The sequence below is a fragment of the Schistocerca piceifrons genome, chromosome 6, assembly GCF_021461385.2.
Source record: "Schistocerca piceifrons isolate TAMUIC-IGC-003096 chromosome 6, iqSchPice1.1, whole genome shotgun sequence".
NCBI classification, from domain to species: domain Eukaryota; kingdom Metazoa; phylum Arthropoda; class Insecta; order Orthoptera; family Acrididae; genus Schistocerca; species Schistocerca piceifrons.
Genome location: NC_060143.1, coordinates 489,329,900 through 489,474,078, shown reverse-complemented (window position 1 = coordinate 489,474,078; position 144,179 = coordinate 489,329,900). Strand labels below are relative to the sequence as shown.

At 43.2% G+C, this 144,179-nt stretch overlaps 1 protein-coding gene across 1 annotated transcript; it reads right to left on the bottom strand.

The window, feature by feature from the left end:
* Positions 1-61,767: 61,767 nt before the first annotated feature.
* LOC124803413 (facilitated trehalose transporter Tret1-like) lies at positions 61,768-109,570 on the bottom strand. Its single transcript, XM_047264598.1, has 5 exons — positions 109,396-109,570; positions 99,689-99,977; positions 88,032-88,311; positions 67,495-67,803; positions 61,768-62,312 (listed from the first exon to the last, which is right to left on the bottom strand). Exons 1-5 carry the CDS (start codon positions 109,568-109,570, stop codon positions 61,812-61,814), a joined length of 1,554 nt encoding a protein of 517 aa, XP_047120554.1. The 3' UTR covers positions 61,768-61,811.
* Between the last annotated feature and the right edge of the window lie 34,609 nt (positions 109,571-144,179).

Below are 144,179 nucleotides of genomic sequence, written 5' to 3'. Positions count from 1 at the left end.
AGTTATTTTCGAAGAAATCTTAAGCTTTTCTCTACTCTCATCCGCTCAGCCATTTATCCCCCATAATGACTGTTTTCCTGTTTTCGTGTTGTTCACTGCCACGATATGCAACACAGCGGTAGCAGAAAAAGCAAGAATTGAAGATTCTCTTTTGGCAGTCGACACCACGATAGCTTGCTCTCTTTCCTTGCAACGGGAACTCCTAACGTGCGCTTTGTGGCGCCTCCAACTACATGCGGCTTTTCTGGCTGGCCTACCACTCGCTTTTTTGTCTGCTTTAAGTAAGGTGTAAACAGACACTAACACATCAGTACATGAACACCCGAGGCCCACGAGGCTGAGGCGCGTACGTCACAGCACGCGACACTACAGGTATGACGAGAGCCAGCAGCCGTCTCTGGCGGGGAGCGAGTAACTACTGTACTTCAGACGAGTTTCATAATTCTTGAGTGCACGTTTAAATACCTGCAAGCTCTCGATAGCATACGTTAAAGTTCAGACCATTAGTGTTTACATTTCAATTACGTATTGAGTCCCTATGGGACCTGCACGAAGTGTGCGTTCGCAAAGTGTGACGTCGCAAGCCCGTTGCATGGCCCGTATTTCTCGTGGGCCCCGCTCAATGCCCTCTATAGCACAGCAATTATACACTGACGAGCTCCTTCCTCCGACAGAATCTCTTGCATACTGTGACAAAACTTATTCACAGTGTAATATGTGTGATCCACGCTTTAATTTTGATGCATAATATTTTCCTAAAAAATTAATGTGGAACTTTTCTGAAACTACATCGTCTCGTTTGCACACGTGACGATTCGTTTGATCCGAAACCTCTTAAAACCAAATCGCACAGAAAGAATAACTTTTTCTTAGAGTTTCTATGTTAGCTTTGTGCAACAAAAGCTGCGAAGTCTTCGCGAACTTGGTATTTATTGTTTTGATCGCCATATAGAAAAATCTGCTGCCAAAAAATGGCACTATGGGACTCAACTGCTGTGGTCATTAGTCCCCTAGAACTTAGAACTACTTAAACCTAACTAACCTAAGGACATCACAAACATCCATGCCCAATGCAGGATTCGAACCTGCGACCGTAGCAGCCGCACGGTTCCGGACTGCGCGCCTAGAACCGCGAGACCACCACGGCCTGCCCTGCCAGAGAATAAAATTATCGATATTGCCAGTGGGACTGTATTGTGCCGGCCGCTGTGGCCGAGCGGGCCTAGGCGCTTCAGTCCGGAACCACGCGGCTGCTACGGTCGCAGGTTCGAATCCTTCCTGGGGCATCGATGTGTGTGATGTCCTTAGGTTAGTTAAGTTTACTTAGTTCTAATTCTAGGGGACTGATGACCTCTGTTTTTAAGTCCCATAGCACTTAGAGCCATTTGAACCATTTTGATTGTATTGTATGGAACTGCGGACCTAGAAACGACGGAGAGGCTTCGTCCCGGCCGTAGCCCTCAGTGGTTCACAACCACAACAGGTTACATCAGTCCACTCACCCCACCGCCGCCCCAGACCGAACGCAGGGTTATTGTGCGGTTCGGCCCTCAGCGGACCCTCCCAGGGAACGTCTCACACCAAACGAGCGTAACCCGAATGTTTGCGTGGTAGAGTAATGATGGTGAACGCGTACGTGGAGATAGTGCTTGCGCAGCAATCGCCGACATAGTGTAACTGAGGCGGAATAAGGGGAACCAGCCCGCATTCGCCGAGGCAGATGGAAAACCGCCTTAAAAACCATCCACAGACTGGCCGGCACACCGGACGTCCACACTAATCCGCCGGGCAGATTCGTGACGGGGACCGCCACGCCTTTCCACCCGGAAAACAGTGGGTTAGACCGCACGGCTAACCGGGCGAGTGCCAATGGGATAGTGTTGTCTACACTTTGTTACTAGATACCTAAATCCCACTCTGTACGGCATCGTTCCCCCCTTTTGTAAACTGCACACACGACTTGCTCAAGTATAACATTTTGATTGCACATTCCCTTACCTTTTCAGTCAGAACTGTCATTCTTTTCTCGTTTTGATCGCCAATGATTCTAATGACGTTAACCCTTTACTGCGGTTTTGTTGTCCCTGGGACCATGCTGCTCTTCACATCCCTGTTCCTAGGAATGCTAGTGACATTTGAGAGTTGGGCTGCCGCAGTAGCTTCCATATTCTCAGTTTGCTGCTAGTTGCCAAGGTAGCCATTGTTGAAAGTGCACTGTTTGCTTTCGTTTCGTTGAAATGACGTCTGCGGGACCGAAAGGCTGTGTAAGTGTAAGTCTGTGACACACTGAGTATTTTTCTTGCTCGTTGTGTTTGTTCTTTTCTTCGCGTCTGTTGGTGACAATAACTCTGGAACTATATTAGGTAACCCTTGTCCATCGTATGTGAGAACAGACGATGCATATTTTGAAGAAAAGTTTTCAAGAATTATCGATGAAGTGGGGACTGACATATCCGACTTCGATTTCTCTGACGTCGATGATGGTGAATGTATATACAGCGAACATGATTCGGAATCCATTGTGTCTGGCGAGAGTGTAAGCGGCGAGGAAACGGTGGAAGGAGAATCATAAAGCGACAAGATGAGGAATGTGCTAGGAAATACTTCTGTGGCAGAAATAGGTTCAAGTGGTCGGCAGCAGAACCAGAGAGGAAGTTCAGAATCGCAGCTCGTAACATACTGAAGATACCAGCACTTCGATACGATCTCAGAAGACAATCACAGTTTGGAGCTATATTTTCAGTGATGATACGCTGAACGAAATACACGGAAAAATGAAAAACTTGAAAAAATTCTGGGAAAATAGAAGATTAAGGAGACAACAGAAGTCCGACCTGTGTGAAATGAAGAGTTTTATCGGCATACGTTTCTTTTTTTTTCTGATGGGTCTGACCCCGCGATACTTACCGTATCGCTATGTCATCAACAAGATTAAAATATCTGATCCACCAGCTGCTATAACAAACGTTCCACACAAGTTCAACGAAAATTCGCAACGGTCCTATATTCTTGGGGCTAATGCTACAGGTGGAGAATGCTAAGCGGCTTTAGAGGACGCTGAAAGTTCATAATATATATTCCTCCTGAACCGGCGAAGTACAGCCCGAAGCTTCAATGCCTCGCCGATTCCAGGAATAATTATGTCTTCAACACCATCTCAACCGTGGAAAAGGTACCAATGGACCAGAACTTTTCACCAGACGAGAAGAAATACGCCGTTTCCACTCAGGCTGACCTCGGACTGCGCAAGGCAATAGCACATAGTAACCGAAACATTACTGCTGATAACTGGTATGTGTCAACCGAACTTGCAGATGTGCTACGGAAAAATGGTTTGACCATAGCGGTAACAATGCGAAAGTACCGAAAGGAAATGCAGGTACCGTTCTCTTGGCTTCCCGTGTGGACGTGAAGCTGGGACAACGCTGTATGCATTTACCAAAACACATCACGTTGCCTTCCCAGCTTCCCAGGTGCCTAAGAAAGGAAGAGCTGTAATTCTTGTATCAACGATGGATCGCTTCACAGACGGTGACGTGGAAAGTGAAAAGCTTGTAACTACAGCTCACTATAATAATAGAAAGGGTGGTGCTGATACTTTAGATGAAAAGAGTGCTATATATTTTTGAAGCCGCCGTACACAACACTGCCTCATGGCTGTGTTTTCCTTTTCTTGATATGAGTGTCATCAATGCGTATATTGTTCACCTGTCATTCAAGGAAAGAACTGTACTTCCTAGAAAGAACTTCATGAAAGCTCTGGAGAAAGAACTGATAGAACCTTCTTTACTTGAAAGGATAATAAACAAACACCTTCCACGACAATTAAGATTTTCTATCAGTCGAGTTCTAGTAGCTGAGGTGCAGCTCCAGGAAAACGTGAAGAAGGACGACCTAGAGATGGAAGGAAGAAATGGGGAATTTGTTCACCAGGATTGAAGAGGATGGCAAGTTATTTTTGTTGCAAGTGTAAGGTCTTGATTTGTTTGGAATGCTGAAGTAAGGTGTGTCCGCAGTGCGTGTAAGGTATCGCGAACTGTGGGCACTTTCAGTAGTGCAGATTTTTTCTGTGTAATTCTCTTTCATGAGTACTCATTAAGTGCAACAATAATGGTACCTGTTCAACATCAACCGGCAACAACCAAGTTTCAAGTAAGGAGGTACACTTAAATATTTCGATGTGTGTCCATCACTGTAGATTTCGATGAGAATTTCAAGTGCAATAGTGTAAGGTGCCAGGTGTGTAAGCTTATTTGTCCGTCGCTGACATAGAAGACCGCAAACCTTCTTTCCTTCCCGTCTGGGCAAGCTGTGCAGTGGCTAGAGTACATGTAAAGCTTACTGGGACAGGGTAAATGATAGCTACAATGTAGTCGATAATTCGATTGTAATATTGGCATTTTGATATTCATCACAACTGACAAAATTAAAAAAAAAATGTGAATCTCTTTGTCCACCCACAGACTCCTGAGAATGGCACATTGACAATTTGTAATTACGCGCCCCTATTACCGGCAGCTGCGTTGATAAATACCCGGCACCTCGCAAGGATAACTACCAGATCAAGAATATTAGGTAAGTTGTTGGCAGTGGTTAAGCGTTGGTGAAATACTCGCTTCAGGGCACAGAAAGGGCTCTAACCGCAGAACTCTGCACGGAACACGCGTTGGTGCAGTGCTGCGATACAGACCCTTCGAAGACGATGGCCAAGACGCCGTTTCCAAGTCCATACCGCTCGATGGCTGAAGGCGAAGTCCTCTCTCTCCACAAATCTCCCGTCTCATACGCATACGAAAACGCAGCGGAAGAATACCCCGTTTCGACCTATGTCGAACGCTCTATCATCGCCGAAATCCCTCCAACGCCATTTCTGAGATCTACCCAATGATCGAGTAGGTCATAACGCCCCTAGGCAAACGAAATTCCCGTCTTCGCCACGTGTTGCCCAGCACAGGTGGCTCCGGATGCCGGGCTATACCCAAAAGCTCCGTATTGTCCCGCGTTTCCGGTGACCGCTACCTGCCCCCCACGGCGGCTCGGCGAGCTACGGCCAGCTGCAGACTTTACATTCCACAATTCGCAACTTCCGACACTTTTCACCAACACTTTAAGTTAGTGACTTAATCATGCAGACATGCAGGGAATACTGCCCTTGCCAGTCCTTTTATTACTAATACTAATGTTGCTGACAAGTGCGAGAATTATCGCACAATCAGCTTAACAGCTCATGCATCGAAGCTGCTTACAAGAATAATATACAGAAGAATGGAAAAGAAAATTGAGAATGCGCTAGGTGACGATCAGTTTGGCTTTAGGAAAAGTAAAGGGACGAGAGAGGCAATTCTGACGTTACAGCTAATAATGGAAGCAAGGCTAAAGAAAAATCAAGACACTTTCATAGGATTTGTCGACCTGGAAAAAGCGTTCGACAATATAAAATGGTGCAAGCTGTTCGAGATTCTGAAAAAAGTAGGGGTAAGCTATAGGGAGAGACGGGTCATATACAATATGTACAACAACCAAGAGGGAATAATAAGAGTGGACGATCAAGAACGAAGTGCTCGTATTAAGAAGGGTGTAAGACAAGGCTGTAGCCTTTCGCCCCTATTCTTCAATCTGTACATCGAGGAAGCAATTATGGAAATAAAAGAAAGGTTCAGGAGTGGAATTAAAATACAAGGTGAAAGGATATCAATGATACGATTCGCTGATGACATTGCTATCCTGTGTGAAAGTGAAGAAGAATTAAATGATCTGCTGAACGGAATGAACAGTCTAATGAGTACACAGTATGGTTTGAGAGTAAATCGGGGAAAGACGAAGGTAATGGGAAGTAGTAGAAATGAGAACAGCGAGAAACTTAACATCAGGATTGATCGTCACGAAGTCAATGAAGTTAAGGAATTCTGCTACCTAGGCAGTAAAATAACCAATGACGGACGGAGCAAGGAGGACATCAAAAGCAGACTCGCTATGGCAAAAAAGGCATTTCTGGCTAAGAGAAGTCTACTAATATCAAATACCGGCCTTAATTTGAGGAAGAAATTTCTGAGGATGTACGTCTGGAGTACAGCATTGTATGGTAGTGAAACATGGACTGTGGGAAAACCGGAACAGAAGAGAATCGAAGCATTTGAGGTGTGGTGCTATAGACGAATGTTGAAAATTAGGTGGACTGATAAGGTAAGGAATGAGGAGGTTCTACGCAGAATCGGAGAGGAAAGGAATATGTAGAAAACACCGATAAGGAGAAGGGACAGGATGATAGGACATCTGCTAAGACATGAGGGAATGACTTCCATGGTACTAGAGGGAGCGTTAGAGGGCAAAAACTGTAGAGGAAGACAGAGATTGGAATACGTCAAGCAAATAATTGAGGACGTAGGTTGCAAGTGCTACTCTGAGATGAAGAGGTTAGCACAGGAAAGGAATTCGTGGCGGGCCGCATCAAACCAGTCAGTAGACTGATGACAAGAAAAAAAAAAAAAGTTGGTAAGCTAACGTGTGAGTGCCCATGTCCTGGGACCTTACAATAGGATAAGGCATTTTCCACAGTACCGAAACAATATTCTGTAGATATGTTACCACTTGTGTATAACTGAAGATCAAATATGTAAATGCAAAAAGTAGCGCTAGAGGTGGTTTTTTTCGTATTTTTCCCGCCTCCTGAACGTGATCCAAGGGACCGCACGACTGTAATTGCGTGAGAAGTACTCACGGCTGTGATTACGGTTTAACAGTATGCCGCCGCAGCTGCCTACAGAGACCTTTCCTGCTAACACCATCTGTTCTTGCACTGTGAGGTAGCGATGCGCGCGACTTTCAACTGAAATGTTAGTTCGCGCTATGGCGTGACTACGATTCCCTTTGCCCAGTAATGCCAAGTCTCCTTCGAGCAATGTCATTGTACCGCTGTAGACGTTTAAACCGCTGTATTGCCGTGTACACAGTGACGCTCTAGTGCTACGCTGTTGGCGCGTGTACAGAGGTAAACACAAGATAGTCTGTGTATGCTTATCAGACAGACGTACGCGAGCTCCCTGTCGCCACTGAGTTACGACCGAGGCCGGGAAGTTGGATTATACCGGCTGAGACGCACACGGGACGGGTCGCCACTTCTAGAGCGACCCGCCATTGTCATAGGCAAGGTCAGTGCGCGCGAAACAAGCTGGCAGAAGCTACTGACAATAAAATTTGCTGTTACATATATACCCTGAGGGCCAGCTCAAACCGAAGAAAATAATAATACGCAAATGATTAAGCATCTCACTGTGAATTACGTGATGGCGGTAGTTAACCTTCTCAGGTGCTACGGAAGTAAATGATTACTTAGCGTACAAAGAAGGGTGGGGTAGACCGGGGCAATGCTCAGCACCTGGGGCAATACCGGCACGATAGGTTTTAGTTGTATTTTGACAGCGGAGCGCTGCTGCGTAGTGCTGCGCCCTTGCGGACGACACCACAACTAGCGCTCAATGTGTTTCTTTCTTCTACGCATGCCAGTAGTTTTGTGGTATTTTTTCTTAAAATTTTGCCAGTGATTTAAGCACTTCTGAACAAGCTAAGGTAATACTCCAGTCATTTGTGTCACTAAAATACAACATATACAGCTAGATATTACATATTTTAACGAACATTTTGGTATAGTAGTTGTAACATTTCAACGTGTGTAGGCCTATAAGTGGAACTAACAAGGAAATGATACAATTCGACATGTCGAAACCTGTCCTGAATTTTTTTTATATAGGAAGAATACACCTAAGGAAACACAAAGTCAAAATTTTAGCTGCGAAGACAAACTGCAAGTGTTTTTTAAATAATGCTGAAAAGTGCCAAATTCGAAGTTCGCTAGGCGGCTGGAGAAATGTACACCCCTACCATAGCTGCAGCAGACCGCGCATGCGCAACACGGCAGGCACATATCCTTGACGGCACAGTGTGGTGGTGCGATCGTAATTTGTAAAGCGGATTTCCGTTTTCGTTGATAGTTTGTCACAATTGTTCTCAGTTACTGTTCACTAGAATTCGTAGCTGCCTAATAATTAGCAGTTCCGTTTGCAGCGCCGCTAAGTGTTAACAACGGAGATGAAAACGATTTTGTTTAATGTTTTCTTCCTATGCGCTTGCTAATAGCATCTGTCTTTGGCAGATGCCAGGTTTCACAATAATGTGGATTTCAATTAATGTTTTCAACGATGCAAAGACGAAATACGAAGACCGACTGTGGTGTGCAATCGAAATCACCTACTTGTCCTGAAGACCTAAGTCTGTGTTATTTATTAATTTCTTGGAAAGTCATTCGAATGAAGACATTTCGTTAGAAATTATCTAACATTAGAAGAAACTAGCACTAACTCGGACGATTCCGTGAATTGTGGTTCGAATGATGATTTTTGAGCTAATTAAAATTCAGGACAAACATAGAGTAACTTCTAAGCCCAAAGAAAGAATGTATAATAACAGCTTTCAGAGGCAAGAGAAAGCTGTAAAATTTTTTGTTAAACGAAGAAGAGAGAATATGCTTAAAGTCAAGAGGTGTGAAAAGCCGGTTTCGTTTCATAAAATATGAACATAAACTGAATAAATGGAAGGAAGATGTACGCGAAGCACGAAATACGCGTCAACATGAAACTCGCAGTCAGAAAGAAAAACAATTCGAAAAATTTATAACTGCACATGACAGACAATGCACCGTTATGGAAGATGTAGAAGACTCTGCCCGCAGGTTACCCAGGTTCGGGAAATTATACGTAAAAGGAAGTCGTAAAATTACAAAGTTTATTAAAAGTAAAGGTGTACAGATGTCATTTAGACAAATTCGTAGCTGATGTAAAGACGAAGCTTCATGCTATTCCTTAAAATACTGTGTGTAAAGACAGTCAGTCAGATTTCATGCAAGATCTGTGTGCAATCTGCACTTTATCACTTAGTGTACGACAATGCCAGTGATAAGTATCAGTGGATTGTTTCCCTGGCTTTATATGTGTCTTCACGAACTTCAAGGCAAATTAGGACCAAAAATTAAACAAAAAAGGCTGATTGCTTGCAAAAATCCAGTAATCAATGTAGCAAAATCCGGAAAATGGGAGTGAATAATTTTCAATATTACAGACGAAAGGTGTTGTAACCAGTTGTAGAAATTATTTCACTGCTTTTGTTGGATTCTTGGCCTGAACCTAAAGACATTCTGGCTTCATAAATATGACGAAAAGACTGTTCATATAATTCGGATTCCACTCGGAACTGATAGTGTGATTCAGCCTCTCGATAAAGAAATATTACCGCAGTGTAAGCACATCTTAGAAAATTTTCAGACAAATATAATTTCCAGTAGTATTGTTAAACGTCAATCATTTGTGGATTGTCAGTTTGCATCACCACGTTTTATGAATTTGATCAAGTACGCCTGATACACAGCGCAATGTGCAGAACAAATGCCTCGACCATTTCTTATTCCAGCCCAGTTTTGTCTAAACTAAATTAGTAATTACTGTGAAATGCCTGAATCCATTAAGGGTTTATCTCTCATGAGTGTCTGGTGTAAGGAAAATTTTTGTGTTTGTCGTCCCATAGACACTTCGCATTTTTGTGACGACTATAGGGAACAAACAAAGAACTATCTCATTGTTAGTAAAATATAAATTACATAAAATTATCATATGAACTGAGCTACAGGAATTATTATAAAATATTGCATGTCAACGAATCAAAGTTCCGATTGATGGAAGCCATCTGTAATGTAACATCATTCACAGTCTTGATCGTCTAGTCACTTGTGTTAAGAATTACGTCTGCAACAGCTTAAATAACGCTGTGAACTGCAAGTTACTAAAATAGTGATTTGAGACACTTATGGTGTAGTTTAAGCACTTAAAATTTGCGTGTGGACACTTTAGACTTCGCGCTGCGTTCTCTTGTCACAGCTTCGTCTACTTATTGGCCGACTCGCGCGCTGCTCAGCAAGGGCGGTACAAATCACTTTTGTAAGCCGTTCTTTTTGCTGCAAAAATTAGTGACTAATATTTTCTTAAAAATGTCCATATCACAAAAAATCACTAACCTTTTTTTAAAAAAAACCAAATATAACAGTTACATTCTCAACTACTGTAGTAATAAGTTAGGAAACTTACTCGTCGGTAACATAAAATTAAATACAGAAAAATTCAGCAACGGTGGAGCGTACAAAGTATCATGCCCCAGTTGTCCTGCCTGCTATTAGGGAAAACAGGCAGAAACTTCAAAACCCGTTTTCAGGAACACGTAAATGCTCTCAGGCTCCACCATCTCGAAAAATCAGTTATTTACAACATATCGTCGCTAAGCAATGAAAACCTCGTAACTCAAATTGGTCAAATTTTACAGGAGAAACAAAAAACTAATTATATAAATCACATGAGGACCTGATTAGTCAAATGTAGTGGTTTCTACTACACAATATGGATCCGGTCATTGGTACATAAGACTTTATTATGCGCTTCAAATTGTCTGCCGGTTTTTGGAGTTACGAGGTTTTCACAGTTATTTTTTTGGTATCGATGGAGATAAGAGGCATGTAACGAGTGCACGGTTAAGAATGGAAATGAATTTGTTTTACAAAAACTTACTTAAATTTTGCATTATTTGTGTATTATGAAACATCTGTAACGACACATTGTTACAGATATAAAGTGAAATGAATAATTTCACATTGATCAAAATATTGGAATCTGGATGTTAATAAATTACAGTGTTTAAAGAAAACATAGAAACAATGTTGCTAGCTCTAATTAACCTTTTATTACTGTAAACATTTGTGCAGTTTATTAACATTTATTATTGTTACTATTACTGCTACACTCACAGTCACAGGTGGCTGTAAACAAGTTTATTTTCGGCTGCATTTTTTTAGACACGGACATGTTCTCTCATTACAAATGTGAGGCAGTGTGTCATAAAATGAATGCACATCCTTAGGAAGGACCAGCTTTAGCTGTTGCAAGTGCGTAAACTTCTGCGCTGATCTTTAGTGGTGAACTGTAGATAAGGGGCACTGTAAATGAGCTGGGTATGTTTGACATCCTTCTTGGAAGTGGTTCCCATGTATCGCAGAATTTCAATTTATATTCCATTTTTCCGGAGGGATCATACTTGAGACACCTGATATCAGTCACTGTTGGATCCCCAATTTTGGATGTTGGAAACGAAACATCTCATCAACAATCTAAAAAACCAATATGGTAGTCCTGCATAATGAAGTCGATGATAAGACCCTAAATCTGATAGAAAAACTGGAGATATACCTCCACAAAATAAAAAAAAAAAAAAACAGAATGTATGCTAAATGAACAGACAGATTTCGCAAGCCACAGTTATTTCGGTAATTTTAGAGATCTAGTCTAAAGTTATTGCTGCAAATGTCAATTGTTTAATAATTATATCTCTGGAACTATGAATGAATTCATCTTTGATGACACCATGTACAACATCATGTGTGAAGCTTTTACAAAAATTTGCACCGGTATGCAAATGTGCCTCTTGAGTGAAGTGATATGCATGAACAAGATGGAAGAAGCATTGCACGATAGTGTTAAATAGTTATAAGCGCTGTCTTGGATTACGTGGTAAGTTTACACTGTTCATTTTTCCACTATTTCGCACATATTTTCCGCCTTTGAAATACGAAATTCATAACCTAACACAAAACCTTTTCATGAATGCATTTCACCTCATTCAAGAGCAAAAATAAATCATGTACTAAATCAACTTGCACCTGAGGATAGACCCACATGGTCCGAAATACATCGTGTATTTAATAAAACACGAACATTTGTGACAGAAGGTGATTTTAAAATTAATACTTTCAGTGTATTGAATACAGTCACATTTGCAGCTGCAAAATGTGGGTAAAATGAAGTTTATGGATGTGTTCTCGGTCCTTAAATGCTGAGACTGGCGTAGACAGACCATTTTTTAATAAGTTCTAACTTTTCACTCAATAGCTGTGAGTGTACATATTTATTAAAATGTATAACATCTCTATTACAATCACTCATTTTGCGAAACTGCCGGCTAAATATTATTCTGACACAGTAACAAGGAGAGATCCGCAGCTGTGGGATCGATTTTCCGAAACCATCTATACAGCGAAATAGGTTAAAATCCTAGGTATCACCCTATAGACATTCACGCTGGTAGTTTGCGAGTAATCGACGAGAAAACAAATTCGGAATTTTGCATGGCATTTAACAGCATTGAATAAGTGAAATCGTGTTGACTGATTTCGTGATGGAATGGACGGAGTACTGCCTTCATGTTTAAAAAGGTATGGGTTCAAATCATGTTAGGTGATTTAAGTTACTTCTGTTTTCAAATCTTTATCGATATAATTTTGATCATTAGTTTTCTGCAGTTAAGTAGTTTAAATTTAAGTTTGTATTTGTGTTCCTTTGTCACACCATTTTTATCATCATACCAACTTCTTCACTTGCTCTCGTTTTTTTTCATATCATTCTTTTTCCATTTGAAATCTTTGTTCGTGTGGCTTTAATTAATTTTCTGAATTAATTTTGATTTAATTTCTTCTTTTGTTTAAATCTTCATCTGCGATATTTTTTGTGTTTTGCAGTAGGAATTTAGGCTATGTTTTCAACGTATGTATGACGATCACTATCTAAAAAAAGTGCATCTTTTAGTAAAAATACATTTTGGACACCATTGCACAGTCGATATAAATAGGTTATTTCGTCTTTTATTTTTAACCGATAGACTGGCGTTTTCAAATATTTAAATATTATAGTAGACAAATATAATTAAATTCACATTCACCAAAAATTCCCAGCGGAAAAAGGATGGTAGGAAGAAAAATGGGGGCACGGTTAAAGCAGGCTCAGACATGGTAATTGGATGTCTCTATAGGCCCCCTTGCTCAGCAGCTGTTGTGGCTGAGCATCTGAAGGATAATTTGGCAAATATTTCTAGTAGATTTCCCCACCATGTTATAGTTCTGGGTGGAGACTTTAATTTGCCGGATATAGACTGGAAGACTCAAACGTTCGTAACGGTTGGTAGGGACAAAGAATCCAGTGAAATTTTTTAAAGTGCTGTATCTGAAAACTACCTTGAGCAGTTAAACAGAGAACCGACTCGTGGCGAAAGCATATTAGACCTTCTGGTGACAAACAGACCCGAACTATTTGAAACAGTTAACGCAGAACAGGGAATGAGCGATCATAAAGCGGTTACTGCATCGATGATTTCAGCCGTAAATAGAAATATTAAAAAAGGTAGGAAGATTTTTCTGTTTAGCAAAAGTGACAAAAAGCAGATTACAGAGTACCTGACGGCTCAACACAAAAGTTTTGTCTCAAATACAGATAACGTTGTGGACCAGTGGACAAAGTTCAAAACCATCGTACAATATGCGTTAGATGAGTATGTGCCAAGCAAGATCGTAAGAGATGGAAAAGAGCCACCGTGGTACAACAACCGAGTTAGAAAACTGCTGCAGAAGCAAAGGGAACTTCACAGCAAACATAAACATAGCCAAAGCCTTGCAGACAAACAAAAATTACGCGAAGCGAAATGTAGTGTGAGGAGGGCTATGCGAGAGGCGTTCAATGAATTTGAAAGTAAAGTTCTATGTACTGACTTGGGAGAAAATCCTAAGAAATTTTGGTCTTATGTCAAAGCGGTAGGTGGACCAAAACAAAATGTCCGGACACTCTGTGACCAAAATGGTACTGAAACAGAGGATGACAGACTAAAGGCCGAAATACTAAATGTCTTTTTCCAAAGCTGTTTCACAGAGGAAGACTGCGCTGTAGTTCCTTCTCTAGATTGTCGCACAGATGACAAAATGGTAGATATCGAAATAGATGACAGAGAGATAGAGAAACAATTAAAATCGCTCAAAAGAGGAAAGGCCGCTGGACCTGATGGGATACCAGTTTGATTTTACACAGAGTACGCGAAGAAACTTGCCCCCCTCCTTGCAGCGGTGTACCGTAGGTCTCTAGAAGAGCGTAGCGTTCCAAAGGATTGGAAAAGGGCACAGGTCATCCCCGTTTTCAAGAAGGGACACCGAACAGATGTGCAGAACTATAGAACTATATCTCTAACGTCGATCAGTTGTAGAATTTTGGAACACGTATTATGTTCGAGTATAATGACTTTTCTGGAGACTAGAAATCTACTCTGTAGGAATCAGCATGGGTTTCGAAAAGACGGTCGTGTGAAACCCAGCTCGCGCTATTCGTCCACGAGACTCAGAGGGCCATAGACACGGGTTCACAGGTAGATGCCGTGTTTCTTGACTTCCGCAAGACGTTCGATACAGTTCCCCACAGTCGTTTAATGAACAAAGTAAGAGCATATGGACTATCAGACCAATTGTGTGATTAGATTGAAGAGTTCCTAGATAACAGAACGCAGCATGTCATTCTCAATGGAGAGAAGTCTTCCGAAGTAAGAGTGATTTCAGGTGTGGCACAGGGGAGTGTCATAGGACCGTTGCTATTCACAATATACATAAATGACCTGGTGGATGACATCGGAAGTTCACTGAGGCTTTTTGCAGATGATGCTGTGGTGTATCGAGAGGTTGTAACAATGGAAAATTGTACTGAAATACAGGAGGATCTGCAACGAATTGACGCATGGTGCAGGGAGTGGCAATTGACTCTCAATGTAGACAAGTGTAATGTGCTGCGAATACATAGGAAGATGGATCCCTTATCATTTAGCTACAAAATAGCAGATCAGCAACTGGAAGCAGTTAATTCCAGAAATTATCTGGGAGTACGCATTAGGAGTGATTTAAAATGGAATTATCATATAAAGTTGATCGTCGGTAAAGCAGATGCCAGACTGAGATTCATTGGAAGAATCCTAAAGAAAATGCAATCCGAAAACAAAGGAAGTAGATTACAGTACGCTTGTTCGCCCACTGCTTGAATACTGCTCAGCAGTGTGGGATCCGTACCAGACAGGGTTGATAGAAGAGGTAGAGGAGATCCAACGGAGAGCAGCGCGCTTCGTTACAGGATCATTTTGCAATCGCGAAAGCGTTGCGGAGATGATAGATAAACTCCAGTGGAAGACTCTGCAGGAGAGACGCTCAGTAGCTCGGTACGGGCTTTTGTTAAAGTTTCGAGAACATACCTTCACCGAGGAGTCAAGCAGTATATTGCTCCCTCCTACGTATATCTCGCGAAGAGACCATGAGGGTAAAATCAGAGAGATTAGAGCCCACACAGAGGCATACCGACAATCCTTCTTTCCACGAACAATACGGGATTGGACTAGAAGGGAAAACCGATAGAGGTACTCACGGTACCCTCCACCGCACACCGTCAGGTGGCTTACGGAGTATGGATGTAGATGTAGATGTAGAAATGAAGAAATTGGTATGATGATCAAGATGACGTGACAATGGAATAGAAATACGAAATTACATTTAAACTACTTAACTGAAGAAAGCTAATGATTAAAGAATTTCTATAACGATTTAAAAAGACATTTAATTTAAGGCACGTAACGAGATTTGAGCGCACAAACTTTGCACATAAATGCAGTATTCTGTTCATTCCATCGCGGAATTTATCGACACAATCCTTTTGATTCAATGTTATTGAATGCCAAGAAAAATTCCGAATTTGTTTTTCCATCGATTACTCGCAAACGAGAGTCCGCCAGGGTGAATGGCTGTAGGGAGTGACACCTGGGGTTTTAACCCACATCACCGTATAGATTGTTTCAAACAATCGATCACACCTGTGGGGACCTCCCCTTGTAAGTACGATGCATTCATCCGTCACTAAAATGACTAATGCATCCTAAATTCAGGTTAGCAGAGGTGCTGGAAGGAATATTCCTATTGCGTGCGTAGATCCATGTTTCACGCGAGCATGGTGCGTCGTCACAAGAACGGCCAAATGGAAATCGTGACAACCCCAGCACCTTGCTAATACGTTTCAAGAACTATTACAAGGAAGTGCGGATCGAGGTACACCATCTCTTGTGCAGCATAGAATCTACAGACTGTGAAATAGGTATTATATTGGGATTTCATAATTACGGATGGACTTACAAAGAATATTTGTGCCTTAACGACTCATATATTTAAGAGAGCATGCAGTGCATTGTATTCATACGGGACACACCCCGGGCACTAGCGCTGGGGAGTGGCCGTTAGTTTGCTCGCTGGCAGGTGCAGCTAATGTAGGTTGCCTGCCAAGCAGCCGTACTGCACGTGTTCTGCACACCCAAGAATCACGTCACCACCACTGCTCGTGGGCGCGTGGCCAAGGCAGTGTGGTCCCGTACGCTACAACCCAACTGCCAGATTGCCCGCGCCTCAGCTGTTTGCACACCCCTGCCCATCGCTGACTCCAGGCGACCTGCAGCCCACTGGCGGAGGCTCGAGCCAGGGATGGGAAAAAACCGACCGGTATTTTCTCGATGTTCGTTTGGTCTCGGTTACAACAGATGTTTTTTGTTTTTTAACCATAACCCACTACAAAACCGTTATATCAGTTAGCCATAGTCGCAGTGCTAAAATTTTTCGTACATAAATAAACCTTTTTCTAAAAAGAAGTAATTTTTTTCGTAATATTTGCACTGATTTGATATATTGGGTTATTGTAGAATATGGGTAAAGGGATCAGCACTATTTTAAGATTAACTATGCCGAGAGAAACGAGCAATAAACACATTGTATAACAATTAGTACAGCATTGCTGAGCAATAATGTCCCTGTTGCCATGTGTTGTGGCAAGACTTGTCCCCGCCTGATCTATACTGCAATTTCTCGCTGTCGTCGCCAGACGTCCGTCGTACTGCAGAATAACACCAACACTAGTCTGGAAGTATTTTAAAGAGATGTCATAGTAATGAAATATATGTTTCATTTACTGTAAAAGATTAACGACTTATCTGCCATTTCTATGAAATAATAAGAGTGAGGAAATTGAGGTACCAGCAATAAATTAAAAACTAAATAATTCATTCATAGTACACATTAAAAATAGGAAATAGCTGATCTTGTCCCTATGCCTACATAATTGCCTTTATTTGCATGTAGCCCTTGAAAACGGACAAATTAACACAACAAAAAAGTTGTACAGCCACAGCTTTCAACTTTTAGCACTGAATACTCTTGAAGACCAAACAGAGGTGTGATCCTCGATTACATGATTTTTGAGCTGAGTTTCAAAAAATTAGAATCTACCACCTATGAATTTTCGAGAAAAGGAACAAACGGTGGACGGACTCAGTTTTCTTATTTGCTTGTTTAATTCAATATTTTGAGTCCATGTATCTTGTAACTGAGAGTGTCAAAATATTTCATTTCTATATTTATTACATCGAATAATAGGAATAAAAAACAGAAAATTGGTTACTTCTTAAAACGGTTATTCTGAGCGTTTTTACCAGTCAGGTTAAACTGGCATTGAAAAAAAGCGATGTAACCGAAAACTGGTTGTTTCAACGATAACCGCCTTCCCTACCTCGATCTAGGACAGCCTATAGTAGCAGAGTATCCTAAACAAACATTCTGAGAAGATAAACAACACTTGGCAGTTCGAGGTGTTAAATGAATAACGAATGGCAGGCATGTATTGTTTAAACTATTTACTGTTTAACGAACAACTGCCTGCTGTATCGCCGGCCGTCGTGACCGAGTGGTTCTAGGCGCTTCCGTCCGAAGCCGCGCTGCTGCTACGGTCGCAGGTTCGAATCCTGCCTCGGGCATGGATGTGTGTGATGTCCTTAGGTTAGTTAGGTTTAAGTAGTTCTAAGTCTAGGGGACTGATGACCTCAGATGTTGAGCCCCATTTGAACATTTCTTTTTTATGCACCTTCTAGGAAGCAATACCACTTAACCGACTGGTCATTGTGACTGTGAACATTAAATACATAGAACCAAACTAACCTCTTGTGGAGTGCGCAGTAGTACTCGGTTTAGTCAGAGGTAACCTCAGCATGTACTCAAACTCGAGTACTAAGGTATCAGTGTTTACAAATCGACCGGCCTCAACTATTTATCCTTTAGCTTACTGTGCTGTACAAAAAATGGCTCTGAGCACTATGGGACTTAACATCTATGGCCATCAGTCCCCTAGAACTTAGAACTACTTAAACTTAACTAACCTGAGGACAGCACACAACACCCAGCCATCACGAGGCAGAGAAAATCCCTGACCCCGCCGGGAATCGAACCCGGGCGTGGGAAGCCAGAACGCTACCGCACGACCACGAGATGCGGCTGTGCTGTATAACTTTTATTTTATGATCTTTATATATTTCTTTGCAAGGGTCATTGGCGTTGACACTCAGTAGATCTTCACATTCCCAGCGTAAGTCACAGGTATAATTTCCTGGTTTTAGAAATGAGTGCAGACTATTCTCTATAAAGAACTCATGATAAGATTTACATTTCATCTGGAGTACCGTAATAGCTTCGTGGTGAAAAGTGTTATGTACCACTTTTATACATAACAGTAAGGAGATGTAGGCTACAGAGCGGTGTGGCAACTGCCGTCATAGGGAAGTTGGACAGGAGCGGAAATGATTAGCGAACAAGTTAACACGACAAACAAAAGATTTGCTTAACTTGTATCTCTCCAAGCGTACGAAAACTCATTACAAAAAATAGATATTAACAAGGAAGAGGCTCCCTGCATAACAGCATAAACACTGGTGTCGGCGACGCGACTATGCGGCGTCTGCGTAGCGGTGCGTAGCAGTTGGGCTGACTCGCCGCCGCCCCGCCGGCCGTCCTGCTGTATATCACAGAAGCGGAAGGCGCTCGTGGTACACAGCCGCTAGGAGCGAGGCTCAGCGGGTCTGCCAGATTCCGCATGACTGCTATCCTCGTGAGACAGAAACTTGTAGTTTCACTGGTATGACGCCGTGGGGTGGTATCAACACGTGATACCACAAAAACAGTTTAGGGAAGATTGAATTATTTGGCAATACTAAGGTCAGGATTGTCAAAATATGTCCTTTTCCGTTTGCCTTGGCAATAATGTGAGGATTTGGAAGGAAAATGCTCCCAGTGAGGTCGAACAATTGCCATATTTCTGTTGCTATTTTAAACGATTTTTTGCTGTGTTTTTCTCTCTTGTCTTATACTGCAAACGCACCAGCTTTCATCGTGTTAACAACTGTTTGTGAACGACGATTGGTAAATTGCAAAACTACCTGGAACGTGGATTTACAGCCTATTGTACGACTTTTGCTATGTTTTAGGTGATAAGTATATAATGATGTGACAGAAGTCACGGGATACTGTGATGTCGTCAGTCACACAACCACACCGCCGCCTGAGAGATCGATCCGCCGGATAAGATTCTCTCGATAAACGGAACAGAATAACGGCTTTGTTAGCCAAAGAGTACACAGCCAATCGCAGTACTTCTGCTCGCCGCGAGGCGCCGCTAACCACTTCATGTGTAGCAAGAGTAGTGCAGTTGTGCCAGTCTACAGTTCGTAGACGCGCTCAGTGGTCAGCCAGCGCCGATGTTAGTCTTCGTCTGCAGCTCAGTCACTGCTGCCATCAAGTCTTTGTAGCTCGGTTCCAAGTTAGTCTTCAAATCCACCGGATTCGACATTCAAGATTACAAGAGATTAATTCGTCATTGTAAGATTTGTGACTTGTAAATTATGACATTCTACAGGCGCTTAGTCTAGTCGCATCTTCTATAATTGTCAACCAACTGATCATAGACTACAGCAAAGTTAAGTAATAAATACTTTCTTATTTTGTACTCCTGCTAATTAATTGTGTTTTCCTGTTGTAGCTACCAGACAGTCTTGGCATAGTAGAACCCACGTTTCCACCTCCTTGGCTACCTCATATTTGCCACCACATGTTGATGGACTCGATTATGGGGGAAGATACCTCCTAAAAATGTATCGGTCCACCTTCGATTACTCGCAGTCCATATTCTGCACTCATTAGACTGTCCATTCCAGTCAGCAGATCCTGCAATTCTTCTTCACTTTCACTGAAGATAGCAATATCATCAGCAAATCTTATTTTTGATATTTATTTATTTATTGCCAAACTATAGACTTGTTACCCGGTCATACATCTTACAATTTTCGTTTTTCATTTTTTTTACAGTTTTCTTTTGTTTTGTTTTGTCTACAACATTTACTTATTATTGATATCCTTTCACCTTGATTTTTAATTTCACTCCTGAATCTTTCTTTTATTTCCGTCATTGCTTCTTCGATGTATAGATTGGATAGAAGGGTTAAAAGACTGGATCCCTGTCTTACAACCTTTTTGAACCGAGCACTTCATTTTTGCTCTTCTACTCTTATTGTTCCTTTTTGGCTCTTGTACATATTGTACCTAACCCTTCTTTCCCTATAGCTTACCCCTATTTTTCTCAGAATTTCTAATATCTTGCACCATTTGACACTGTCGAACGCTTTTTCAACAAATCGTATGAGCATGTCTTAATTTTTCTTTTGTCTTGGTTATTTTATCAACTGCAACATCAGAATTGCCTCTCTGGTGCCTTTACCTTTCCTAAAGCCAAACTGATGGTCATCTAACACATCCTCAATTATGTTTACCATTTTCCTGTATCTATCCTTGTCAGCAACTTGGATGCAGAGCTTTAAGCTGATTGTGGGATAATTCTCGCACTTGTCCACTCTTGCAATCTTCTGAACTGTGTGGATGTTGTTTTTCCGAAAGTCAGACGGTATATCGTCAGACTCAAACATTCCACACCAATAGTCCCCCTAAAGATTTTAGAAATTCTGATAGAATTTAACTATTCCTTCCGCCTTATTTGATTTGAAGTCTTCCAAAGCTCTTCTTAATTCTGATTCTAGTATTTTCGGATCTCCTATCTCTTCCCTGTCGACTCCTATTTCTTTTTGTATCACATCATACAGGCCCTCAGTGTACTCTTGCCACCTATTCGCTCTCTCGTCTGCATTTAACAGTGAAATTTCCATTGCACTTTTAATGTTACCGCCCTTGCTTTTAATTTCACCGAAGGTTGTCTTGACTTTTCTGCACGCTGAGTCAGTCCTTCCGACAATCATTTCTTTTTCTATTTCTTCAGTTTTCATGCATCTATTTCGCCTTAGCTACCCTGTACGTTTTATTTATTTCATTCCTAAGTGACTTGTATTTCTGTATTCCTAAATTTCCCGGAACATTTTTGTACTTACTTCTTTCATCGATCAACCTTCTTTCATCGATCAACTGAATTATTTCTCTTGGTTCCATCACAGCTACCTTTTTTGTACCTAAGGTTTTCTTTCCAACTTCTTTTTTTAGAGATCGCCATTCCACTTCAAATGAGCTGTAAACTATAGCATTCTATAACTGAGTAAGTGTTGCCATTGCAGGATTTTGTGCACGAATTGACCTCTGAATTACGTCCCTTAAATGTTCTATGGGATTCATGTTGGGCGATCTGGGTGGACAAATCACTGCCTCGAATTATCTGGAAGTTCTTTAATCCAGTTGCGAACAGTTGTGGCTCAGTTACATGATGCAATGCTGTTTGGACACACGAACTCCATGAATGGCAGCAAATGGTAACATAACTGTTTCCAGTCAATGATGAGTTCGTTCTGACCAGAGAATCCAGATCATTCCGTGCACACACAGCCCGCAGTATTTTCTAGCTACCACCAGGTTGCACAGTGCCGTGTTGACAACTTGGGTCTATTGTTTCGTGGGGCTTGCGCCACACTTGAACCCTACCATCAGCTCTCACCAACTGAAATCGGGACTAATTTGAAGAAGCCACAGTCTTGCAATCTTTCAGGGTGCAACCGATGTGGTTACGAGCCGAGAGAGAGGCGCTGCAAGCGATATCGTGCTGTTAAATAGGCGCTCGTGTCGATCGTCTGCTGCCATAGCCCATTAAAGCGAAATTCTCCCGCGCCGTCATAACGGATACATTACCGCATGTCTCACACTGATTTCTGCGGTTATTTCACGCAGTGCTGCTTGCCTGTTACCACTGACAACTCTACGCAACCGCCGCTGTTCTTGGTCGTTATGTGAAGGCCGTCGGCCACTGCCTTTTCGTGGTGAGAGGTCATGCCTGAAATTGGTATTCTCGGCACACTCTTTACGCTGTAGATCTCGGAATAATGTATTCCCTAATGATTTCCCGAATGGAATGTCCTATGCGTCTAGATGCAACTACTATTCCATGATCGGAGTTGTTAATTCGCGTCGTGCGGCCATAATGACGTCGGAAACCCTTTCACACGGTGCGAATGACACCTCGGTCAATGCACTGCCCTTTTATACTGATACTGACATCTGTATTTGTCCATATCGCCGTCGCATGACTTTTGTGACTCAGGGTATGAACAACTACGGTTCCATCCAGACTGTTTCACAAGATGTTTTAGAAATTTTTTTCTTTTCTATTGAACTTAAAATCAACTATGTTGAGAGTTCTTTCCATCTATGGCCCAAAAGCTTCCATGCACCTCCTCTTATATTTTGGGTTTATTTTTACAAATCATTCTGTTGCGCGTCATTAATTATTGACTTCAAATTTCGTAGAACTGGCTTTCTTACCAGTTGTTTGCGAAACATAACATTGTCCAGAATTTTTCGCCTTCTTCCCAAACTCTTTCTTCCACTTCCTTTTCTGAATTTTATATTTTCTTTCATTTTCTCATATTCACTCTCATTATGGCTATAGTATCAAAATCACCTCCCATACTTCTTTACAGTTTCTTCTCGCTTCCAATGTGATGTTATCAAAACTAAATTCCACGGTAAATAGATCACACCATTACTGAATAAGTCTCAGCACAGCGCACACGAAACACAAGCTCGAGCGGTGTGGAAGCGTTTGTCTACTCTCTACATGGGTCTGTGGAAAAACTAGGTTCCGCACGGCCGTCAGATATTTCTAGAGGACGTTGTGTCTCTCGGAGAAGAACAATAATTTCTCAACGGAAATACTTGTTAGTACAGATTCAATATTTGCAGGAAAGAGGAAAACGACTCAATGGACTTAAAGTTGTTATTCCAGGGAATGGTGATGGCTGTGTTCTATTCTCAATTTCTTTGAGTACCGTGAATCAGGAGATTTAAAAGTGATATACAAACGACACCCCTACAGGCATGGGGTTCCTCATCAAAAATTTATCTAAAAATATCTCCTGTACAATCCATAAGTCTCTAATTGTAATTGTGAAGCACCCTTTATATACCGTAAACAGTAACGACCTTATACGGTAAACCCGAAACTGCCTTTAAATGTGTCCATTTAATAAAAAATGGTTCAAATGGTTCTGAGCACTATGGGACTTAACATCTGACGCCATCAGTCCCCTTGAACTTAGAACTACTTAAACCTAACTAACCTAACGGGTATCCACAGGACATGTGGCCTGCAATTGAAGAAGTGTCAAGACGATCTCTCCGTTGGCAAAAGATACCGGAATAGTCCCCCATTCGGATCTCCGGGAGGGGACTGCCAAGGGGGAGGTTACCGTGAGAAAAAGATTGAATAATCAACGAAAGGATAACGTTCTACGAGTCGGGGCGTGGAATGTCAGAAGCTTGAATATGGTAGGAAAACTAGAAAATTTGAAAAGGGAAATGCAAAGGCTCAATCTAGATATAGTAGGGGTCAGTGAAGTGAAGTGGAAGGAAGACAAGAATTTCTGGTCAGATGAGTATCGGGTAATATCAACAGTAGCAGAAAATGGTATAACAGGTGTAGGATTCGTTATGAATAGGAAGGTAGGGCAGAGGGAGTGTTTCTGTGAACAGTTCAGTGACCGGGTTGTTCTAATCAGAATCGACAGCAGACCAACACCGACAACGATAGTTCAGGTATACATGCCGACGTCGCAAGCTGAATATGAACAGATAGAGAAAGTGTATGAGGATATTAAAAGGGTAATGCAGTATGTAAAGGGGGACGAAAATCTAATAGTCATGGGCGACTGGAATGCAGTTGTAGGGTAAGGAGTAGAAGAAAAGGTTACAGGAGAATATGGGCTTGGGACAAGGAATGAAAGAGGAGAAAGACTAATTGAGTTCTGTAACAAGTTTCAGCTAGTAATAGCGAATACCCTGTTCAAGAATCACAAGAGGAGGAGGTATACTTGGAAAAGGCCGGGAGATACGGGAAGATTTCAATTAGATTACATCATGGTCAGACAGAGATTCCGAAATCAGATACTGGATTGTAAGGCGTACCCAGGAGCAGATATAGACTCAGATCACAATATAGTAGTGATGAAGAGTAGGCTGAAGTTCAAGGCATTAGTCAGGAAGAATCAATACGCAAAGAAGTGGGATACGGAAGTACTAAGGAATGACGAGATACGTTTGAAGTTCTCTAACGCTGTAGATACAGCAATAAGGAATAGCGCAGTAGGCAGTACAGTTGAAGAGGAATGGACATCTCTAAAAAGGGCCATCACAGAAGTTGGGAAGGAAAACATAGGTACAAAGAATGTACGAAGAAACTTCAGTTGATTGATGAAAGGAGGAAGTACAAACATGTTCCAGGAAAATCAGGAATACAGAAATACAAGTCGCTGAGGAATGAAATAAATAGGACGTGCAGGGAAGCTAAGACGAAATGGCTGCAGGAAAAATGTGAAGACATCGAAAAAGATGTGATTGTCGGAAGGACAGACTCAGCATACAGGAAAATTAAAACAACCTTTGGTGACATTAAAAGCAACGGTGGTAACATTAAGAGTGCAACGGGAATTCCGCTGTTAAATACAGAGGAGAGAGCAGATAGATGGAAAGAATACATTGAAAGCCTCTATGAGGGTGAAGATTTGTCTGATGTGATAGAAGAAGAAACAGGAGTCGATTTAGAAGAGATAGGGGATCCAGTATTAGAATCGGAATTTCAAAGAGCTTTGGAGGACTTACGGTCAAATAAGACAGAAGGGATAGATAACATTCCATCAGAATTTCTAAAATCATTGGGGGGAAGTGGCAACAAAACGACTATTCACGTTGGTGTGTAGAATATATGAGTCTGGCGATATACCATCTGACTTCCGGAAAAGCATCATCCACACAATTCCGAAGACGGCAAGAGCTGACAAGTGCGAGAATTATCGCACAATCAGCTTAACAGCTCATGCATCGAAGCTGCTTACAAGGATAATATACAGAATGGAAAAGAAAATTGAGAATGCGCTAGGTGACGATCAGTTTGGCTTTAGGAAAAGTAAAGGGACGAGAGAGGCAATTCTGACGTTACAGCTAATAATGGAAGCAAGGCTAAAGAAAAATCAAGACACTTTCATAGGATTTGTCGACCTTGAAAAAGCGGTCGACAATATAAAATGGTGCAAGCTGTTCGAGATTCTGAAAAAAGTAGGGGTAAGCTATAGGGAGAGACGGGTCATATACAATATGTACAACAACCAAGAGGGAATAATAAGAGTGGACTATCAAGAACGAAGTGCTCGTATTAAGAAGGGTGTAAGACAAGGCTGTAGCCTTTCGCCCCTATTCTTCAATCTGTACATCGAGGAAACAATTATGGAAATAAAAGAAAGGTTCAGGAGTGGAATTAAAATACAAGGTGAAAGGATATCAATGATACGATTCGCTGATGACATTGCTATCCTGTGTGAAAGTGAAGAAGAATTAAATGATCTGCTGAACGGAATGAACAGTCTAATGAGTACACAGTATGGTTTGAGAGTAAATCAGAGAAAGACGAAGGTAATGAGAAGTAGTAGAAATGAGAACAGCGAGAAACTTAACATCAGGATTGATGGTCACGAAGTCAATGAAGTTAAGGAATTCTGCTACCTAGGCAGTAAAATAACCAATGACGGACGGACCAAGGAGGACATCAAAAGCAGACTCGCTGTGGCAAAAAAGGCATTTCTGGCCAAGAGAAGTCTACTAATTTCAAATACCGGTCTTAATTTGCGGAAGAATTTTCTGAGGATGTACGTCTGGAGTACAGCATTGTATGGTAGTGAAACATGGACTGTGGGAAAACCGGAACAGAAGAGAATCGAAGCATTTGAGATGTGGTGCTATAGACGAATGTTGAAGATTAGGTGGACTGATAAGGTAAGGAATGAGGAGGTTCTACGCAGATTCGGAGAGGAAAGGAATATGTGGAAAACACTGATAAGGAGAAGAGACAGGATGATAGGACATCTGCTAAGACACGAGGGAATGACTTCCGTGGTACTAGAGGGAGCTGTAGAGGGCAAAAACTGTAGAGGAAGACAGAGATTGGAATACGTCAAGCAAATAATTGAGGACGTAGGTTGCAAGTGCTACTCTGAGATGAAGAGGTTAGCACAGGAAAGGAATTCTTGGCGGGCCGCATCAAACCAGTCAGTAGACTGATGACCAAAAAAAAAAAAAAAAATCCTAGTGACATATAACACATCCATGCCCGAGGCAGGATTCGAACCTGCGACCGTAGCGTCCCGCGGTTCCGGACTGAAGCGCCTAGAACCGCTCCTCCACCGCGGGCGTCTGTCCATTTAACCCAGTTATAAAAAAGGCGTGTAGTAATGTGATTTATCTTACATTATTTACAGAGAATAAAGAAGTTTTTAGGTTTGTAACATATGGGTGACGTACATGCTTTCTGGCTGCGAAAAACTATTTTCGTTGCAGGCATAGACTTAGTCTAATAGTGCCCTGGTACGGCAACGAGAAAAATACATAGATATGACGAGTGTATCCTATGATACACTGCTACTAGAGGGATAGCAAGATCTTTTGGCTGCATAAGAGCCCATACACATCATTATCAAGTGCAAAATGTGGATATCACATTACTCTAAATCTTTATTTCGGTAGCTTTCAGTTGAGTTTACAAGTTTACTTGTTAGTGTCAGACCTGATTCCCCAACCCTTGTCACTGTCTGGGATGTGTCCAGTGGAAGTCATAAATTTTTACAACCTCCACTTTCCGTTCTCCACCGGCCTCTGGACCCTCTTTTACGACTTTTTCACGACCAGTTACACCTATTACCTCTCATCTTCTGCGTTTATTCCCCCCCCCCCTCCCCACAAGCTTATGCGGCTAGACTAACTCCCTCGGCATCGATGCACTCCTTTTTCTTCTTATAGCCGTACGTCATACACAACCGCAGACATTTGCTGGGAACAAGTCGCAGGATGTCCCGTAGTACCTTGTTTCTCTCTTCCAGTGATTATTGCTGCTAACCGTGTGACTTCCTCACTATTTCCTTTGTGTTAATTTGGGTCGTTGATTTAAGCTCACGTCACATTTATCACAGTAGCTAGTCTGTACCTTAAGACAAACACCCTCAGCTGTAGCCGATTACGGTAACTAAGTTCCGCTTGATTATGCAAACCACAAAATCAACTTATTTGATATTTCTTGCCCAAAAATGTTTGGACACATTGTTGTACCATTGTAATTGGAATCTTATTTTATTCTGTTCTTAATTTCCAGATTTTGTAGGAACTTCAAATACTGGTTAGGCAGTTTGTATTGTTTTTCTTGTAAAATTAAACTTCTAGGATGTGCTACGAAATTAACTGTGCAGGTTATTTGCGCCTCCATTGGAGGCAAACATTAACACTGCACTGGCAGTGCGCTATTGATGCGGGCAACGCACAACCTACACTATCAACTCGGCCCGCTTTAACGTCGTAGAGATCGATCATGTTACACCGCTCGAAAGCTCATGCATTTCTTAGCGAAATAATTCTTAAATAGTTATAATTTAGTAAGCAGGTTTGCGAAATAATTTGTAGGCAACTAACTGCATAAGTAAATCTCTTGGGATTAATGATGTTGTCAAAGTAGGCTATTTAGCGTTTAAATCAAGTAAACGTTTGTTGAAAATAATTCACACATTTACGAACTGTAGCTGTACACGTTTGTGAGTTAAAATGAAACAAAGATAAATAATATTAATAGTGCAGCAGACAAACGTAAACAGAACACGTGCTTGCAAAGTTCGTTTAACAGTCCGCTGAAATTCGAAAGCAAACACTTTAAGTCCGCAAACACAGATTCTCACTATTATTCCAATATAAAACTATTATCTTAAATAAATGGTGCGACAACTGGAAAACAAGTCCATCATCATATGCGAGTGTCATTGGCAACAATGTTCACAGCTGCCTCAAAACCTATAAGTAAAATTTTAACCGGTCTCAAACTCAATCACCGTTATCCAGCCAAAAATTGTAAGTCCAGCGAAATGTTAAAACACACACATCAAAAAAAGTTTTGCATCACCCCGGTTCCCAGAACTCCTGAAGATAGACGTTGACAGTGGATATTGTATCACAGACGCATTGCCTTTGACTGTTCAGAGATGTCACTAAACCCACCCAAAGATATAAACAACCATGCATAAGCAGCGCCTATTAGACGGAGGGGGTGCGACAGTCGATCATTTCCAGTCATTCCACCAGAAAGGAGGTACACGGCTCGTGTTGTCTGTAGTTAAACCATGCCTAGACGGTCAGTACAGTGGTTCGATCGCGTCCCCATTGTTACTTCGAGCCAGGAAGGGCTCTCAACACGGGGAAGTGTCCAGGCGTCTCGGTGTGAACCAAAGCGATGTTGTTCGGATTTTTTTTTTTTGGTCATCAGTCTACTGACTGGTTTGATGCGGCCCGCCACGCTTTTCCTATCCTGTGCTAACCTCTTCATCTCAGAGTAGCACTTGCAACCTACGTCCTTAATTATTTGCTTGACGTATTCCAATCTACATCTACATCTACATCTATACTCCGCGAGCCACCTTACGGTGTGTGACGGAGGGTACTTATTGTACCACTATCTGATCCCCCCTTCCCTGTTCCATTCACGAATTGTGCGTGGGAAGAACGACTGCTTGTAAGTCTCCGTATTTGCTCTAATTTCTCGGATCTTTTCGTTGTGATCATTACGCGAGATATATGTGGGCGGTAGTAATATGTTGCCCATCTCTTCCCGGAATGTGCTCTCTCGTAATTTCGATAATAAACCTCTCCGTATTGCGTAACGCCTTTCTTGAAGTGTCCGCCACTGGAGCTTGTTCAGCATCTCCGTAACGCTCTCGCGCTGACTAAATGTCCCCATGACGAATCGCGCTGCTTTTCGCTGGATCATGTCTATCTCTTCTATTAATCCAACCTGGCAAGGGTCCCATACTGATGAGCAATACTCAAGAATCGGACGAACAAGCGTTTTGTAAGCTACTTCTTTCGTCGATGAGTCACATTTTCTTAGAATTCTTCCTATGAATGTCAACCTGGCGCCTGCTTTTCCCACTATTTGTTTTATGTGATCATTCCACTTCAGATCGCTCCGGATAGTAACTCCTAAGTATTTTACGGTCGTTACCGCTTCCAATGATTTACCACCTATGGCATAATCGTACTGGAATGGATTTCTGCCCCTATGTATGCGCATTATATTACATTTATCTACGTTTAGGGAAAGCTGCCAGCTGTCGCACCATGCATTAATCCTCTGCAGGTCCTCCTGGAGTACGTACGAGTCTTCTGATGTTGCTACTTTCTTGTAGACAACCGTGTCATCTGCAAATAGCCTCACGGAGCTACCGATGTTGTCAACTAAGTCATTTATGTATATTGTAAACAATAAAGGTCCTATCACGCTTCCCTGCGGTACTCCCGAAATTACCTCTACATCTGCAGATTTTGAACCGTTAAGAATGACATGTTGTGTTCTTTCTTCTAGGAAATTCTGAATCCAATCACAAACCTGGTCCGATATTCCGTAAGCTCGTCTACCTCTACAGTTTTTGCCCTCTACAGCTCCCTCTAGTACCATGGAAGTCATTCCCTCATGTCTTAGCAGATGTCCTATCATCCTGTCCCTTCTCCTTATCAGTGTTTTCCACATATTCCTTTCCTCTCCGATTCTGCGTAGAACCTCCTCATTCCTTACCTTATCAGTCCACCTAATCTCCAACATTCGTCTATAGCACCACATCTCAAATGCTTCGATTCTCTTCTGTTCCGGTTTTCCCACAGTGTACTCCAGACGTACATCCTCAGAAATTTCTTCCTAAAATTAAGGCCGGTATTTGATATTAGTAGACTTCTCTTGGCCAGAAATGCCTTTTTCGCCATAGCGAGTCTGCTTTTGATGTCCTCCTTGCACCGTCCATTATTGGTTATTTTACTACCTAGGTAGCAGAATTCCTTAACTTCATTGACTTCGTGACCATCAATCCTGATGTTAAGTTTCTCGCTGTTCTCATTTCTACTACTTCTCATTACCTTCGTCTTTCCCCGATTTACTCTCAAACCATACTGTGTACTCATTAGACTGTTCATTCCGTTCAGCAGATCATTTAATTCTTCTTCACTTTCACACAGGATAGCAATGTCATCAGCGAATCGTATCATTGATATCCTTTCACCTTGTATTTTAATTCCACTCCTGAACCTTTCTTTTATTTCCATAATTGTTTCCTCGATGTACAGATTGAAGAGTATGGGCGAAAGGCTACAGCCTTGTCTTACACCCTTCTCAATACGAGCACTTCGTTCTTGATCGTCCACTCTTATTATTCCCTCTTGGTTGTTGTACATATTGTATATGACCCGTCTCTCCCTATAGCTTACCCCTACTTTTTTCAGAATCTCGAACAGCTTGCACCATTTTATATTGTCGAACGCTTTTTCCAGGTCGACAAATCCTATGAAAGTGTCTTGATTTTTCTTTAGCCTTGCTTCAATTATTAGCCGTAACGTCAGAATTGCCTCTCTCGTCCCTTTACTTTTCCTAAAGCGAAACTGATCGTCACCTAGCGCATTCTCAATTTTCTTTTCCATTCTTCTGTATATTATTCTTGTAAGCAGCTTCGATGAATGAGCTGTTAAGCTGATTGTGCGATAATTCTCGCACTTGTCAGCTCTTGCCGTCTTCGGAATTGTGTGGATGATGCTTTTCCGGAAGTCAGATGGTATATCGCCAGACTCATATATTCTACACACCAACGTGAATAGTCGTTTTGTTGCCACTTCCCCCCAATGATTTTAGAAATTCTGATGGAATGTTATCTATCCCTTCTGTCTTATTTGACCGTAAGTCCTCCAAAGCTCTTTGAAATTCCGATTCTAATACTGGATCCCCTATCTCTTCTAAATCGACTCCTGTTTCTTCTTCTATCACATCAGACAAATCTTCACCCTCATAGAGGCTTTCAATGTATTCTTTCCACATATCTGCTCTCTCCTCTGCATTTAACAGTGGAATTCCCGTTGCACTCTTAATGTTACCACCGTTGCTTTTAATGTCACCAAAGGTTGTTTTGTCTTTCCTGTATGCTGAGTCTGTCCTTCCGACAATCACATCTTTTTCGATGTCTTCACATTTTTCCTGCAGCCATTTCGTCTTAGCTTCCCTGCACGTCCTATTTATTTGATTCCTCAGCGATTTGTATTTCTGTATTCCTGATTTTCCCGGAACGTGTTTGTACTTCCTCCTTTCATCAATCAACTGAAGTATTTCTTCTGTTACCCATGGTTTCTTCGCAGCTACCTTCTTTGTACCTATGTTTTCCTTCCCAACTTCTGTGATGGCCCTTTTTAGAGATGTCCATTCCTCTTCAACTGTACTGACTACTGCGCTATTCCTTATTGCTGTATCTATAGCGTTAGAGAACTTCAAACGTATCTCGTCATTCCTTAGTACTTCCGTATCCCACTTCTTAGCGTATTGATTCTTCCTGACTACTGTCTTGAACTTCAGCCTACTCTTCATCACTACTATATTGTGATCTGAGTCTATATCTGCTCCTGGGTACGCCTTACAATCCAGTATCTGATTTCGGAATCTCTGTCTGACCATGATGTAATCTAATTGAAATCATCCCGTATCCCCTGGCCTTTTCCAAGTATACCTCCTCCTCTTGTGATTCTTGAACAGGGTATTCGCTATTACTAGCTGAAACTTGTTACAGAACTCAATTAGTCTTTCTCCTCTTTCATTCCTTGTCCCAAGCCCATATTCTCCTGTAACCTTTTCTTCTACTCCTTCCCCTACAACTGCATTCCAGTCGCCCATGACTATTAGATTTTCGTCCCCATTTACATACTGCATTACCCTTTCAATATCCTCATACACTTTCTCTATCTGTTCATATTCAGCTTGCGACGGCGGCATGTATACCTGAACTATCGTTGTCGGTGTTGGTCTGCTGTCGATTCTGATTAGAACAACCCGGTCACTGAACTGTTCACAGTAACACACCCTCTGCCCTACCTTCCTATTCATAACGAATCCTACACCTGTTATACCATTTTCTGCTGCTGTTGATATTACCCGATACTCATCTGACCAGAAATCCTTGTCTTCCTTCCACTTCACTGACCCGTACTATATCTAGATTGAGCCTTTGCATTTCCCTTTTCAGATTTTCTAGTTTCCCTACCACGTTCGAGCTTCTGACATTCCACGCCCCGACTCGTAGAACGTTATACTTTCTTGTTCGGATATGGAGGATATACAGAGAGACGGGAACTGGCGATGAAATGCCTCGCTCCGGCCGCGCAAGTGCTACTACTGCAGTGGATGACCGCTACCTACGGATTATGGCTCGGAGGAACCCTGACAGCAACTCCACCTTCTTGAATAATGCTTTTCGTACAGCCACAGGACGTCGTGATACGACTCAAACTGTGCGCAATAGGCTGCATGATGTGAAACTTCACTCCAGACGTCCATGGCGAGGTCCATCTTTGCAACCACGACACCATGCAGCACGGTACAGATGGGTCCAACAACATGCCGAATGGGCCGCTCAGGATTGGCATCACGTTGTCTTCACTGATGAGTGTCGCATATACCTTCAACCAGACAGTCGTCGGAGACGTGTTTGGAGGCAACCCGGTCAGGCTGGACGCCTTAGATACACTGTCCAGAGAGTGCAGCAAGGTGGAGGTTCCCTGCTGTTTTGGGGTGGCATTATGTGGGGCCGACGTACGCCGCTGGTGGCCATGGAAGGCGCCGTAACGGCTGTGCGGTACATGAATGCCATCCTCTGACTGATAGTGCAGCCATATCGGCAGCATATTGGCGAGGCATTCGTGTTCATGGACGACAATTCGCGCCCCCAACGTGCACATCTTGTGAATGACTTCCTTCAGGATAACGACATCGCTCGACTAGAGTGGCCGGCAAGTTCTCCACACTTGAACCCTATAGAATATGCCTGGGATATATTGAAAAGGGCTGTTTATGGACGACGTGAGCCACCAACCACTCTGAGGGATGTACGCCGAATCGCTGTTGAGGGGTGGGACAGTGTGGACCAACAGTGCCTTGATGAACTTGTGGATAGCATGCCACGACGAATACAGGCATGCGTCAATGCAAGAGGACGTGCTACTAGGTATTAGAGGTACCGGTGTGTACAGCAGTCTGGACCACCACCTCTGAAGGTCTTGCTGCATGGTGGTACAACAATGTATGGTTTTTATGAGCAATAAAAATGAAGGAAATGATGTTTATGTTGATCTCTACTTAAATTTTCTGTACAGGTTCCGGAACTCTCAGAACCTAGGTGATGCAAAACTTTTTTTGATGTGTGTATGTGCCTGTGCTCACCTAAAACTGTCCTGTCCAAGCCTACTCTCAGAATACTTTTCTGCCTCCAACGAAAAGTTAAAATGTTTAATTAGCCGCCGAGCAAACTCACCTACAGAATAACACTCACAATAGATGATAGCCTCCAACAGTGGAAGATCGGACCAAAGACTGCTGCTAAATCTTAATAACCGTCCATGATGCGTCTATTTTAAATAATGAAAACTATAACTAAAACTATAACTATCATTCAAAACTAAGGCTATTTGTACATGTATACACAATATTAGAAAGAACCAATAATTATCACAGTTATTTTGTGACTGCTCATTACAAAAATAATACAGTATTACATAAGTTATTACCAAAATGACTACATCCGGTTTTGGAATGTAAAACAGTTGCGTTAAATTATAATGCAGATGTGCCCAGCTTTTAGAAAGAACGTCCTGCTGCATTATAAATACAGTCCTTTTATGCATGTATTTTATTATTAATCTCACTTCCGTAGCCATTTAATTTCACTCATCTGTACGTAGTCATTGTCTGGGATGAGTAGATGAGGAACTAGATGACTCACGCTGCCTTTACACTATGTGTAGCTGAAACTTCCTGGCAGATTAAACTGTGTGCCGGACCGAGACTCGAAATCTGGACCTTTGCCTTTCGTGGGCAAGTGCTCTTCCATCTGAGGTAGCCAAGCACGACTCACGCCCCGTCCTCACAGCTTCACTTCTGCAGTGACTCGTCTCCTACCTTCCAAACTTTACAGAAGCTCTACTGCGAACCTTGCAGAACTGGCACTCCCGAAAGAAAGGATATTGCGGAGACATGGCATAGCCGCAGCCTGGGGGATGTTCCAGAATGACGTAGGAGGCGAGGTACTGGCAGAAGTGAAGCTGTGAGGACGGGGCGTGTGTCATGCTTGGGTAGCTCAGATGGTAGAGCACTTGCCCGCGAAAGGCAAAGGTCCCGAGGTCGAGTCTCGGTCCGGCACACAGTTTTAATCTGCGAGGAAATTTCATATCAGCGCACGCTCGGCTGCAGAGTGAAAATCTCATTCTATGTGTATCTGTTCATAATTTATTTGCGTATCTGTATTTTATAAAAACCGTCTGTAACTTTAGATATACATACAGGATTTGAAGTATAACCTATTGTGGTGTTTTCTGCTGTCATCAGCTTTTATTTACTATACCTTATTATGTGATCTAGTGATTTAATTGTTATTTATTTCTATTGTCCAGCATATCATTCATGGTTAAAAGCAATAGTGAGTTTTTTAATACTTGTCTTACAAGGGGAGATAAAAAAAATTCCGTTTGAGGGAGATGGTGCAGCGTATACGTAGCGCGATTCCGATGGGGGTATGTAACCATCGACATGTGGGCAAGGGATCAGTGTGCCATTCGTGTCTTTCCGATGCGCTTGCGATAAATATGGAAACGTTAACTTTGGCGCCGTTATTACTAAATGCGTCCAAACAGGACCAGCGTGATGCTATTCTTTTCTTGGCTGCTGAAAAACAAACACTGGTAAACATCCATCGGAGAACGAAGAATCTGTATGGGGCAGCATGTCTGTCCTAAACCATCGTTGTGGAATGGTGCGCTAAGTTCCATGCAAACGCACGTCGCCATATCGCAAATATCGAAACGCAGAAGTTAAGCCAACTCGACTGGGAGACACTCGAGCACCCGCCTTATTATCCTGATGACTCCCCATGCGATTATTACTCCTTCGATCCCTTAAAACAGGCCTTGAAAGGCCGACGATCCCTGTCGAACTAGGACAGTTAGGGGCTTCTTCACGCAGTAGGTGCCTTATCAAACGTGTATCTTCAACCTGGTTTGTCGGTGGGGTGATTGGCACATTGTTTCTGGACTGTACGGCCTTCGAACGGAAACTTTTTATCCGCCTCTTGCAGGGGGGGGGGGGGGGGGGCGCCTTCTTCACGCAGCAGGTGCCTTATTAAACGTGTATCTTCAACCTGATATGTCGGTGGGGTGATTGGCACATTGTTTCTGGACTGTACGGCCTTCGAACGGAAACTTTTTATCCGCCTCTTGCAGGGTAAGCTTAGAGTTACAATGGTCTTGTCGCTGTGATTTTTATAGTGTATTTGGTCTTGTTGTGTCGTGTGTGGAAGATATCTAACGTAGTTTCCCTGAAAATGCAATATCTAAATTGTATTTCGTTTACTCTAGTCGATATGGGTCTTCCGCAACCACCTCAGTCAAGCGTGTGTGGACCCTACGTTTAAGTTACCGGGTACACTGGCCATTCCGCTTACAAGGGACGCTCCTGCCCTGCTCAGCTGCTGCACTGACGGTTAAGACATCATTCTCCAGTGCTCGCTCCGCGAATCTACTGTTCATGTCACAACATGTGCATGACGGCTAGGACAAGAATGCAAACTATGACAAGTTATCTGAGCAGTTAGCGAAGACTGTACAGAGCCTAACCAACTGGGAATTAAGAGCATAATAAAGTACGAGGGACGTTCAGTAAGTGATACGACACTTTTTTTCTCGGCCAATTCTGTCCGATATCCCGCAGGTTGGACGGACACAGTTGTGACCCCTGCAACGTGGAACGTGCGGACACTCTCTTTCGAGGTAATCGATGGAGCACAATCAAACAACTCGCCGCTAAACTGGACGTCTCTGTTGGTAGAGCTCATATACTCGTCCACCAGTGGGGGTACTCGAGAGTGTGTGCCGCTGGGTTCCTCGCCGCCCAACAGAAGACCATAAAGAGCAACGAAAGACCATCTGTGCGGAGTAGCTTGCACGTTACGAGGCTAATCCTGACAATTTTTCGTCGAACATTGTCACAGGCGATGCAACGTGAGCTCATCACTTCGAACCTGAAACGAAACGGCAATTCATGGTCTGGTGCCACACCAGCTCTCCTCCAAAGAAAAAGATCAAGGCCGCACCGTCAACCAGTAGAGCCACGGCGATGGTCGTCTGTGTCATTGAAAGTGATATCCTCCCTCATAGTGCAACGATCAACTCCGAAGCTTATTGTGGTACTCACAGGAAATTGAAGAAACCATTTCGCTTATTCATTGCAGCAAAAATGTAAACGAAAGATATTGGTCTGTTCTTCCGTATCCACTCTGCAGCAGCCCGCTTGTCCCACATTCCGATTTCCCTCTGTTTGGCCCAGTGGAGGATGCACGCCGATGGGAAGCAATACATAGATGATGCAGAGATTATTGATGTAGCAAGACGTCGACAAGTGGAGTGCTACTATGAGGGCATACAGTACCTCCCAGAAAGGTGGCGTAAGACCATTGCCGGCCGGAGTGGCCGTGCGGTTCTAGGCGCTGCAGTCTGGAACCGAGCGACTGCTACGGTCGCAGGTTCGAATCCTGCCTCGGGCATGGACGTGTGTGATGTCCTTAGGTTAGTTAGGTTTAAGTAGTTCTAAGTTCTAGGGGTCTGATGGCCTCAGAAGTTAAGTCCCATAGTGCTCAGAGCCATTTTTAAAAAGATGACCCCGTGAAATTCTGACGCTACTTGCGTCGTATTCTGGGGACTCTACGTTTATCTTGGATGTCTGATGGGCACATTCTCTGGATTCCGTACAGGACATTCTTAGAGTAAGAGCAGAAGAGGAAAGTCTTGGTACGGGCTCATCTCAACTGCTTAAGTGCCACCAGAGCTGTGTAAAAACCGTCACTGAATATGCTGAATTCTGCTGGTGGTGCGTTCTTAATATGATGTCCGGGAAAATTGCGGAACAGACAATAAGCCCCCTTGCTTGGAGACATCTGTGTGTAAAAGACAAATGTATGTATGTTGATGGATAAAATTTTCCCTGTTCAATATACGCAGAAGCCAAGGCGGCTGCTTGTTCCAACATTCTCGAAGGACCTCATTACTTGAATGTTGTTTACGTGCTTCCAGCTGTTTCGCCTTAAATCCCTAGTGTGTTTGTGGCTCATGGTGGGATCAGATGTAATCGCTCTGCTGGAGGGTGGGAAATGGTGGTGGACGTTGAGATACTTTCACTGACTAATTTTAAATGGCATGTTGCATGCTCAGGAGCTGCTGACGGGTAGAAAATGGGGTAGAAAATGAAGGCTCTCTGGCTTCGTGAAAATGATGGCTCTCTGGCTTCGACACGGAGACTAGCTCTTGTTTCCACAGTCGCAGTAATCCACATCAATAATGGATAAAAATTTTACTAGCTCATGCTGCCTCATGGTGTAATACGTCAAAATGGTTCAAAAATGGCTCTGAGCACTATGAGACTTAACTTCTGAGGTAATCAGTCCCCTCGACCTTAGAACTATTTAAACCTAACTAACCTAAGGACATCACACACATCCATGCCCGAGGCAGGATTCGAACTTGCGACCGTAGCGGTCGCGCGGTTCCAGACTGTGGCGCCTAGATCCGCTCGGCGACTCCGGCCGGCCAAAATGGTTCAAATGGCTCTAGCACTATGGGACTTAACATCTGAGGTCATCAGTCCCCTAGACTTAGAACTACTTAAACCTAACTAAGGACATCACACACATCCATGCCCGAGGCAGGATTCGAACCTGCGACCGTTTTAGCAGCGCGGTTCCGGATTGAAGTGCCTAGAATCTCTCAGCCACCGCGGCTGGCTGTAATACGCCCAGCACCATCAGGTACGTAGTTCGCTCTGAACCATACACGGTATGGCCACAGTCTAGACGAGACCGAAAGTATCCTTTATAAAATTTAGATATACTAGATCTATCTGTACCTCAGAACTTTCCATCGAGACACTTTAAAATACCTAAAACTTTCAGTGTTCTTATTTTAAGTTCCCGCACATTTGGTAGCCATTTGAACTTTCGATCAAATGTCAGATTAAAATGTACAATGCTGCCTTGAAAACGTAGTTTTGGTTCATTAAAATGCGACGGATATTATTAAAATGAACACCCATTGTTTTACCTGTTGAAAAATGAAAACATGTCGTTTATACCCAATCCTCCAATTCTGAAGCGTCAGCTGTAGTGCAAGGGTTGTTTATGCTAGTAAGGAGCAACAAATCTCAAATCTTAAAATAGCCCACTGGAAGCTAAATTCCTTCACTGCAATTACAAACGACATTTATACTCACGAAAGCAAAGATAAGCGAGAGAACTATTGCACAGTCATCTTAACGGCCCATACATTCCAGTAATATATATATAGGGTGTTACAAAAAGGTACGGCCGAACTTTCAGGAAACATTCCTCACACGCAAATAAAGAAAAGATGTTATGTGAACGCTTAATTTCCATGTTAGAGCTCATTTTAGTTTCGTCAGTATGTACTGTACTTCCTCGATTCACCGCCAGTTGGCCCAATTGCAGGAAGGTAATGTTGACTTCGGTGGTTGTGTTGACATGCGACTCATTGCTCTACACTACTAGCATCAAGCACATCAGTACGTAGCACCAACAGGTTAGTGTTCATCACGAACGTGATTTTCAGTCAGTGCAATGTTTACAAATGCGGAGTTGGCAGATGCCCATTTGATGTATGGATTAGCACGGGGCAATAGCCGTTGCGCGGTACGTTTGTATCGAGACAGATTTCCAGAACGAAGGTGTCCCGACACGAAGACGTTCGAAGCAATTGATCGGCGTCTTAGGGAGCACGGAACATTCCAGCCTATGACTCGCGACTGCGGAAGACTTACAACGACGAGGACACCTGCAATGGACGAGGCAATTCTTCATGCAGTTGACGATAACCCTAATGTCAGCGTCAGAGAAGTTGCTGCTGTACAAGGTAACGTTGACCACGTCACTGTATGGAGAGTGCTATGGGAAAACCAGTTGTTTCCGTACTATGTACAGCGTGTGCAGGCACTATCAGCAGCTGATTGGCCTCCACGGGTACACTTCTGCGAATGGTTCATCCGACAATGTGTCAATCCTCATTTCAATGCAAATGTTCTCTTTACGGATGAGGCTTCATTCCAACGTGATCAAATTGTAAATTTTCACAATCAACATGTGTTGGCTGACGAGAATCCGCACCGAATTGTGGAATCACGTCATCAACACAGGTTTTCTGTGAACGTCTGGGCAGACATTGTTGGTGATGTCTTGATTGGGCCCCTCGTTCTTCCACCTACGCTCAATGGAGCACGTTATCATGATTTCATACGGGATACTCTACCTGTGCTGCTAGAACATGTGCCTTTACAAGTACGACACAACATGTGGTTCATGCACGATGGAGCTCCTGCACATTTCAGTCGAAGTGTTCGTACGGTTCTCAACAACAGATTCGGTGACCAATGGATTGGTAGAGGCGGACCAATTCCATGGCCTCCACGCTCTCCTGACCTCAACCCTCTTGACTTTCATTTATGGGGGCATTTGAAAGCTCTTGTCTACGCAACCCCGGTACCAAATGTAGAGACTCTTCGTGCTCGTATTGTGGACGGCTGTGATACAATACGCCATTCTCCAGGGCTGCATCAGCGCATCAGGGATTCCATGCGACGGAGGGTGGATGCATGTATCCGTGCTAACGGAGGACATTTTGAACATTTCTTGTAACAAAGTGTTTGAAGTCACGCTGGTACGTTCTGTTGCTGTGTGTTTCCATTCCATGATTAATGTGATTTGAAGAGAAGTAATAAAATAAGATCTAACATGGAAAGTAAGCGTTTCCGGACACATGTCCACATAACATATTTTCTTTCTTTGTGTGTGAGGAATGTTTCCTGAAAGTTTGGCCGTACCTTTTTGTAACACCCTGTATATATATATACATTATCACGAAGAAGAAGGTGTAATTAGATGAATGACGAACACTAACTTCACTTAGCGAAGGTTTATTCTGCACTTGCACATACAAGAGCGCGGAACGGACTGCCTCCGCCCAGAAAGCATACAGTATATTTACAGCTACAGAACATTCCAGTTCAATGATTCTTGACATTTGTGGATACTTCTAGAATGTACTCTTACCGAATATAGAAATTAAAATTGTACAGTCCAAATGAACTTTGAACTCCGACTCTCCATGTAACAGTTCATTATCATAGCCACTACACCACAGTGGTACTCAACCTCTTCTGCCACATTGCTCCATCCTTAAGAACAGCGTCTCGGTGTTACGTCGTCCTTGTTCGGGAACGGGTCATCGGTCCTGCATACTCCGACTCCCGATGACTGATGTTCGCCCTGGCGGTGATCTTCTTAGAACTTATTTTGCCGCTACGCTCTTCGTCACCTTTCGGCTCGTTGCCTGTCTTCGAATTTACCCTGGGTTGCAGGATCCTTATAGGGCTTGATTCGAAGGACGTGGACCGTATCTCTGATCTCTCGTCATCTTATGTCGGGGTCGAAATCTTCAACTTCATAAGTAACGTCAGACAACTGTCTTACAACCTTGTAAGGTCCAAAGTAGCGCCTGAGGAGCTTCTCAGAGAGACCAACCTTCCGGACTGGAGTGAAGATCCAGACGAGGTCACCAGGCTGAGAGACAACAGGACGGTGGCTCGCGTCATACCTTCGGCGATCGTCTTCTTGAGCCTGCAGCGTGCATAGTCGAGCTAACTGCCGAGCTTCCTCAGCTCTGGTTAACACCCGGCCCATGTAGTTGCCATCCACGTTATCAGGATGTGACGGAAACACAGTGTCCATCGTCGTAGTCGCCTCACGCCCATGCACCAGAAAAAATGGCGTAAATCCTGTGGTGTCTTGTTTGGCGGTGTTGTAGCAAACGTCACGAAAGGTAGCACAGTATCCAAGTTGCTCTGCTCAACATTGACGAACATTGATAGCACGTCGGCCAAGGTCTTATTGAAGCGTTTCGTAAGCCCGTTAGTTTGCGGATGGTAGGCGCTCGTCATGTGATGAGTAATGTTGCACCGACGGTTTATCTCTGTCACAAGATTCGATTGAAAAACTTTATCTCGATCCATAATTAAGGACTTTGGGGCAAAGTGTTTTAATGCAATGTCTTCCTCGATGAATTTGGCTACCTATGATGCCTCGGCTGTTTTCACAGCTTTTGTAATGGCATTGCCTGTCAGTTAATAAGTGCAAACAATAAGCCATCTATTGCCACTAGCAGACGTTGGCAATCGACCGAGGAGGTCAATCCCAACACCCTGGAAAGGCGTTTCGGCTGGTGGAATTGGTATGAGTCGGCCAGGTGGTTTCTGAGGAACTGCCTTTCTCCTCTGGCACTCTCGACAGTGCGACACATAGTGACGGACACTCCTAAATAAACCTGACCAGAAAAATCTCTTGCGGATTCTATCGTATGTCTTAATAAATCCTAAATGTCCGGCCTCAGGTGTATCATGGAATTTCTGTAGAACATCTAAGCGCATGTGTTTAGGAATCACTTGTAGCCACCTGTTCCCAAACGGATCAAAGTTTTTCTTGCAAAGTAATCCATTAACTACCTTAATTTGTCCTTTCACATCCGAATTAAGGCAAGCATAATTTGAGATATCTTGGCGTCCTTCTTCTGCTCAGCAGAGAGAGTACTTAGCGCAGGGAGACGGTCACTATCTTTATCAAAGTCTTGATGGTCTTGCACACGGTTTCTTCAGAGACAGTAGGCATCTTGGTGTTTTCTTCCACTTTTGTACACTATGGTAATGTCATACTCTTAAAGACGTAGCGCCCAACAGGCAAGTCATCCTGTTGGATCCTTAAGTCCTATCAACCAATAAAGTGAATGATGGTCTATAACAACTATGATTGCCCTTCCATAGAGATACTGTCGAAATTTGCGCATGGACTAGATCACATCAAGACATTCTCTTTCTGTAGTTAAGTGCTTTCTCTCGGCTTTTGTAAGTGTCCTAGAAACATAGGCTATAACCTTCTCTTTTCCATCAAAAAATTAGCACCAGAACAGCACCGATCCTATACCCACTGGCATCTGTGTGTAGTTATGTAGGTGCTCTCTTATCATACAGAACAAGTACAGGGTCAGTCGTCAGAGATTTTCGCAGCACATCGAAAGAATCTTGTTCAGCACCACCTCAGATAAACTGAGCATCAGCTTTTAACTACTCTTGGAGTGGCCTGGCTTTGATACAAAAGTCTTTGATAAAACGACGGTAATAAAAACATAATCCGAGGAAGCTTCTCACATCTCTCATACTTTTAGGAATAGGAAATTTCGTTACAGATATCTCCTTTTCTGGGCCTGGCCGCACAACTTTGTTTAACACAAGGTGTCCAAGTATTTTGATTTCTTTTGCTCCAAATAGACACTTTTTTTTATTAAGTTTTAGTCCGCCTTGTTGGAGACACTTAAGAACGGCCCTTGGTCTTTTAATATGTTCATCAAATGTCTCTGAGAACACTATACTGTCATCTAAATAACAAAGACACACCGTCCACTTCAGGTACCTTAGAAGATTATCCATCACCCGTTCAAAAGTTGCTTGTGAATTACGCAAACAAAACGGCATTACCTTACACTCATACAGGCCCTGAGAGGTGCTGAATGCACTTTTCTCACGATCAGCATTATCTACCGAGTACATGTCCAAGGTTGAGAAAAACTTAGCCCCCTTCAGATAATCTAGTGTATCGTCAATTCGTGGAAGAGGGTGTAAGACGTCGTGGTCTCCTTCATTGCTTACATTGCTTACATCAAGACGCTTCATTCGAACCCAAACTCGATAAGATAAAGTCAGTGTTGTATGAATTCATGTAAACAATATGCAAATAACTAATAAATCGCAAGTGCGCACCTTGGTTGAAATACTCGAGGCTGGCGTACACACATACATTCCAGACACGACGGTCACAGGAGCTTTTAGTTCGAGAGACGCAACCGCACGCCAGAAGGCCAGTCCCAACCCATCTACGTCGGCCAGTGGACGCCCGTGCAGCGGACAGAGTTCGCCCGAGGGAAAGGAGGAACGACCCCGTGTTTGGCTTAAAAGCAAATTCCGCTACATTGTGTGGGAGCGGTCAGCCTACGCATTCTTTACACATAGCACGCAGTTTCAGAGATTTTCACAGGGAGACAGCAAACGCCAAACGCCGATACTACAGATTTCGGGATTGGTCGCCTTAAACGAAACGTCATTCTCCCATTTTAAAAGAGCAATGCTGATTGGCAGACGATATTTCTGACGCCTTGAGCTGAAGGAGTAATGGAAGGGACCGAAAGATATACCCCTTCACGTCTGGCGTGGAGAGGCGCCGTTCCGTAGTCGCTCTTGGAGCGAGGAACAAGTCTCTCCTCAGTACTTCACTGGGAGAGCACCTCTGTCGAGAGTGAATCGAAGTGCGACTCTCTAATTTCAGTCCTTGCGATTAAACGTTGTTCACTGTGTTGGCCGACACACTTATTGTGTGGTGTAAATGGACAGAGTTATAGTTAAACGCTTGCGAGCGAAATTTTGAGTGGCATCGTGGTGGACTGGTTATCTGACCGGTGTACCACGCCAATAGTTAGACTAGGGGCGAATAGGAATCCTTGACTTCATCAAGGCGTAGGGAGAGTTTGATTGGCGAAGGTCAATCCAGATAGAACGAAAGTTATCTTATTTGTCAGCAGCGAGCGGCGCAGACAGCAGTCATCGCAGCTTACGGTATGTGCGCTACAGCTATTGCGAGCCCCATATTTCCTCCACAACTGTACACTTCACTGCATTTCACACGCGACAGCCTCGACCGTACCTAGCAACATTCTAAAGGATAATTATTCAAGTTGAGTAGGCGCGCCTCTCAGCCATTCTGCCAAGTCAACAACAATCTTAAACTTTGCATAGAAATTTCATTAGCGAATCCTATCCTTGAGAGGTAATTTCACATTCCGAAAAGAACCAGGATATAACTTGTTCAATTCATAACTAAAAGTTACATTGTGATTTCTCAGAACTTTTGCAAAATAAATAATAACTTTCGTTAGTTTCATGTTTTTCTTACACTAACTAGCACTACACCAGTATCCAAGTATCCCACTAGTTACGTAAGAAATTTTGTGGATTTTTGTTCCATTCCCTTACAGCGGACGACTCCAGAAGATATTTATTGCTGAAAGTTTTTCAGGCATTTCTCTTTAGAACGTTAAGAGCGTCTGTCTGACTTCTGTAGTAGTGTGGGGGTGGAAATTGCATCTTGCAGGAGCCACAGGGTAAGGGGTACATCTCAGATTACTCCGTTGCACAGAATAACAGAATCTCAGATCAACCCCACGCTCACAAACGATATTTTGAGTTATCTTATTAAGCTTCCTGTAATCAACACAAAAGGGCCCACCGCCATCCTTCTTCCTGACGAGGACCACTGGTGACGACCATGGGCTCTGCGAAGGCTGAATAATGTCATTCTTCATCACTTTCTCTATCTCGTCGCGAATTAGTCGATGTTCAATTGCTGACACACGGTATGCTCTCTGGCTTATTGGTTGATGGTCTCCAGTGCTAATCCGGTGCTTCGCCGTCGATTTGTCTAATTTGCTCTTCACCTGTGGATTGAAGTATTCAGAGAACTCTTGAAGAATGGCAAGTAGCTTCTTCTGTTGTTCCTTAGTGAGATCTGGTAATAGTCGAGCTAGAAGATCTTGTCTCGTAGTGGTAGCGCTAATTTCGCTCACAGGCTCGACATGGAAGGTTTCTATGACGCTCAGCTGCTCTGCAATTAACTGCTCAGCGTTTGCCACGCACATGCGTCTTGGAGGGATCTGCGGTTCTCGTTGACAGTTAACTATACACAATTCACCGAATCTGTTCTTAAACGAGACGACAGAGTCTGGGAAGACAAAGTTATTCTTCAGTGGTATGCTTCTCTTACATTCCACTACAAGATCCATGGGTTTATGCATGGCGTGACACGTGACAGTTACCTTTCTAGCGCTGACTGCAGGAATGATCCCTTCATCCAGCACACATAGTCTCCACACACCCGGATGCGCATCTTTCTGTCCACAGTATCTCATCTCGTCTAGCATAATCTTCGAGGGACCACAATCTATAATTGCCTGAGAAGCTTTCATAAAGTCCCATCCGAGAATGGCGTCATGACTATACTCATGTATGACTATGAATTCTGATGGCTGTGTATGGCCACTTATACCCACACCAGTGGTACATCTTCCTGTAGGTTTTACATATTTCCCATGAGCCACCTTCAGCAAACATGGTTTGTTGTCGACGAAAACAGTTTTCTGCAACTGGTGGCAGTACTTCTCCGAAATGAATCAATATGATGCCCCAGAGTCCACAAGAGCTTGAGCTGGTCGGCCATCCATGAGAGTATCGACGTAGTTTCCTATCATTTTTTGTAGTGATCGACGGCGGAGGATTTTTCTCTTTGGCGGCCTCACCTCCAAGGAAGGGAGTTTCTAAACGGCGATTGAGACTTTGATCGGCGTGTTGGGGAGCGTCCTCTCCAGCGTCTAGCTTGCGGATATGGTGTCCTACGTCGTCCTGCACCCACATCTTCTTGTTCATCTTCGTCGTCCCGGAGTTGGCGTCGGCTAAGATCGGTCTGCTGTCTTCTGGCGCGGGCGTCATCAAATATCCGCCACCTTACTCGACAATAGCACACCACATGTCCCAGTCGTCCGCAGTGGAAACATACAGGTTGGTTATCCTGGGTCCTCCAGACGTCAGTCACCCTTGGTGCCCAAACAGGTCCCTCACGCGGCATTGTAGGAACTTAACTCCTCCTGGGTCTCGACTTTTTCACCGTTTTAATTTCACCGTTTTAAAGGGAAGTGAAGGACGAGACATTGGGTTCAATGCCTGTTCCACTTCCTCCCTTATGACCTCTTGAAGCGTCTCGTTTTTTTTTTTTTTTTTTTTTTTTTGCTCGCCGTGCAATCCAAGTACCTTCTGAACTTCCTCTCTCACTATCTGACGAAGAACACTTGTGAAATCAGTTGCTTCCTCCGTCACAGACATCGATACGACGTTTGGAAGCCGTTCAAACTTCTTGCGTGTAATTCTTTTTTGCTGCATTGTCTCAATATACTGACACCATTTTATGAAGTCGTCTGCTGTCGAAACCTCCTTCAGGAGTAGGGCTTGATACATGTCCTCAGCAACACCCTTCATGAGATGTGCAAGCTTATCTTCCTCCTTCATTCTAGGATTGACTATTTTGCACAGCTCCAAGACGTCTTGAATGTAGGATGCTGTAGTTTCTCCTGGACGCTGTGCCCTGCACTTTAATTTATCTTCAACCTTGCGCTTCTGTCGTTGTGTGTCACCGAAATACTTGCGCAGTTCCGCCTGGAATACTTCAAAAAAATGGTTCAAATGGCTCTGAGCACTATGGGACTTAACGTCTGTGGTCATCAGTCCCCTAGAACTTAGAACTACTTAAACCTAACCAACCTATGGACATCACACACATCCATGCCCGAGGCAGGATTCGAACTTGCGACCGTGGTGGTCACGCGGTTCCAGACTGAAGCGCCTAGAACCGCACGGCCACACCGGCCGGCTGGAATACTTCCCAGCTTGTGGACTTCTACATCTACATCTACATCTACGTCCATACTCCGCAAGCCACCTGACGGTGTGTGGCGGAGGGTACCTTCAGTACCTCTATCGGTTCTCCCTTCTATTCCAGTCTCGTATTGTTCGTGGAAAGAAGGACTGTAGGTATGCCTCTGTGTGGGCTCTAATCTCTCTGGTTTTATCCTCATGGTCTCTTCGCGAGATATACGTAGGAGGGAGCAATATACTGCTTGACTCTTCGGTGAAGGTATGTTCTCGAAACTTCAATAAAAGCCCGTACCGAGCTACTGAGCGTCTCTCCTGCAGAGTCTTCCACTGGAGTTTATCTATCATCTCCGTAACGCTTTCGCGATTACTAAATGATCCTGTAACGAAGCGCGCTGCTCTCCGTTGGATCTTCTCTCTCTCTTCTATCAACCCTATCTGGTACGGATCCCACACTGCTGAGCAGTATTCAAGCAGTGGGCGAACAAGCGTACTGTAACCTACTTCCTTTGTTTTCGGATTGCATTTCCTTAGGATTCTTCCAATGAATCTCAGTCTGGCATCTGCTTTACCGACGATCAACATTATATGATCATTCCATTTTAAATCACTCCTAATGCGTACTCCCAGATAATTTATGGTATTAACTGCTTCCAGTTGCTGACCTGCTATTTTGTAGCTAAATGATAAAGGATCTATCTTTCTGTATATTCGCAGCACATTACAGTTGTCTACATTGAGATTCAATTGCCATTCCCTGCACCATGCGTCAATTCGCTGCAGATCCTCCTGCATTTCAATACAATTTTCCATTGTTACAACCTCTCGGTACACCACAGCATCATCTGCAAAAAGCCTCAGTGAACTTCCGATGTCATCCACCAAGTCATTTATGTATATTGTGAATAGCAACGGTCCTATGACACTCCCCTGCGGCACACCTGAAATCACTCTTACTTCGGAAGACTTCTCTCCATTGAGAATAACATGCTGCGTCCTGTTATCTAGGAACTCCTCAATCCAATCACACAATTGGTCTGATAGTCCATATGCTCTTACTTTGTTCATTAAACGACTGTGGGGAACTGTATCGAACGCCTTGCGGAAGTCAAGAAACACGGCATCTACCTGTGAACCCGTGTCTATGGCCCTCTGAGTCTCGTGGACGAATAGCGCGAGCTGGGTTTCACATGACCGTCTTTTTCGAAACCCATGCTGATTCCTACAGAGTAGATTTCTAGTCTCCAGAAAAGTCATTATACTCGAACACAATACGTGTTCCAAAATTCTGCAACTGATCGACGTTAGAGATATAGGTCTCCTCGCTGTTCTCGTACCATTGCTTGGAAGTGCCCTCCAAGAAGAAAAATACGTCAGCCAAACACACGGTGTCATCCCATTTGTTAAATTTGGCTATACGCTCATACACCTTCAGCCACTTGTTTGAATCTTAGCGATCGGCAGCAGAGAACCCGGAAGGGTGTTTCATGTGGTGGTACACAGTTGTTCTCATCGTAACGTCCTCTTCTTCTTCTGTCTCTGATAGATTGCGGTCTGTCGAATATGGCTCGAACTCGGCATTCTCGCTTCCCGAGCACGGGGTTCCGTGTTCGATTCCCGGCGGGGTCAGGGATTTTCACCTGCCTCGAGATGACTGGCTGTTTGTGTTGTCCTCATCATTTCATCATCATTCATGAAACTGGCGAAATTGGACTGATCAAAGGTTGGCAATTTGTACGGGCGCTGATAACCGCGCAGTGAGCGCCCCAAAAACCAAACATCATCATCATCATCACCACCATCGGGTTTCTCGCCACGTAAACCGCTGCCTCTGTCGTGGCCTGATGTGTGTTATCACAAGTTCCCATACCCAGCGTATCCACCAGTACAATGTCACGTAGAAGTAGGTGTAATTAGATGAATGACGAACACTAACTTCACTTAACGAAGGTTTATTCAGCACTTGCACATACAAGAGCTCGGAGCGAAGTGCCTCTGGCCAGAAAACAACAGTATATATACAACTACAGAACATGTCCAGTACAATGATTCTTGCCATTTGTGGACACTTCTACAATGTACTCAAACCGAATATAGAAATTAAAATAGTACACGCCAGGTGAGGTTTGAACTCGGGACCGTTCATGCAACTTTTTAGTATGATAACCCCTACACCGCGGTGCTACTCATCTTCTGCTGCGATAATGTACAGAATATTTGAAAAGAAAATGAAGGTGCTGTTAGATTATGATCAGTTTGGTTTTGGGGAAGTTACAGGCGCCGTAGATGCAGTTCTGAAGTTGCGCTTGATACTGGAAGCAAGACTGAAGAAAAATCAAGATACGCTCATAAGGTTTGTAGACCTGGAAAAAGAGTTCGACATTGTAAAGTGATGTAAACCATAGGGAAAGCCGGATAATATACAATATGTACAAGAACCAAGAGGGGACAACAAGAATGGAAGATCGAGAACGAAATGTTGGGATTAAAAAGGTTATAAGACGTGGATGTATTCTTGTACACCTGATGTTCAACCTATGGATCGAAGAGGTAATGAAAGAAATAATAGAAAGGTTCATGAGTGTAATTAAATTGGGGTGAAATGATATCAGTGATAATATTCAGTGATAACATTGTTATCCTCAATGAAAGCGAGGAATAATTGTAGGACATGCTGAATGAAATGAATTCTACTGAACACAACGTATGGACTTAGGAAAACCGAAGAAATAGGAAAGTACTAAGCAGTACAAGTATAAGAATAGCGAGAGACTTAACATCAAAATTGGTGATCACGAAGTACACGAAGTTAAGGGATTCTGCTATGTTGGAAGCAAAATAACCCATGACAGACGAATCAAGGAAGTCGTAAAAAGGAAAGTAGTAAAGGCGAAGAGGATATTCCTGGTCAAAAGAATCGGCTTTAGCATGAGGAAGTAATTTCTGAGAACGTATGTTTGGAGCACAGGTAATGAATTACGGAGAGCGGAAAATTGGAACAGAGTAGAAGTGAAACATACGAGATGTAGTGCTACACAGGAAATTATGTGGACTGATAAGAAATGAGGAGGTTCTCCTTAGAACTGGCGGAGAAAGGATCAAGAAGAAGACAAGAAAAAGGGACAGAAAGATAGGACTTGTGTTAAGGCATCAGAGAATAACTTCCACAGTACTAGAGGATAAATACTGTAGGGGAAGACAGAGACTGGAATATACACAAATAATTGTGCACATATGGTGCAAGAGCTACTGTGAGATGAAGAGGCAGAAAAAAAGAATTTGCCACGGACGGCATAGAACCAGTCAGAATGGTGTCTTCAGAAGAAACTCACGAATGGTTTGTGTTCGTTGGGACTTTGCTGTTTGTATTATTTTGATAACAACCTTTTATCGATAATATACGAGTTTGAAACCCAACCTAATTTCTGTAATTGTCTTACCGAACTGTTTCCCTTGGCGTTTTCTTTGACTCTGCAGAATATGAAACTCCGACTCCTTAAGTTTTACCTTCATTTTTAGTTCAACAGGCAGAGAAGATCAGATGTCTTCTTAGTTTCCTGAGAGCGCCCGTCGGAAACTGGCGCCTCAGTCTCCTCAACGACGAATTAAAAATTACCTACTCATCATCCCCAGCTGATACATTATTCAGGGGTAGCGGCCGTGGATTTGCATGTTTAACAGCGTGGGGCCGCTCAGCCCTCTTCGGCCAAAGAACGCCCGGTAAGAGCCCTGGCGAGGCCAAGCAGTCGATTTTCCGCATGATGACCATGTGTGAAGCTAGTGTAGGAAGTATGATAACGAAAACAGTTCGTTTTAAAATATACTTCTTTTGCAACAATACACTTATTTCAGTGAGTACGAAATTATTTCATCCCACTGCGAAAGTCAAGTTCTTCAATACATTGCGTTTTGCAATGGACCTCTTCATCGATTGCAGAAAATTTCTTCCGGAGAAACCGGAGGTAAGGAATGGTAAGGAACCAATTAGGACGGGATGAGAAGGAATAAATTAGTGCTAAATTAGGAAAGTGAGCCAGTGAGGAAAAATTCATATCCTAGAAGATGTTACAATGACTATCGATCTGTGGGCTGGTTCGTTGCCCCAGTGAAAGAACACTCATTTGTGTACCTGTATTAGTCGTTTTTTCAGAAATGTTCGGTTCAGTAAAGAAGTACAGTTTAGGCCTGTTGTGTCTCTACATTTCTTTTGAGTAACCGGACAAAAGTCACCGAATACTTATCTGTGACGCAGACAAAGTCATCTTCGCCTTCTTCGTATGACAATTACCACATAAAAAATAAATATGCCAGTAACAAAAATACACATGGAAACACCTACATGATTTGGCACTACCATTTTATGAAGATGTTAACGCCAAATTTCTGTTGTACATTTATATATAAAAGAGGAGCTTTTAACAACTGCTCAATCTTAGCTACGCGCAACATCGGATGCTGGTAATAGCAACCGTCTCCCTGTATTTTAATTAACCAGGTATTTTTATTTAACTGATTTCTTCAATTGTGTCTATACATATTGTTGAAGGTAGATATTAATTTATAGAGCTGTTTACCTTTACTGTGCTTTTAGATGAGAAGGTAATCTAGACTGTTTAGTTCATAAGTTTAAAATATAAATTACTTTTGTCTCACGACTGGGCTGTAGGCTTACGATTCGTCGCCTTCTTGGCTGTTTGTGTGTCAGTGTCACTGTTTACTAATTCAAACATCACCATATTTTACCTTTCCAGTGCAGAAAAATCTAATATTGTCACTGGAAATCGACTCATCATTATCTAATAATTAATTTAATCACATTACCAAAGAGGTACTTAGTTTTGAATCAAAATTCTTGTTCTATGGCATTCGAGAAGCGCCCATCTAACTTGTTCTGCAGCTAAGAAGCACTGTTTCAGTTTTGGTCTTCTGGTACCATGTTATGAACTTATTTTCTATATTTTCCTATGTGGCAACCTCAACTGATAGCAAGGGTCCGCTTTTATTTCTGCACTTCTATGAGCACGGTGGAACTCAGTAATCTTTAACAGTAGTACCTAATTACTTTAATCACATTACCAAAGAGGCAATTAGTTTGAGTCAAAATTCATGTACTATATACAGGAGATCACATTCAATTTTGGTCTATGCAGCTATCTGAACATTCAAATAAAACTGTTCAGTACCGGTTCGAAACTTTCTTTCATAAGTCTTCCCCCGTCATTAAAATATAGGCCTACCACGCCAGCGCCTGTCTGTAGCGGAACGACCTAACTGAAACTGCATGGGAGCTTCGCTATCTCTCCACGTCTTGAATTGTCATCAACACCAATTTCTATTTCTGAACAAATTGTAGTTGGAATTTATGTATCTGAAGTATATTCAAAATATGAGAGATTACTTGCTCACATTTAGAAGTGCGACAACTTCCTTATGACCTCGCGATGCTCGTAATGTCCACGTTTAACTAGTGAAGAGTGATAAATTAGGCCACGCTCAAATGCACCTGATGGAAATTGGTGTTATTTCCTGTATTCGCCTACTGGCGGAAATTCCCACGCAGTTACCATCGCCACAACAACTTCGATGCATAAAACCTGAATAAATTTTACAGGGTTACGAAGCTGTTCACTTGTTTAATGACTGTAGCCAGGAATAAAAGAAGTGAACACACTAAAGATAAAAACTGTGACCCATAAAGGTGCTGTGGGGAAAAACTGATAGAAGGGGCGCAGGCAATCAATCCTCGCGCGACACGGTAATGTGCAAACGCTCAGCTCAAGATGTGTATCGACCATATTCTGGCTGTTACTGTATAGTACCTACCGTGGCCACTCCAAAAGGTAAGGATAGTCCCCACCGATTAGTGCCAATGAACAATCTGTTTTTTGTTGTTATTTTTGCGTGAGCTGTATCTTTTTCATGCGAAACTGTATGGTCGCCGAGCACAGCAAAGAAATATTCATTAATAGAATGGGAAGCTGCATACTTGTCTCAGAGTTTTTGCAGCTACATGTAATGTCACGTACCTTCTTTGATAGTGCCCTAATGAGATGTGGTTTACTATGGTCTTCCACCAACATTATGATGGTCAGTGAGAAGTACAGTTTTTTTTTGTATTCGTGTTGTTTCTTGTGTATGTAAACGATAGTGTGAACCTATTGCCGGTACATACAATATTTAGCTTGAATGACACGAAATATGCTGTTGAACGGACGGATCATGGTGAACCGTTTCTACATATTCCTATGGAGATCACATTTCGTATTTACTCCACGGTAGTGAAAATCGATTATAACAATCCGTAAATATAAGCTGTTGCTTCACCTCACTTTACTCGTCCAGTACCCAAGTTGAACATTATTTCTACCATCCCAAGTTGGATGTTGGGCATCAACGCGCTGACGTCCTCCAGCAATCATAGTTAACATCCTATGCCACTCGACTGATTTCAACCAAATTTGGTACACATATACCTTAATGTCAGACAGTAAATGCTGTGGAGGTAAGAACCACGTACCTAACATAGTTAAGGAAATATGATGTCGTAAACAGCGAGATGAGTGAAAAATTGCCGCATCATGCATGACGTTTAAATGTATTATTTCTGTGCTACGATCTATATTTGCAAAAAATTTCGCAGACGGCATCCATATATGTCGCTAGATGCACTAACAAATATATCATGGTACCACAGATAGCTCAGGAGATATGACATCATAAATAATGAGATACGAGAAAAACTGCTACATAGTGCATGACTTTCAAATTTATCATTTATCTTCTGATAAGTCTGTTTGCAACAAATTTTTCAGACATTATTCACATATGTCGCTGAATGTACCTACAAAATTATATCATATTATGACACAAAGATCAGGAGATATGACGTCATAAACACTGAGATACATGAACAACTGCCGCTTCATGCTTGACGTTTAAATTTATTACCCCTTTCTACTAAAACCATTCGCAAATATTTCACATATACCGCTGAATGTGCCTACAGAAATACATCATTGTAAAACACATATTTCAAGAGATATGACGTCATAAACACTGAGACGCGAGAAAAATTGGGGTATCAAGCATGAAGTTTTATGCATTTATTCTTTACTACTAACAAGGGAACCTCCCCATCGCACCCCCCTCAGATTTAGTTATAAGTTGGCACAGGGATAGACCTTGAAAAACTGAACACAGATCAATCGAGAAAACAGGAAGAAGTTGTGTGGAACTATGAAAAAAATAAGCAAAATATACAAACTGAGTAGTCCATGCGAAAGCTAGGCAACATCAAGGAGATCGTCAGCCTACGAGCGCCGTGGTCCCGTGGTTAGCGTGAGCAGCTGCGAAACGAGAGGTCCTTGGTTCAAATCTTCCTTCGGGTGAAAAGTTTAATTTTTTATTTTCAAATAATTATCAAAGTTCAGGCACTCACATATAATCAACTTCGCTCTCCAAAATTCCAGGACATGTTCAGATTTGCTTGGACATATGCAGGATTTGACGGTCTACGCGCGGAAACATTTGAAAACGTAAAAAAAAACATATGTTTTGACAGAGCACAGGGAAAACTGTGAAACTGTTGCATTCATTTGTTGCAGTTTATGTAACAAACTCTTATGTTTTCATCACTTTTTTTGGGAGTGATTATCACGTCCACAAGAAAACCTAAATCGGGCAAGGTAGAAGAATCTTTTTACCCATTCGCCAAGTGTGCAAGTTAGGTGGGTCGACAACATATTCCTGTCACGTGACGCACATGCCGTCACCAGTGTCGTAAAAAATATATCAGACGTGTTTTCCTGTGGAGGAATCGGTTGACCTATGACCTTGCGATCAAATGTTTTCGGTTCCTATTGGAGAGGCACGTCCTTTCGTCTACTAATCGCACGGTTTTGCTGTGCGGTCGCAAAACACTGACACTAAACTTATTACAGTGAACAGAGACGTCAATGAATGAACGGACAGATCGTAACTTTGCGAAAATAAAGAATGTAAAATTATCACTCGAGTGAGGACTCGAACCAAGGACCTCTCGTTCCGCAGCTGCTCACGCTAACCACGAGACCACGGCGCTCTTCAGCTTATCTTGTCCTTGATGTTGCCTATCTTGCACATGGACTACTCAGTTTGTATATTTTGTTTATTTTTTTATAGTTCCACACAACTTCTTCCGGTTTTCTCGATTGATCTGTGTTTAGTTTTTCAAGGCCTATCCACTGTGTCAATTTATAACTAAATCTGAGGGGGGTGCGATGGAGAGGTTCCCTTGTAAGACACTCGTACAGTCGAGTCAACTAAGAAAATGCCTGACACCTGTCAGCGCTTTCGACAGCGTTCAACGTCGACGCGGCAACGGCTAAAGTCGGAAACAGCAGCCGTCTGTAGAGCTGTGAAGAGGCCCTGCCGCACAGACGTTTACAAGATCTCCGCTCTCAGAGTACAGACCCTGTTCGGGACCCTGTATCGTAATTTGGATTCTGTACTTATACATTTGTATAAAATGTTCGAATGTGAAAGTGCAATGTCGGGAGAGAGAGAGAAAGAGAGAGAGAGAGAGAGAGAGAGGGGAAGTGTTAGGGGTATAGGTGCGGATACTGATAATTTCTACCTTTATGTGTTCCTACTTCAGTGTATTGGTTGTTTTTTTCTCCGCATCTAACTATCTTCCCGCAAACACATCACGCAAATTACTACCTGATTTTATACAGCGTGTACCGTCATAACTGCACTGTGAAGAGACAACGCAGGTCAGTATAGGCTGTCCATTTTGCGTCCACATGTCTACATTTCAATATATGACCAGCTGTCCAGGCAAAATATATATTGATTGATTGCTTGAGCCGCACGTACTTGGAGCTACTAACTAACGTAAAAACATACTGCTAGTAACAGTTGAAATTACTAACCTGTAAATGAAGTAATACTGATGTAATTTTGTTTAGCACATTGTCCTCAGTCATCAAAAGAAGTGTGCTTCTAACAGCCTATATACAGGACACATATGTTGATAGGACTCATTCTGAGGCATCAAGGGATCATCAATTAAGTATGGGAGGAGTGTGGAGGGTGAAAATCGTAAAGTTAGACCAAGAGATGAATACAGTAAGCGTGTTGAAATGGATGTGGGTTGCGTTCTCACGGAGATGAGGACACCTGCACAGGATACTGTAGTGTGGAGAGCTGCATCAAACCAGTCTCCGGAATGAGCACCTCGACAACAACATGTATATGAAGACAAAGACAGAAATTAATAAATGAGTACGACTATGCTGAATATTTTATTATTGCCAGTTATTAAAAATTGGATCATTTATTGTCAGTGAAGCGCTTTTGACATACTATCAGCAGGAATTAGTATAGCGGGAGTAGTATTCGTTACCAGTCGGAAGGATCGACAGCAAACCAACACCGACAACGACAATTCAGGTACACACACCGACGTCACAAGCTGGAGATGAAGAGACAGAGAAAGTATACGAGGATATTGAAAGGGTAATACAGTACGTAAAGGGAGATAAAAATCTAATAGTCATGGGGGACTGCAATGCAGTTGTAGGGAAACGAGTAGAAGAAACGGTTGCAGGAGAATACGGTCTTGGAGCAAGGAATGAGAGAGGAGAAAGAGTAATTGAGTTGTGTGATAAATTTCAGTTAATAATAGCGAATACTTCTTTCAAGAATCATAAGAGGAGGAGGTACACTTGGAAATGGCTGGGTGATACGGGAAGATTTCATCACGGTCAGACAGAGATTCTGAAATCAGATACTGGAGTGTAAGGCGTACGCAGGAGCAGATATAGACCACAATGTAGTAATGATTTACAGTAGGCTGAAGTTTAAGATATCAGTCAGGCAGAATCAGCACGCAAAGATGTGGGATACGAAAGTACTAAGGAATGACGAGATACACTTGAGCTTGTCTAAGGCTATAGATACAGCAATAAGGAGTAACTCAGCACACAGTACAGTTGAAAGGGAGTGGTCATCTCTAAAATGGGTAATCATAGAAGTTGGGAAGGAAAACATAGGTACAAAGAGGGTAACTGCGATGTAACCATGGGTAACAGAAGAAATACTTCAGTTAATCGATGAAAGGAGGAAGTACAAAAATGTTCCGGGAAAGTCAGGAATCAATGAAATAAATAGGAAGAGCAGGGAAGCTAAGACGAAATTGCTGCATGAAAAATGTGAAGAAATCGAAAAAGAAATCATTGTCGGAAGGACTGACTCAGTATATAGGAAAGTCAAAACAACAATAGGTGAAATTAAAAGCAAGGGTGGTAACATTAAGATTGCAACAGGAATTCCACTGTTAAATGCAGAGGAGAGAGCGGGTCGGTGGGCTACGATTGCCTGATGTGATAGACGAAGAAACCGGTGTCGATTTAGAAGAGATAGGGGCTGCAGTATTAAAATCAGAATTTAAAAGAGTTTTGGAAGAGTTACGATAGAATAAAGCAGACGGGATGGATAGCATTCTATCAGAATTTCTGAAATCATTGTGAGAAATGGCACCAAAACGACTATTCAAGTTGGTGCGTAGAATGTATGAGTCTAGCGACATACCATCTGACTTTCGGAAAAGTATCAACCGCACAATTCCGAAGACAGCAAGAGCTGACAAGTGCGAGCACAATCAGATTAACAGGTCATGCATCTAAGTTGCTTAAAAATATAATGTACAGAAGAATGGAAAAGAAAATTGAGGATGTGTGAGATGACGTTCAGCTTTAGGAAACGTAAAGGGACGAGAGGGGCAATTCTGATGTTGCAGTTGATAATGGAGGCAAGACTATAGAAAAATCAAGACATGTTCATAGGATATGTCGACGTAGAAAACGCTTTCGGAAATGTGAAATGACTCAAGTTATTCGAAATTCTGAGAAAAAGAGGGGTAAGCTACAGCGAGAGACGGGTAATATACAATACGTACAAAAGCCAAGAGGGATTAATAAGAGTGTACGGCCAAGAATGAAGTGCTCGGATTAAAAAGGATGTAAGACAGGGCTGTAGTCTTTCGCCTCTACTGTTCAATTTGTACATCAAAGAAATAAAAGAATCGTTGAGGAGTGCGATTAAAATTCAAGCTGAAGAGATATCAATGATACTATTCGCTGATGACATTTCTTTCCTGAGTGAAAGTGAAGAAGAATTAAATGATGTGCTGAACGGAATGAACAGTCTAATGAGTACACAGTATGGTTTGAGAGTAAATCGGAGAAAGACGAAGGTAATGAGAATTAGTAGAAATGAGAACAGCGAGAAACTTAAAATCAGGATTGATGGTCACGAAGTCAATGAAGTTAAGGAATTCTGCTACCTAGGCAGTAAAGTAACCAATGACGGACGGAGCAAGGAGGACATCAAAAGCAGACTCGCTATGGCAAAAAAGGCATTTCTGGCCAAGAGAAGTCTACTAATATCAAATACCGGCCTTAATTTGAGGAAGAAATTTCTGAGAATGTACGTCTGGAGTACAGCATTGTATGGTAGTGAAACATGGACTGTGGGAAAACCGGAACAGAAGAGAATCGAAGCATTTGAGATGTGGTGCTATAGACGAATGTTGAAAATTAGGTGGACTGATAAGGTAAGGGATGAGGAGGTTCTGCGCAAAATCGGAGAGGAAAGGAATATGTGGAAAACACTGACAAGGAGAAGGGACATGATGATACGACATCCGTTAAGACATCCGGGAATAACTTCCGTAGTACTAGAGGGAGCTGTAGAGGCCAAAAACTGTCGAGGAAGACAGATATTGGAATACATCCAGCAAATAATTGAGGACGTGAGTTTCAAGTGATCCTCTGAAATGAACAGGTAGGCGCAGGGAAGGAATACGTGTCGGGTCGCATCAAACCAGTCAGAAATTTGAAATTTATGGAAAATTTTTGACCTTAGTGGGATGATAGGTGTTCCCTGCGTGCTTGTACGGTTGCAAGACCTGGACCACGAAAGCCAGTGGCAATGACGCTTTCGAGATGTGGTGTTGGCGGAAGATGTTAAGCGTTCCATGGACAGAAAGAAAAACCATTGCTTCCGTTATAGAAGAAGTTGGCATCACATTATCATCGTTTGTCGGCCAAAGATACTTCAGTTCCTTTGGCACATTCTGAGAAGAGAAGGAGATAATTTAGAAAAGAACATCCTACAAGACAAAATCGAAAGCAGAAGATTACGAGGAAGACCGGTAAGTAGGTTGCTAGTTCAAGCGGAGAAGATTACCGGCCAACCTCTTCAGATTATATTAAGAAGACGTGAAAATCGCTGTGGATGGAGTACAGTTCAACAGCGAGTAACCGACTGATGATGATAATGTCTCTTTGAAATAGAATTTACAGGCAATCTACTTGTATTATTCTGAAATTCTAATCTGAATGCCTGATTCCCTCGTGTAGTGCCCTACCGGCGGATAATTCTTTTCTGTGAAACATCTTGATTGTAATTTCAAAATGACATGCATCAGGAGCTTGTCGGTTAGTAGAGTACGTGAATCTAGTGAAACATTCCAGCGACGTGCAGTTTAGCGTTGTATATGAACCGCAAAGCGATATCGCGTTTTTCACTCGGCAGGCGGTGTCAGAGCCGTTAGAACGCCAGCCGAAGATGAAAAATGCAAATGTGATCCGCTAACGTGGAGATATTTCATGTAAATGACGATGGCGTTGTTTCTGAGAGTGAACTGATGTTTCTACTTTAATGGCGGACGTATAACACCAGCGGTAACCGATGCAGTCGTGTCAACGCAAACAACACGTTTTAAATGTTTGAACGCTGTGTGGGATTGTGTAATGCTGTGGAACAGTTTTACATAACATTCTTCCCTCTAGCTTACTACAAGAAAATAAAACGATGTTTTTCCCCACTAAAAAAACCGCGGACGTGCTTAGTTAGTAACTGCTGTACACCTTAGCTGAAAATTCATGAGTAGCTCGCATCTTTTGTTTCTTAGCTTTCAGTAATGAGTAGCAGTGTATTGCAGTGACTTGTAAAACTCCAGAAAAGGAACACTCAGCACCATGTGACAGCTACTGTGTAATCTGAAAGTGTTCATCGGAGCTGAAAAGGTTTACGAAAGTAACAAAGAATTTTATTCAGATTTGCACATAATATAACACAGGAACAAATTTTCACAAGAAGATAATGATATCAATTATAATTCTACGATATACAGCAAGAAGTCAAGTAGGAAATGCGGTTTCCTCTGAGTGATTAACACATTAACTTGTATGTCACTAGGGGGTACCCCCATATATGACTAGTCACTGGAACTAAAATGCTCGACTTCTGTAGGATGACTGTTCAAATCTCTGTCCGGCCATCCAGATTTGATTTATTCGTGGTTTCCGCAACTCATGTCAGGTAAATGCTGGGATGATTTCTCTGAAGAAAGGATGGCTGATCTCTTTTCTCACATCGACCACAGACCTTGTTCTCAGTCTGCAATGACCTCGTTGTGCACGTGGCTCTAAATCTGAATCTTCCTTCCGATACAATGGCGCACATATGGGTTCTCCATTCCGAGGCTGCACCATCCGGAAACAACGTGCTATAAATACTATATCGATGGATAGATATAGTGGAGATACTCTACGCTTGAAACTTCCTGCCAGATTAAAACTGTGTGATTGATTTTTCTCATTATGGGAATACTGAAGGGCAGTCTATTTTATTTGCTAAAAACCATTCAAAGGCCAAGATCACACAAATTTTTTTTTATTGAAGACAACCGCTTTCAACAGTCTTAGCTGTCATCTTTAGATCTTACACATTTTTTGGTAGTAAACCATGTTCATTTTACGCTGACCTCATGTACTAGATGTCAAGTGGACAAAATCCACCACATTATAAACGTTTGCCGTCGCTAAAATATTTCAGACCACACAACATCTTTTATCAACTAAAACTGAGTGCCGGACATGTACTCGATCTTGGGACCTTTACCTTTCACAGGCAAGTCATGGAGCTACTGAGATATCCCACGACGAATCACAACCCTATCTCGCAGCTTTACTTCCGCCAGCACCTGATCTAGAACCTTCCGAACGTCACAGATGTTCTTCTGCGGCGGCAGTGAGAGCTGGTTGTGTATCGTGCATGGAAAGCTCAGTCAGTAGAGCACTTGATCGTGAAAGGCGAAGGTGCCGGGTTTGAGTCCAGATGGCTCACAGATTTGATTTTCCAGGAAGTTTCAAATCAGCGCGTACTGCCCCGCAGAGTAAAAATACGTTCTGGATACTCTGTACTTCTCAGATTCGCAACAAACGAAGGTCAATGTCGTCCGAAGAAGTCTCGTTGCATCAAGACAGCACATTTCTCCACACAGCAGGAGCAATACTACGCAGTGGATTGTTTCATATTCATCATATAACCCACGCTTAGTGCAGAGAGACTGTCACATTTTTTGTCTGTCGATGACACGCTTCACGGCCCCAAATTCACCACAACGTTATAGATCTGGCATCAGGGGCAACGCAGAACATCATTTCCAGCAGGGACATAGGATGCAACAGATGTGTGGAGAAATGAAACGTTCGTTTATACCCAGTGACTATTGTTTCAAAAGCTATAAGGAAATTATATAAATATAGCCCAAAAACAGGCTGAAGTTCCTGGACAAAGACTTGTAATCTCTGTCAACGAGTTCATTGTCATTCGTTGAACGTGACTGACAATCATCAAAGCTTGTTCTGGACAGAGATCGACACACGCATCTGGGGTACGACGAAGCTGTCCAGTTGACGTATGTAGAGCGTACCGTCCCGGAAATCATCTGCGAGTGGTGCAGTACATTTTTTTTTTTTTTTTTTTTTTACGCGTATGAAGGTTCTGTACCGAACATAATCATAACTACGAGACTGTGTCTACAGTTTCCTTGCCACCTTTGAGATCCCTCAGAATATCCTCCAGCGGTCGTCCTTTCGTCTCGGGCAGCGTTGAAAGCCCGATGATGGAACACGCGAGGCAGATAGCCGCGAAGAACCAGAAGGTGCCGTGGACGCCCATGGCCTCCGACATGAATGGGTAGAGCTTGGTCATGAGCGCCGCTGACCCCCAGATGGCGCTGAAAGCCAGGACGGACGCCACACCTCTGACGCGAGGAGCGACGATCTCCGACAGCAGTATGTACGGCATCGGGCCCAGGCCGAACGCCATCATCAGCAGGTAGACGGAGAGGCACGTGACGGGCAGCCAGCCTATCAGCGAGACGTCTACGTCGGTCTCCGTCCTGAGGTAGAAGTACACGCCCAGCACCGTCACCGAGACCCCGACGCACACGTTGGAAAGTAGCAAGATGACGCGACGTCCCAATCGGTCCATGAGCGGCGCAGATGCAACACCACCAGCCACCTGCCGGGAACACACATATCGCATTCTCAAATAACAGAAGTGACAAAATTCGATGTTTATCGGTAAGAATCAAAGCAAAATGGCATACAGTCCAATACCTCTAGAGAACACTTTTCATAAAAAGGAAAGTGGAGTGTAACATTACTCTTCAGGACAATGACTAGACCATTTTCATTTAATTGAAGGGTGAGGGTTAAGAGGGTGGGTTGGGCGCGGAAGGTGGGGGGGGGGGGGGGGGCAGACGGAGGGTGGTGGCAAATTGTGTCGTTTTTAGATTCACAATTCGTCTTCAAATTTTTGACTTGTGATACGCACAGTTCTGTGAATTTAATCGTTAAATCAGGAATTGAAGGGTGAAATGACTGTTGGAAACTGGAGAAGGGAAGTTTACTCCTTTCAGCTTTCGCATATCCTCACATTTAATCCAGTAAGAAATACATCAACGTAAGTGATATATGAAACATGTAGGCATTTCCAGGCTGGAAACATCCCTCAGGCTGTGGCTAAGCCATGTCTCCGCAGTATCCTTTCTTTCAGGAGTGCTAGTTCTGCAAGGTTCGCAGGAGAGCTTCTGTAAAGTTTGGAAGGTAGGAGAAGAGATACTGGCAGAAGTAAAGCTGTGAGTACCGGCCGTGAGTCGTGCTTCGGTAGCTCGGATGGTAGAGCACTTGCCCGCGAAAGGCAAAGGCCCCTTGTTCGAGTCTCGGTCGGGCACACAGTTTTAATCTGCCAGGAAGTTTCGTGTAGGTATTGTTGAAAAATTTGCTATTCAGATAGAGGCGCTGAACTTTTTAGATAAATAGGATGTAGTTAAAAATTAAGTAGACAGTAAAGAAACATAGCATGTTGGTTTTTCAGACTGACATTGTGTGACAAAGTAAGTTGCACATATCCTGGATGAACACTTCTGAAGAGCTAAATGGAGTTGTGAATTCCGCAGCCACTCCACACAGCAGCTATGCCAGGATTTTCTACTATAACAACACCACAGTAATCTAGATTTGTAAATGCTGAGGTCTGTAATTCTACAACCGTTCGAACATCTCTTTGAACTGCTCTCCGAACAGCTTCTTTATATTTCTGAAACGTTGGAGAGGTGGTAGCTTCCTCTTACACGCTGAAGCTGTGTGATCCGTCCAGTTTTAGGCTTTCGTCCACTACCGTTGTTACTATGGTCTTCAGTCCGAAGACTGATTTGATGCAGCTCTTCACGCTAGTCAGTCCTGTTTAAGCATCTTCATCTCTTCATAACTACAGAACGTACATCCATCTGAACTGTTTACTGTCTCCCTTACAATTTTTACTCCCCATACTTCCCTTCATTACCCGACTGGAAATTCCTTTATTCCTGAAGATTTATTCCACCAACTAATCCACTTTTCTTGACAGGTTGTGCCATTTATTGCACTTCTCCTAGATTCGATTTCGTATCTACTCGTTAGTTATTCAAACTACACATCTATTTTTCAGTATTTTTCTGTATCATCACTTTTCAAAAGCTTCTATTCACTTAAGCCGGCCGTGGTGGTCGAGCGGTTCTAGGCTCTTCAGTCCAGAACCACGCGACTCTACGGTCGCAGGTTCGAATCCTGCCTCGGGCATGGATGTGTGTGATGTTCTTAGGTTAGTTCGGTTAGTTCTAGGGGCCTGATGATCTCAGATGATAAGTCCCATAGTTCTCAGAGCGATTTGAACCATTTTCTATGACTTCTTGTCTGAACTGCTTATCGTTTACGTTTCACTTCCATACAAGGCTAATTCCAGACAAATACCCACAAAAAGTTTCCTAACACTTATATTTATGTTACACGTTGAGGAAACAAACTCCTCTTTTTCAAAAACGCTTTGCTTGCTTATTACCTTTTTTGATTTTGGGCCACAATCATGTAATAATGTTTGAATGAAATTTCCGCAGTTTGAATGTACAACTTCTTTGTGTTATGTTACTATCATGATTTCAACCTTAAGCCATTGTCAAGTACAACACCGATAAAGGTTTTGTGCAAGTGCATATAAAATGAGAAGGACTCTATTTTTATAAATATCCAATCATTATATTAATTGTGCATTTCGTACTTCATATTTCATGCATTATATCTCTTCCATAACATATTGGTTACAACACATGGTATTTTAATGACAGGCTTTAGTAATTTTCTGTACCATATTCATGTATAACACACAGACGCAGTTTATATTAAGATTCGACAGATGGTTGTTCTCTGTCACCGTTATAATTGTTCTGCATTGCACTGGTGTATGGATGTTTCTCATTTAAACCAGTATATGATGTAGGGTAGTCATTTCGGCACGATGTCATACTTTCGTGCTGTAAGCATATTGTTTACACCTTGTATTCACAGATAACACATTCTTCCAAACATGTTCTTACAGATGTACTCACAGATAATACAGTTCTTCCGAAGATGTATGGATTATAGAACATAGACTTACAACCTACAATGTTCGTGTTTCAAATTATGTTCACCTCACATGTAACTAATGTACTGATGTTCATTCTGTGGCTCGATTGTTTTATGTCTGGAAACATACATTCCTGTGGTTTTGAACTAGAATATCAAGTTCAATAGGATCTTGACAATGACTTCGCTTAACAAAGTCTAATTATAGCCAATATGTAAGTAGTATTATTTCGATAATTTTTATTCTGATGTTGAGAGGGCGGACTGATGCTAAATTTTGGCCCTTCCCAATTCGGTGCATTTGTACAAACTTATTCAGCGTTGTACTTAAGAATGAGTTAAGCCTAAATCTTGATAGTAATATGAAATAAGGAAGTTGTATACTCAAATGGCGAAAATTTAATTAAAATAAGCTTTTCTTGCTGTTGCCAGTCTACATTTGACATCCTCCCCACTTCTGCCATCATCAGTTTGCTACACGAATAACAAAACTCATCTACTATTTTCAGTGTCTCATTTCTTAATCTAGTCCCTGCAGCATCACCCGATTTAATTCGATTACTTTTGATTACTCTAGTTTTACTTTTGGTCAGTTATAATCTCATTTCAAGACACTATTTATTCCTTAAAATGCTCTTCCAAGTCCTTTGGCGTGTCATGAGGGAATTGGAATGTCATTGCAAACCGCAAATGTCTCATTTATTCTCCCTGAACCTTAATTGTCCCTCTATATTTCCTGCTGTTTTGCTTTACGGTTTGTTCATTGTAGAGATTGAATTACATTGAGGCTAGACTACAATCCCGTCTCCCCGTTTCTCAACCACTGCTTTCGTCTCATGTCCTTCAACCTTTATAATTATAGTCTGGATTCTATAGAGGAGACCGGGACGGAATGAACTACCGGGGGAGAACGGTCTCTGAGGTCTAATTTCGTCTAGAGCCGCTACAGTACTCTCAGAGTGACAAGTGTTTATCAAACCAATGTCTGTTACGGTTTAGTAAGGTTAGAGCTGTTGTAACGCGCCAGTCACTTAGTCTGCATACAAAAAATGAGCGACCTCGCTGTCTTGTTGTAACTTAAAAGACCATTTCCATTCAAGGTAAATCGGTCATAGTTTTTTCTTCACAATCAACGTTTAGTCCTCCTACATCAGCATGTTCTTATCTATCTTTGTGTACAATGCTGTTCTAAAAGAAGTGTTAACATTTGTTACCGTATATTGTCTCAACAGATTTGCGTTTGGGGACAGTGTGGTGTACTGGTATTGTCTGTTGTGCCCCGGTCGCCTTTTATTCTTCATTTGATGAATTCTACTGCATGTTGTGCCTTTCTCGTCTGTAGATGGTACGTCTTTATTTACGGAAATCGGAGAGATAAAATTGGCCCACGAGAAATATGCGTGCATTAGTAACTCCACTGGGTCAAGCTTCCCTAATTTTAGCCTAGGAAATGTTACTCCAATATCCAGAGCTACACCAGGAAAGAAACGAGTGACAAGAAAGAGAAGTAAAACTGTACCCTTACATCATCTCTCTACATCATTGCGCTACAAGAAGCGGTAAAAAAGTCCTGGGAGCTAAAGAAGCTAGAGTAGAGAAAGATTAGGCTGCTAGCTCGAGAAGAAGAAAGTGAAAGGAAAAGGAAAGGCTCTTCAGTCAAAGAAGAGGACGACGTAAGAAAAAGAAATTGACCCCATACAAAATGAAACATCCGAAGACGACGAAGATGCGGCACATACATATTGCAGGAAATTATATTCCACTTCAGTTGACGGATGGTTCAAATGGTTCAAATGGTTCTAAGCACTATGAGACTTAACATCGGAGGTCATCAGTCCCCTAGAACTTAGAACTCCTTAAATCTAACTAACCTGAGGACATCACAGACATCCATGCCCGAGGCAGGATTCGAACCTGCGACCGTAGTAGTCGCGTGGTTCCAGACTCAAGCGCCTAGAACCGCTCGGCCACCGTGGCCGGCAGCTGACGGATGGATTGCATGTCAGAAGTGCAGGCAGTCTGCTCATAACTCATACACTGGTGTAGATGGTGAGGACATCGAAGCCCAGCTTACATGTAAGATGTAGCATCCAAGAAATTAAAAAAAAAAAAGAAAAATAAAATAAAAGAAAAGAAAAGAAAAGAAACGGGGTTCATTGCACCCTGTGTACTGGGGGGAATGGACTTAAAAACACTTTCTCAGTTTATTGCTGTAACAAACCAAGTATGTTAGTTTATGTTATTAACTTTCAGATAAAAGGTTCCAAATTATTCTAAAAAAAAATTCATTATTGAGCCCTTTTGATCCAAGCGTTAGGCGGAATGTTGCGCTCGGTCTCCCCTATAAGCTGCGGATAACCTTTCGCTCCCTGTATTTTGTCCTTGGTACCTTCAGAATTTGAAAGCGTGTATTCCACAGTACATAGTCAAAAGGTTTCCCTAAATCTATAAATGCTACAAACGTAGATAAGTAGTATCAGTTTTGCCCCTTGTGTTTCAGGATTTATCCCGCAACAAGACTAATCTTCCCCGAGGTCGGCATCTAACAGTTTTTCCGTTCTTTTGTAAACGATTTGTCTCGGCGTTTGGCAAGCTTGACGTTAAACATGGTTCGGTAATATTCGCACCTGTCAGCAGCACCTGCGTCCTTCGGAATTGGGATTATTACATTCTTCTCGAAGTCTGAGGATATTTCGCCTGTCTCATATATCTAACTCGTGTACACGCCGGCATCGACCGCAGCAGGGTGGAACACGTACCTGTAGCAGACCTATGACGATGGCCGCGAGCTCTGGCGATAGAGAGCTGCCGGACGCCTGGAAGATGAAGACGGCGTAGTTGACAACGGCGAAGAGGCCGCCCATCTGCTGGTTGATGGCGACCACGATGACGAGCGAGATGCCGACCAGGCTGACGGCGGAGCACAGTCGGCCGCCCACCGCCGCCCCATGGGCTGCGCCGCCCCCGCCGCCGCCGCTGCTGCTATCCCTGCCCAGCGACGCCTCCAGCCGGGCCATCTCGAGCTCCAGCTGGTCCTCCGTTATCCCGCGGCGCAGCCAGCGGAGGGACTGCACAGTCGAATACGTTGTCTTTCATATCATCCGTGTTCAGCAAAATAGCCCTCGACTGACGGAGAAAGGGGGACATAAAAGCAGATTAGCACTGGCAAAAAGGGCACTTCTTTGTAGTGTTGTAAAATGCCTGGCCACTTATAAGTCGCGGCAAATTATCAAGATAAATGCCTGGACAAATGACCAAAATTCATAAATGACCAGGCATTGATGCATTTTACAGATTAATTGATAAGAGGCGCTTATAAAAGAAATTAAGCTGATATTTTGTGGTGGAAAAGGTGTTTTGCAACACTGCTACTTCAGTGGTTGGTAACCAAGTTGAAACAGCTGTTTGACATTTCGGGGAGAGTTATTAGGGAAATAAATTGGATTGTAAACATAACTTTTTACATCGCTAATGAGGTCACTCACTGGGTTAGTACGTAATAAAAAAAGAAAACGGCACTCAAGTACAAAAGTAATCTTTAAAATAAAGCATTATTTATGTTAAGTAGCTAGCCTTTAGGTACTATTTTTATTTATGCTAAGCTACAGCAAAAAATTAAAAAGTTGTTCTCAACCGCTGTACCTAACGCAAGCACTTTTTTTTTCAAATTCTGAGGGCACTTGAATCACTTGTTGGTATTCTTCCCCGTTTTGTCGAAATGTGACTGTTCGTCTTCCGTAAATCAATATCTACAAGATACTCATTTCCAGTTTAAACTGAAAACGTTCCAAGCAGGTCATTTTTCCTTAACCTTCTTCCAACTGTTCAATAGCCTACTGTCTACAAAACTGTAAATAACACAAAGACTAGGTTGTGTTGCAGCTCACTCAGCCACATAGAGATGAATGACTCTCAGGGGGACAGACCAGTGCTGGCAGTTCCAGTTAACTAAATAACCCACAGAACTTCATGAAATACTTGAAATTACCAGCCCCTCACTCAATTTTCATCTAATACCTATTTCCAATAATAGCAATAACACAAATATTTACTTAGAATAGCTGGAATTAGAGTAAAAAAAATGGTTATCCCTAATGATTTTAGTTGGGAATGTGTTACGTAGCGGTTCCAATTCGACAATTCCAAGAATCGTGAATTCTCTAGGAATCGACTAGTATCGGAATGGAACGATTTCAGCATCTTGCACATCGATTCTTTGTTATCAAATCTTCTTTATGTTAGTTTCCTCGTCTTATCTTCGCAACAGTACAGCCATACGAAAGTGGATAAAGAAAGGAGCAGAACAGAGAACTATAGTTTGTCTCAAATGTCACTACATCTGACAATATTTTTTTTACTGAAAACAGTTTAACGTTTAAGGGTACATTTTTTTTATCAAGAAACACATGTCAGCAGTTTAATACATGCGGTAATATTCTTTTATCAATAATCATTCTTCAATAATGTACAGATATTTGACAGTGATTACATTAGGAAAGATGACCTAAGGACAATGTTTTTTAACACCGGATTATCACTACATAGCCGTTCAACGCGGTGTGTTTGTATGTATGTATGTTTTGTGTGTGTGTGTGTGTGTGTGTGTGTGTGTGTGTGTGTGTGTGTGTGTGAGAGAGAGAGAGAGAGAGAGAGAGAGATCAAAAATGAAGAGTGGAACTGGTAAAAAAGGACGTTATAAATGATAAGTAGCTCTCAGCAAACCGCGCAAAAAAAAGAAATGCTTCTCTCTTCTTTCCTTGCGTTCTTAGTAATAAAGGCGAGTGTAAACATTTACTAACCTTTAATATCGGGAGTATTATCCCATTTACCTACTTTAGTTGATAATTATACATTCTAGCACGAAAACTTTAAAAAATGCTTTTTTTTTATAATTGCCCAGATTTTGGGCATTTAAAACTGCTTTGCGCAAATTCCTGGGAAATGCCCTTTTACAAATGTCCAGCCCATGGGGAATTTTCCTGGCCCACGTCACCACTCCTAGACAAGAGAACTTTGTTAGTATCAAACACAGAACTTTATTCGAGGGAGGAATTTCTGAGATAGTACGTTTGGAGGACTGCTTTGTATGGTAGTGAAACATGCACTACGGTAAAACCGGAACAGAATAGATTCGAAGCGTTTGAGATTTGGTACTACAGATGAATGTTGAAAATTAGATGGACTGATAAGGTAAGGAATAAGGAGGCTCTGCGCAAAGGAACATATGGAAATCACTGACAAGAAGAAGGGACAGAATGGTCAGACATCCGTTAAGTGGAATAACTTCCACTATACAAGATGGAGCTGTTCGGGGTAAAAACTATAGAGGAAACAGAGGCTGGAGTACATCCAGCACATAATTGAGGACTTCGGTTGCAAGTGCTACTCTGAGATAAAGAGGTTGGCACTTGATATGAACTCGTTGTGGGCCACGTCAAACCAGACAGAAGACTGATGATTCGAAAAGAAAATGTTCATTATCTTTCAAAAATAATGGTGTTATATAAAGTAGGTGGCGAATAGCAAAAATATCACTTAGTTACTTAGTTGGTTTGTGTTATGTTCCAAGGATCATATTGCACCATAGATCGTAATGATGTGTAACAAGTCATTTACATTCACATTGCAAACTGAACTTAATTTTTTTTTTCGAAAAGAAAGAAGATGTACAAATAAAGAGTTAGTAAGTCCTACCCACCACCTTTCACACATTACAGTAACAGAAATTCTTCTGCGGAATAGGAGGAGTTGCAAGGCGACCGAGCGAGGTGGCGCGGTATTTGGCACACTGGACTCGCATTCGGCAGGACGATGGTTCAAGCCAGCGTCCGGCCATCCTGATTTAGGTTTTCCGTGATTTCCCTAAATCGCCTCATGCAAATGCCGGGATGGTTCCTTTTGAAAGGTCGCGGTCCACTTCCTTCCCCATCCGATGGGACCGACCAACTCGCTGTTTTGTCTCCTTCCCCAAATCAACCAACCAACCGGCTTGTCACTGCCAAGGAGAAAATTTATTAGTTTTTTTTTTTCAAATTTTACTTCTCTGTCTGTCAGAATTTTATATCACTGGGTAAGTGATCAGAAATATTTGTGGCAGCATTGTGCGATCCTTTTTGTTATAAAGACAGCTTTAATGTAGAATGACGAAAGTCAGTTTTTCTTCTGGTATTGTAATTATGTACATAATTGTTCCTTTTGAACTGTAGTGGATTATTTACAACAAATTCCATATCGGAGTATATGTACTTTGAGGCAGAAGTCAGAATGCCCAACCCCGTAAACAGATGTCTATCAAATGATCATGGGTGAGCGCCACATATTCTTCTTACAACGCGTGTTTGCGAAATAAAGGCTTTCTTTCTTTAAAATGAGTTATCCCAGAAAGTTATCCCATAAGACATTATTGGATGAAAGCAGGCAAAATACAACTTACTGATTTATCTCTCTCAAAGATTTGCAGTGTCATCACACATGCAGGATGTCCCCCGGAGGAATGTTCATTATCCTGGGAGATTTTGTAAAATGACGAAATAGTGCGACAGTTAATCGATCGACAATTCTTTATTATATACACTACCGCTTTCGATACATTTAAATTTACGTCATCTTGTGTAAACTGTAATAATGAAGATATTGCGTTAGAAGACAGTGGAAATGGATCCTCAAATATAAAGTGTCAGGTAAGGACTACGCAGCTAAAATTCCTAAAATGAATTAACACAAATTAAAAGATAGAACAGGACGTTACTTGCATCATTCGTATGGCACACGCATGCTACATTTATAGTATGTAACGAATATCATTGCCTGAAACAAAAATAAAACAGCTAAATATCAATATCTAGCTTTCTAATCCACTCCAAAATCATTCCACGTGCCCTAATAGCATCGAAGGACACACTCCTCTGTTACACGTCCGATAAATTGTTTCAGTGCATCACGGTCACAACTCGGAGAATCCATATACCCCATTTATAGAGCAAGTCATAGTACCTTCCACATCCAAGGCGGGTGCTATTTAACTCCAACCACAGTTTCCTTTCATGTTCGTCGCCAGCAGTATCACTGTTATATTTCTCGAACCATTCCCGCTCTTGGTAATTTGACAGTTGTTGTTTCAGAGATCTCTTACTTTGCTGTTACTTGTAACCAGCTGTTCAGCGTACAGTAGCGGCGGGTGTCTCGAACGCAGCCTATTTCTTCGTACGACAGGGACGTCGTGATAAATGGGTAATTCCTTACTCTCTGGTATATTATGTGGTAATCTCAAAGCAAGGTTTCAATTCTGAGAATCTGGTGGATAGATATTGCTTAGCAGCGGAAGCCAGTATAAAGGAGTGATCTGATTGTACCACTTACATTCGGGAGGACAACGATTCAATCCCGCGACCGGCCATCCTGATTTAGGTTTTCCGTGATTTCCCTAAATCGCTCCAGGCAAATGCCGGGATGGTTCCTTTGAAAGGGCACGGCCGACTTCCTTCCCCATCCTTCCCTAATCCGATGAGACTGATGACCTTGCTGTTTGGTCTCTTCCCTCAAACAATCCAATCCAATCATGTACCAGTTATCATGTGCATTGTGTTGTTGAACTGCACATCTATGTGGCTGGTATGACAGCTATTGCCTGAAGCACATTACCCTGCTCTCGAAAAAACCAGTGCCAGAGCCAGCGTACGCAAAGTCTCCAGGTTGTGTCACACAGTCTGTGAATGATGTCGCGATTTTTTGTCTTGGCTGATGAGTTTTCCAGAAGTTTTTAGTAAGATACAGTGCGGTCGAATGTGATACCAAAATACACTCCTGGAAACTGAAATAAGAACACCGTGAATTCATTGTCCCCGGAAGGGGAAACTTTATTGACACATTCCTGGGGTCAGATACATCACATGATCACACTGACAGAACCACAGGCACGTAGACACAGGCAACAGAGCATGCACAATGTCGGCACTAGTACAGTGTATATCCACCTTTCGCAGCAATGCAGGCCGCTATTCTCCCATGGAGACGATCGTAGAGATGCTGGATGTAGTCCTGTGGAACGGCTTGCCATGCCATTTCCACCTGGCGCCTCAGTTGGACCAGCGTTCGTGCTGGACGTGCAGACCGCGTGAGACGACGCTTCATCCAGTCCCAAACATGCTCAATGGGGGACAGATCCGGAGATCTTGCTGGCCAGGGTAGTTGACTTACACCTTCTAGAGCACGTTGGGTGGCACGGGATACATGCGGACGTGCATTGTCCTGTTGGAACAGCAAGTTCCCTTGCCGGTCTAGGAATGGTAGAACGATGGGTTCGATGACGGTTTGGATGTACCGTGCACTATTCAGTGTCCCCTCGACGATCACCAGTGGTGTACGGCCAGTGTAGGAGATCGCTCCCCACACCATGATGCCGGGTGTTGGCCCTGTGTGCCTCGGTCGTATGCAGTCCTGATTGTGGCGCTCACCTGCACGGCGCCAAACACGCATACGACCATCATTGGCACCACGGCAGAAGCGACTCTCATCGCTGAAGACGACACGTCTCCATTCGTCCCTCCATTCACGCCTGTCGCGACACCACTGGAGGCGGGCTGCATGATGTTGGGGCGTGAGCGGAAGACGGCCTAACGGTGTGCGGGACCGTAGCCCAGCTTCATGGAGACGGTTGCGAATGGTCCTCGCCGATACCCCAGGAGCAACAGTGTCCCTAATTTGCTGGGAAGTGGCGGTGCGGTCCCCTACGGCACTGCGTAGGATCCTACGGTCTTGGCGTGCATCCGTGCGTCGCTGCGGTCCGGTCCCAGGTCGACGGGCACGTGCACCTTCCGCCGACCACTGGCGACAACATCGATGTACTGTGGAGACCTCACGCGCCACGTGTTGAGCAATTCGGCGGTACGTCCACCCGGCCTCCCGCATGCCCACTATACGCCCTCGCTCAAAGTCCGTCAACTGCACATACGGTTCACGTCCACGCTGTCGCGGCATGCTACCAGTATTAAAGACTGCGATGGAGCTCCGTATGCCACGGCAAACTGGCTGACACTGACGGCGGCGGTGCACAAATGCTGCGCAGCTAGCGCCATTCGACGGCCAACACCGCGGTTCCTGGTGTGTCCGCTGTGCCGTGCGTGTGATCATTGCTTGTACAGCCCTCTCGCAGTGTCGGGAGCAAGTATGGTGGGTCTGACACACCGGTGTCAATGTGTTCTTTTTTCCATTTCCAGGAGTGTACTTGGGGTACTTATTGTGACGGAGAATATTGCCATGAGATTGTACCTTGAGCTCATGTTAGCTTGTTTGTTGTTAAGGTGAAAAGTACACACGTCGCTCCTACTGGTACTAGGCTTGTGCGTCCATTTTTTGAAGTATGAGTTAAGGGCCGCTAAGTCCTGTGTTAATGTTCCCTTTGACTGACCAAAGTCTTTTGATTGGCAAGCCATAGCGTTAGATACAAATAAAATCACTTAACCATCTGCGGTCATCCTCATCCCAGTGTTGTCATGGAACAAAAGGGGGACCTAGACAAACCCGAAAGAAAGGACATCATGACCGGACACCAAAAGCCATCAGAATCTTGAAATACGTAAACTGCAATAAAGAGGCGAAGAGGAATCTCATGTTGCGTGGAATTACTTACATAAATTCCATAAAAACCGTTTCCTCAGTGCTGTCCGACCGGGAACACTAACAGCAAAACCATGTACTGTAATAGTAAATGCTAGCCTTCAGTACTGAGGCCGCACACGACCCATAGCGCAGGCGCGTTATGATACAGATAACTTCAAATGTTCAAATGTGTGTGAAATCTTATGGGACTTAACTGCTAAGTTCATCAGTCCCGAAGCTTACACACTACTTAACCTAAATTATCCTAAGGACAAACACACACACCAATGCCCGAGGGAGGACTCGAACCTCCGCCGGGACCAGCCGCACTACAGATAAGTGATTAGTGAACTGTTTAAACTTGAAAATCGGGAAGTAACAGCAGAAAGGAGACGGAACCATCACAACATTAGAAATATTACCTTTCACACACGCCTTAAGTTTCCAGAATAATGTCAATGCATCCATTAATTGCATCTAGAGGATAAAAATGAAGACTTCTTAAGATTTCAACTTCTTCCAGGAAACTGAATATCCGACCTTTCTCTGCACTGTGTAGAATAGTTAAGTTATCGCTAACCTGCCGCAGCTGATGCTGGATATCAATAAATCGCATTGTCAAAGCTGACCCAAAATTGGCCAAGACTTCGTGTTATTTAAATCTCATATGAAAATGCCGCCTGTTTTGTCAGTGTATCTGCTCTTACACAACTGGCTTCTGTCACAATGAGTGCGATACACGCCAGGATAAACGTAAGGATCCTCTTTGAAAACATAACGGTCCCTTAACGCAGTGCTCAATTTTTTTGGTATGAAAAATGTCGGAGCTATGTTGGCTGACATCGGTTTCTGTCCAGTCCTGTGTGATACGTATCCATGATATGGAAACTTACAAAACCTTTTCTTTTTCTCTACTGGGTACAGAGTGATTCCCTTCCATGCTCCCTCGCGCTTCACTCGGTCTTTTTAATCCTGTATCTCAATCATAGACCCCCGATATCCGCTAGGCGCAGCAATATACACTCCTGGAAATGGAAAAAAGAACACATTGACAACGGTGTGTCAGACCCACCATACTTGCTCCGGACACTGCGAGAGGGCTGTACAAGCAATGATCACACGCACGGCACAGCGGACACACCAGGAACCGCGGTGTTGGCCGTCGAATGGCGCTAGCTGCGCAGCATTTGTGCACCGCCGCCGTCAGTGTCAGCCAGTTTGCCGTGGCATACGGAGCTCCATCGCAGTCTTTAACACTGGTAGCATGCCGCGACAGCGTGGACGTGAACCGTATGTGCAGTTGACGGACTTTGAGCGAGGGCGTATGGTGGGCATGCGGGAGGCCGGGTGGACGTACCGCCGAATTGCTCAACACGTGGGGCGTGAGGTCTTCACAGTACATCGATGTTGTCGCCAGTGGTCGGCGGAAGGTGCACGTGCCCGTCGACCTGGGACCGGACCGCAGCGACGCACGGATGCACGCCAAGACCGTAGGATCCTACGCAGTGCCGTAGGGGACCGCACCGCCACTTCCCAGCAAATTAGGGACACTGTTGCTCCTGCGGTATCGGCGAGGACCATTCGCAACCGTCTCCATGAAGCTGGGCTACGGTCCCGCACACCGTTAGGCCGTCTTCCGCTCACGCCCCAACATCGTGCAGCCCGCCTCCAGTGGTGTCGCGACAGGCGTGAATGGAGGGACGAATGGAGACGTGTCGTCTTCAGCGATGAGAGTCGCTTCTGCCTTGGTGCCAATGATGGTCGTATGCGTGTTTGGCGCCGTGCAGGTGAGCGCCACAATCAGGACTGCATACGACCGAGGCACACAGGGCCAACACCCGGCATCATGGTGTGGGGAGCGATCTCCTACACTGGTCGTACACCACTGGTGATCGTCGAGGGGACACTGAATAGTGCACGGTACATCCAAACCGTCATCGAACCCATCGTTCTACCATTCCTAGACCGGCAAGGGAACTTGCTGTTCCAACAGGACAATGCACGTCCGCATGTATCCCGTGCCACCCAACGTGCTCTAGAAGGTGTAAGTCAACTACCCTGGCCAGCAAGATCTCCGGATCTGTCCCCCATTGAGCATGTTTGGGACTGGATGAAGCGTCGTCTCACGCGGTCTGCACGTCCAGCACGAACGCTGGTCCAACTGAGGCGCCAGGTGGAAATGGCATGGCAAGCCGTTCCACAGGACTGCATCCAGCATCTCTACGATCGTCTCCATGGGAGAATAGCAGTCTGCATTGCTGCGAAAGGTGGATATACACTGTACTAGTGCCGACATTGTACATGCTCTGTTGCCTGTGTCTATGTGCCTGTGGTTCTGTCAGTGTGATCATGTGATGTATCTGACCCCAGGAATGTGTCAATAAAGTTTCCCCTTCCTGGGACAATGAATTAACGGTGTTCTTATTTCAATTTCCAGGAGTGTACTTGATTAGACCGAACTCGCTTTCATATGCCTTTGATGTCCGGTGAACATTATTTAACCTGTGTAGGAGGGCCCGGAAGGCTCTAGTTTCGCATTTAAAACGGTGTTTCGATGTTACATTCAGAACTAAATAATCCGTAGCCTGATTTCTATGCATGTCAAACTTTACCTTGCCTTCAGTTGAGGTATGTGACAGGAACGATCATTCGGAGCAAAAGAGTCTAGTAAACATGTACTTTAGAACATCTTAAGAGCTATGAGCACTTCTTGATCTTCGATACCGTGAAACAAAACTCTACTGCTGCAAGCTCTTCGCTTTCCTTATTTTTGGAGAAGGTAGAGGTGAGCAAAGCAAGAAAAAATGTGCAGTAAACACGGACTCTGATATGCATGCCTCATGAGCTGTGAGCACTTTTTTGAATAGAAGAAACGTGTTTCACGGCAGTGAAGATGAACAAGAGCTAAAAGCTTTTAAGGTATGCACTTTAGAGTTCATGTTAACTGAACTTTTTTCTTGGTATGGTCCATACTACCATATTCTCCGAATATGGAAAGCAAAGAGCTTGCAGTAGGAGAAATTTGTTTCGTACTATAGAAGACGAAGAACTGCTTATAGCTCGCAAGGTATGCATGCTCTCAAGGTATGCATATTTACTGAACTTTATTGCTTCGATTGATCGTTTCTGTCATATTCCTGAATATTGACCTTTCCTCTGGGTCACCCCGGATACACATCAAAATCTTTGAAAAAATCGGTTTTATACTGACACGAATTATCTGAAGAATGGTGCAAAATTGAGACGACTCACCTCAGGGAATATCAGTTTGGGTTCCGGCAGTAATTGAAGAGACGCTGACAGCTGCGAATCGCCTTCATACGTTCATGCTTGATGTGTTCCCTGACGGCGATGTAGTCTTTCAGCAGTATAATTGAAGATGTGCGCGGAACAACATGATGACCCTCAAATGTAAAAACTTAGAGATAAGTGTTGCCATCTGTTGCTGGAGACGGAAACTATCGAAACTGACATTAGTCTCACCCCTAAATATCAATTAGGGGTGAGACCAATGCCAATTTTGATAGCTCCCGTACCCAGCAATAGATGGCAACACATATCTCTAAGGCCTTGCGTTTGAGGGTTAGCCCGTTTTTCCTCGCATGTCTTCAATTGTCTGCGTCTCTCAGCCGGACCGTGCTACAGTGGTTTGAGGAGAATTATAGTGAACTTGCTTTGATGTCTCGGCGATTAGTTTCGCCTCATGTAAGTCCTATGATACCCTTATGCGTCGCTATCGACCATCACAGCATACGCAGATCAGCGGCCCGTTATTTACGCGAATTGCACGACCTGTGCGTAGACATATAATGCCACATACCTCCACAAACCTACCAACAAATTATCGGATCCCTGATACGCTGAATCAGTGATATATTTCGTAGCAACGACGGACAAACAATTTATTAAGCAGATGGTCATAATTTTTGGCTCATCATTGTTTATATACCCTAAGATATTTGAAGGAAGGTCTCTGATAGATTATATAATGGTAAGACAGACATTCAGGAACCGGGTTTTAAATTGTAAGACATTAACAGGGGCAGATGTGGACTCTGACCACAATCTATTGGTTATGAACTGTAGATTACAACTGAAGAAACTGCAAAAAGGTGGGGAATTTAAGGAGATGGGACCTGAATAATCTGACTGAAGCAGAGGTTGTAGAGAGTTTCAGGAAGAGAATAAGGGAACAGTTGACAGGAATGAGGGAAATAAATACAGTAGAAGAAGAATGGGTAGCTTTGAGGGATGAAGTAGTGAAGGCAGCAGAGCATCAAGTAGGTAAAAAGACGAGGGCTAGTAGAAATCCTTGGGTAACAGAAGAAATATTGAATTTAATTGATGAAAGGAGAAAATATAAAAATGCAGTAAATGAAGCAGGCAAAAAGGAATACTAACGTCTCAAAAATGAGATCGACAGGAAGTGCAAAATGGCTAAGCAGGGATGGCTAGAGGACAAATGTAAGGATGTAGAGGCTTATCTCACTAGGGGTAAGATAGATACTGCCTACAGGAAAATTAAAGAGACCTTTGGAGAAAAGAGAACGACTTGTATGAATATCAAGAGCTCAGATGGAAACCCAGTTCTATGCAAAGAAGGGAAAGCAGAAAGGTGGAAGAAGTACTTAGAGCGTCTATACAAGGGCGATGAGCCGGCCGGTATGGCCGAGCGGTTCTAGGTGTGACCGCTACGGTCGCAGGTTCGAATCCTGCCTCGGGCATGGATGTGTGTGATGTCCTTGGGTCAGTTAGGTTTAAGTTGTTCTAAGTTCGAGGGGACTGATGACCTCAGATGTTAAGTCCCATAGTGCTCAGAGCCATATGAACCAAGGGCAATATTATAGAAATGGAAGAGAATGTAGATGAAGATGAAATAGGTGATATGATACTGCGTGATGAGTTTGACAGAGCACTGAAAGACCTAAGTCGAAACAAGGCCCCGGGAGTAGACAACATTCCATTAGAACTACTGACAGCCTTGGGAGAGCCAAGCCTGACAAAACTCTACCATCTAGTGAGCAAGTTGTACGAACAGGCGAAATATCCTCAAACTTCAAAAAGAATATAATAATTCCAATCCCAAAGAAAGCAGGTGTTGACAGATGTGAAAATTACCGAACTATCAGTTTAATAAGCCACGGTTGCATAATACTAACGCGAATTCTTTACAGACAAATGGAAAAACTGGTAGAAGCGGACCTCGGGGAAGATCAGTTTGGACTCCGTAGTAATGTTGGAACACGTGAGGCAATACTGATCCTACGACTTATCTTAGAAAATAGATTAAGGAAAGGCAAACTTACGTTTCTAGCGTTTGTAGACTTAGAGATAGCTTTTGACAACGTTGGCTGGAATACTCTCTTTCAAATTCTGAAGGTGGCAGGGGTAAAATACAGGGAGCGAAAGGCTATTTACAATTTGTACAGAAACCAGATGGCAGTTATAAGAGTCGAGGGGCATGAAAGGGAAGCAGTGGTTGTGATGGGAGTGAGACAGGGTTGTAGCCTATTCCCGATGTTATTCAATCTGTATATTGAGCAAGCAGTAAAGGAAACAAAAGAAAAATTCGGAGTAGGAATTAAAATCCATGGAGAAGAAATAAAGACTTTGAGGTTCGCCGATGACATTGTAATTCTGTCAGAGACAGCAAAGGACCTGGAAGAGTAGCTGAACGGAATGGACAGTGTCTTGAAAGGAGGATATACGATGAACATCAACAAAAGCAAAACGAGGATAATGGAATGTAGTCGAATTAAATCAGGTGATGCTGAGGGAATTAGATTAGGAAATGAGACACTTAAAGTAGTAAAGGAGTTTTGCTATTTGGGGAGCAAAATAACTGATGATGGTCGAAGTAGAGAGGATATAAAATGTAGATAGGTTCAAATGGTCTGAGCACTATGGGACTTAACATCTATGGTCATCAGTCCCCTAGAACTTAGAACTACTGAAACCTAACTATCCTAAGGACATCACACAACACCCACTCATCACGAGGCAGAGAAAATCCCTGATCCCGCCGGGAATCGAACCCGGGACCCCATGCTCGAGAAGCGAGAACGCTACCGCGAGGCCACGAGCTGCGGTCTGTGGGCAGGTAATGGCAAGGAAAGCGTTTCTGAAGAAGAGAAATTTGTTAACATCGAGTATAGATTTAAGTGTCAGGAAGTCGTTTCTGAAAGTATTTGTATGGAGTGTAGCCTTGTATCGAAGTGAAACGTGGACGATAAATAGTTTAAACAAGAAGAGAATAGGAGCTTTCGAAATGTGGTGCTACAGAGGAATGCTGAAATTAGATGGGTAGATCATATAACTAATGAGGAGGTATTGAAAAGGATTGGGGAGAAGAGACGTTTGTGGCACAACTTGACTAGAAGAAGGGATCGGTTGGTAGGGCATATTCTGAGGCATCAAGGGATCACTAGTTTAGTATTGGAGGGCAGCGCGGAGGGTAAAAATCGTAGAGGGAGACCAAGAGATGAATACACTAAACAGATTCAGAAGGATGTAGTTTGCAGTAGGTACTGGGAGATGAAGAAGCTAGCACAGGATAGAGTAGCATGGAGAGCTGCATCAAACCAGTCTCAGGACTGAAGACCACAACAAGAACTCTTGAAGTCAGAACAAAGACTCATAATTTTGCTCTTTCTGCGTATAGTGCAAGAGAAGTATATTTTCGAGGAACAGATAAGGTGATTTGGTGAGATTGGCACGACTTCTCTTGTGCTGTAAGTTATGTCGTCCTTCCTCGGCGAATAAGCTTATCTGTTGCGTGACTGCTTCGCTATCTCCATAACAGAGCGCCTCGCAGTGCTGCCACAGATCTCACGTTAATTACACAGCCAGACATTAACCGCTTACGTCTGGCATGACGTCAGATGCGACGTTGCGAGAACAGGCACGGTCTTGACAAGTGCGTTGCTGTAATAATCAACAGTGCTGCTAAGGGATCCTATTCGACGTAGGCAGAACACAGTTTATAGTCACTCGCACAGGGGATGACTGAAAGTCCGGTGGAACAAACAACAGGTGGTTCCTATGGTCGACGATGGCGGAGATCACAAAGTTAACGGCTGGACAGAAGCAAAGTCCAGAGCGTGACAAAACCTATCTTGAAAGTGCACAAAAAGTCCAGGGAGCGATCCGAATCGTAAAACGCAAACAAAGGCAAGATCACTTACTTTACTATCAATGGCGAGGGGTATCATGATCACTGACCGATTCAAACTTTATTACAGGGGACTCTCTGCAATTTTCTTTATCTAAAAGAGAAGTCCAATGGAGGCTGTAACAAATTATTTATGAATCTATTCCAAGCTACAGAGACCAACAAGTGAGAACGAAATATGAGACAATGCAATACACATGTTTAGTTGAATGTTAAATCGAAATTCACTTCTTCATTGTGATTGAGTAATTAAGTGACAGAAAAATCGTTTTGAGATACGCACTTTTTTATTTTCAGTAGCTACGACATCGTTAAAGTACACATATGAAATAACTTATAGGAACCAAGAGAAATCTAAATTTAATGTATGTTGACAGAGAATCAGACGTCATGTACGGTGTATTGCTCCAGACAACTGCGAAATATGTGGAGGAGGGCTTATAGACAGATCAATAACATCTGAGAAGCTGAATTAGCAGTACAGACAATGGTCTTTTAAGGGCAGCATAAGATAGCGCATAAATCTCGTAAAATTGTGAGGAGGACAGGTAGTCACTTTCTGTTTATGCAATATTACGAGTACATAACAGGACTGAATGAACCGTTGTAAAGTATTTTGAAGGAAGTAGAGAGAACTGCATCCTAAGGTTTCAGAAGTCTGCTGACAAAAAACGATGGTCAGTATCGAGCTTATAGGATATTAATACAGAATTTTCATATGAGTTGAAACACACACACACACACACACACACACACACACACACACACACACACACACACACACAGACACACGTTTCAAACAACAGAATATGCCAGAATAATTGAAGAAGGCTGAAGTATTGTCACTACATAAAAGAGTGGTAGAGCTCTCTATAGAAACTTGAAACGTCAGGGATTCGCACTAAATTGTTTCATAAGCGCACAAGCTCGCTGCTCGCCAGTATTCTGTTTCTTCCAAAGTATAACATTTCGAACAGGCTACACGGCATAGCTCGCTGCTGCATTTATTCTGTGTGTAGCCACGTGAGGCATGACTCAATGAGCTCAAGGACTTTGATCTATGACAGCCAACCAGATGCAGGATCTGCCACAAGAGGCAGAAAGTTTTGGAATCGTACGGACGTTGATCTCCCATATGATCATGCTGCAGCTCTGAGATCAATGCACTGAGATGACCAAAAACATGGGGTACCTCCTAACAACGTGTCGGACCTACCGCCTGGCATAGAGCAGCAACTCATGTGGCATGGACTCCACATTTCGCTGGAAATACCCTGTAGAAGTACTGAGCCATGCTGGCTTTATAGCCGACCGTAGTTACGGAAGTGTTGCCGGTGCAGGATTTTGTGTACGAACTGACCACTCAGTTATGTCCCGTAAGTATTCAATGGGATTCATGTCGGGCGATCTGGGTGGCCAAACCATCCGCCCGAATTTTCCAGAATGTTCTTGAAAGCAATGGCGATCAATCGTGGCCCAGTGAAATTGCCATCTACAAAGTTCCATCGTTGTCTGAGAACATGAAGTCCATGATTGGCTGAAAATGGTCTCCAAGTAGCAGAACACAACCGTTTCCAGTCAGTGATTGGTCCATTTGGGCCCAAGGGACCAATATATTCCATGTAAACCCAACCGCCACCAGCTTGCACAGTGCCCTGTTGGCAGCTTGGGTCCACGGTGTCGTGTGGTCTGCCCCAGATTCGAATCCGACCATTGCTAAGTGAAGTCGGGACTCATCTGACCAGGCCACGGTTTTCCAGTCAACGCCCAACCGATATGGTCACGAGACCAGGAAAGGCGCCGCAGGCGATGTCAGCTGTTAGCAAAGGCACTCGCGTCTGTCTTCTGCCGCATAGCACATTTACACTCTAATGGATACGGTCGTCGTACTTCCTACATTACCTTCTGCGGTTATTTCGCGTGGTGTTGCTTATCTGTTAGCACCGACAGTTCAACACAAACGCCGCTGCTCTGTGTTATTGAGCGGAGGCCACTGCGTTGTCCATGGTAAGAGGTGATATCTCACATTTGGTACTGTCGGCACACTCTTCACATTGTGGATCTCGGAATATTGGATTCCTAAGTATTTCCGAAATGGAATGTCCCATGCGTCTAGCTCCAGTTACCGTCCCGGGTTCAAAAACTGTTAATTCCTGCCGTGCGGCCATGATCACGTTGGAAAGCCTTTCGCAGGAATCACCTGAGCACAAATGACAGATCGGTCAGTGTACTGCCATTTTGTACCTTGTGTGCGTGATATTACGGCCACCTGTATATGTGCTTATCGTTATCCCATGAATTGTCACTTGGTGTATATACTGTTGGTTTAAAGAGATTTCCACGTGTGCATCACTTACTTTTCTTCTGCAGTGTACAGGGCTATTACAAATGATTGAAGCGATTTCATAAATTCACTGTAGCTCCATTCATTGACATATGGTCACGACACACTACAGATACGTAGAAAAACTCATAAAGTTTTGTTCGGCTGAAGCCGCACTTCAGGTTTCTGCCGCCAGAGCATTCGAGAGCGCAGTGAGACAAAATGGCGACAGGAGCCGAGAAAGCGTATGTCGTGCTTGAAATGCACTCACATCAGTCAGTCATAACAGTGCAACGACACTTCAGGACGAAGTTCAACAAAGATCCACCAACTGCTAACTCCATTCGGCGATGGTACGCGCAGTTTAAAGCTTCTGGATGCCTCTGTAAGGGGAAATCAACGGGTCGGCCTGCAGTGAGCGAAGAAACGGTTGAACACGTGCGGGCAAGTTTCACGCATAGTGATGTGAAAGATTTAGTGTTTAAACCTCTTCTACCAAGAAACGTGCCAGAACTGCGAGCTCGCATCAACAATGCTTTCGAACTCATTGATGGGGACATGCTGCGCCGAGTGTGGGAGGAACTTGATTATCGGCTTGATGTCTGCCGAATCACTGAAGGGGCACATATCGAACATTTGTGAATGCCTCATAAAACTTTTTGTGTTTTTGTATGTGTGTGCAAAGCATTGTAAAAATATCTCAAATAATAAAGTTATTGTAGAGCTGTGAAATCGCTTCAATCATTTGTAATAACCCTGTATTATTTACGATTATTGTTTCTTGCAGAGTAACTTCTCGCGCAAAGTGATTATTTAAATTGTAAGGGAACACTTTATTGCCTTGTGTTTGGGTCGGAAACGCGGATCCACGAGGATAAAGATATACAGTTGTGCTTCACGTATCCCTCAGGACTTGGACAAAACACCACCTGTTACACGTCGTAAGGTAGCAACAGACACTGAACGCAGAAGAATTAAATCATTTATACCCTCTCCATGGCCATCAATCACAAAGATTGGGGCTGCAATCCTAAAGAAGTTTCTTAATACAGCGTCAACACTAACTCTGTCTCCACATTCTGTCAGGCAACGACGATGGGCAGCTGATGTGATCTACTTTAGGAACCTGCTGAGCGTCTACCGCCTGGACGTACTTCAGATTGGTCCAAGCAGAGGTCACTGAACAGGTTAAGATCAGGAGCTGGTAAATCGAGGGGCAACCTTGTGAAATGGGGACTTTCCAAAGGAGCAACGCAATGTGAATGGAGAGGAGATAATGGATCAGCTGCACAACTGTCCACGGTGCCCTGAGTCATGCAGTGATGATGAGCTGGTGAAGGCTGAAGGTGGTACAGTAGTTGTTGCTCAGTTCTGAGCTAAGATAATGTAGTTCATTATGTAAACTGAGTAAAATGTAAATTAATTAAATTGAGTTTTTGTGATATCCCTAAACATTGTAGAGTCAGGTGAACTAGAGATTTGTACGGCTTCTGACTCGGGTAAATAAATTTAACATATAGGTCTTTCGGCTAGTCCGATAAAGCATCGGAATGAAGGCATTCTGGCTGGCCATTTCGTGCTGCCATTTGCTGCTCTTTCTTACGGCGTTTCTGTAACTGCTGTCTTCTCGCAGGAGTTTAAGAACTTTATCTCCAACAATGTTAAAACACCGGCAATCATGAGAAAATTATTCACCCTTACGATCAGTGAAACCTGGTAGTCAAGGAAGGCAAGATTCGGTAACGATTGTGGACGGAGCCGTAATCAGTTACTATTGGTTCCTTTTGCAATTACACACATTTATTTTGAAACGATAATTCCAGACTCATCATTAAATCAAGATATCACACGTTATTAATGAAGAAATAAACAACTGTGTAATTAATAGTGCTTTCAGAGCGTTACGATTTACCAAATGAGCATAAATTACAGAAACAGCAAATAATGTTTTAAAAACAAGCCAGTGTGACCCCAATTAGAATTTTAAGGCAAGTAACCACAGTCACAGCTGAAGGCCTTTAACCCCAAGAACGGCAATTATTATAAATTTAACAAATATACTGTAAAACAGCAATGCAATAGCAAAGGTTAATTTTAAAAAGACAGGCAACTAATCACCAAACAGGAGAAACGAAATGATGATAACTCGGTAGCACAACCATTTAAATTTGCTGTAACACCAAGAATGGCAATTATATAAAAAATTTAAAAAACATACAGTAAAATAGGAAATACAATGGCAAAGGTTAATTTAAAAGGACAAGCAACTGATCACCAAGCAGGTGAGACAAAATGATGGTAAACTTGGTAGCACAATCATTTAAACCCGCTGTAACGCCAAGAATGGAAATTATATTAAAAATTTAGAAACTTACAATAAAACAGCAAATACAGTAATAAAACACAAGGGCCAGTCACAAACAGTGCACAAGGAATCGACCTCTGAGTAGGTCCGGCAAAAAACACTTTCACGAGCGATGAGATAGGCAGCTTATAGTTGCATTTACTTCACAAGATGGTAACTCAGACTAGTTGCAGTCTAACGAATGACTAATGAGAATCTTGTTGAGGCTACCTGACGTCCAATAAACCAAATGCAAAGACGTAAAAATACGCCAAAGCCGGAAGCAACGGACTGCACTATGCCCCCAGAATACTGTGCTTAGAGTGCCCTGAACGAGAAAGGAATCACTGCCACCACAGTAGAACAATCGCCAACCAACCCTCAATCAAGAAAGCTGTCAAAACTACACGCCTCACCGGACAGCAGCGGCAATACGAGGAAACCTACACTGCCGTTATATACACTAACCCCCAGAGCAGGTAACTGGGGCGTTAGCGGCCACGAAGGAGGAAAAATACCGCTGGTTGAACTTAACAAATAGTAAGAAACTGATCTCAATAAATAGTAATTAGAAGTCCAGGAAAGCTAATCACATCCACCTTCCCCAAGCACTCCACTCGCTGCTCTTCGCCTCGGCAACACTACGAATGGCAACACGAACGCAAGTCACTGGAGAACCGCAAGATCTCGCAATGGTGGAGGTTTCTCCACTTGAATCCAAATGCACTCAACTTAAAGCTTGCAGGATCCGGTTTACGACGAGGTCGTGCACCCTCGTGACCACAGGCCTTCGATCCGGCAGTCCATGCGTGCCACCAGCGGTCCTGGTGTTTCTCACTGTGCGGACCTGACTCCTCCTGAGTCCCCAACCGAACTGCCACTGACACGTCCCGGAAGAAGAACCACGTCGCCCCAAGACATAGGGCCACAGTTACTACATATCGATAACCGCTGCTGCTGCCACTATGCAGTGCTTGACAAACCAAGTGGCGCCAGTCAACTCGAGAAGAAGACAAACAACTGCAACAATGTAACTTCCTGGCAGATCAAAACTGTGTGCCGGACCGAGACTCGAACTCGGGACCTTTCGCGGGCAAGTGCTCTACCAACTGAGCTACCCAAGCACGACTCACGCCCTGTCCTCACAGCTTTACTTCTGCCAGTACCTCGCCTCCTACCTTCCAACCTTTACAGAAGCTCTCCTGCAAACCTTGCAGAACTAGCACTCCTGAACGAAAGGATATTGCGGAGACATGGCTTAGCCACAGCCTGGGGGATGTTTCCAGATTGAGATTTTCACTCTGCAGCGGAGTGTGCGCTGATATGAAACTTCCTGGCAGATCAAAACTGTGTGCCGGACCGAAACTCGAACTGGTCCCGAGTTCGAGTCTTGATCTGGCACACAGTTTTGATCTGCCAGGAAGTTTCATATCAGCGTACACTCCGCTGCAGAGTGAAAATCTCATTCTGGAACCACAACCATGTCAGCTAAACGATACGGTGTGGCCTCCAACAGAGGACAGAAACCTACCAACGGCACCAATGCTAGCTGCAGCGCTGCTCAATCAGCCTAGTTGGCTCTGAGCACCACTCGTTTAGGATTACGGAAAGCCCAGTCCATTAACTTCAGGTGGAAAAAAGCCCCCTTCCTTCTGCAAGCAGGAACTAGTCAATGCGTCTGCTTTACCTAACAGCGACGGCACACACGGGTGGTCAGGAGATTATATGTTATAGATGGTTAGACATTTCTCCGCTGAGCTATCTCAAAAGAAAAAGAATTAGTTACGGCCGTGATCCCGGAGATCTATACATCAAGAAACATAGCTGTCCAGCATGAAGACATACAAGATGATTTACGTACCTTCTTGGCGTCTTCGTACTTCCGAGCACTCATTAACCAGAACGGAGTCTCTGGCATGAAGAAGTAGGTGACGACGTAGAGTGCCACTAGGAGGAGACAGACGTAGAGGACGACGTCGTAAGTGAGGTAAGCGCCTACGATGTAAGCGAAGAGGATACCCGAGTTGCCGGCGAGCGCCAGGAAGCTGCCCAGCGCGCCGCGCACGTCGTCACTGGCGATCTCGCTCACGTAGATAGAGGGCAGCACCAGCGACCCGGCCGCGTTCGCCCCGGCCACCACCCTGAGACAAAGGCCGCTCGTCACGTAGTGCCGATGGCCATTCTGGTCTACTTTTCAGCTGTTCATCGTGATAGTGAATGTTGGAAAACTGCATCCCTTTTTTCTAACCCCACACTTTCGACATCATTGGTGAGATGTGGCGTGGTCCGTATCAGTACGTCCAATGGCTTGAGATGATCTTTGTTTGGTGAGTAAGATGATTGTGACGCCACGGTCGGAACCGGTGGCAGACTCGTGAGGTCAAGGTCATAGCTTTAACGGTCTCAGGCAGATGAGACAAGGAAACGAGCGGCTGGAGCCAGTAGTCACATGGCTGCGTATGTTTTTGACAGGCTGGCTCTGTGACGGAGAGCGAGTATAGGGAAGTGTTTGCGCGTCTACATAGAGAGAGAGAGAGAGAGAGAGAGAGAGAGAGAGACGTTGTTAGTGCCTTAGTGAGGAGTGTGGGGTTCGCAGTCCTTATGAAGACAACTGGTTCCGCATTCCTGGAGAAGGCTTCAAGATAGCAAGGGGGTTCTATTCTGCAAATCAGACGCACTAATTTCGAGTGTGGCGCCTTGGGAGGGGCTGCTGCTGTTCCTTGGATGGGGACGTGGCTGTGTATCGAACCGAACCCGATTTTGCTGAAGGTTGACAAACCTTAGAAATCCTCCCTAAATTTGGTGGACGCAGAGCAGAGTATTTTTTTAGTTTGGCGGGCACTAGGTGAGAAGTAGTGAACTTGGTCTGCAAATGTGAAACGGTTGCTCTCCACCATTCTGGTTTTCAGTATTTAGTAATTTTACGGTTTATGTTGGCATTGTATGTCGAAATTTAAAGGTCACACTCATGTCATTTAACGCAGCGTTGGTAACTGTCATCAGTTAGCTAGGGCCCGTGAAGTGAATTTGTGTTTAGCAGATGTTCTAACACTGTGTGGTAGGGACTGGTCGTCATTGGCAAGTTTGGATACTGGTAAATTGTTCGCCGTTAAGGTGAGTCAAAGGGTAAATTGTTCAAACCCAGGCTCTTTTTGTACTGACAGTTGTGTTTCCAGGATTGTGCCCACAGTTAAGCGGCATGTTAAACTATAGTGCCGTTATGGCAATTTTAAATGATAATTAATCTTGTGGTCCCTTCAGGGGTGCTAATTAATAGTAAATTTATTGTGGGTTTAGGATTAACATTTTAAAACCAAGGTGGAGATTATTTAGTGGATATGTTCATCGAATATTTCAGTGATTAAGGAGTTTACACGTGTTGCAGGAAACCTTGTCGTATTTTGTGAGTTTGCTGTTCAGTTGATGGTATGTGGAGGCCATTGTCACGCATGGGCGTAGCTAGTTGAGGGTTGTGTTAAATCACAATATCACTGGTCGGTATAGTATTGTATTACCACATGCGTTTCTGAGAGATTATAAGGAACTTGAGAACATTATTCCATTTAAACCAGCATAAGAAATTTTGTGAGAATTCAGCTGCATTTAAGTATGTTTAAGGAATTTCTTATTAAGAATTTTATTCCAATTAAATCATTTATTTTGTTTGGAATTGGTGGTTGTTTTTACTGAATCATTGTTGGAAGGAGCTTATCAGAAAGTTTCCAAATGCTATTACACGGCCTGGGTGTTTAATGTCCAATAAATATTTAATTGAATGTAGTTACATATCAGTTATTTCCAGCATCTTGCCTAATTCATAAACCTAACTTTGCCTATCACAGTCATGCATTTTGTTTTTTGTGTTTTAAATATTTTTTCTTTAAGTAAGATTTCACCGTTACGATTGATTAACGGCCGAGTATCCAATACCATGTAATAGTTTCCAGGAGAAGTAGATCAAAGCTGATAAAATAGTGGTTTATTTTATGTACTGTACGTCTGTCTGTTAAACTGGTAGTAATTTGGTTGTACTTCACAATACGTCATTCCAGAAACCTCCATATAACCCTTGCAAGACTACACGCCTGACTAGGAACGCTGGGAACAATGACAATTTAGTTCAGAGGCCAGGAAACCGGATCAGGCACAGTTTTTTGGCACACTGCTGAATGTTAAAACTGTAACATCGTAAAGCGGTATGCATTAAAACGTGCACATATTGGCAAATGATCAGCATTTCTGTGTATTCGTACAAAATAGGAAAGAATAACGCCATTTACATTCCTCATATACACTCAAAAGCCAAGGAAACTGGTACACCTGCCTAGTATCGTGTAGGCCCGCCGCGAGCACGCACAAGTGCCGCAACGCATCGTGGCGTGGTCTCGACAAACGTCTGAAGTAGTGCTCGAGGGAAAGGACACCATGAATCCTGCAGGGCTGTCCACAAATCCGTAAGAGTACGAGGGGGTGAAGAGCTCTTCTGAACAACACGTTGCAAATCATCCCAGATATGCTCAGTAGTGTTCAAGTCTGGGGAACCTGGTGGCCAGCGGAAGTATTTAAACTCAGAAGAGTGTTCCTGGAGCCACTCTATAGCAATTATGCACGTGTGGGTGTCCCATTGTCCTGCTGGAATTGCCCAATTCCGTCAGAATCCACAATGGACATAAATGGATGCAGGTGATCAGACAGGATGCTTACATACGTCTCACCTGTCAAGAGTCGTATCTAGACGTATCAGGGATCCCATATCACTCCAACTGCACACGCTCCACACCGTTAAAGAGCCCCAACAGCTTGAATAGTCCCCTGCTGTCATGCTGGGTCCATGGATTCATGAGGTTATCTCCATACCCGAACACGGCCATCTGCTCGATACAATTTGAAACGAGGCTCGTCCGACCAGGCAACATGTTTCCAGTCATCAATAGTCCAATGTCGGTATTAACAGGTCCAGGCGAGGCGTAAAGCTTTGTGTCGTGCAGTCATCAAGGGTATACGAGAGGTCCTTCGGCTCCGAAAGCCGATATCGATGATGTTTCGTTGAATGGTTCGCACGCTGACACTTGTTCATGGCCCTGTTCCTCATGTGATTGCCTTGCCTTATTATTTGAAGTTTTTAACTATTACTGTAGTTGTTTTGGGTGCTTATTTGGGTTATCTTATTTCTAATTTTGATTTTTCTCAAAATTTATTTTCTTTAAGTATGCTTTCTTTTGTTAGATTTACTGGTTCTATGTGGTTTATACCTTTCATTTCGACTAAGTTTATTAGATATGTTCCTTTAAAATTGGGTTATTATTCATCAAAGTCATTTGATTATGGTTGAGGTGAATTATTTGGTGGTCAAGGTTTATATAGACTATTTATTTATTTAATTAGTTATATACAAGGTTGATATGATTCTAATTTTAAGATTTATCTTTTAACTTTTATTTTTTGAATATTTATTTTGGTGGTATTATTTTTCGTTTACTTAAATAGCTTATAATTAGAGCGTGACACTGAAGATGTTAAGGAAGTATTTTTACTTTTAGGTATTTATAAATATACATATATTATTTTTACAGTGAAAATGTAATGTTTTATTTAAACTATATAAATTTTAGAAATGTTAATGGAGTTTAACCGCTAATATAAAAAGTTAGCAGCTTTCATATTGGCTTTACATTTCCTTAATTGGAACTTTATAGTTCAATTATATTATTAACAGTAATACACCTCTTTTTGGCTTCAATTAATAAGAATAAGGGTATTTTATTTACCAATCTTCCAGGTCGAAACTGACTGCAATACTTCGCTTCTTATTCTGTTTAAGGTTGATTGATTATATCAATACTTTTTGAATGCAACCCAAACGTTATAGTTAACTACAACCCTTTATTCTGCTCATTGTAAGGCTCCTTGGTTTCATTCATGGTATAGTCCACCTAATAATACTATAATAAAAAATATTGTTGATACTGTTCAGATTATAATGTCTGAAGTTTTAAAAATAATTACAATTGGAAGGATTAATGCGATTTCTACATCAAAAATTAAGAAAATTACTGCAATTAAGAAGAATCGAAGTGAGAACGGTATTCGTGCTGATCTTTTTGGGTCAAATCCACACTCAAATGGTGATCTTTTTTCTCGGTCATTAATTAATTTTTTTGATAATGTTGTTGCAAGGATTATTACAATTATTGGAATAATAAATCTAATAAAAATTCTTGTAGATAAAATTAGGATTGTTTTTCTTGATTTATATCAAGCTTTTTGATTGGAAGTCAAATGTACTATTTATACTAGAAAAACAATTATCTACCTCATCAATAAATAGAAATATATAAGAATAATCATACTACATCTACAAAGTGTCAGTATCATGCTGCTGCTTCAAATCCAAAGTGGTGTCTTGGTGAGAATTGGTTTATTGAATGTCGAAGTAGACATGTTGATAAGAAAATTGTTCCGATAATTACATGTAGACCATGAAATCCTGTTGCAACAAAGAATGTTGATCCATAAACTGCGTCTGCAATGGTGAAGGGTGCTTCTCAATATTCATATGCTTGAAGTATAGTGAAGTATAGTCCTAGTAGTACTGTGAAGAATAGTCCTTGTAATGCTTGAGTATGATTAGATTCTATTAGACTATGATGTGCTCATGTTACTGTTACTCCTGATGCTAAAAGAATAGCTGTATTAAGTAATGGAATTTGTATAGGATTGAAAGGTTGAATTCCTATTGGGGGTCATAATATTCCTAGTTCAATAGTAGGCGCTAGTCTTCTTCTAAAAAATGCTCAGAAAAATGAAACAAAGAATAGTACTTCTGATGCAATAAATAAAATTATTCCTCATCGTAATCCGATTGATACAAATCCCGTATGTAGTCCCTGGTATGTTCCTTCTCGAACTACATCTCGTCATCATTGGATTATAGTTAGAAGTGTAATTCCAAATCCGATTATAAATAAGTTAATGTTAAATAGGTGAAATCATTTTGCTAATCCTGATACTAGAACTATTGCTCCAATTGCTCCTGTTAATGGTCAAGGTCTGTAATCTACTAAGTGGAATGGGTGGTTTGAGTGAGTTGTTAACATAAGTTTAGTATACTTCTCTAGAATATAAAGTTCTTAAAGTTGAGAAAACATAGGCCTGAATTATTGCTACTGCTGATTCTAGAATTAATAGAAGTATTTGTCCAATAATTAATAGTGAAATTAAGTTTATTGCTATAGATGGTCCTGTATTTCCTAGTAACGTTAATAGTAAGTGTCCTGCAATTATATTTGCTGCTAGTCGTACTGCTAGTGTACCTGGTCGAATGACATTTCTAATTGTTTCAATTAATACTATAAATGATATTAATGCAGGTGGTGTTCCTTGGGGAACAAGGTGTGTAAATATGTGATTTGTATGATTAATTCATCCAAATAATATAAATCTTAATCATATAGGTAGAGCGATTGCAAATGTTAATGCTAAATGTCTTGTTCTAGTAAAGATGTAAGGGAATAATCCTATGAAATTATTAAATAGTATTATAATAAAGATTGAAATGAAGATGAATGTTGTTCCATTAAATGATTTTGGTCCTAGCAATGTTTTAAATTCATTGTGTAAGGTTAAGTTTAGTTTATTGCAAATAATATTAATTCGTGATGGTGTAAGTCAAAATATTGATGGGATTAATAATAATCCTAGGAATGTTCTAGTTCAATTTAATGATAAATTGAAGATATTAGTTGATGGATCAAATGTTGAAAATAAGTTTGTTATCATTTTCAGTTCAAGTTCTTTATATCAATTGTTCTTTTTTCTGCTCTTTTAATAAGGTTTGGTTTAAATGAGAAAAAGTTTATTTGATTAAATAAAATTAATGTAGTCGAAAATATAATAAATAGGGAGAATCATATGAGAGGGGATATTTGAGGGATTTGGATTGAATTCCCCATCAGAAGTAGTCATTAATTTACTATTTTTTGGTTTAAGAGACCATTACTTACTTTCAGTCATCTGATGTATTTCAAGGTGTACTAATTATTTAGTTATTTTAGATTGACACTCTAATGTTATATATTTTAACTAACTCCTTAGATTATCTTAGATAATCACTTGATAAATAAGTTTACTGAAGTTCTTTCAATTACAATTGGTATAAATCTGTGGTTTGCTCCACAGATTTCTGAGCATTGTCCAAAGAATAGTCCAGGCCAGTTTATTGTAAATGTTCCTTGGTTTAGTCGACCTGGCGTTGCGTCAATTTTAACTCCTAATGCAGGCACTGCTCATGAGTGTAGAACGTCTGGTGCTCTTGTTAATACTCGTACTTCTGTATTTATTGGTAAAATTGTTCAGTTATCTACATCTAGAAGTCGAAATCCGTCGTTTTCTAGGTCTTGTTCTGGTGTTATATAAGTGTCAAATTCTACATCTATAAAGTCTGAATATTCATATCTTCAATATCATTGTCGTCCAATTGTTTTAATTGTAATTATTGCGTCTACTGAATCATCAAGTAAATATAGTAGTCGTAATGATGGTAGTGCAATAAAACTTAGTGTAATTGCTGGTAGTGCTGTTCAGATTGTTTCAATTAAATGTCCGTGAAGTATGTTTCAGTTTGTATAGGCAATAAATAATATGTAACTTAGGGCATAGCCTACAATTACTGTAATTAATAATAATACGACCATAGTATGATCATGGAAGAATGATAGTTGCTCCATTAATGGTGAAGCTCCATCTTGAAGGGATAAATTTGATCATGTTGCCATTAATTAATTTTTCTAATAAAAGGTCAAACCTTTATTTGTAGAGCTTAAATCTACTGCACTAATCTGCCATATTAGAATCTAGAAATTAATGGTAACTCTGAGTAACTGTGTTCCGCAGGTGGGTTATTTTGTAGTCATTCTGTTGATCTTCTTATATTAGCTCTAAATTTGATTGCCCGGTTTGTAACCATTCTTTCTCATATAATTACAATGAATATAATGATTCCTACAATAGAAATTGTGGACCCGATTCTTGATACTACATTTCATGATGTATATGCGTCTGGATAGTCTGAATATCGTCGTGGTATTCCTGCTAGTCCTAGGAAGTGTTGAGGGAAAAATGTTAAGTTTACTCCAATAAATATAATTGTAAATTGGATTTTTAATCATGTATTATTTATAGTTAATCCTGTAAATAATGAGTATCATTGAATAACACCTCCTATGATTGCGAATACTGCTCCTATGGATAACACATAATGGAAGTGGGCTACTACATAATATGTATCATGTAATACGATGTCAAGTAATGAATTTGCTAATACTAATCCTGTTAATCCACCAATTGTAAATAGAAAAATAAATCCTAAAGCTCATAATAACGGTGGATTGAATTTGAATTTAGTTCCATATAGTGTAGCTAATCATCTAAATACCTTGATTCCTGTAGGTACAGCAATAATTATTGTTGCTGATGTAAAGTATGCTCGTGTGTCAACATCTATTCCTACTGTGAATATATGATGTGCTCATACAATAAATCCTATTAGTCCAATTGATAATATAGCATAAATTATACCTAATGTTCCAAATGATTCAATTTTTCCTCTTTCTTGACATACAATGTGAGAAATAATTCCAAACCCCGGTAGAATTAAAATGTAAACTTCTGGGTGCCCAAAGAATCAGAATAGATGTTGATATAAAATTGGGTCACCTCCTCCCGCAGGGTCAAAGAATGATGTATTTAAATTTCGATCTGTTAATAGTATAGTAATAGCCCCTGCTAATACTGGGAGCGATAAAAGGAGGAGAAGGGCTGTAATAGCTACAGATCAAACAAATAAAGGTGTTTGATCTAGAGTTATACTTTCTGATCGTATATTAATTGCTGTTGTAATGAAGTTTACTGCACCAAGAATAGATGATACACCTGCTAAGTGAAGTGAAAAAATAGCTAGGTCTACAGATGCCCCCCCCATGTGCGATAGCTCCTGCAAGAGGAGGGTAAACTGTTCATCCTGTACCAGCACCGTTATCTACTATAGAAGATGTAAGAAGAAGGGTAAGTGAAGGTGGTAGTAATCAAAAACTTATATTATTTATTTGTGGGAACGCTATATCTGGTGCACCAATTATTAATGGTACGAGTCAATTACCAAATCCACCAATTATAATAGGTATTACTATAAAAAAATTATTACAAATGCGTGGGCTGTAATAATGACATTATAAATTTGGTCATCTCCAATTAGAGATCCTGGTTGACCAAGTTCAGCACGAATAAGTATTCTTATTGATGTTCCTACTATTCCTGCTCACGCTCCAAATAAGAAGTATATAGTACCAATATCCTTATGGTTTGTTGAGAATAATCATTTTTGCGGTAAGATGGCTGAATTTAAGGTGGTAGACTGTAAATCTACTTATGAGATGTTTCTCTCTTACCATACCTTAGGTCTTATATTCAATTATGATTCTAGACTGCAATTCTAGAGGTGTAAAATTTTACTAAGGCCTAAAAGATTATTCTTTTAATTATAACTTTGAAGGTTATTAGTTTGTTTAACTTAAGTCCTTAGTATAATGAGATTAAGGTTGATGTTGAGATTAATCCTATTGTTGAAATTATTACTGTTATAGGAAGAATAATTCTTGATTTTTGAGACTTTATTTTTATAGATCACGAATTTTCTGTGTATGATATAATTAGGGCTGAGAATCTAATACGTATATAATAATAAAGTGTAATTGTAGTTAATACAACCATAATTGTTATAATAGTTGTTATGTTATTTTCCATCAATGATTGTATTACAATTCATTTTGGTAGAAATCCAAGAAATGGTGGTAAACCACCTAAGGATAAAAGGGATAAAAATATTATGAATTTAATTTCAGTTTTTATATTTCTGGCTGAATAGATCTGAATAGATCTAGGACCACAGGAATTTCTAAATAAGTAGGTGGAGATTGACGAAGGCAAGCTTAGGCTTCTCAGTGTGTTTTGACTGGCTCTTCGGGAGCTGTGGTCCGTACATTCGGCCACTTTGTATACCGAGGCTTAGGTGACACAAACCAATAACTAGTCTGCAAGTTTTATTTAAACTCGCGTTTGCCTGTTTGGCGTGAAGTGTTCTGGACCACACTGGGCAAGCATATTCTGCTGTGGAGAAGCCTGTCCGCGTTATGGTTCTCAGAATCTTCGCTGACTCCTCAACAAACCTTATTGCCCTAACATATAAAAAACTAAACTCTGTTCGAAGAGGCATTGGAAGGCCCAACGGTACCGACCAACCACCGTGTCACCCTGATCCCACAGGCGTCACTGGATGTGGATATGGAGGGGCATGTGGTCAGCACACCCCTCTCCCGGCCGTATGTCAATTTATGAGACCGAATCCGCTACTTCTCGGTCAAGTAGCTCCTCAGTTTGCCTCTCAAGGGCTGAGTGCACCCCGCTTGACAACAGCGCTCGGCAGACCGGATGGTCACCAATCCAAGTGCTAGCCCAGCCCAACAGCGCTTAACTTCGCTGATCTGACGGCCCTAATATGTAAGATGTGCCCAAATGGAAAGAAGAATGCAGTTATATATGCAGATATTTTAATAAAATTATAATTACAGTTCATGTGAATCAGTACAACTACAGGTAACTGTCATTGGCGTTGATACATCAATCCCAGCGCGTAGGAAGGGATTGGATAACTTCAATGTAGAAACTCCTAGTCGCGAAGGGTCCAGTATTCCATGGAGTCCGGCACCTCTGAACTTTCAGAGACTGTTTCAAGTGGCCAAATATATGCGTGTCACATGAGATATATCGGGACTGTAAAGGGCATGCTCCAAGACCACCATCGAAATTTCTGAAGTGCTGAAAGGTCTTCTTGGCCACATATCGCACCTCATAACGCTGCCACCACCGAAATATTGTGCATCGTGAGAGACACTGCCCTACGTACACCTCTTTCATCTTGAGGTGAATTTGTGAAGCATGCTCCTTTCTCTCACAAAGAAATTGGATAACCACTCATCATGCTACCTGGGAGGGATCCATCATGCAATGAACACACAACACTGCTGTGTCGTCACAGCCAGGGAAAAAGCATCACAGGTGCGAAGTTGCGAGCCGGCGCCCGTGGTGTAGACTCGCCTCTTGAGCTAGTTCCACCAGCGCCACGGGCAGCGTTGAGGATGAAGCTATCGATTTCCCCTGCCATTTGCCGGCCTAGTACAATCCGCGAATGACTGGACGACAAGGTACACTCGGAAGATAGAAGAGCAGCTCTCCTGACTTGGTTATAGATCATTGCCCAGGGCTGACTACACAGGGAACGTCGTTTAGTGAATCCTTGGAAAGGAAGTGACAGTTGTTATAAATTGCATTTGCATATGTATTGCGAAGCTTCCCCACTTAGCCATTGAGGGCCTTTTTTGTGTTATATTACATGCAGTGTTGCAGACTTAATCAGCCAACTAATCATAAAGATAAATAAATTTTTTTAACTCATTTGTAGCCGCACGGAGTGGCCGCGCGATTAGAGACGCCATGTCACCGATTGCACAGCCCCTCCCGCAGGAGGTTCGAGTCCTCCCTCGGGCAAGGGTGTGTGTGTTGTTCTTAAAAATTAGTTTAAGTAGTGTGTAAGCCTAGGGTTCAAAATGGCTCTGAGCACTACGCGACTTAACTTCTGAGGTCATCAGTCGCCTAGAACTTAGAACTACTTAAACCTAACTAACCTAAGGACATCAAAGACATCCATGCCCGAGGCAGGATTCGAACCTGCGACCGTAGCGGTCGCTCGGTTCCAGATTGTAGCGCCTAGAACCGCACGGCCACTCCGGCCGGCTAAGCCTGGGGACCGATGACTTCAGCTGTTTGGTCCCTTAGGAATTCACACACATTTTTAACTCATTTGTGTGACTGTGTTTCTAATTTGTTGAAGTGTTGTAGAAGCTTCGTTTTCCTATACTGTTACCTGACCCTGGGGCATAGCTGTGTAATAGTGGCAGGGAGAAATTGTCTTAGCGGTGTACTGCACCAGATGCCGTTTCACGAACTCACGCGTCGCGGGGTAGCCTAGGTACCGATGATCTCAGCGGTTTGGTCCTATAGGAACTTACCACCACCACGAACTCACAAACTCGGCCTACCGTAACAACAGTGGTAACTCGGCCTCCACAGCAATAGCGACGAGGCATTTACAAAAACTGGTGACGAGGGTTCACAAAAGAGATAACTCTCCAGAAATGAGGAAATTGCTGCGAAGCCGTCTACTCTACTTGTGCAACTGGGAATACTATACCATATGTCGGAAAACACATTCACACACTGGGGTTATATACAACACCGCTATAGCGAAGGTCCCATTTTCAGTTGGGCGTACCTTGTAGATAAACACACTGAAGATACGATACACATGTTTAAAATTTCTTGAACGTCCACCGCCAACACACTTAAGGAAATGAACTTGTGGTACGGTGGCAGCACGAGTGGGGACGTGTAGTTAGTTGCACGCACCTGGCGACATACAGGACGACGGTGGAGGAGGAGGCTATCTTGAGTATCCAGGTGAGCATCAGTGGCGCGATGGTGAGGTAGCCGAGCGCCTTGCGGCCGATGCGCGCCGTCAGGCCGCAGTAGAGAGGGGTGAAGACGAGCGCCGCGATGGGCTGCAGCGACGACACCCAGGAGACCTCGTCCGTCGTCAGCGGCGGGTCGCGCAGCCCCGCCTCGGCGGACTGCAGCTGCGGCAGCGCCATCGCCGTCCAGCCCACGCCTGCTCCGTACGCGAACGTGTTCAGGTTCACTGCGGGCAGCACCGCGCTTTGGTTACAACTACTGGAGAATAGCACTGTCTCTGGTTAATGGCTAGCAGGCTTTGGCCAAGCAATACGGGCTACTGCCATGTTTACTGCAATATTAGCCATAAAAATTGCAACACCAGGAAATGTCTAATTGGGGTGAACTCAAGTACCAGGTGGTTATAATTAAAATGCTGCTACTCACAGGGGTCCAGCGTGGGCTGTAATTATCGTATGGCGCCGAAACTTGGTAGGTATTCTAAAAGGCTGGGGGCTAAAAGGCTGTTACAGGCATTAGTGTGGCACACAGAAGTACCAGTATAGTTACGCTGTTGTATAAACCGCTGGCCATTAAAATCGCTACACCACGAAGATGACGTGCTACAGACGCGAAATTTAACCGACAGGAAGAAGATGCTGTGATATGCAAATGATTAGCTTTACAGAGCATTCATACAAGGTTGGCGCCGGTGGCGACACCTACAACGTGCTGACATGAGGAAAGTTTCCAACCGATTACTCATACACAAACAGCAGTTGACCGGTGTTGCCTGATGAAACGTTGTTGTGGTGTCTCGTGTAAGGAGGAGAAATGCGTACCATCACGTTTCTGACTTTGATAAAGGTCGGATTGTAGCCTATCGCGATTGCAGTTTATCGTATCGCGTTGGTCGAGATCCAATGACTGTTAGCAGAATATGGAATCGGTGGGTTTAGAAGGGTAATACGGAACGCCTTGCTGGATCCCAACGGCCTCGTATCACTAGCAGTCGAGATGACAGGCATCTTATCTGCATGGCTGTAAAGGAACGTGCAGCCACGTCTAGATCCCTGAGTCAAGAGATGGGGACGTTTGCAAGACAACAACCATCTGCACGAACAGTTGGACGACGTTTGCAGCAGCATGGACTATCAGCTCGAAGACCATGGCTGCGGTTACCCTTGACGCTCCATCACAGACAGGAGCGCCTGCGATGGTGTACTCAACGACGAACCTGGGTGCACGAATGGCAAAACGCGATTTTTTCGGATGATCCAGGTTCTGTTTACAGCATCATGATGGCCGCATCCGTGTTTGGCGACATTGCGGTGAACGCACATTGGAAGCGTGTATTCGCCATCTCCATACTGGCGTATCACCTGGCGTGATGGTATGGGGTGCCATTGGTTACACGTCTGGGTCACATCTTGTTCGCATTGACGGCATTTTGAACAGTGGACGTTACGTTTCAGATGTGTTACGACCCGTGGCTCTACCGTTCATTCGATCCCTGCGAAACCCTACATTTCAGCAGGATAATGCACGACCGCATGTTGTATGGCCTGTACGGGCCTTTCTGATACAGAAAATGTTCGACTGCTGCCCTGGCCAGCACATTCTCGAGATCTCTCACCAATTGAAAACGTCTGGTCAATGGCGGCCGAGCAACTGGCTCGTCACAATACGGCAGTCACTACTCTTGATGAACTGTGGTATCGTGTTGAAGCTGCATGGGTAGCTGTACCTGTACACGGCATCCAAGCTCTGTTTGACTCAATGCCCAGGCGTATGAAGGCCGTTATTACGGCCAGAGGTGGTTGTTCTGGGTACTGATTTCTCAGGATCTATGCACCCAAATTGTGTGAAAATGTAATCTCACGTCAGTCCCAGTATAATATATTTGTCCAATGAATACCCGTTTATCATGTGCATTTCTTCTTGGTGTAGCAATTGTAATGGTCAGTAGTGTATATTAGTCGAGAGCCGATTTACGCTTGAAAAAAATTAGTTCCAATTTTGGCCACCAGGTGCATATCAGGCACTATGAACGCAAGAATGACGTGTAGAATTTTTTCCGTGTGTAACGTGTTACGAATGGGATGTGAACAGAAAAGGTAAAACAAGTGAGAAAGGCATAACGAAAATTTTGTCATTAAACGCTGCTTGCACAATTTGTTCAATATGGCCACCAGAGACGTCGACGAGATGCTACATCTGGAAAACGATGTGGTCAACAGTTGCTTGCAGCAGTTCCGGTGGAAGCTGAGCAACGTTTTCCTGTATACTGGCCATCAGATCAGGTAGACACCGAACGTGTTAGTGCTAAATGAGTTCTCAAAATGTTCAAATGTGTGTGAATTCCTACGGGACCAAACTGCTGAGGTCATCGGTTCCTAGACTTACACACTACTTAACCTAACTTAGACTAACTTATGCTAGGAACAACATACACACCAATGCCCGAGGGAGGACTCGAACCTCCGGCGGGAGGGGCCGCGCAATCTGTGTCACGGCGCCTCTGACCGCGCGGCCACTCCGCACGGCAAACGAGTTCTTTTAGATATCCACAGAGCCAGAAGTCACATGGTTCAGATCAGATGATATTGCTGGCCATGGATCTCTAAAACCTCTGGAGATAATGTTCGTGGAAGATTACATTAAACGGATCTTTCACTGGGCGGGCAGCATGAGGAGTTGCCCCATCTTGCACGAAGACAGTGGCTTCCACACAGTTTCACTGTTTCACAGTAGAAATCAGATGCTATGCAACGAAGTCTCGATACCGTGCATGATATACCTGACGAGGCCTCTGTGTGTATTCTCTTTAAAGAAGAATGACTGAGAATAAAGGTGCCTGTGAATCCACACCACACAGCCACATACGGCAAGTGCAATGGCTCTTCGTGCGCAACTCGCGGTTTGACAGTGCCCCAAAATCGGCAGCTCTGCTTATTCACTGCTCTCTGTAGTGTAAAATGTATCCCATCACTGCATAGAATATTGCCCGGCCACATGTCATCAACTTCGATTCGTTCAGAAACTGATGAGGGAATTCAGAACGTAGCTGCAGTTTAACTGCTACACTGTCTGGATGTTGTAAGGGTACCAGTGTAGAATAAACTGCAAAACTTTCCATACTGTAGACGATACTGGTGACACTGCACGAGCACTAGAATTACCGTGGCATGGGCTGCATGGTCAGTTACTGCAACAGCCACCACGCCAACTGCTTCCATTGGGATAGCCCGTCGTCCTCTTCCAGCTACCACACAAAGTTCACCAGTGTTTTCGAATTTCATTATCATCTTCTTTAAACCATTTAATGACATTGGGCCTCCCCTCAGATCTTCCAGTCGACGATACTCTCTCAATGTGGCACTGTAATTGCTGCCATTCACGTAAAGCAGTTTCACTGACAGTACATGATCCGCCTTCTCGATAGTCATACTGTTCACTCATGTTATAGCTTGTCAAATGACAGCGTGAATGTCATGCCGTCATACATTTAGCGCATAGCGCCAGATTTGCACCTGGTGGGCAAAATTGGAAGTAATTTTTTTCCAGCATAAATCAGTTCTACATTCATGCATTAGCACATCTAACAAGTCCCTGCCATTGGACTTCCGTGAGTACCTGAACTTTAATTATAACCACCCAGTACGTACTTGAATATGCGAATGATGAGCATTTCTGCACAACCACACAAAACATGTAAGAGTAACACCTACTTTGTGTATATTATCACATCGTAACCACACCCAAGTCCAAATGGAAAAGCGGAGTCGCCAGTGAAGTACAACACACAGCACTGAAAACACATTTACTATGAACACCAAAGTGCAACCAGAGCAGAAATGAACTCTTGGACGGAGAATGCTGCTGTCTGTAGAAGCATAGAATATTCCGGAACGTAAAAACATTTCAAACAATAAAAATTTCTAGGATCTTCCAGAAACTCGGAGAATGCCATCCGGTGACACTACCCATTCATCACACTGCGTGCGCCCCAGCTCGTCAAGTTGACTAGCGTAATAGGTCTATATCTTGTCAGCGGTCTTCTCTATGGCAGCGCTGGAGGATCCTCACATTCAGATCGTGTCACATCCTCTTCACTATGATGAGCAGAAACGGTAGCCCCTCCCGTCGAAGCTTTGCGATCATCGAGCGTGATTTCCTTTAACGGAGAAGCTACATCGACGATCTGCGCTTCCGGGCTTCATGCGGAATACATGGACGACGTTCTCTGCTTTCGTCTGCTTAACGAGATCCTCGTCCAGGTTTTGAGGGCCCAAGGGATGTCGACTGGCCGCCATATCATCCTCTGCCGTGCAACCTCGTGCGGATGCTTTATGGAGGGTCGTGTGATCAGCACATCACTCTCCCGCCATTGTCGACGAGTTTCAGCTCTTGAATCCACTACATCTCAACCAAGTAGCCTCTCCGTTGGCATAAAAAGGCTGAAAATACCTTGTACTAGTCCTCTCGCCAAGGAAAAATCCTTGGCAGTACCAGGACTCGAACCCGCGTCCTCTACATAGCAGCCATTTAAGCTGACCACTCAGCTACTGACACTTTGCTGTCTCGACTGTCATAACTGTCGACTTTGTATGTGACTTCCGACAAGTGATGGAGGAAACTACACTACTGGCCATTAAAATTGCTACACCACGAAAATGACTTGCTACAGACGCGAAATTTAACCGACAGGAAGAAGATCCTGTGGTATGCAAATGATTAGCGTTTCAGAGCATTCATACAAGGTTGGCACCTGTGGCGACACCTACAACGTGCTGACATGAGGAAAGTTTCCAACCGATTTCTCATACACAAACAGCAGTTGACCGGCGTTGCCTGGTGAAACGTTGTTGTGACGCCTCGTGTAAGGAGGAGAAATGCGTATCATCACGTTTCCGACTTTGGTAAAGGTCGGATTGTAGCCAATCGCGATTGCGGTTTATCGTATCGAGACATAGCTGCTCGCGTTGGTCGAGATCCAATGACTGTTAGCAGAATATGGAATCGGTAGGTTCAGGAGGGTAATACGGAACGCCGTGCTGGATCCCAACGGCCTCGTATCACTAGCAGTCGCGATGACAGGCATCTTATCCACATGGCTGTAACGAATCGTGCAGCCACGTCTCGATCTCTGAGTCAACAGATGCATGGGCAGCTGTACCTGTACACGCCATCCAAGCTCTGTTTGACTCAATGCCCAGGCGCATCAAGGCCGTTATTACGGCCAGAGGTGGTCTTTCTGGGTACTGATTTCTCAGGTTCTATGCACCCAAATTGCGTGAAAATGTAATCACATGTTAGTTCTAGTATAATATATTTGTCCAACGAATCATCTGCATTTCTTCATGGTGTAGCAATTTTAATGGCCAGTAGTGTATTACTGTGTGACAAGATTACTCTACTGAGAGTATGTGTCGTGAAACAGTTGGTTGATCTAAGCGATTTGATATTAGTAATCTGCCCACGTTTTACTGTTCAAGTATCTTTCGCCCGTTAAGAAACGTATTAACTTCAGGTGACTGTAATTTAGCACGGTGTGCATATTTAAAGAACTATCACATGCGTTGTCGTTGTTTCATCGTACTTTACATGTTTTTTGCTCTAAACTGAGTTCACCCATAACGTAAAAATTAGCTGGGTGGATGATCACTGAACTGTTTAAATGGTTCAAATGGCTCTGAGCACTATGGGACTTAACATCTGAGGTCATCAGTCCCCTAGAACTTAGAACTACTTAAACCTAACTAACCTAAGGACATCGCACACATCCATGCCCGAGGCAGGATTCGAACCTGCGACTATAGCAGCAGCGCGGTTCCGGACTGAAGCGCCTAGAACCTCTCCGTCACAGCGGCCGGCTGAACTGTTTATAATTCTAGTATGGTTAAGTGAGGTGAGCCTGCTACTTCTTGTAAACTGAGCAGGTACTTCTGAACTAGCTGTTGACTTCCTGAGTGTATGTGGAATACGAATAACTAGCTTAAACTGTTCGCACTGCTGTTGATACGCAATTGTTTCATAAAGTCATGTGCTCTTGCTTGCATTGGTCAAATAATTACTTCTTCTTCAAGTGTCTGGAAGTGACTCAAATTGTTGGTTTGTTGAGCTGATATGAGAGGGAGCAATCATCCAAATTAAAAGGTTAAAATTAAACGGGTCCGTGGCGTTTAATGCCAAGGAATAATTTTAATACTTGTAATTGCGTTTCATTGGAAATTTTCTCTCTCTCTCTCTCTCTCTCTCTCTCTCTCTCTCTCTCTCTCTGTGTGTGTGTGTGTGTGTGTGTGTGTGTGTGTGTGTGTGTGTATATTGGGGTTACTTATGTCTTTTGCCGTTATTAAACATCTTAATTAAGCGGTGTGGCTTCTTGTCTGCTCCCGGTGCTAGTAGGTTTGCGTTACAGGTATCGTAAGTTATTGTAAGCAGAAGTGCCAAGAGGTGGACTATTGTAAAGGGAAAGGCCAGGAAGTGTATTGAAGGACATGCCATTTGTAAAATTAGCGTCAATACTGTGGAGCATAAACTCACCCACCACCACAGGTTAAGTACTGTTGTTTATCCGTGGTTGCAAATGGGTTCACAAGGCTTGTATCTGTTGTTTAACTGATTGTCTTGATTGGTCTCTCGAGCCAGCCGTTTGTGAAATTGTAAGTTGTAATTATTTGTTTTAAGGAGAAAAGGTCATACTTGAAGATTCTTTGTACCTATTGTTTATTGTCAATATTATTTTACAGTCCGCAATCTGAGTTGTAAAGTTAATAACGTTCTGTAAAGCTGGTTATCATTGTTTACAGTTTTCTGTACTGACCATTACTGAGCAAATGTTTAAGATTTTGGAGAGACTAACGTTAAACCTGTTTCTAAGGTATGTTTGTAAAGTGGCTTGGCACTATACCACTCCTGCACCTACCATTTCAAGTATCTTGAGCACGTCACATCGTATAAGAACGTAAGAAGCGATATGAAATGGAATGATGACGTAAAATCAGTATTAGGGAAGGCGAATGGAAAACTTAGATTTGTTGGAAGGGTTCTGGGAAAGTGTGGTAGGTCTGTAAAGGACATCACATACAGATCGTTGGAGTGACCAGTTGTGGAATATTGTTGCAGTGTCTAAAGCCCTTATCGAGTAGACATGACAACACACAACAGACATCAAACGAATTGTGAGGTATGGTGCTAGGAATCTAAGAGGTAGCCCACAAGAAAGAATAAAATAAATGCTCAGAGAACTTTTATAGGAATCCTTGGAGAAAAGCACAACGTAGTTCTCGCAAAACCCTTTCGGCTAGGTGTAGAGAACCTATATTGGAAAATGACTCTTCCTAGCGGCCAAGCGTTGTATCTACTGAACTATCCAGTCACGACTCAAGACCCGCCCTCACAGCTTTACTTTCGGCAGTGCCGTCTGTCCTACCTTCCAATCTTCACACAAGTTGCCCTGCACACCTTGAGGGATACGGATAACGAGGTAACATGACTTAGCCATCGTCTGAGGGATCGTTTCCATAATGAATTTTCATTCCACAGAGAAATGTACTGTTATTTAGAACTTCATGGCAGATTAAAAGTGTGTGCCAGACCTGAACAGAAGTCCCAGGTTCGAGTCCCGGGATGTTTCAAATTAGCACACACTACACTACAGAGTGAAAATTCGTTCTAGAAATATATTCTAAAGTGATTGTTCGACCCTTACACCGCCCTTACCGTAATCTCGCTTACGGATATTCAGAGGCATGTAGGCAGACATTTTCCTCTCGCACAGAACGCGAATGGAGTAGTACAGGAAACTGATAATACTCGTACGATGTATCTTCTGCCAAGCATTGTGGCTTGTTGAATATTAATATAGCTAGCTATAGAAACAGATTGGTCATACTGGCTTTCGGACTGTGATTCTAGATAAAGAAATCGACTCCACTACCTCCTGGTCAAGCGGCGTGGCCGCTTGGTTTCAGGCGCTATGTCACGGATTGCGCGGTCTCTCCCACCAGAGGTTCGAGTCCTCCCACGGACATGGGTGTATGTATTGTTCGTAGCATAAGTTAGTTTATGTTAATTTAAGTAGTGTGTAAGTCAAGGGACCGATGACATCAGGAGTTTGATCCCTTAGGAATTCACACGTACACTACTGGCCACTAAAATTGCTACACCAGGAAGAAATGCAGATGATAAACGGGTATTCATTGGACAAATATATTATACTAGAACTGACATGTGATTACATTTTCACGCAATTTGGGTGCATAGATCCTGAGAAATCAGTACCCAGAACAACCACCTCGCCGTAAAACGGCCTTGATGCGCCTGGGCATTGAGTCAAACAGAGCTTGGATGGCGTGTACAGGTACAGATGCCCATGGAGCTTCAACACGATACCACAGTTCATCAAGAGTAGTGACTGGCGTATTGTGATGAGCCAGTTGCTCGGCCACCATTGACCAGACGTTTTCATTTGGTGAGAGATCTGGAGAATGTGCTGGCCATGGCAGCAGTCGAACATTTTCTGTATCCAGAAAGGCCCGTTCAGGACCTGCAACATGCGGTCGCGCATTATCCTGCTGAAATGTAGGTTATTTCGCAGGGATCGAATGAAGGGTAGAGCCACGGGTCGTAACACATCTGAAATGTAACGTCCACTGTTCAAAGTGCCGTCAATGCGAGCAAGAGGTGACCGAGACGTGTAACCAATGGCACCCCATACCATCACGCCGGGTGATACGCCAGTATGGAGATGAAGAATACACGCTTCCAATGGGCGTTCACCGCGATGTCGCCAAGCACGGATGCGACCATCATGATGCTGTAAACAGAACCTGGATTCCTCCGAACAAATGGCGTTTTGCAATTCGTGCACCCAGGTTCGTCGTTGAGTACACCATCGCAGGCGCTCCTGTCTGTGATGCAGCTTCATGGATAACCGCAGCCATGGTCTCCGAGCTGATAGTCCATGCCGCTGCAAGCATCGTCGAACTGTTCGTGCAGATGGTTGTTGACTTGCAAACGTCCCCATCTGTTGACACGGGGATCGAGACGTGTTTGTACGATCCGTTACAGCCATGCAGATAAGATGCCTGTTATCTCGACTGCTAGTGATACGAGGCCGTTGGGATCCAACACGGCGTTTCGTATTACCCTCCTGAACCTACCGATTCCATATTCTGCTAACAGTCAGTGGATCTCGACCAACGCCAGCAGCAATGCCGCGATACGATAAACCGCAATCGCGATAGGCTTCAACCCGACCTTTCTCAAAGTCGGAAACGTGATGGTACGCATTTCTCCTCCTTACACGAGGCATCACAACAACGTTTCACCAGGGAACGCCGGTCAACTGCTGTTTGTGTATGAGAAATCGGTTGGAAACTTTCCTCATGTCAGCACGTTGTAGGTGTCGCCACCGGCGCCAACCTTGTATGAATGCTCTGTAAAGCTAATCATTTGCATATCACAGCATCTTCTTCCTGTCGGTTAAATTTCGCGTCTGTAGCACGTTATCTTCGTGGTGTAGCAATTTTAATGGGCAGTTGTGTATTTGAACATTGCACTACCTACGACTCGAAAGCCAACTCCCTCTTCTATCCAAGCGATTTATCTCTCCGATTACGGAGAAGTAGGCCAGCTGAGGCAATACTGATCGATCTTACCGACGAAAGAGGCGAGGAACTGGGGCCAGGTGGAGTACTTGGTTTCCGCCCGGCGGGTCTCTTCGGCCTTCCGGTGGATGGCTGCCTCGATGGCAGCTGGTGCTGCCGACGCGGCCGTCGCGAAGACACCGCTGAGGGCGTTGCTATCTACCGCGTCGGAGACCAGCTGCTTCATGGCGGGCGTGTTTACTCGGCGAGCGCACGGCAGCGGGCACCTTAAGTACCGCTCCTGCTACTGCTACCTGAAGATGAGGGCTGTAAATCAACGCGGCCGGAACGCTTGAGTACGCACAGCGGGAGCAGGCTTGAGCGCTTCGTATCAGTACGTGACGGAAGACGCGCGGCGTCTTGTGACTACAGGAATCTCCAGCTCTGTGGTTCAGCTCATGTAACGTCTTTGTTACCCTGAGGCAGTTTTTACTCTTAGCTTTAGATACGGATCACGAGGTTATGTTGGCGTGCACACAACAGACACGGATCAGGTGTCTTGTTGCTATGTGCCAAATCCTTGAGTCTAACCGAACACTGGGAATTTTGAGGAGCTATAAATGTAATAATATTCTAGATCACCGTGAGTGGCAGAGAAGATAAGCTAGGAGGTCAAGTGAAAAATCAATCCAACATATTTCAGTAGGGCGATGACCATGTAGACAAAAATAGCCTACCGATTTCATCACAGCAGTAGAGTGACCCGTTATTTTTAAAAACAGCCACGTAACGATGCGTCATTACCGAAATCTTCGATTGATGAAGCTGAGAAAATAAACTGAATTACTGGACAAAATTGTAGTGAATGGACTGTCATTACAGATATGCAGCAGCAATTTCAATGATACTGACCAGAATGAGATTTTCACTCTGCAGCAGAGTGTGTGCTGATATGAAACTTCCTGGCAGATTAAAACTGTGTGCCGGACCGAGAGTCGAACTCGGGACCTTTGCCTTTCGCGGGCAAGTGCTCTACCATCTACCATCTACCGCCAGATGGTAGAGCACTTGCCCGCGAAAGGCAAAGGTCCCGAGTTCGAGTCTCGGTCCGGCACACAGTTTTAATCTGCCAGGAAGTTTCATATCAGAGTACACTCCGCTGCTGAGTGAAAATATCAGTCTGGAAACATCCCCCAGGCTGTGGCTAAGCCATGTCTCCGCAATATCCTTTGTTTCAGGAGTGCTAGTTGTGCAAGGTTCGCAGGAGATCTTCTGTAAAGTTTGGATGGTAGGAGACGAGGTACTGGCAGAAGTAAAGCTGTGTGGACGGGGTGTGAGTCGTGCTTGGGTAGCTCAGATGGTAGAGCACTTGCCTGCGAAAGGCAAAGGTCCCGAGTTCGACTCTCGGCCCGGCACACAGTTTTAATCATCCAGGAAGTTTCACATCAGCGCACACTCCGCTCCAGAGTGAAAATCTCTTTCTGGAAACATCCCCCAGGCTGTGGCTAAGCCATGTCTCCGCAATATCCTTTCTTTCAGGGGTGCTAGTTCTGCAACGTTTGCAGGACAGCTTCTGTAAAGTTTGGAAGGTAGGAGACGGGGTACTGGCAGAAGTAAAGCTGTGAGGACGGGGCATGAATCGTGCTTGGGTAGCTCAGATGGTAGAGCACTTGGCACCTGCCCGCGAAAGGCAAAGTTCCCGAGTTCGAGTCTCAGTCCGGCACACAGTTTTAATCTGCCAGGAAGTATCAATGATACATGTCACCCAGCACTGAGTTCATAGCTATTACCGACAGAGCGAAGTTATCAATCTAAGATCTCACGCTAAATTCTCTTATACGTAATTTCGTGATAACTTTAAATGGGCAACGTTATTAACTGAGTGATGATATGCATTTTTATCAGTGTTGCTTCGCTACTTTCTGAACTTACCTGTTGCTGTTATAATTCACGTTTAGACCCTATTGGACCACGCTGTGCACAACGACGGGCATTTTCAGGGTTTTGTTATAGCTGTTCTTGTGCCCTGAATTTCCGGCCTGAAAATTTTTCTGTCTGGTATATCAGGTCCTCCCCCCCATGAACCATGGACCTTGCCGTTGGTGGGGAGGCTTGCGTGCCTCAGCGATACAGATAGCCGTACCGTAGGTGCAACCACAACGGATGGGTATCTGTTGAGAGGCCAGACAAACGTGTGGTTCCTGAAGAGGGGCAGCAGCCTTTTCAGTAGTTGCAAGGGCAACAGTCTGGATGATTGACTGATCTGGCCTTGTAACAATAACCAAAACGGCCTTGCCGTGCCGGTACTGCGAACGGCTGAAAGCAAGGGGAAACTACAGCCGTAATTTTTCCCGAGGGCATGCAGCTTTACTGTATGATTACATGATGATGGCGTCCTCTTGGGTAAAATATTCCGGAGGTAAAATAGTCCCCCATTCGGATCTCCGGGCGGGGACTACTCAAGAGGATGTCGTTATTAGGAGAAAGAAAACTGGCGTTCTACGGATCGGAGCGTGGAATGTCAGATCCCTTAATCGGGCAGGTAGGTTAGAAAATTTAAAAAGGGAAATGGATAGGTTGAAGTTAGATATTGTGGGAATTAGTGAAGTTCGGTGGCAGGAGGAACAAGACTTCTGGTCAGGTGACTACAGGGTTATAAACACAAAATCAAATAGGGGTAATGCAGGAGAAGGTTTAATAATGAATAGGAAAATAGGAATGCGGGTAAGCTACTACAAACAGCATAGTGAACGCATTATTGTGGCCAAGATAGATACGAAGCCCACGCCTACTACAGTAGTACAAGTTTATATGCCAACTAGCTCTGCAGATGACGAAGAAATTGAAGAAATGTATGATGAAATAAAAGAAATTATTCAGATTGTGAAGGGAGACGAAAATTTAATAGTCATGGGTGACTGGAATTCGAGTGTAGGAAAAGGGAGAGAAGGAAACATAGTAGGTGAATATGGATTGGGGGACAGAAATGAAAGAGGAAGCCGCCTGGTAGAATTTTGCACAGAGCACAACATAATCATAACTAACACTTGGTTTAAGAATCATGAAAGAAAGTTGTATACATGGAAGAACCCTGGAGATACTAAAAGGTATCAGATAGATTATATAATGGTAAAACAGAGATTTAGGAACCAGGTTTTAAATTGTAAGACATTTCCAGGGGCAGATGTGGACTCTGACCACAATCTACTGGTTATGACCTGTAGATTAAAACTGAAGAAACTGCAAAAAGGTGGGAATTTAAGGAGATGGGACCTGGATAAACTGAAAGAACCAGAGGTTGTACAGAGATTCAGGGAGAGCATAAGGGAGCAATTGACAGGAATGGGGGAAAGAAATACAGTAGAAGAAGAATGGGTAGCTTTGAGGGATGAAGTAGTGAAGGCAGCAGTGGATCAAGTAGGTAAAAAGACGAGGGCTAGTAGAAATCCTTGGGTAAGAGAAGAAATATTGAATTTAATTGATGAAAGGAGAAAATATAAAAATGCAGTAAGTGAAACAGGCAAAAAGGAATACAAACGTCTCAAAAATGAGATCGACAGGAAGTGCAAAATGGCTAAGCAGGGATGGCTAGAGGACAAATGTAAGGATGTAGAGGCCTATCTCACTAGGGGTAAGATAGATACCGCCTACAGGAAAATTAAAGAGACCTTTGGAGATAAGAGAACGACTTGTATGAATATCAGGAGCTCAGATGGAAACCCAGTTCTAAGCAAAGAAGGGAAAGCAGAAAGGTGGAAGGAGTATATAGAGGGTCTATACAAGGGCGATGTAATTGAGGACAATATTATGGAAATGGAAGAGGATATAGATGAAGATGAAATGGGAGATATGATACTGCGTAAAGAGTTTGACAGAGCACTGAAAGACCTGAGTCGAAACAAAGCCCCCGGAGTAGACAATATTCCATTGGAACTACTGACGGCCGTGGGAGAGCCACTCCTGACAAAACTCTACCATCTGGTGAGGAAGATGTATGAGACAGGCGAAATACCCTCAGACTTCAAGAAGAATATAATAATTCCAATCCCAAAGAAAGCAGGTGTTGACAGATGTGAAAATTACCGAACTATCAGCTTAATAAGTCACAGCTGCAAAATACTAACACGAATTCTTTACAGACGAATGGAAAAACTAGTAGAAGCCAACCTCGGGGAGGATCAGTTTGGATTCCGTAGAAACACTGGAACACGTGAGGCAATACTGACCTTACGACTTATCTTAGAAGAAAGATTAAGGAAAGGCAAACCTACGTTTCTAGCATTTGTAGACTTAGAGAAAGCTTTTGACAATGTTGACTGGAATACTCTCTTTCAAATTCTAAAGGTGGCAGGGGTAAAATACAGGGAGCGAAAGGCTATTTACAATTTGTACAGAAACCAGATGGCAGTTATAAGAGTCGAGGGACATGAAAGGGAAGCAGTGGTTGGGAAGGGAGTAAGACAGGGTTGTAGCCTCTCCCCGATGTTGTTCAATCTGTATATTGAGCAAGCAGTAAAGGAAACAAAAGAAAAATTCGGAGTAGGTATTAAAATTCATGGAGAAGAAATAAAAACTTTGAGGTTCGCCGATGACATTGTAATTCTGTCAGAGACAGCAAAGGACTTGGAAGAGCAGTTGAATGGAATGGACAGTGTCTTGAAAGGGGGATATAAGATGAACATCAACAAAAGCAAAACAAGGATAATGGAATGTAGCCTAATTAAGTCGGGTGATGCTGAGGGAATTAGATTAGGAAATGAGGCACTTAAAGTAGTAAAGGAGTTTTGCTATTTGGGGAGCAAAATAACTGATGATGGTCGAAGTAGAGAGGATATAACATGTAGGCTGGCAATGGCAAGGAAAGCGTTTATGAAGAAGAGAAATTTGTTAACATCCAGTATTGATTTAAGTGTCAGGGAGTCATTTCTGAAAGTATTCGTATGGAGTGTAGCCATGTATGGAAGTGAAACATGGACGATAAATAGTTTGGACAAGAAGAGAATAGAAGCTTTCGAAATGTGGTGCTACAGAAGAATGCTGAAGATTAGATGGGTACATCACATAACTAATGAGGAAGTATTGAATAGGATTGGGGAGAAGAGAAGTTTGTGGCACAACTTGACCAGAAGAAGGGATCGGTTGGTAGGACATGTTCTGAGGCATCAAGGGATCACCAATTTAGTATTGGAGGGCAGCGTGGAGGGTAAAAATCGTAGAGGGAGACCAAGAGATGAATACACTAAGCAGATTCAGAAGGATGTAGGTTGCAGTAGGTACTGGGAGATGAAAAAGCTTGCACAGGATAGAGTAGCATGGAGAGCTGCATCAAACCAGTCTCAGGACTGAAGACCACAACAACAACATATCAGGTCCTGTTGTTATTGATCCCTTTCGGTCTTCTGTAACTCTACTGATCCATTCTATTGTTTCAACTTTAGGTTTGACAAGGGTTTTGCAGGATTCTTCAAACAGTCTTGTTAATGTGGTTGGTTTCATTTTCTTAATATGCCTGCTGTTTTCATATCCGAATGAATGTTCGTACATTTTCCAGGCTCTGTATTTGCTTTTAATCTGTGTGCTCCTTCTTCATTATAATTTGGACTGAATATTTTCCCGATTTATTTTCGTTCTCTCTTTTGGATTTCTGAAATATTTTTCTTCCTTTTAAATTTGGTGTTTCAGCTCTGTAAAGACACTCTGGTTTGGCGACCGTGTGTGTAGTGTACGATTGTCGTAACCAATCATTTCCAGGCCACTTTCCTGAACGGTTTCACCCAAAAACTGGAACTGAGAAAAACTCTCGATTTTTCCGCACCATGTAGTTACTAGACATGTGACTCGGTATTTCAAATGGTGTTTAGAGCTCTACTCTGCTGTTCCTTGAAGAATTTCCTGTTTGATTTTTCCGAAATATCTCTATCGAGTTTTACATTCGATTTTATACCACGTAGTGTTTCACTGGGAACTGCAGTCATTTTGAGGTCGATACCATGTTCTTTCTGCATTTGGAAGAGAGAGAGGCACGGCTCACTGAGTCATAAACTTTTTAAGAATCTACTAATAAGCGAACTGCCTTTCTTATTATGAAGTTTTGACACCTGAAAATTAGTTTGAGAACTAAAATTTTGCCCATGCAAGATCTACTTAGATTTAGAATTTTCAGTGGGACTGGTAGAAAAGAAATACGTCTATTTTTATTCACATACGCTCTCTCTCCCTGTCCGTTTGCTTTCTAGAAGCAGATATACGGGGATGACATTTATTTAGCTTCGTTTTATTAGCTTTATAGAAAGTCCTAGTGTTACTTTTCTGGAAGTCTTCAATGTCACGAAGTTGACTGCTCTCTTACTGTCAGTTTGAGCGCCTAATTAATTTTGAAGCTTCTTCTAGAGTTGTCACGAATATGTCATGTGCAACTTCTGATTTGTCACTATTCCATGTTTTGAATGCCTTATACGGTATCATGATTTAACAGCTTGTACAGAATCTACGTACTACCAGGGGTGTTTTCTTCGCTTGTGTAAAGGAATTTCGTTTTTAAGCAGTTTTGATAAACTTGTGTATCAGTTGATCCCAATTTTGTGCTTCATTCGGGTTATGAACCGGTCTGTGTCAGTATTTGCTCCTTTGCGTACCAGATTCTTTAAAATCTCCTTGTGATGTCTGTTGCGCGATTTGTGCTACAAACAGCAGGTTATAGTTCGATTACTGGGGAAGAAAATTAAGAAAAATAATCTACTCTCAGTAAAATTTTTTGAAACATTCGTTGAAGTACATTGAGCACGGTGACAAGCTGACTGAAGAAGAAAGAAAAAATATATGTCACCGTCACGTAGAATACGATGTCATTAAAGAGTTGCAGTTGAATAAGAGATGGCAGCCATATTGGAGAAGTATGGTTCTTGCCTCTAAGGTGAATGACAAGTCTCAGTTACCTTGGGCATCGGCGAGACAGCCCGGCGCAGGGTGGGCAGTACTGTCAGAACATTTTAACGCGGCCAAATCGTGCTTGGTAATAGTGAATAAACGGGACAAAATTCAACAAATCACTCTCCAGTACCGCGCTAGTGTAGGAGCCACGGCACAATATTTATACGTCTGCACACCGCACGTCACGGGCCACAGACACTTGCTTGACCGCAGGACCAGCACTACTATGCGCTTGGACAATAGGAATACATCACTTATAAAAGCTGTAAACAGTCTGTACAAGTCTCATTATTTCTGCACAACTATGGCCATACAGCGGGAATTAACAGACTTTGAACGCGTTATGGGAGTTGGAGTTAGACACATGAGAAATTCAGTTTCGGAAATTGTTTGGGAATTCAATATTCCGAAATCTGCAGTGGCCAATGGCCTTCACCTAACGACCGAGAGCAGCGGCGTTTACATAGAGTTGTCAGTGCTAACAGACAAGCAACACTGTGTGAATCAAATGTGGGACGTACGACGATCGTAGGATAGTGCGACGGTATGTGGCGTTAATGGGCTATGGCAGTAGTCGACCGATGCGAGTGCTTTTGTTAACAGCACGGTATAGCACGCTGCGCTCTACTGCGCTCGTAACCATGTTGGTTGGACCCTGGACGGGGAGAAAACCGTGGGCTGGTCAGATGAGTACAGATTTTGGTTGATGAGAGCTGAGGGTAGGGTTGTAGGTTTAGAACGTGGCGCAGACCCCACGAAGCCACAGACCCAAGTCGTCGACAAGACACTGTGGAATTTGGTGGTGGCTCCATATTGGTGTAGGCTGTGTTTACGTGTAATGGACTGGGACCTCTGGTCCAACTCAACCTATCACTGACTAGAAATGGTTGCGTTCGGCTACTTGGAGATCATCGCAGCCTTTCGTAGACTTTATCTATCCAGACAAAAATGTCATGTCACCAGGCTACAATTGTTCGCTATTGCTGTGAACAACAAAATGGTTCAAATGGCTCTGAGCACTATGGGACTCAACTGCTGAGGTCATTAGTCCCCTAGAACTTAGAACTAGTTAAACCTAACTAACCTAAGGACATCACACACATCCATGCCCGAGGCAGGATTCGAACCTGCGATCGTAGCGGTCTCGCGGTTCCAGACTGCAGCGCGGCCACTTCGGCCGGCTGTGAACAACATTCTGGACAATTCGAGTGAATGATCTGGCCACTCTGCCCTCCCAATACGAATCCCATTGAACATTTATGGGACATAATGGAGAGGTCAGTTCCTGAACATCATGCACCAACATCATGCACCGGCAACACTTTCGGAATTATGGACTGCTATAGAGACAGCATGGCTCAATATTTCTGCAGGGAACTTCCTACGACCTGTGTAACCCATACCACTTCAAGCTTATGCACTACACGACAAGATATTAGGAGGTATCCCATGATTTTTGTCACTGCAACGTAATCTTCAGCATTATTCTGTAACACCACAATTCAAAAATTTTATTCTTTTCTACTCTGTTGTTGTTGTGGTGTTCAGTCCTGAGACTGGTATCATGCAGCTCTCCATGCTACTCTATCATGTGCAAGCTTCTTCATCTCCCAGTACCTACTGCAACCTACATCCTTCTGAATCTGCTTAGTGTATTCATCTCTTGGTGTCCCTCTACTATTTTTACCTTCCACGCTGCCCTCCAATACTAAATTGGTGATCCCTTGATGCCTCAGAACATGTCCTACCAACCGATCCCTTCTTCTAGTCAAGTTGTGCCACAACTTTCTCTTTTCCCCAATTATATTCAATATTTCCCCATTAGTTATGTGATCTACCCATCTAATCTTCAGCATTTTTCTGTAGCACCACGTTTCGAAACCTTCTACTCTCTTCTTGTCCAAACTATTTATCGTCCATGTTTCACTTCCATACATGGCTACACTCCACACAAATACTTTCAGAAACGACTTCCTGACACTTAAATCTATACTCGATGTTAACAAATTTCTCTTCTTCAGAAACGCTTTCTTTGCCATTGCCAGTCTACATTTTATATCCTCTGTACTTCGACCATCATCAGTTATTTTCCTCCCCAAATAGCAAAACTCCTTTACTACTTTAAGTGTCTCATTTCCTAATCTAATCCCATCAGCACCACCCGACTTAATTCGACTACATTCCATTATCATCGTTTTGCTTTTGTTGATGTTCATCTTATATCCTCCTTTCAAGACACTGTCCATTCAGTTCAACTGCGGTTCCCAGACCTTTGCTGCCTCTGACAGAATTACAAAGTCATCGGCGAACCTCAAAGTTTTTATTTCCTCTCCAGGGATTTTAATACCTACTTCGAATTTTTCTTGTGTTTCTTTTACTGCTTGCTCAATATACAGATTGAATAACATTGGACATAGCCTACAACCCTCTACTCTATTCGATTCTTATCTGAAATGTTTATTGTCCACAGACCGACACCTTCAGAACACACTTCATGACATTCAATAGCATGTCTTCATCCTTTCCGATGAGCTTTTTATACGCCAACGTCTTGCCGGAACCCCAGAGGAAAAATTCCAGACGTGCGAGATCCGGCTATCGCGCTGGCCATGGATCAGGCCCTTCCAATCCAGTGATGATGGTACGTGTTGCTTAGGTGCACCCGGATAGTTTTGACATCACCTCCTTTCGCGGACAACAAGAACTATGGCAGCACATCTCGAAGGAACATCAGGTAAGATGCGACTGTCAAACGAGGGGGCAGCAAATAAATTCCTATTAGGTGATCTTCGACGTTGACAGAGAATCGTTCCTGGTTGCCACCGATGTGAGTGGCGCGGAGGTTGTCCTCACTCCAGACATGGCTGTTCCGGCTATTGGAGACACCGTCATGGGTGAATCCATGAACAATACAAACTGCTCAGGGGTGTACGCTTTTTAACACCCGCTTCCTGTTCCAGTGTACAACAAACTCCCGGGATCTTTGGCAGAGTGCGGCAGAATTGCATCTGCCGTTGCAGTGTATGCATTGAAGCTGTCGGTCGTCGCTTTGAACAAATAGTATCAGCTATGTTGCTGTTATGCTGTGTACGCTGTGTATGCCATAACACAATAAATACGCATTTCCAACCATTGGTTCCCTTCCTCAATATAATCAGTTGCGCACCTCTGTTACATGTTGTCTGGTCGGACGAGTCTCGTTTCGAATTGTATCGAGCGTATGGCCATGTACGGCTATGAAGACACCCTCATGAATCCATGAATCCTGCATGTTAGCAGGAGACTCTTCAAGCTGGTGGAGGCCCTGTAATGGTGTGAAGCGTGTGCATTTGGAGTGATATGTGATTCCTGATACGTGTAGATACGACTCTGACAGGTGTGACGTATGTAAGCATCCTGTTTGATCACCGGCATTTATTCATGTCCATTGTGCATTCCGACGGACTTGAGAAATTCAAGGAGGACAAAGCGACACCCCACAAGTCCAGAATTGCTAGAGAATGGCTCTAGGAACACTCTTCTGAGTTTAATCACTTCCGCTGGCCACCAGACTCCCCAGACATGAACATTATTGGGCATACCTGGGATGCATTGCAACTTGCTATTCAGAAGAGACCTCCGTCCTCTTGTACTCTTACGGATTTAAGGACAGCCCTGCAGGATTTATGGCGTCAGTTACCTCCAGCAGTACTTCAGGCATTAGTCGAGTAAATGCCACGTCATGTTGCGGTACTTCTGCGCGTTCGCCGGGGCCCTACACGATATTAAGTAGGTGTACCAGTTTCTTTGGCTCTTCAGTGTAGTTTGGTACTATTCACGCCTGTCACCACCTATTTTATCTCGAACTGGCATTGTTAAAGTCATCTTGAAGTCTGAGTCTGTCACGCTTTTTCATATATCTCACCCTTTAGGTCCGATAATTTTGTCATAGTTGGCTCCCATAAATATCTCAATATTTCTGACCGAATGTTTCGTAACCAAGGGTCCTCTTTCTACCTAGGTCTCTCTGTGTTCACAAAATTTTTCTCACGGTATCATATCTCCCATCTCTTCTTGATTTACTTCCTCTTCCTTTCTGCATTGCGCAACAAAATTGAAGGATAACTTTTTCGTGACCCCATAAATGTCTCCTATTGCGACGCATTAGTTTGAAATTCCTCTCAAAGTTGTTTAAAACCTTCCTCTGTAGTAATGCAATAGAATGACGCCTCACAAATTCGCGTGAGCTGTAATGTTGGTTAATGATATCACATTGGCACCAATTTCACCATAATTCTGCCCACCGTCACCGTGGACGTGTCGCGCTATGGGGAGGTCCTCACACCACTCTTACCAACATTTTCCCCTTCATTTGGCATGTCTGCGATGGTGGTAGGAACCGCGACACCCGGCGTTGATACACCGTTTTTCTTATGGATGGCTGAGGAAAACATTTCAGACACACAGCCACTCAGAATAGATACGAAAAGGCATCAGAAGAGGGCGTGAAGGGTTTCAGTGAAATCATCCCTTCCCTGGGGTGTTGATTCCGGCGCATTTCGCGGTCTAAAACGATGGTGTGCAGTGTGATAAACAACATGACGACATTCTTGACAACGGGGCGCGTTGCCACCCCCTGGGAGTTTCAACCCTGTTCTAAGGACATTGTGGGGCTGCAAACATACTGAACCCGTTCTGATCCATTTGGAGTGATGTGCGACCCCAAATTTTGCTCTGGAATACAGTATGGAGGGATCCTCCAAAAACATTCGATGAAATTTGAACGTGATCCCAAGTAGCAAAGACTGTTTACGGTTTCTCAGTACTTCTGTTTCGAGCCCTCCTGTGATGTGATCATGGGGGGGAGGGGGGTTAATGAAGCGGCAGATGGTCCCTCTGATGCTGCCCCCGTCCCCTCCCAGTTCGGCAGCACCCTTGGTGCCACCCACGCACCTTTGCTGAGCACGTTAAAAGTATACCTGTCAGAAACTTAGACACCAGCTCATCCCCACAACTGCTCTCTGAAGGTAGGCAAATCCCATTTAAGTGTTGCTGAAAGGGTTGCCTAGCCCTCAGGCACTAGAATGGCCACAAGGTTGAACTGGTTTGTCACGGGGACATTTTTAAAGTGTTCAACAAAATTGCGTGAGTGGTACCGAGGGTGTTGGCGAACTGCCGGTTTTGAAGGGTCCCTTGCTGTTTTATTCACGCAAATGTTAATGTTGCAGCCCACACCCCTCCGCTTCTTGCTGGCTGCCACCATTCTGATCTACACCGCAAAGGCGTCAAAAAGACGAAAGAAATATGGGTAAGAGGGGTTATGACGACCTTCTCATCGTTTGACGCGTCCACGGTATCTGTGGACAGAACTATGGTGAAATCTGGTGGCAATGTAACATCAATAAGCCACCTTGGAACTCACCTGTGACCTTATCTGAGCATGTGTCGACATCTCGCCGACTGAAGAGTCGCGGAGACCGGGGGGGGGGGGGGGGGGGGGAGGTGACGTTGTAGGTAGGTCGCCACACTTTCGCGCCATACACAGGAAGGTTTCAGGTAACTTTAGCCAAATTTTAAACTTGTCCGTTGCAGTGGGAGACAATTACGGTCTTTCGAAAAAGTGATCCTTTAATTCTCTTGTGTAGTTTATAATAATGTCTTCACGTACATTTCCATTGTACAGCTCTTTTTCAGTTTGGATAAAGTCTTTGCCGCGCGGGGAAGCCGCGCGGTCTTAGGCGCCTTGTCACGGTCCGTGCGGCTTCCACCGTCGGAGGCTTAAGTCCTCCCTCGGGCATGGGTGTGTGTGTTGTTCATAGCCTAAGTTAGTTTATATTAGATTATGTAGTGCGTAGGCTTAGGCACCAATGGCCTCGGCAGTTTGGTCCCATAAGACCTTACCACAAATGTCCAAAAAAGTCTTGTTGTTGTTGCTGTTGATGTGGTATTCAGTCCGAAGCCTGGTTTGATGAATCTACTCATGCTATTCTATCCTGTGCAAGTCTCTTCATCTCTGAATAACTACTGCAGCCTTCATCCATTTGAACACGCTTACTGTATTTATCTCTTGGTCTCCCTCTGTAGTTCCTCCCCCCGCCCCCATGGTTCCTCCAAAACTAAACTGATGATTCATGTCTCAGAATGTACCCTGTCAACCGATCCCTTCTTTTAGTCAAGTTGGGCCACAAATTATTTTCTTCACAATTCTACTCAACACCTTCTCATATATAACGCGATCTGCCCACCTAATCTTCAGAATTATTCTGTAGCACCACATCTCAAAAGCTTCTATTCTCTTCTCATCTGAACTGCTTATCGTCCGCGTTTCACAAATGCCTTCATAATAGACTTCATAACACTTAAACTTATATTCGAATTTAACAAATTTCTCTTCCTCAGAAATGCTTTTATTGCAATTGGCAGTGCACATTTTATATCCTCTCTACTTCGGCTATTATCAGTTGTTTTACTGCCCAAATAACAAAACTCATCTATTCCCGCTAGTGTCTTATTTCCTGATCTAATGCTCTCAGCATTGTCTGATTAGATTCGACTACAATCCGTTACCCTTGTTTTGGTATTGTTGATGTTAATCTCATATCCTCCCTTCAAGACACTCTCCATTCCGTTGAGCTGCACACCGTGTGGAATCGTTTGGTCGTTAGAACTGCAAGGATACTAGTCGTCTACTTCAGGCTCCTCTCATCTCATCTTCATCTACATGCTCTTCCCTTTCTAAAATATTGGCTTCAAGTTCATTTCTTTGTACGGAGCCACTACATACTCCTTCCATCTTCCACGTTTCCCTTCTTTGTTTAGTACTGGTTTTCCATTTGAGCTCACAAACCTCTTTCTCTTTTCTCAAGATGCTCGTTTAATTTTCCTGTAAGCGGTGTCTATCTTTCCCCTACTTATACGTATTTCTGTAGCCTCGCATTTGTTCTCTAGCCATTACTGCTCAGTCACTTTGCACTTTCTGTCAATCTCAGTTTTAGACGTTTATGTTATGTTTTATCCTCTCATCAATTAAATTCAATATCTCCGGTGATATCTAAGGATTTCTATAGGTACTTGTTTTTTTCCTGCTGGCTTTACTATTTCATTTCTCAAAGCTACTCATTCGTCATCTACTTTATTCCTTTCTGCCCAGTGCTCCTTCCAAAACTGTCAGCAAGCTCTGATAATTTCAATTTATTGAATTCACACATCTTCAATTTTCTATCTTTTTGCAAACTGCTTAATTTTCATCTGCAATTCATAGCTAATAAGTTGCGGCCGAAGTACACATCTGCTCCTAGAAATGAATTATAGTTAAAAATCTGGTTCCAAAATCTCTGAAACCTTCCAGCGCGGCCGCGCGTGGTAGCCGCGTGGTGTGAGGCGCCTTGTCAAGGCACGCACGGTTTCCTCCGTCGGAGGCTTGAGTCTTCCCTCGGGCATGGGTGTGTGTGTTATCTTTAGTGTAAGTTAGTTTAAGTTAGGTTAAGTAGTGTGTAAGGTTAGGGACCGATGACCTCAGCAGTTTGGTCCCATAAGATCTTAGCACAAATTTCCAATTTCCTTCCACAGCACTACGGCCGCACAGTGGTGTGATGTATCTGGTTGTATGGTTGTGTGCATCGCATCGCAACGTACTTCACGCTTTCCGCCCAAGTGCCTTAAGGGCCACTCTCCTCCACATTCTAGTATGTCTGTCTACCATAGCGTTCAACGCGTCGTACGTTTCAATAACGTAACGGAAATGTCAATCAAAAACTTGCTTTTCAAATTTATTTTTATTTTTGCTGAGAATTGTTTCAAACGTCGGTGAGTTCATTTGTCGCACGAAGCTGCATGTTTTAAGCAGGGCTGTCCTCGTTACGGGTATTACACGCAGATGGCTCGCTTGACATGCCGTACATTGCCTTTTGTTGCAGAGAAGCTTTCCATCACGTGCCCATCTACTGGTATGTCTCTCTCAAGAGAGTAGTGACGTTTACGACCAAATGACATAAGCTGTTTTGGAAACAATGTCGGCGACGTCACTATTCTTATTTGCGAAGCAGCTGGGTTATCTTTAGGAGCTGACATCGACGCTTACTCACTTTGCAGAGGCTGCACGTTGCAACATTACTGTGCAGCTTTGCCACGCATTTTTGGCATACCGTTTTCTGGAAGAAAGGAAATATACAGACGCACGGAAACGTCTGACCTAGTTGCAAGGTGATGTATGATGCAAGCAGTAGGGAATCTGCAGGCAGCCGTAAGTTGTATACTGTAAGACTTTAACATTTCATGTAGTACAGCTACCAGTGTTAGTACTCCTGCTGCAGTACGAGTTTTGAAGACAGAGTACTGTTGTACATCTGTATGCTGCTGCTACATCTGTTCTTTGACAGATGACACAGTAGGATTTTTCTTCAGTCACATCTCTGATAACCTTCTTATTCATTGCTGAAATAGATCTTTAGGAACGTTTTTACATATACATGATGAAATGATTTGCTAAACGAGGACTAATAAGTGTTGTCGAAAGTAAGGCTCGTTTACGTTATAGTACACTGATGGAAAAAGAACTGCAACACCAAGAAGGAGTTGTGCGTCATAAACGAAAGTTGGTGGGCGTGTTTTTACGCCTGAAAGATGGTGTATTCAGATTACGCGTCAGTCACATAAGTCTAGCGCTAGTAGCGCCACTACGAGGTGCAAATCAGGTTTGCTTGAAATACACGCTGTAGCGATCGTGAATGTTAGTTACCTGCATTCAAGGTGGCAGACGCCACTGTCAACACCTCACTGAATTTGAACGGAGGCCTGTAATAGAGCTATGAGAAAATGGATGTTCCTTCTGCGATTTGCAGAAAGACTTGCAGGAATGTAGCCACTATGCATGATTCCTGGCAGCGGTGGTGACGAGAATCGCAAGAAGGCCAGGCTCCCGACGCCAAGTGTCACTGTCGAGAGGAAAGATCACGTTAGGGGTATGACTCTGGTTCATTTTACTGCCTCTGCAGCAGCAATCTGAGCAGTCGTTGGCGCCACGGTGACACAACGAATTGTTACAAATTGGTCACTTCATGCACAGGCCCTAACTGGCAGCACAGTGACACACAAGTAACTGTTACAAATTTGTTACTTCAAGCACAGCTCCGAGCCAAACGCCCTGTAGCGTGCATTCCGCTGACCTCAAATAACCGCCTTTTGCGACTTCAGTGGTGTCAAGCGAGAGCTCGTTGGAGGGCAGGGTGGAGGTCTGTTGTCTGATAAAGGTTGGTTTTGCTTCGATGCCACTGATGGCAGTGTGGTGGTTAGAAGGAGACCAGTTGTGAGCCTGTCCACGTGTAGACACGCTCAACCTATACCTGGATGGTTATCCCACGCACCATGACTGCAAGTTTGTGCGCCAGTCTGGCGATTCGCCACTTTGTGCTGCACTAATGAACATAATTCCACGAGTTGATTTCGAACAGGATAACGCTCGTCGACACACCCATTATGCTCTACAGTGTGTCAACATGCTGCCTTGGTCTGGTCGATCACCAGATCTGTCTCCAATTGGGCACATGGGCACATATGGTACGTCCTCGGACGACAACTCCAGTGTCATTCACAAACAGCATTAACCGTCCCCGTGTTGACAGACAAAGTGCAACGGGCATGGACCTCCATCTCACAAACTGACATTCGGCAATGGTACGATACAATGAAATTACATTTGCATGCTTGTATTCAACATTGTGGCCGTTACACCTGTTACTAATGTACCAGCATTTCACATTTGCAATGGGTTACAGAACGCTTACATTAACCTGTGGTCTTGCAGTTTCAATCACTTAAATACTTTATCTAGACAAAGGTATTCCCGAAATTTTATTGTTCTATATGAATTATTTTTTGGTGTTGGGTTTTTTCCGTCAGTGTATTATTGCAGTCGTTCAAGAAGTTATGGTGCTGTGGTTTCCACAGGTCGTAAGTCAATATTGTGGCGCTATTACGGAAACGGTTACCCTTTGAGTAACACGTTAATAACAAATGTAATGTTGGTGTCGGCACTGGTCATAATTTTTTGTTTGTAGGTGTTTTGCTTTTTCATTCATGGAACCGACTGTCCACTAACCACTTCCGCTCTCCTCAGCCTACACGGTTTCTAAAAGTCACAGTAAAATTTGCAGTATAAACGAAGATTAAAATCGAGGATTAAAACAGATAAAATATGTAGATGAATATGACGGCACCGACTACTTGGTGGTTGTGAGTCCACGCGAGTAGTAGCGGCTCCTGCTAACTGTGAGAATGTGGATGGTAGGTAGTAACACGGTAGTGCGTGTTTCGTGGTAGTCATGGACTGTGCGGCTGGTCCCGGCGGAGGTTTGAGTCCTCCCTCGGGCATGGGTGTGTGTGTTTGTCCTTAGGATAATTTAGGTTAAGTAGTGTCTAAGCTCAGGGACTGATGACCTTAGCAGTTAAGTCCCATGAGATTTCACACATATTTGAATTTGAATTTATTTCGTGGTAGGGAAGGAAGGGGAGTTATATGTGCGAGATATGTTTGCCAGTTGTGGTATAACGTGGAGCATGGATAAACTTTGGCTGCTACGGTCGCCGGTTCGAATCCTGCCTCGGGCATGGATGTGTGTGATGTCCTTAGGTTAGTTAGGTTTAAGTAGTTCTAAGTTCTAGGGGATTGATGACCACAGATGTTAAGTCCCATAGTGCTCAGAGCCATTTGAACCATTTGAACCAAACTTTGGCGTGAAGAGGGTGGGTCTACACATTTCTGATCAAAAAGCACGAATTGGTTAATGTTACCTTGGGACAGGATTTGGAGTGTGTGGAGGTGAAAATGGAGGGTACATGTTGATAACGCATGTGTTTCATCAACAGAAAAGGAGATGGGAGGTGTTGCCACAAAATGCCTAATCATCTCATCTTCAGTCTTTCCCTGGTGCGTCAAGTTGGGACGTAGAGCCCGGCAGCCCCTCGGTACTATTTGAGAGGAGTACTCTTCCAGAGGTGTAGGCTGTTTGCTGGCATCAGGTTCCACTTTCTCTCATCATCTTACAAGACAAACAAAACACCACACTATGCAAACATCCATTACAATCAGCCACATTCAACAGCTACAATTAAGACACAGCTTTCGTACAGCGCATAGTAAGCGACCACTGTGCAGTGAGGAAGAAAACCTATTCCGGTCTGGCGACTGAATCTGTCCCTGAACCGCGCTGCTGCTACGGTCACAGGTTCTAATCCTGCCTCGGGCATGGATATGTGTTATGTCCTTAGGTTAGTTAGGTTTAAGTAGTTCTAAGTTCTAGTGGACTGATGACCTCAGATGTTAAGTCCCATAGTGCTCAGAGCCATTTGAACCATTTGAGCCATTTGAATCTGCCACTGGGAGTCTTCCAGCCAGTAACGCAATACGATTCTTCTTTCCTTCCCATCAGTCACACAACATGACGCACTCCAGGTCAAATGAGCTTAATTTTGCAGTAATGCTAATAGTATATCAGCAACTAATGGACTTGATATTGCCACGTTGTTGGAATTTCGGTAAATCGGTAGTCCTGTTACTGACATTGTGGCAGTATTTGGTTGCAACAGATTTGCTGTGTAACTATCTGCACAGATACTGTAAGACTGTAGGCCATTCTCCTGTCACAGAAGGTTTCAGATGTTCATAAAAAGTCATGTACACGTTGTAGAACATTAAATTTACGCCCAGAAAGTTAATGTGACCCAGCGATAATGCAAGCTGATCTTTTAACGATAGTAAATGGCAAGCTCACTCAAAGCACAACAAAAAGGGGTAAGCTACTCGGAAGTTAAAAAAAAAGGTTGCTCTGAGCACTATGGGACTTAACATCTGAGGTCATCAGTCCCTTCGAGGTTAGAACTACTTAAACCTAACTAATCTAAGGACATCACACACATCCATGCCCGAGGCAGGATTCGAACCTTCGACCGTAGCGGTCGCACGGTTCCAGACTGCAGCGCCTAGAAACACTCACCTACAACTCTCGGAAGTAATACAGTTGAATTTTGAACAAGTTCATGAAACTATTAACACATGCATACCAACCTTTCATTGCTAAAGATCGCACCTTATAGGTCAAATTTTTGCAAGGGCAGATGTCTTTGTCGTCAGATACATAATTAGCTTAATAACGTATAAACATATAGCATGTGTGGTGAATGCAGTGGTCCCCAGTAACGTAGTCTCAATAGTTGAAAATCTCGGATTCATTGCATCAGCTTCAATTTACCTTGTTTGCTGAGAATCATTAATAAAATGAAGAAACAATTCAACAGGGAATTACTTAAGCTTACAGACGAATTCATGTCAGCACGTTTCCGGAATCAAGTTCAACGTGAGGAAGGATATGATATTCTGTTTGTGAAATTCTCACACAAAACACTCAAAATCGGTACGACTTTACCTATGTTGTATGTTATATGTTAACCGGGGACCTAGAAACGCCGGAGACGTTCCGTACTCACCGCAGCCACAGTGGTCCACAACCCAACGACGACTACCGCAGTCCACTTCACCCCTCCGCCGCCCTACAACAAACCCAGGGGTATTGTGCGGTTCGGCCCCCGGTAAACGCCCCAGGGAACGTCTCACACCAGACGAGTGTAATCCGTGGTACAGTAATGGTGGTGTACGCGTATGTGGAGAACTTGTACGTGGTACAGTAATGGTGGTGTACACGTACGTGGAGAACTTGTTTGCCCAGCAATTGGCGACATAGTGTAGCTGAGGCGGAATAAGGGGAAACAGCCCACATTCCCCGAGGCAGATGGAAAACCGCCTAATAGACAGGCCAGCTCACTGGAGCTCGACACAAGTACGCCGGGTGGATGTGTGCCGGGGACCAGGCGCTCCTTCCCCCTCTGGAAAGCCGTGCGTTAGACTGCACGGCTAACCGGGCTGGCCACTAATGTACCTAACCTGACTTCTGTCATAATTCCCAGTTATATGAAAGCGATTGCAATGCTTGCGGCTGGCTGCATTCTCACCATAATATGGATGGTTGATGGTCAAATGCCTTCATACTCATACTCGACAAATTGTAAGCAAAACTGGTGGCCACGGCGCACTGTCCCAGACGACGAACGAGGGAGAAGTAGTTTTGCCCCGCAAACTGTGGCGGAACGGTATCGCGTTCTGCCACCTACCGTTTGCCTTGATAGAAGGCGGTCGAAGCTCTTAGCTACCGGTAAGACAGACCTGCAGTTTCTCGGTTTGGCAGCGGTACCTCATTCCGGCAGAAAGAACCGACGCTTGACTGAATAACAGTGATCGAACGAACTGTTTACGCCAAGAACAGAATGATTCTGCGATACGTGAAAGGCGTCCGTTCCCAAAACAGAGCGTAATTAACTCTTCGTACTCGGTATGTGTGTGCAAGAGGTTCGTACCTCGGTTGGTGCTCACTTCCGCCGCTGGGGTGCTCCCGCAACACCATGCCGATTGATTAGGTCAGCAAGAGACGCGAGTAGCACGAGAAAGTCTTCTAGTGTTGCAGTCGGCCTGCCTGAAATGGATTCATCACTTCCAGGCCCTCTGTCATTTAGTCAAAAATGAAACCGAGCGAGCTGACTCAGTGGTTAGCACCTTGGGCTCTCATTCGGGAGGACGACAGCTCAAATCCTGATCCGACCATCCAGATTTAGGTTTTCCGTGATTTCCCTAAATCGCTACAGGCAAATTTCGGCCGATTTCTTTCCGCATCCTTGACGTAATCCGGGCTTGTGTTCCGTCTCTAGTGAACTCGATGTCGACGGCACGTTAAACACACTCTTCCTTCCATCCTTCTTCAAAAGTGAATTGACAAAACCGTTTTATCATTTGCTAAAAGTGGATCTATTTGAAATCTACGAGGTGCGACAATAAAGTAATGAGACTGATGTCAAAAAAAATGTTGCTTACCGCTTTAGTCAAGTTTAGTGTTGTCTCCTTCAAAGTAGTTCGCTTCTGATTGCACACACTTTTTCCAGCGCTTCTGCCATTGATGGTAACATCTTCTGTAATATCCTCCAAGACGCTCGTCACAGCTTTTTGGACATGTTGTGTTGTTTGAAAATGGTGTCCCTTGACCGCCGTTTTGACTCTTGGAAATAGAAAAAAGTCGCACAGAGCGATATCTGGTGGCTGTGGTAGTACTGAAATTTGTTTTGAGGTTAAAAATTGCTGTACTGACAGAGCAGTATGGGATGGTGCATTATCGCATACCAAGATCTTCAGTTATTATACGCGAACCGTTTCTCGATTGATGTTCAGTTCTTCTGCAACCATTTTAACGGATAATCTTCGATCAGATCATATGAGCTCATGCACCCTGGCCAAGTTGACATCCATCCGTGAGGTTGATGGTTGTCCACTGCAGTCTTCATCTTCACCATTCGTTTTGCCTTCACTAAACATTTTACGCCAACGAAAAACTTGAGCTCTTGACATAACCTCCTCTCCAAAAGCCTTCTGAAGCTTACCATACGTTGTCGTCGCTTTTTCACCCATTTTAACGCAAAAAGAAGTGGCATACCGTTGCTCAATATTATGCAGTTCCATTTCCGTGACGAGACACACAAACACATGTTAACTTATTACAGCACAACTCACGACTGAGCAGTTGCATCGAATGTGCCCCTTGGACTAGAAGCAGCTTATAGACCAAGATCAAAGATATCGTGCCTACGCGAGCCTGCAGGATTGCTACATCTTGCAAAGAAAATCAGTCTCAGTACTTTATTGCCGCACCTCGTATCTGCTATAGAATCCGAAACAATGCAGGAGAATAACCACAGTTACCACTTTCTGCCACACGTGGCTTGGGTTGTAGCTGCATTTCGCAGTTCGACACACAGGGCGAATCAAAAGGTGTGTTACAAGGGATCGTGGTTGGCAGGCGGGTACGAAGTATGTTAGAGAAAGCCTCGTTTGCATGCTAGCGTCTCTGAAATGGAGCCACAAATGCTAAGCAAGGAGTAAAGGAGAAAATGTACTTTTTTTGATTCATCCGTCTTCTGCATGCTTTGATGCGACCCACCACGAATTCCTCTCAGGCGCCAACCTTTTCATTTCACAGTATCACTTGCAACCTACGTGCTCAATTATTTGCTAGATGTATTCCAATCTCTGTCTTCCTCTACGCTTTTTACGCTTCACGGCTCCCTCTAGTACCATGGAAGCTATTCCCTGATGTCTTAACATATGTTCTATCATCCTATCCTACTCTCAGTGTATTACATAATACTCCCTTTCTCGCCGATTCTACAGAGAACGTCCTCATTCCTTACCTTATCATTCCACCAAATTTTCAACATTTTTCTGTAGCTTCACATCTCAAACGCTTCTACAATTTTCTGTTCCGGTTTTCCTCCTATACGTGATTCACTATCATACATTTCTGAGCTCAAAAAGTACATTCTCAAACAATTCATTCTCAAATTAAGACTTATGTATGGCACTTGTAGACTTGTCTTGGCCAGGGATGCCTTTTTTTCCAGTGTTAGTCTCCTTTTTATGTATTTCTTGATCCATTGGTCACGGGTTATTTTCCTGCCTAGGTAGCAGAATTGCCCTTGACTTCATTTGCTCCGTTAGCACCAATTTTGAAGATAAGTTTGTCGCTGTCCTCATTTCTGCTTCTTCACATTCTTTTCATCTTTCTTCTATTTACTCTCAGTCCATATTCTGTACTCATTAGACTGGTCATTCTATTCAAAACATCCTGCAATCCTTCTTCACTTTCACTAAGGGCAGGAATGTCATCAGCGAGTCTCATCACTGAGATCCTTTCCCCTTGAATTTTGATTCTACTTTTGATTAAACGTCAGTTTTTCAGTAAATAACAGTTTAATTAACTTACAGAAGGTGCTCAACAAGACCGTCATTTGGATGGCAACTTTGGTGACAGATCGATTTGACGTGGAGGCCCAGTAGCTTGGCTCCTTCGCACACTACACCTGATACCACTGGATTTTCATTCCTGGGAGTACATCAAAACCCCGGTCTACGAGACTCTCGTGGAGTCACCACAAGATCTCGTAGCACACACGCAGGTACCAGATAGCGCCATCCATCATACGTCGGGAACCTTTCCAAGGATTCCGCAAGATTTCATCAGGCGATGCTCAAAATTTATCGAAGTTGATGGCCGTCATATTGAACACCTTCTGTAAGTGACTTATACTGGTGTTTACTGATATTAAATTTCTTTGTCTCTTTTACTGCTTTGCCTAGGTTGTGTGGTGCAGACTGCCTATGTCCACCTCCACATTTCAGAGACACTAGCATGCAAAAGAAACGTTTTTGAACATGAATTTACTATGAAAATATGCTCCCTTGCCACCCATCTACCAACCCCATACCTTCTGACTCACCCTCTACAGGGTGGTCCATTGATCGTGTCCGGGCCTAACATCTCACGAAATAAGCGTCAAACGAAAAAACTACAAAAACGCAACTTGTCTAGCTTGAAGGGGGAAACCAGATGGCGCTATGGTTGGCCCGCTAGATGGCGCTGCCATAAGTCAAACGGATATAAACTGAGTTTTTTAAAAATGGGAACCCTCATATTCATATTCATGTAGTGCGTAAAGAAATACGAATGTTTTAGTTGGACCACTTTTTTCGCTTTGTGATAGATAGCGCTGTAATAGTCATAAACATATGACTCACAATTTTAAACGAACAGTTGGTAACAGGTAGGTTATTTAAATTAAAAAACAGAACGTAGGTACGATTTAACATTTTATTTCGGTTGTTCCAATGTGATACATGTACCTCTGTGAACTTATCATTTCTGAGAACGCATGCTGTTACAGCGTGATTCCCTGTAAATACCACATTAATGCAATAAATGCTCAAAATGATGTCCGTCAACTTCAATGCATTTGGCAATACGTGTAATGGCATTCCTCTCAACAGCGAGTAGTTCGCCTTCCGTAATGTTCGCACAAACATTGACAATGCGCTGACGCATGTTGTCAGGCGTTGTCGGTGGACCACGATAGCAAATATCCTTCAGCTTTCCCCACTGAAAGAAATCCGGGGACATCAGATCCGGCGAACGTCCGGGCGATGGTATGGTGCTTCGACGACCAATCCACCTGTCATGAAATATGCTGTTCAATAACGCTTCAACCGCACGCGAGCTATGTGCCAGACATCCATCATGTTAGAAGTACATCGCCATTCTGTCATGCAGTGAATCATCTTGTAGTAACATAGGTAGAACATTACGTAGGAAATCAGCATACATTGCACCAGTTAGATTGCCATCGATAAAATGGGGGCCAATTATCCTTCCTTCCATAATGCCGCACCATACAGTAACCCGCAAGGTCGCTGATGTTCCATTTGTCGCAGCCATCGTGGATTTTCCATTGCCCAATAGTGCATATTATGCCGGTTTACGTTACCGCTGTTGGTGAATGACGCTTCGTCGCTAAATAGAACGCGTGCAAAAAATCTGTCATCGTCCGGTAATTTCTCTTGTGCCCGGTGGCAGAACTGTACACGACGTTCAAAGTCGTCGCCATGCTATTCCTGGTGCATAGAAATATGGTACGGGTGCAAGCGATGTTGATGTAGCATTCTCAACACCGACGTTTTTGAGATTCCCCATTCTCGCGCAATTTGTCTGCTACTGATGTGCAGATTAGCCGCGACAGCAGCTAAAACACCTACATGGGCGTCATCATTTGTTGCAGGTCGTGGTTGACGTTTCACATGTGGCTGAACACTTCCTGTTTCCTTATATAACGTAACTATCCGGCAAACGGTCCGAACACTTGGATGATGTCGTCCAGGATACCGAGCAGCATACATAGCACACGCCCGTTGGGCATTTTGATCACAATGGCCATACATCAACACGATATCGACCTTTTCCGCAATTGGTAAACGGTCCATTTTAACACGGATAATGTATCACGAAGCAAACACCTACGTCCGCACTGGCGGAATGTTACGTGACACCACGTACTTACACGTTTGTGACTGTTACAGCACCATCTATCACAGAGCGAAAAAAGTGGTCCAAGTAAAACATTCATATTTCTTTACGTACTACACGAATATGTAGTAAAAAAAAACGGAGTTAATGTCCGTTTGACCTATGCAGCGCCATCTAGCGGGCCAATCATAGCGCCATCTGGCTTCCCTCTTCAAGCTAGACGAGTTTCGTTCTTTGCAGTTTTATCGTTTGATGTTTATTTCGTGGGGTATTTGGCCCGGTCACGATCAGTGGACCACCCTGTATACGCGGCTGAAACCGGGTTGCGATCATGCGCACTGAGCACAGGCCTTGGTGCCATCATGACCACCGCCCTTTTCCTTGACACGCATCCTTTGTTTGGCGTACTTCTGCAGCTACGAATTTTTAACAGTATCACACATTTTGATTGGAAAACTACTCACATGGGTGGGAAAAAAATAAGATCGCAGCGGTAATTTTTACGAGCTAAAAACTAACGAGTTCAAGCTCTAGTGTCAGCTTTTTTTATGGGAAATTTGTCCCTCCTGTCCCTTTTCAGGGAAGGACTTTGCGGCCGTAGAGAGAGCGCCATATTGTTTGTGGATTTAGAAATAATTAAAATTAGCTAGTAGAATAAAAATATGAATATATATGAACACCAACAGGAGCAAAAAATTAGGGCAGTTTCATGACACCACTATCCTGTTGTTTGGAATTAGGAACAACTGACCTGCTTGCTGTTGACATAAGCCCTTTCCCGAAAAGTCCACCGTAATAGAAGAGGCGCAGTGTGGGGTCGAAGCACATGGCTGCGTTAGTCAGTCGAGACATGTTCTTCCGCCACTTTCAGTGTTATAAAATGCTTCTCTTACCTGTTCAGGAGCCCAAAATACAGGGAATATATTTCTAAATACACTCATGCTCATATATTAAGGATAACTGCAGATTGTGGTGCCACACAACGTGGCACTACACAAAACTGGCGCTAATGGCATAGGCACATAGGGAACACACGAGACACAGATGTGTAAGTCCACGGGATTGGAGATCAGTTGAGAAAACCGTCCCGAAACACATGTCCTACAAAACGCCGCTGTTTCCTGCCCATGTACCCCGACATCAATATGGGATATGATAACCATGCACACGCACACAGGCCGCACAACGGGTTGGCATACTCTGGATCAGGTGGTCGAGCAGCTGCTGGGGTATAGCCTCCCATTCTTGCACCAGTGCCTGTCGGAGCTCCTGAAGTGTCGTAAGGGTGTGAAGACGTGCAGCGATACGTCGACCGAGAGCATCCCAGACGTACTCGATGGGGTTTAGATCTGGAGAACGGGCAGGCCACTCCATTCGCTTGATATCTTCTGTTTCAAGGTACTCCTCCACGATGGCAGCTCGGTGGGGCCTTGCATTATCATCCATCAGGAGGAAGGTGGGACCCACTGCACCCCTGAAAAGGCGGACATATTGGTGCAAAATGACGTCCCGATACACCTGTTACAGTTCCTCTACCAAAGACACGCAGGGGTTTACGAGCACCAATCATAATAGTAACCCACACATCAAACCACGACCTTCATACAGTTCCCTTTCAAGGACATTAAGGCGTTGGTATCTGGTTCCTGGTTCACGCCTGATGAAAACCCGTCGAGAATCACTGACTCGTCCGTGAATATAACCTGGGACCACTGTTCCAATGACCATGTACTGCGTTCTTGACACCAGGCTTTAAGGGCTCTCCTGTGACCAGGGGCCAGTGGAATGCACCTTACAGGTCTCCGGGCGAATAAACCATGTCTGTTCAGTCGTCTGTAGACCGTGTGTCTGGAGACAACTGTTCCAGAGGCTGCGGTAAGGTCCCGAGCAAGGCTACCTGCAGTACTCCGTGGCGGTCTGCGGGCACTGATGGTGAGATATCGGTCTTGTGGTGTTGTACACTGTGGACGTCCTGTACTGTAGCGCCCCCTCTCTGCTAGAATCGTTGCCATAATCTTGAGATCACACTTTGTGGCACACGGAGGGCCCGTGCTACGACCTGCTGTGTTTGACCAGCCTCCAGTCGCCCTAGTATTCTACCCCTCACACGCCATCAATATGTGTTCTTTGAGCCATTTTCAACACACAGTCACCATTAGCACGTCTGAAAACGTCTGCACACTTACTCGCTGCACCGTACTCTGACATGCACCAACACACCTCTGCATATGTGGCCTGCTGCAAGCGTCACCGTGCGACGACCGCAGGTCAAATGCACCGCATGGTCATACCCCGAGGTGATTTAAACCAGCAAATCGCCCACCAGAGCGTTCTTTCACCATGTATTAGCATTATCCTTAGATTATGACCATGAGTGTATTTAGAGAGTGCCCTACGCTTTTCTGCAACGCAATTGTATCATCTACAGGTAAGAGAATATACCAGTTGACTGAGCTGAGAAGAATTCGACTGATTATCGATGGAATAACATACGACATGCTTGAAGACATACGTAGCTGATAAAAATTAAGGAGAGTAGCGGCGCATCCTTTCGCATCGTGTACAAAGCATGTTTTCCGTTTCCCCTGTGTATTACCTCGGTGTAGGGAAGTCCCGGGATTATTTGTTTTGTTTTGTGTGCTGCACGATGCGGTGGTAGTTACACGTGTTTTAGGTGTGGTATAAAGGAAATAGAAATAAAAAATGTAAAAAATGTCCCACTGTTGATCTCTCCTCACCATCCCTAGTACCTAGCCGGCGAGGGTGACACTGTGGCCAGGCCTGGGGTTATGACTCCTGCCCACTCTGCACTCCTCGCACTCGCCCCCAATGAAAAAGATATGTAACTGGAGTCTTTTGTGAAAGAAATGAAACAAAAAAAGTCCTGGCCATGGCATAAAAAAAAGAAACAAAAGAAGAAAAGTGTCTCTTCCGGTACGGGGAGATGCACCGAATCGAATACGCTCGGCGGATTAACGATGAGGCTGGTGTGCCAGCAAGCCTGAATGTAGCTTTTAGGCGGTTTCCTCATCTGACTATGGGAATACTGGGTTGGTCACAAGTCGCACCTGTGTTACACGATTAGAAAACATTTCTCAAACTTAGCTCACTTTCACATGAAAATCGCTGCAAGCAGACAGTTGTGCTACACATTTTCCGTCCCAGGAAGTAGCGGGTTAGCGACAGGAAGGGAATCCGCCCGCTCCTTAAACTAACCATGCCACAGCCGTTAGTAGCCATGTCCACACTGTGCCAATGTGGTACAAAGGCACAAGAAAAACAAGAATACAAATTCTGGCCTCATAGGTGAAAAATAGCTTGTGTCGTCGAAGCTCTACAGTAACAGGTGAAACGACACTGAAAACACTTCAGAAAGTTTTCCACCCTCAAGGCTAACAAACTTGTTAAAATAAGCATTTCTCTAGTTTCTTGACAACTCCTGCACTTCTTCTGCTACTTCTTCATCCACAATTGCTTCCGGGCTGCAGTGCTAAATAGATCTTTACAAAGTTACCCAATGTTTCGTTTTCTTCTGCTGAGATGCCTGTGGAAACTTCCGTGGTGGCTGTTCCTAAACCACATTAAACTCCAGTGACTGAAATATCTTAAATATTTATTTATGTATACACTGTTCCACTGCTCTGATAGTTTGCCTCGAGCATTTGGCAAGGCGGTTTGCCCTTCATGGTATCTTGTACACACACCACTCATTTCAAAGAATGATTCAATAAATAAAAGTTTCCTCATATATGTATTTTGAAGTACGTTGTGTGTGTTTGCACTGCTTGACGTCTGAAGCGAACAATGAGAAAGTGAATGTTGCGTCTCCTGTATGACGTGTATCTCACTTTCGATGCTGAGTATATTGAGAAGTGGCTCTGTCATTACTGTATTTGTTCCAATACGTGTTTCCAGACAATTACCAAAAACCGGCCGCTGTGACCGAGCGGTTCTAGGTGCCTCAATCTGTAACCGCGCGACCGCTACGGTCGCAGATTTGAATCCTGCCTTGGGCATGGATGTGTGTGATGTCCTTAGGTTAGTTATGTTTAAGTAGTTCTAAGTTCTAGGGGACTGATGACCTCAGATGTTAAGTCCCATAGTGTTCAAAGCCATTTGAACTTTTTTTGAATTACGAAAAACGGATGGCATTTAGCGTCCAGATGCAGACATGGTCGTTGGAGATGGATCACAAACTTCAATTAGGTAAAGTTGGGTAAATCTATCTCCAACCCGAAGGTTGGCTTGAAGGAAGGAAGGAAGTTTGGGTTTAATGTCTCGTCGACATCGAGGTCATTACAGACGGACCACAAGCTGGGATTATGTCAAGGATGGGAAAGGAAATCGTCCGTGCTGTTTCAAAGGAACCATCCCGCCGTTTTCCCGGAGCGATTTACGGAAATCACGGAAAACGTAAATCTGGTTTGCTGGACGCGGGTTTGAACAGTCGTCCTCCCGAATGCGAGTCCAGTGTGCTAACCACTGCGCCACGTCGCTTGGTGGGTTTGTTTGAACACGCCATTGCTTTAGTAGTAGTAGTAGTAGTAGTAGTAGTAGTAGTAGTGATATTGTTGGAAGTGGTATGCCCTTTCCTTCCTGCTACCTCTCAGTTCATGGACTGTGCGGCTGGTCCCGGGGGAGGTTCGAGTCCTCCCTCGGGCATGGGTGTGTGTGTTTCTCCTTAGGATAATTTAGGATAAGTCGTGTGTACGCTTAGGGACTGATGACCTTAGCAGTTAAGTCCCATAAGATTTCACATATATTTGAATATTTTTACCTCTCAGTTGACTTACACAGCTAATTATAGGTGAGTTTAGCATAGGTTCCAAACCATGGCGCAACTTGGCGTTTTGCACATATACAGATCATCGGCAAACGTGAACGAAACGATAATTAACTGTAAAATTCTTGGTCTACTCATGTTTGAATCCCAGACTTTCGAATTTGTAGTCTGACACAAACCCAGATCGACTCTGAATACAGAAAATCGATGGTGTCGTTCTTTAATGGAGCCCTATCGGCGTTGGTCTTTAATATAGGAAAATCACGGGAAATCTGTGAATGAGTGGATGAAGAACTGAAATACAGAGTGTAATGGAAGTGATCCATAGCTCATCTTTCGCTACGCTTGAAGATAAATTAATAGAAATGGATTACTTGATGCACTCCATGAATTAACTGTACGATGCAGAGAAGTTTGAAATTGTAGTTTCGCGTTCCGTATTGTTTTAACCCCTCCAATAAAATAGACTTGTTCTGTTACGTACTGAAAATGTGTTCAAGCGTGGACCTCACATAAATGATTTTAATTTCACTATTTTCAAGAAAGTCAATTATTTTTCATATATTAGATTTGCTTCAAACTTTTGACTATGCAATTTTAATTAGATTTGATGTCATTTACATTAACACTGTTAATCATTAGCTTTAAGAGTAACTTCAAAGAAAAGGTAATCCATAAGTGACTCTTTTGTTACGTAAAAAGATTTCTTTGGTACATGTATAAGTAGCTGTAAAATGTGATTGTCGTATGTAGCTGAGAGGAAGTTGTTGCACTGTGTATGCCACGCCGTATTCTGAACTTCAGACATATTTGAATGCTGAAATTATGACGTCTCATAATGAAGAGAATTAAATGCTATATGAAAGATAAAGTGTCTGCAACAAGTTATTTCAGCGTACATATTTTAAACAAAAAAAACCTGAATTTTCTCCTGCATGCAGAAATATACCTCTAGCCGTAGAGCCAACAAATAAGTTGTAATATATCGTAGAAAATGAAAATTACTAAATTAATTTTTATAGCAATCTTTATTTGATGAATAATTCAACCTTTGCTCGTAATTGTTCCCAGTGGTAGAACATATCATTCAAGCAGCTGCAAATAAATAATTGTCAAGGTTTGTTATAAAATTAAGTACTGAAGACGGATACAGAGGTGTGAAGAGTCTAGTGCACCACCTCTCACAGTAGTACAATTATCTGTTCTCTTTTGCACTGCGTGATATGAGAAGCGAGGTATGAGAGAGTGGATGTTGTTTCTTCTTCGGTACGACTAGTTCAGTTCCGATATTGAGCATACTGAAAAGTGGCTTCCTTTTTTGTTTCGTCGAGTTGTGCCATAAATTTATTTTCTTCCCCACTTAGATTCAGAACCTCCTCCTTAGTTTCTTCATCTTTCCATCTAAACACCAGCATTCTTCTGTAGCTCCACTTTTCAGGTGCCTTCGCTTCTTGTCTGAACTGTTTGTTCCTACATTTTGGATAGCTCTAGTGTTAAATGTTTGCTGTTCGGTCAAGAAATCTTCAACTACCTTATTGCTTGGAGTAAGAAAATGGAATGCTGAAAATTTAGCCTAACTTCTTACATATATCTGTTGTCGTGACTCTACAAAATTCTACAACAGCTTTTTCTCGGAAATGGATGTCTGTGTGTTCCATGTAGCTAAATGTTCATATTATAATAAAAGAGATCGCTTACAAATTACTCGTGCGACCGGTTCTAGAATATGGCTCAAGCGCGTGGGAGCCGTACCAAATAGGAATAGGAGGGATATTGAAGATATATAGAGAATGGCCGCACGTTTATTTAATCCGTGGGAGAGAGTCACAGAGATACTTGAGGGACTTAACTGGAAGTCTCTTGAAGATAGACGTAAACTGTCCAGACAAAGTTTCGAGAACCGCCTTGAAATGATGTGGCTCTGAGCACTATGGGACTTAACATCTATGGTCATCAGTCCCCTAGAACTTAGAACTACTTAACCCTAACCAACCTAAGGACATCACACAACACCCAGTCATCACGAGGCAGAGAAAATCCCTGACCCCGCCGGGAATCGAACCCGGGAACCCGGGCGTGGAAAGCGAGAACGCTACCGCACGACCACGAGCTGCGGACATTTAAATGATGTCTCTAGGAATATACTACAAGAGTCGTCCAGAAAGTAATGCACCACCTTTTTTTTCTCAGGCAACAACGATGGTAGGAATGCGAAACTTTATATAGGATAATGTGGGGTAAATCCGACCCGGTGGGTAAACCCGACCGCCCTCTATTTGTGAGAAACGGCAGAGCGGAGCGATTTCGCATTAGTGTTACCATATAGAGCATTCGAAATAACGAAAACGTCATCTTGACAGCTTTGCCACATTTGACATTTAGACACTCAAAACACAACAATTTGCTTCCGATTGTTTCAATTTAATTTTTGTGCAAATTGCATCACTAGATTTACCTTATTAAATAAAACGATCGCAAAACAAAAGGTAAGTGATTTTGTAGTGCATTTAGTGACCTATTCAGTGTATGTATCGTTATTGTTGGAAATTCGTGTAAATTGTTCTGCGTGTGTTAGATGAAAAATGACATGGTGGGGCAAATTCGACCGCTAAATGGTGGGGTAAATCCAACCGCATATTTTTTATCGTTTATGTGTGTGGAAGTATTTATTTAGGGAAACAAAGTGGATTTTTGTTTATTTTTAGGAAATTGGTACGAAATTACAAACGAAAAACGACAAAATGCAATCAAAACGATATTTACCGAGCAATTGCTGCAATGCAAATGAGAATGTCTTTACGAGCTGTCGCTCGTGATTTTAACATTCCGAGATCGACATTGCTGTTGAACCACTGTGCAATGAAATCATCTTTTTTCAATTAAAATTTACATTCATTTAACTTCCAGTACATTTAGTACTCTAAACATTGTTACTTTTTGAATACATTTTGTTCATTTATGTAAAAAACATAATTGCTTATAATTATTTCCCAAAGAACCGTTCATTTAGAACTATTTCTGTGCAAAATTCTTAGTGCAAAGAAAGAAATGGGAGGTCGGATTTACCCCACCAATGCAAATGGCAAAAATGGACGTTCCTTAAAATTATATTACCTATAATTTAACGTATATAACGTTAAGATCCGACGTCGGGTAAGCGTTTTATAGCCACAATAAATTACTAGGTTGGATTTACCCCACCTTACCCTATGCATTATTTGAAGTTTCCGGAGTGCGCTTGCAAATTTTTCGTTACCTCCAACAAATAGCGTAGCTGCAGCCATGTTTCAAAATGGCGTCTGTAAGTAATGTATGTTACAAGCAGCGTGTCGTCATTGAATTTCTTAGTGCAAAGAAACAAACTTTTAGGAACATTCAGAAACGTTTGTGTGTCGTTTGTTGAGCATCTACAATCGACAGAAGTACCGTTGATCGATGGACAAAGAGGGCGAGGCCATTACGAGATGACGGTTCGTTAGAGCTCCAGTATTTGCAGCATTCGGGGAGGCCATCCACGTCTGTCACATCTGACGACATGCATCTTGCCGATGTGCTCATTCGCGAAGACCGACACATAACTCGACAGTTGGCGCTGATGCTATCAGTCAGCAAAGGAAGTGTGGATGCAGTCAGTATCCCAGGTGATTGATTCAACATGATAACGCTCGGCCACACACAAGTTTGAGGACTTCGGAACACATCACTAATGGTTGGACAGTGTTACTACATCTATTCTACAGCCTTGACTTACGTCCGCAGCTCGTGGTCGTGCGGTAGCGTTCTCGCTTCGCGCGCCCGCGTTCCCGGGTTCGATTCCCGGCGGGGTCAGGGATTTTCTCTGCCTCGTGATGACTGGGTGTTGTGTGATGTCCTTAGGTTAGTTAGGTTTACGTAGTTCTAAGTTCTAGGGGACTGATGACCATAGATGTTAAGTCCCATAGTGCTCAGAGCCATTTGAACCAAGCCAAGCCTTGACTTTGGGCCATTAAAGGATGCCATTCGTGCAAGGCATTTTGAGGATGACGAAGAGGTGATTCACGCAGTGAAGAAACGGCTTCCCAGGTCAAGCAGTGGAACCGACAGGGTATAGACGCCCTTCTGTCCCGCTGGAGGAAGGCCATAGGAGAGGAAGGAGATAACGTGGAAAAATAGGTAGTATGGAAGAAATAACTGTCGTGAATGAGATTTTCACTCTGTAGCGGAGTGTGCGCTGATATGAAACTTCCTGGGAGATTAAAACTGTGTGCCGGACCGAGACTCGAACTCGGGACCTTTGCCTTTCGCGGGCAAGTGCTCTACCAACTGAACTACCCAAGCACGACTCACGCCCCGTCCTCACAGCTTTAATTCCGCCAGTACCTCGTCTCCTACCTTCCAAACTTTACAGAAGCTCTCCTGCGAACCATGCAGGACTAGCACTCCTGGAAGAATGGCTACTGCGGAGACCTGGCTTTGCCTCAGCCTTTGTTGTGTGTACATTTCATTGTGTTCAATAAAAATTTGTGAAGAAAAAAGTGTGGTGCATCGGCGGCCCTCCTACAACTCCCTACGTATCGCTCACATAGGGATCGTGAGGATAAGATCAGAATAATTACTGCACACGCAGAGGCATTGAAACATTCTTCCCTCGCTCTATACGAGAATGGAATGGGAAGAGAGTCTAATAATTTGTACAATGAGACGTATCCTCTGCCACGCATCTCACGGTGGTTTGCTGAGTATATATGTAGACGTAGATGTTAAGCTACGCTTGTATGACAAAGAGTATGGTCATCAGTATAAGACGTAGACTGTCCAATATTAAAATAGGAGAATCTACCATTAGCCAAGTAAGTCAATTTAAATATCTCGGAAGCACAATAACTGAAGACTTGAGACGTCACCAGGAGGTGAAAACTCGAATTGCCACAGCAAAGGAGGCATTCAACAGAAAGAGGAGACTCTTATGTGGCAAATTAGATAAAGGGATAAGGAAAAGGCTTGGCAAATGTTTTGTGTGGAGTGTGGCGCTATATGGGGCAGAAACATGGACACTGAGACGAGAGCTTGAAGGAAGGTTAGAAGCATTTGAGATGTGGATGTGGAGGAGAATGGAGAGAATAAGCTGGATGGAAAGAGTGAGTAATGAAAGAGTATTGGAAAGGGTTGGTGAGAGAAGATGTCTGCTGAAGGTTGTAAGAGAAAGGAAAAAGAACTGGTTGGGACATTCATTGAGAAGG

Excerpts from the sequence above, each read along its gene's own strand:
- LOC124803413 (XM_047264598.1), bottom strand. The coding sequence starts at position 109,570 with ATGAAGCAGCTGGTCTCCGACGCGGTAGATAGCAACGCCCTCAGCGGT. Across the intron at positions 99,978-109,395 it reads GTTCCTCGCCTCTTTCGTCG|TGAACCTGAACACGTTCGCG; the intron begins GTAAGATCGATC and ends TGCTGCCCGCAG. Across the intron at positions 67,804-88,031 it reads AGTACGAAGACGCCAAGAAG|TCCCTCCGCTGGCTGCGCCG; the intron begins GTACGTAAATCA and ends TCGACTGTGCAG.